Source organism: Vipera berus (assembly GCF_964194415.1).
Source record: "Vipera berus genome assembly, chromosome: 3".
Taxonomy (NCBI): domain Eukaryota; kingdom Metazoa; phylum Chordata; class Lepidosauria; order Squamata; family Viperidae; genus Vipera; species Vipera berus.
In genome coordinates, this window is record NC_138204.1 from 201,909,977 (window position 1) to 202,011,808 (window position 101,832).

Sequence of the window (101,832 nt, forward strand, 5' to 3'; positions counted from 1 at the left end):
AATCTCCGGCAACTGGCACCGAAGACTGGCACAATTTCTCTTATCACAACATACCACACCATGCACAACTACTGGGAAGTCCCCAGCAGAGCTTCGCTGGGGCAAAAGATTAACTACCAAACTAGACCGTCTACACCCAGACAGATCCCCTCCAGACCCAGAACCACCCCTCCAACATAGAACTCTTAACACAGGACAAGCTGTCTGGGCAAGGAATTACGGGGGGGGGCAACAAATGGACACCAGGGGTGGTCATCGAACAAACAGGCCCCCTGTCATACATCATAGACATTGGACAAGATTCACATATCCGCAGACACATAGACCAACTTCGGCGGCGCAGTCCTCAAAACATTAGGGGAAGGGGTAACGACGAATTGTTAACAGAAGCACTGCCACGAAGCCCCGCACGCCAAAATTCCCCCGATCGGAATATACCATTTCAACACCCCGCTCCAAGTGACGCGGAACCTGCAGAGCCAGACCCCCTGCCCCCGGGGCCAAACCCAGAAGCCCCTGGGGAAAAGGAACAACCAACCGAGACAACCCCCCGGCGCTCCGAAAGAATAAAAAGACCTCCTACCTACCTAAAGGATTTTGAATGGGGAAACCCGAAAAAGAAACAGTTGGGGAAAAACCAACTCAATCAGAGGGAGGGGTAAGGGGTGTTGTGTATTTACTTATTGTTATGTATTCACACATGGAGTTAAATAGAAGTTAACAGGGCTGAGGTAAAACCGTGGCAGCTTTTGACAGCTGTCAAAAGCTGCCGGGCAGAACTGCGCAAGCGCCAGCGATTGACAGCTCAACACGCGCTACCGATGACAGCTCCGAGCTGTCAAAACCGGACAGCCCCGATTGGCGGAGACAAACGGCGCGGGAACGGACTCACCCCTGATTGGTCAAACTGCCGGCAGCTGTCAGTATAAATAGATGTCTTGTTCTCTTGTTCTTTGCCTGGTTCAGAATAAAAAAGTTAACTGTTAAACTTGCTGTCTCGCCTGCTTACTAGATAAAGCATTTACCTTTATACACAAATATATAGGATTGTGCCCAAGTCATCTCACAAAAGGACTACTGGGAATCCCTGACTTACAACCACAATTGAGCCCAAAATTTCTGTTGCTAAGTGAGACAGTGGTTAAGTGAATTTTGCCCCATTTTATGACTTTTCTTGCCACTGCTGTTAAGCGAATCACTGAAGATGTTAAGTTAGTGACATGGTGGTTAAGTGAATCTGGCTTTCCCATTGACTTTGCTTGTCAGAAGGTCGCAAAAGGGGATCACATGACCCCAGGACATTGTGCGTGTCATAAATACGAGTCAGTTGTCAAGCGTCTGAATTTTGATCACGTGACCATGGGGATGCCGCAACAGTTGTTAAGTGTGGAAAACGGTCATAAGTCACTTTTTTCAGTGCCGTTGTAACTTCGAGCAGTCTCTAAATGAACTTTTGAAAGTCGAGGACTACCTGTATTGAAATAAGCTGCATACAGGGCTGCAGCTAGCCCAAAACGCAACACTGTTTTTCACTGATCCACAAGTTTGGTATGACTAAGCAATAAACACCATGCTGATCTAAAGCAATTTTTATGAAAACAGCCATAAGGGTTAGACTCTGCAGACTCATAATATGTATATCCCTTGAATCAATATGGTTTGTCTGACCAAGGATTACGCGGAGACAGCAGGTTCAGCTATTCGGTTTATTGGGGTACACCAAGGCAAAAACAGTGGGGTTACAACTCCCTTATATAGTCCGCAGAATGTTGGTTCCGCCAATCACTGGACCCGCAGCTTCCCGCTTGACGGCAGGGCCAATCGTCTGCGTTGGTTCTTGACAGCGAGGGACCGCGTGTGGAGCTGTCAAAAGCTGCGCCTGCGTGTTGGCTGCCGGCAATTTGACAGCTGTCAAATTGCCGCGTGCTGAACTGTCAAATGGGAGTTTACCTCACGAACCAATTTCCAACTTGCTGTAATACAACTATTTCATAGGTTAATAATAAGTGAACACTTATAACAATAACTGATAAATACATATCACAATAGGGCGTGGTCTCCAGTAGAGGCCCGCAGAAGTGATCGTGTTTTATATACAGGATAATCCATGTTTGGATTGGAATGTCTTTTCTTTAAAATAGTTTCTAGGTATTGCGTGGCTCGCCAGAACATCAAAATATTTTCATTGAAGAGCCTGAAGCATATTCCTTTGTTGACTTTGCCTCCCTAGCATTTAGGAATTTAGCAGGTACAATTGCAAATCAGGTCTACTGGAGAAGCCAGGGAAGAGAAGGGGAGGAGAGGGAAGGGAAGGGAAGGGGAAGGGGAAGGGAGGGGAGGAAAAGGGGTTGTATTAGAAGACCTAACCCTCCTAAATCCCTTTCAATTCTATTATTCTGTATTTTGTATTCTCCAGGCACAATATTTGGCTCTTTATCAGTATTTCTGATTTCTGATTGACTGACAAGACAGCCAAGTTGTATCAACAATCAGCTAAGGAGTCTGCTTTTCTTTTCATTTTTGAAATTAGAAGACTGTTTTCCTTTGCATGAGTTATTTATCATGGCAGCTGGTGCTAAGCCTTATCCTGGTGGAATGGCTGGCACTCTTCTGGTCTCATAAAAAGGTACTAGAACTTATAGAATCACGGCATCCTTAAGTCCAACCCTGTGTTATGCCAAAATTTAGTCTTAAATCTCCTTGGTTTCATACGGTCCTAGTTTAGAACAAAGTTGTTTAAAATTCCTACCTCGTTGTTTTTGTACTTAACCTAGAAATGGCTAATAGTAGGCTTCAGAAATCCTATTGTATTGGTTTCATACGATATATCAGACTGGATATATCCACTTCTGCATAAGTTAAAGCCTTTTTGGTCCAAACTGAGTCAGACTTTGAACCAATCCAATCTGAACATTTAAACTGACAGAGCAATTGGATTTGGGCAATAGGTTGACTCAGCCTTCCATCCTTCCGAGGTCGGTAAAATGAGGACCCAGACTGTTGAGGGCAAGATGCTGACTCTGTAAACCGCTTAGAGAGGGCTATAAAGCACTGAGAAGTGGTATAGAGGTCTAAGTGCTACTTGGATTTTTGAATTGATCTGAATGTTCAAAAAGGTTTCAGCTCGTTTTTGCATAGGCCTTGACCGCAGGGCAGTATTATACATCAGAGATAAGCAACCTTTTACCCTACTGCCAGTTTAGTTGGAAAATTATAGTCCACATACATAGGTCCACATAATGCCTATCTTTGCATATATGCATCATATTGCCACCAGGAAGAATAAACCTATTTGCATCCTCAGCGTGAAAAGGCCTAAGAGGAGGTTAAGCCAACTCAATTTATTGTCTGTTTACTGTGGCTTTTCCCAATGGAGACACAATGTTTTGGGTTGAATCAAGATCCCGGAGGGAAAGATTAAATCCACTTTTCCTTTCAAATGGAAGAGATGCTTTGATCTTAGCACTAATCGTTCATGGGAAGCAGCAATATTCACTGGGATTTCTCACGGGATTAGGACGTTAAACTTATCTACCTAACAATCTTTATGAAAAAGCCATGGCTTGTTTGCCTTTTCCTTAGCTTGGCCTCTTTCCCAACACAGCCAGGGCAGCAAGAACAACCAATTCATTGAGGCTTTTTTACAAATATACTTATGGAGGTGTGCAGTGTTAGAGCTCTCCTCCATGCCTACCAATATGGAATTAATTAATTCCATATATTATCTGGTAGTTCCCAATTAAGAGACTATAAATCAATAATAGTCCCATCAATTAAGGATTGTCATCTGGGTTGGACCAGGAAAAGGGACCTAATATGTGGTGGCCCCTTCTTTATGGAACATCACTCCCACCTGAGGTAGGGATGGCCCCCGCCCTGGTTTTTGTTTTGGGTTTTTTAGCCAGCCTGGGAACCACAGATGGAGCTGATCAAGTAATTGATTTATGTTCTTGCTGAAGATGGGGTGGGATTTTTTAAAAATCAGTTTTTATCATTTGCTGTTTAAAATTTTGCAAGCCACCTACAGTCACCTACATGTGAGTTGGGCTGCTATATAAATTTGTGTAATACATAAATAAATGCCATGGCTTTTTATTTTTAATTAGGGTTTAATTCTGCTGGAAAAAGTCATAAGAAAAAGGCAGTGTTTTTCTGATACTGGGAAAATGTTTTTTCCACTTTTTTCCGTTTTTATCTTATCAATTCCATTTCTATGACTGCCCAATTCAAAATTACTCTGGACAGCTTACAAGACATTTAAAACTAGATATAACATCAACCCTCGCATCCTCAAAACAAGAAGATCTGGAACTGTCTGTGTGGCTGTTAGCTATAAAGAACAAGGGGGGAAATGAGGAAAAATTGCTGCCTTGTTCTAAATTGCCATTGCTCTTGCAACAACAACAAAATGTCCAGACTACTCCACTCCACACTACTAAAGGGAAGCAAAATTAATTAGTTGCACACCTCCAGCTGTCTCCTTACGTCATAGTGAGTTTGGTTCACTATAAAATAATTCCAAAAATTACAATTGGAATGAGAAGCTGAAAAAGCTGTCAGACCATCATGCTGTTTTCCCCCCTTAAAAGACCTTCTACAGTTAAGGGACTGGAGGCAACAAACAGCAAGAGTTCACACCAATGGAGTAATGACCCACTCATTTTGAATTATACCATCTCAAAAAACAAACTAGCTTCATAATAGCTAAGTACATAGTCACTGAGCTGGAAAAGAAATTCAGCTCAGCAGCCGAACAGGGCCCTTGTCTGATCACAGAAGAATAAAATCCTATTATGGTACAAACACGAAACTTTTAGACACATTTATAAAGTTGATATATGGCAGGGGTCTTCAAATTTGGCCCTTTTATGACTTGTGGACTTCAACTCCTAGAATTCCTCAGCCAGCGAGCCTGGATGAGTAATTCTGGGAGTTGAAGTCCACAAGTCATAAAAGGGCCAAGTCCGAAGACTCTTGATATATGGCTTCATAGTATTGAAGATAACTTGAGTGGAACCTGTGCTGTATAATACCGATTCATAAAGTATCTTTTGTTCATTCCAGCTTCAATTTTCCAGCCTAATTTACGGATCTATTTTGCCATAGATTCAGTGCTAGATCCAAATTCTAACAAGTTCCATTTTTAAATGTCAATGTTGGGGCCACATTTTCACCAAAGGGAGAATAAATAAGATTTGTGGGAATGTGCATAACAGATGGGGTTAATTTTTTTCATTTTAGACAGGAGGTGTTAAACAAGCGGAACTCCATTTTAGGCCTGAAAATGCTGGCCATTTCCTTTGAATCTTGCATCGTCTGATTCATCAGGCCATATGCATTTTCAGTGGGAACAAGTTACCAAATGCTTCTGTATTAAAAACAAAAACAAATTTCTGTTATTTATATTTTACACATCCCAAGTAAGTATTTATTTCCATGGGAACACACCAGTAATAAAACACAAAGGCTACAGTCCTGCATCTAGCCAAAAATGCTAAACAAAATAAACAAAGCCATAGATTCCCCATTAGCAATTTATTTCCAAGCACATTTAGTCCTTGTGACTCAGGGATACTACCAAGTAATCCATCCACTAAATCTTGACATGTGCAGCTCTGGAATTTAGCACAATTTTTTCCCATTGACTTTGACCCATTTAGCCATTTGTATTCCAAATTTCTCATGCTCAACAATAGAGCCAACCATCATGCCCAACTATAAAACCAGCAAGTTCAGTCCTGGGCTTAGAATCATAAGGTAAAGGTAAAGGTTTCCCCGCACATGCGTGCTAGTCGTTTCTGACTCTAGGGGCTGGTGCTCATCTCCGTTTCAAAGCCAAAGAGCCAGCGCTTGTCCGATTACGTCTCCGTGGTCATGTGGCCAGCATGACTAGACGCCAAAGGCATACGGAACGCTGTTACCTTCCCACTGTAGTGGTCCCTATTTTTCTACTTGCATTTTAACGTGCTTTCGAACTGCTAGGTTGGCAGAAGCTGGGATGAGTAACAGGCGCTCACTCTGTTACGCGGCACTCGGGATTCGACCCGCCAAACTGCCGACCTTCTGATCGACAAGCTCAGTGTCCTAACCCACTGAGCCACTGCATCCCTTAGAATCATAGAATCCAAGAATTGGAAGAAATCATTAAATCAGGAATTCAGTCGACAGCATCTGAGGCAGTTGTCCCATAGGTGCTTTTTCCCAAAGGCAACTAGACTTTCTTGGTTTTTTTCTTCAGAAACATTGTGCTTCTCATCCAAGAAACATCTTCAGTTCTTCTTCTCAGATGAGAAGCGAAATGCTTTCAAAGAAAAAAACCCAAGAGAGTCCACTTGCCTTTTGGAAACGCACCTTTGGGACAACCATGACCTGGATGACTGAGAATCTCCACAAACATCTGACATCTGGCTTCTACGTCTACTTCTAGGGAGAGGGAAGATCCACTTCTCTGCCTCATTGGTTTCACTGCCAAGTTTTTCCTTATTATGTCATCATGAGACATCACTATGACAGTTGGTACATCCAAAGCCAAAAAGGGCATGGTGGGGGCATGTAAGAAGAGGCTAGAATCTATTTGTGGCAGCTTAGCTTTTCCCCGTTACAATTCTGGTTTTGTGAATGGTGTTTGTAGCTCTGTAAGTAACTCATAAGGTCATTCTTTATGGATTTGGTCTTATATTTTATGGATTTAAGCATATTTGTATTAGTTGCTAGATTTTAATGCTCTTATTAGAGCAAGTTCGATGTGGTAATTAAAGTACCAGGCTAGAAACAAGATGACCTGAAATTAGTCCCACCTTAGACACACAGCCACCTGGGTCATCTGGGCCAGTGAATGAATGAACCTTTATTGTCAAAGTGCAACCATGTATACATTGAGGTTGGCTGAGCCTCCCTTCGTGACACCACCACCACCACAACTCACTGTGACAACAAGCCCACCAGCTTGTTACACCATGTGAGCTAATTGCACAACACACCGGCCTCGCAAGTCAATCATACATAAAGTTTATAAAATTATTTCCCGTTTAAGAGCCTAACAGCCCATGGATAAAAGCTGTTCTTCAGCCTGTTGGTGCGGCTGGCTATACTCCTATATCTCCTACCCGATGGTAGGAGAGTAAAGAGAAACCATCCAGGGTATGAGTCGTCCCTGAGAGTTTTCCTCACTCTTCCAAGACAGCGAGCCCTGTCGATGTCATCCAGTGGTGTCAGGGAACAGCCCACGATGTCTTGTGCTGTGCTCACCCCTCTGTCACTTTCACCTGGCCCTAGGAAGGAGGCAATGACAAACCACTTCTGAGAATGTTTGCCAAGAAAACTGCAGGGACTTGCCCAGGCAGTCTCCAAGACCTGGACACAATTGAATGGAAATTAAAACCTGCTGATGTTATCTTTGTGAAATGTCCACAGCTGCTTTTATCTGGGACAGGTTCTAAATATGACAAATATATAAACTGCAGCATATTGTGTAAGCAGATATAGAAACTTCAGCTGCCGGAGGATGGTCCTGGGAGACCTATTTAGACAGGATGATAGATGCCGTGTTCCCTTTAGGAATTCCCAGAGCAAATAGAAATCTATTAGCTACAACATCATGAAGATTTGCCAGAAAAGAGCAGCTCCCAGGCCATCCTTATGTCATAATTAGGGCAAGTGACAGAGACCCCCTGGTAATAATAAGGATAACGTACACAGGAACTTTATTATAATGTTCTGCTATGAAAGCACTCTTTGAATTTATACATTGCAGTAAGCCATAATTTGCTCACCCTCTTATGTTAGCTACCATAAGATGGGTTCAGACATTATGCCAAAGCCAACAAAGTCATAATATGGATTGACATTAGATGAACCAGGTTTGCTTGTCCATCCAAGGTAGCTATCAGATCCATTATCTTTAGCTTGGTACCACGCTGGCATCCTGCCATCAAAAGACGAGGGAGAGGAGGCATGGGGGACAATCCAATGGCAGCAATAAGCCTGTATGCATTCTTATGTAGGAATTTGGAATTGGGGATGACATCTGAAGAAAAGCAGATCACTGTGGGATCGGTTCGTGCCAAAGCGTCTTCAAGGCCATTTGCCCTGAGTATGGAAATTTACTAGCCAAAACACCTCAGAGTTCCCATAACATCCAGGCAGCAACGCATTGGCTGGTTTTGGACTGGTCATGGGGGGAGGGATGGGACTGAAGGGAATAGTTTTTGTCTTTTTGCACGGGAATTCAGATTCCGCCTGACTTGATTGCAACCAGCATCTCTTAGTTAAACGTGCCTTTCACTTCAACCAAATGGAATCGAGGGTTTTTCTTCCCTAAGGCTGGCAGGTCTGACACTAGCATTCTCTACTATGCTAATCACCCTACAAAATACCAATTAGGGATACTTTCAATATTTTAGTTCCTATCTACTGGATATTGATCTTGGGACTTTATGAACTTCTCTATGAAGGACTAGGAGAGACATGATAGCAGTATTCCAGTATTTGAGGGGCCGCCACAAAGAACGGGGGGAGGGGTCAACCTATTTTATGAACCACCAGAAGGCAAGGCAAGAAGCAATGGATGGAAACTAATCAAGGAGAGAAGCAACCTGGAATTAAGGAGAAGCTTCCTAACAGTGAGGACAATTAACCAGTGGAGCAGCTTGCCTTCAGAAGTTGTGAGTACTCCATCACTAGAGGCTTTTAAGAAGAGACTGGACAGTCACCTATCTGAAATAGCACAGGGTCTTCTGCTTGAGCTGGGATTTGGACTAGATAGAAGACAGACCTCCAAGGTCCCTTCCAGCTCTATTCTGATTGATTGATTGATTGATTGATTGATTGATTGAACTTGTACATTTAGGGGGGAAATGGTTTATTCTTTATGCTTGTTCTGGACAAACTTTTCCTCTGTCTGTGAGAAAATGAGAGATAAAGAAAAAAGCCTCAGAGAACGGCTCATTTTTCTTAAGAGAGATTCTGAACCTATGTATTTTTACTGTTAAGCTAGTGATTTAAATAACTAAGAAGGGTGGAGAAGAGATAATAAGAGATTTTAATTCAATATGATATTATGTGCTTATCCCTTTGGTATGTGGAAGGAGTATTTATTTAAAGGGTCAATTCCTAAATACTAGAGCAGAACGCAACATCTGGGCCCATCTTGGCTGCACAAACCAGGAACAAAACGTATCCTGACATGCATTTAAGAGGAAAGAGAACATTTTTGATGAGCAATATAGTATTTGCTATTTCAGTCACCTTTTATCTTCTTGTGAAAGTCAATATGGAACAAACTGCTTTGGTGAAGGATTGTGTCCATGATCAGCAAAGCAATGGCAGTATTCAAGGGGATATTTTGTGTTTTGATTCCAGTCCATGAGCAAGATTATGTAACTATAACCCAGACTTTCTTATCTCCAGATGCTGCCACAGTTCTCCTTCCTACACAATTCAAAGTGTTAATATTAATTTTGAAGACTCTAAATGGCTTCTGCATCCAGTATCCAATCAATCCTTCTTTCTTCTAAGTCTATCAATTAGACTCCTTTAAAAATATATGGTAGCAGAAGTTTAGAGTTGGTTCGCTAAGATGGTTGAATAGTTGAAGTTATGAGTTTTTACAATTTTATCCATCAGTTGGCAACTCACATTTATAATGAAGAAAAAAGAAAACCTTACATTCTTCTCTAGAAAAACATAATGGCATGTCAGTCAGTCTCTGTGTTAAAATCCCCAATCTCTCGGAGCAAAAACATTTGAAAGAAGTTCTCAAGCCAAATGAGCAAGAATGAAATTACCTCTTTTCTTCTGAAATACTTGAAGCTTGGGAATGGATTTTTGCAAGGAGAGACTATGAGCACTAAATACAGGTAGTCCTCACTTAACAAATGGTCTCTTAGTGACTGTTTGAAGTTATGACACATCCCCCCAAAGGTGCTTATGATCCAGATTCAAAGTTCCAAAGGATGCCCCTCACACATTATCATATTTTAGGCAAGTAGCAACGAGTCTACATTTACAACCATTTGCAGCATCCTGCAGTCACATGACCACTATTTTCCGCCGGAAACTGGGGTTTACTTCTGGCATACAGGAAAAAAAACACCCATTGTGTACAACAAATTCACTGCATTCTCTTAATGACCACCACAAAAAAAATTGTAAAATCAGTTCGGTTGTGTGATGACCTGCTTAATGATCAGCATCACTTACAAACATAATCCCAGGTTCAATTATGGTTGTATGTCAAGGACTATTCTGCTCAAAGGAAACAAATGCTTGTGAATCTAAATGGGGATGCAAATGAAACAACATTAAAGGGAAAGTAAATAAAAAGACAACAAGCACATTGAGATACCAGTCCTTACTCTGCTTGAAGTTACAGAACTGTTTGAAGTGATACAGTCCCTTCAGAGCTAGTGACTGGAAAAGGGGGCAAGTAAGAGAGAAAAGGGGTGTGTTGATTGCGTGTACTTCACTGCCTTGCACATCACGCTGATATGTCACACCGAAATAGGAAACTGCTGATTCTCTAGACCTGAAGGAATAATATAGCGTTATGTTGCTCTTGAGATGATACAACAATCTGTCATCTGATTCCAAAACATTCCAAAGTTTCCATCCAGCCGGGAGGTGACTAAAGGCACGAGTCACCCCGAGAAAAGCCCTCCAATTTAGCATTGGGTACAATTGTTGCGCACTGTGAATCTACACCAACATTCTCTTTGAACAGGAATGTCAAGCCAAGAAGGACCCTCCAAATTTTGCACGAACTCTTTATGGGGGAATGCAACCTCATTCAGAGAAAAAAGATGGAAAATATCCAGAGTGAGAGGTCCTCAGAACCTACAAAGTCTTAGCAGGGTTGAGTTGGAGCTTGATTTTCCCCATCCATGAACTCCAGAGCAGCCCCCAAATCCATGTCCAGAGATGGCAGATTGAAATCCCCCAGATCAGCCATGGACTTAAGCAGCATTCCTCCATCTTCAATTATTTAAAAACAAGCCAAAGTTCATCTATCTTAAGAAGGAACATAAGGTACTTCTGAAAGAATGCCACACAAGTAAGATTCTCATCCCTCCTCATTCACCTGTCTCTCTCTGTGTGTCTCTCTCTCTCTTTGATAAGAACGTGCTTTGCACAAAACAAAACCATGACATTCTATCAATTCATAAGACATTTTTAGAGCATAAAATGTAATAATAATAATAATAATAATAATAATAATAATAATAATAATAATAATAATAATAATAATAATAATAATAATAATAATAATAATAATAATAATTTAATTTTTATACCGCCCTTCTCCCGAAGGACTCAGGGTGGTGTACAGGGCAATACAATAAAATACAATATATAAAAATTAAAAGAAATATTAAATACAGTAGCCCAATTAAATAAATTAATACAAAATGTTAAAATACCCCTAAACCCATCAGACCAGGCCAGCTTGTTCAAATAAATATGTTTTTAGGTCACGTCGGAAGGAGCGAAGGTCAGGAGCCATCCGGAGCTCCACCGGTAAACGGTTCCAAAGGTCTGGCGCGCCCACAGAGAATGCCCTCCCCCTGGGGGCCGCCAGTCGACACTCTTTGACCGACGGCACCCTAAGGAGGCCCTCTCTGTGGGAGCGCACTGGACGAAGGGAAGTTGATGCCGGCAGCAGATGCTCCCGTAAGTAACCTGGACCCATGCCATTTAGGGCTTTATAGGTCGTAACCAGCACCTTGAATCTTACCCGGAGGACAACCGGAAGCCAATGCAGCTCACGGAGTAGAGGTGTTACATGGGAGTATCGGGAAGCCCCCCCACCACTCGCGCGGCTGCATTCTGTACCAGCTGGAGCCTCCGAGTAGTCCTCAAGGGCAGCCCCACGTAGAGAGCATTGCAGTAGTCCAAACGGGAGGTCACGAGTGCATGAGTGACTGTGCGCAAGGCATCCCGGTCTAGATAGGGCCGCAACTGACGCACCAGGTGAACCTGAGCAAAGGCCCCCCTAGTCACAGCTCCTATATGATCATCCAAGGAGAGCTGTGAATCTAGGAGGACACCCAAGTTATGAGCCCTATCTACGGGGGGTAATATCTCAACCCCCCCCCATAATTAACGATGGAATATTCTGAATTTCCCGAGACGCCGGCACACACAGCCACTCAGTCTTGTCAGGGTTGAGTCGAAGCCTGTTCCTCCCCATCCAGACCCGGACCGCCTCCAGGCAACGGGACATCATGGAGAGGGCATCACTGGGGTGGTTTGGGGTGGAGATAAAAAGCTGGGTATCATCAGCATATTGATGATACCCAACCCCAAAACCACGAATGATCTCACCCAGCGGCTTCATATAGATGTTGAACAGGAGAGGCGAGAGGACTGACCCCTGAGGCACTCCACAAACAAGAGGCCTCGAGGCCGACCTCTGCCCTCCTGCCAACACCGACTGCGAACGTCCCAGGAGGTAGGAGGAGAACCACCGTAAAACGGTGCCTCCCACTCCCAACCCCCGAAGACGCCGCAGTAAGATACCATGGTCGATGGTATCAAAAGCCGCTGAGAGGTCTAATAGGACTAGGACAGAGGAAAACCCCCTGTCCCGAGCCCGCCAGAGATCATTCACCAGCGCGACCAATGCCGTCTCTGTGCTGTACCCGGGCCTGAAGCCCGATTGGTACGGGTCTAGATAATCAGCTTCCTCCAGGAACAGACGGAGCTGCTGCACCACCACACTTTCAACAACCTTCGCAAGAAAGCGAAGGTTGGAGACTGGTCGAAAGTTGTTTAAAACAGCTGGGTCCAGGGCAGGCTTCTTGAGGAGGGGTCTCACCACCGCCTCCTTCAAGTAAAATGTAAAATGGCATCTACAGTTAAGCTCCAAATCAAGCATGTGAAGTTTAAGTGAAATATGCAGTGAAGATCTACATGAGCCCAGAGCTATTTTTACAGAAGACTGTTGGTCTTGGCATAATAATACATTCCAGAAGTAGTCTTTTGTTCCTATCAAAGCCAAGACTATGTTTGCCTGCCTTTCAATTCCTCCCTTTCCTTAGTATTTCTGCCCAAATGTGGTTGTTCACATAGTCTTGATTTACAGTCAACTAGGGTTAGATAAAAACAACATAGCCAGGATGACTTTTTGCAAATCATAGTGATTTTTATTAAAAGTTGGAGACCCAGAGATGCAGGGGCATCTTAAATTCCACATTTAACTGAACCAAATTTTGGGCACATTTTTTCCAAATGATAAGCATCCACCTTTTCCCCTACCAAACGCTCCTATCCAGAAAATTCCAAGGTTTCTTGACCAGTGTAGAGGCTTCTCGAGAGGGAAAAGAGTGGTGAGATGACCACTGTCAAGGATTTCCAACAACAAAAATCTCTCCAAACTTCAGAACAAGGTGGGCAACTCCTGTTCCAAAGCTGCCCATCTTATTTGTGTCTCTGAAGTACACCGAGGTCACATCCCAACATTCCCTAGCAAAATGGTTCAACAGTGGAAATCCATTAAAGGTCCATTATGAGTTACCAGAGATAATAACATATCTATTTTAATCTTGATCAAATAAACCAACTTTATATTCCTCCCTTTACTTTTAACAATCTTGATGTTTAATACCTTCAAATAATGTCCTGGAATTTGATTTCTTTTCCATTTTTCTTTGTCTTTTCTTTAAAACCTTAACAAGGCTCCTTTGTAAAATCCAATATGGAAATGTTATCCAGATTACCCCTTGGTTAAGATATTCTCCAGTTTCATTTGTATATCTTGTGTAACATATTTTTCCATATCAGCGTTGTAGTCTTTTTTTAAAAATCCACTTCCAAATCAGTCTCATTATTGTCAAGTAGAACTTTTTCCTCTCCCATATCATCTTTTAAACACAGTTGTCTATAATGCCAGACATTCTTAAAATTAAGAATGTTCATAAATACCCTCCAGTGCTAAATTATTTTGCTCCATTCACTTATAAGATACAATATTGTCTCCTTTAATTTTTATCTTTAGTACTTTCTGGTTTATCTCCAGGATGTCAGGGGTCTGTAGATATTTTCTTAGCCCTCTTTCTGATTTGTGCAGTATATAAATCCTCAATAGTCTCAGTTCATTTCTTCTCCAGAAGAAGAACATTTGAAAAGAGCTGAAATATTTATTTTGGCCAGAAAGCAATACATTTCAGAGTTCAAAAAATTTCCTAAAGTAGGATCCGCATATTTTACTCTCTAATCTTTTGGCCCAGCCTGATTCATCTCCACAAGTTCTCAAGTTACGGATGGAAACAGTTTAAGAACGTAGCTATTCACTTCTGAACGTTCACGGTATGCTTCCAAGTCATGGTATGCCTTGAATTTACAAGGAATCTCATCAACCACTCCAGTATTTCTACTTTTTTTTCTCCATCAATAGGAATCTTTAAAGAAGAGCAGGAAATGAAAAGCATTTTGCAAGTCCTCATCAGTTGATCCTGGTGCCATTTTTTATTACAAGAAGAAAGCAGCTATTGAAGGAAAGGGTATTTGTTTTTCGGATGTTTGTAATCATCATGAATTCTTGCAAGATCATTTTAACTGTGCTGGATGAAAAGGGGGAAATGAATTGGCAATTGAAATTCTGCTGGAATGCCTATCAAATTCTGTTGAAAGAGTATAGCATCATCCACTTTATCTCCAATATTCGTACGATAGAAACTAAAATGAGGGAGGGAGGCCTGTTTCCTACATTGAGCTAAGTCACAAACAGTAATCATACAATCAGCTAGTTTGTTTTTAACAGATCCATGGCTAACTGAATAGATCCAATTGTGATGGTTTGCAGGATAGTCACCAAGCAATCATATTTTATTCCAGCCTATTGTGCAAACCTAGACAAAAACAGATTCACATTTTGCACATTGTTGCTACCTTAACTAGGATTAATTGAATAACCCATAATTGACTAGATTCACATAACTCTAATTCATAAACCATGGTTTATAAGCCAAAACAGCTAGGCTTATCATACAAAGGATTGATGTGGCTTCTTTTTCTTTGTCATTTTCTGCCATCGGCTTTCTATGTTTCTATATTTCTTGGGTTTTAACTTGGAATTCTATGTCAACACAACTATAATATACTGCATCCAACTGAAGCTTAGCAGACACTCCTAAAATGGTATATGGATTTATGTGATAACCTTCTCCCATTAATAAAAACAGTGATATAATAAATATATGAACAAATACATATTAACATAAACATATATAAGTTTCTATTCATAAATGTATGAAGAACTATTACAGGATTTGGGTATGGCTAGTCTAGAGAATGGGACGCGGTGGCTTAGTGGGTTAGGACGCTGAGCTTGTCGATCAGAAGGTCGGCAGTTTGGCGGGTTGAATCCCGAGTGCCGCATAACAGAGTGAGTGCCTGTTACTTGTCCCAGCTTCTGCCAACCTAGCAGTTCGAAAGCACGTAAAAATGCAAGTAGAAAAATAGGGACCACTACGGTGGGAAGGTAACAGTGTTCCGTGTGCCTTTGGCATCTAGTCATGCCGGCCACATGACCACGGAGACGTCCTCGGACAAGCGCTGGCTCTTCGGCTTTGAAACAGAGTTGAGCACCGGCCCCTAGAGTCAGAAACGACTAGCACGCAAGTGCGGGGGAACCTTTACCTTTACCTAGTCTAGAGAAAACAAGGGCTAGGGGAGACATGATAGCAGTATTCCAATATTTGAGGGGTGGCCACAAAGAGGAGGGGGTCAACTTATTTACCAAAGCACTGGTAGGCAGGACAAGAAACAATGGATGGAAACTAATCAAGGAGAGAAGCAACCTGGAACTAAGGAGAAACTTCCTGACAGTGAGGACAATTAACCAGTGGAACAGCTTGCCATCAGAAGTTGTAGGTGCTTCATCACTGGAAGTTTTTAAGAAGAGACTGGACAGTCACTTATCTGAAATGGTATACGGTCTCCTGTTTGAGCAGGGGGTTGGTCTAGAAGACCTCCAAGGTCCCTTACAGCAATATTCTGATTAACTGATTGATTGGTTGAGGTACTAATCAGCAGGAAACAAATATATCACTTCCTTTTATTAATCATTTTAAAATCTAATATTAAATACAATTATTCATCTTGTTCATTGAAAGTAAGCAATAAAACAATCAAATCTGAAACATTATTTTTAACAGAAATATGAGTGTGACTTTTTAAAAAGACAGCCAGTCTTTGTGTTGTGATGCTGTGGTTAGAATGGAGTACTGCAGGATAACTCACTGTTCACTCCAGGAGTTCGATCCTGACCAGCTCAAGGTTGGTAAAACGAGGACCCAGACTGTTGGGGGCAATATGCTGACTCTGTAAACTGCTTAGAGAGGGCTGTAAAGCACTGTGAAGAGGTATATAAGTCTAAGTGCTATTGCTATTTCTCATTCTCATTTATTTTGTATCAAGCAGCTGGCTTGATTGTTTTCGTTATCGTTGGGTGGTGGAAAGGAGAAGGGGCTGTTTTATACAGGAGACTGTGACTTCAAGTCCTGCCTTCGTCAAGAAAACCAGCTGGGGTGAGTTTGGGTCACTCATTCTCCCTCAGCCCAACACACCTCAGAAAGTTGTGATTGTGGAGAAGAGAGGAGGAGGAATGTGTTTTGGAAACTAACCAAAGAGAGAAGCAACCTAGAACTAAGGAGAAATTTTCTGACAGTTAGAACAATTAATCAGTGGAACAGCTTGCCTCCAGAAACTGTGAATGCTCCAACACTGGAAGTTTTTAAGAAGAGACTGGACAGCCATTTGTCTGAAATGGTATAGGGTTTCCTGCCTGAGCAGGGGGTTGGACTAGATGACTTCCAAGGTCCCTTCCAACTTTATTATTATTATTATTATTATTATTATTATTATTATTATTATTATTATTATTATTATTATTATTATTATTATTATTATCATCTGTTCACCGCCTTGAGTTATTTGTAAAAATAATAAAGGCAGGATAGTAATAAACAAACAGATAAATAATTAAGAAACCTGAATTTAAAAAGGAAGGCAGAGGAGTAACTGTGATTGAGCACCACTATATCATGGTTTGTGGAGTTAATCTAATTTGCTTCAATTCACACCAGAAATACAGGTAGCCCTCGACTTACAACAGTTCATTTAGTGACTGTTAAAAAGACTGAAAAAGAGACTTATGGCTGTTTTTCACACTTACAACCATTGTTGCGTCTCCACGATCATGTGATCAAAATTCAGATGTTTGACTCATATTTATGACGGTTGCAGTGTCCTGAGATCATATGATCACCTTTTGAAAAGTCAATGGGTAAACCAGATTCACTTAACAACCACGCGACTAATTTAACAACTTCAGTGATTCACTTAACTGTGTCAAGAAAGGTCTTAAAATGGGACAAAAGTCACTTAACAAATTTCTTGACTTAGGAACAAAACTTTTGTGCTTCATTGTGGTGGTATGTCGTGAACTATCTGCAACGACTTGCACTGCCTTCCCACAATGCCCCAGCCATCAATTAGCTAACCAGACATTAGCAAAGCTGCGCATCTGCCAGTTTGTCCTTTGCAATCATCAGATTTCCCCCAATGGCCACTTTTAGGAGCCACCAGAAGATGAACGGCCCTAACCCAATCTTCTCCCAAGCATTACACTACTTCCCCCAATAGTTACTCCAAACAAAGTCTATGGAGATTCTCGGTCATCCGGGCCACAACTGGACTTTCTTTGCTCCCTGTCTTCACCTCAGCAGCTTGCACCACACTGAACAAGCTGCCTCACTGTGTCAAAGCCACCCCGCTCCAGCCGATAGCATCCCTAAAACAGATGGCATAATAAGGTACTTGGCTGTTCATATTGTGCCAGTTGGCACAGAACTCTCTTGCTTGCCTCCCTCTGCAGAGAGGTTTATTGTGGCATCAGCTAAACAAATAAATATGGGCTGATCATGTCCAACTTGCAGGTGTGTTTCCAGGTGCCGATTGCCACCTTTAAAGTCCTACATGACTTGGGAGCAGCTTATCTGAGGGATCCTCTCTTTCCAAAAATTTCTACCCATCCAACTTGATGTCTATGGAGACTCTCCGTCATCCAGTAGCTGCTGTGGCAATGTTTCTCACCTTGGCAAATTGGCAGATGCCTGGAGTTCAGTTCCCAAAATTCTTAATAGTGACTGGGGAATTCTGGGAGTCAGAGTCCAAACACCTTAAAGCTGCCAAGATTGAGAAACAGTGAGGAAGAACAGGCCACATTTTGTCTTTAAGGAATGGGGAATTATTGGTGGCATAAGCATAAGGAGAGGGGAAGCTCCAGAGTGCTTCCTTGGGTAATCTTGTGGATCTCAGACTCCTTTTCACCCAAACTGGGCCCTATAATAATAATAATAATAATAATAATAATAATAATAATAATAATAATAATAATAATAATAATAATAATAATAATAATAATAATAATAATAATAATAATAATAATAAGAAGAAGAAGAAGAAGAAGAAGAAGAAGAAGAAGAAGAAGAAGAAGAAGAAGAAGAAGAAGAAGAAGAAGAAGAAGAAGAAGAAGAAGAAGAAGTTGTTGGAGAAGAAGGAGAAGAAGGAGAAGGAGAAGGAGAAGAAGAAGAAGAAGAAGAAAAGAAGAAGAAGAAGAAGAAGAAGAAGAAGAAGAAGAAGAAGAAGAAGAAGAAGACGAAGAAGAAGAAGAAGAAGAAGAAGAAGAAGACGAAGAAGAAGAAGAAGAAGAAGAAGAGAAGAAGAAGAAGAAGAAGAAGAAGAAGAAGAAGAAGAAGAAGAAGAAGAAGAAGAAGAAGAAGAAGAAGAAGTTGGAAGGGACCTTGGAGGTCATCTAGTCCAACCCCCTGCTCAGGCAGGAAACCTTATACCATTTCAGGCAAATGGCTGTCCAGTCTCTTCTTAAAAACCTCCAGTGTTGGAGCATTCACCACTTCTGGAGGCAGGTTGTTCCAACTTCCACTGGTTAATTGTTCTAACTGTCAGGAAGTTTCTCCTTAGTTCTAGGTTGCTTCTCTCTTCTTTGCTTTCTTCCTTCTTATTTTATTTCCCAAGTCATTTGGAGGATGTCTAGGGAGATTCTCAGCCATCCAGGTCATGGTTGCCCCCCAAGGTGCTTTTTTCAAGAGGCACCTGGACTTTCTCGTTTTTCTTTGAAGACGTTTCGCTTCTCACCCAAGGAGCTTCCAAGAATGAGAAGCGAGCTTCTAAGAAGCTGCTCGGACGAGAGGCGAAACGTCTTCAAAGGAAAAACAAGCAAGGCCAGCTGCCGCGCGAAAATGCCCCTCGGCGACTTCCCCGCACCACTTTCTCCGCCGCCACCTGTCAAAGGCCGGCGCCGAATACGACACCGCGGGCTGCGATTGGCTCCGCCACGTCCGCTGCGCCTCCAATCGGCGGAGGCGGACCGTGGAGGCGCCGGGTATAAACGGGATCCCGGGGCGGGCCCCGTGCGCGCTTGGCGAGGCGCATCCAGCCCGATGGGGAAAACGCGGGGCGACTCTGGGCGGGAACGTCTGCCCAAGATGCGGCTGGGCTGCCTCTCCGGGTCCCAGGCGCCCTTCCTCCTCCTCCTCTTCCTCCTCCTCCTCCCGTGGAGCCTGGCCGAGGTTTGCCTTTGCGCGTCGGAGCGGCGCGACTTGGGAAAGGGGGCTCGGCTGACGCCGCCTCTCGCTTTTGCTCTTTGCAGGTCCGCGGCCGGTGCCGCCTGCCTTGCGAGTGCCCCGCCGAGCCGCCCGCCTGCACGCCCGGCGTGCCGCCGGTGTTGGACGGCTGCTCCTGCTGTCTGACCTGCGCCCGGCAGCGCGGGGAGAACTGCTCCGAAGCGACGCCCTGCGATGAGAGCGCCGGCCTGTTTTGCGACCGCCAGGCGGGAAGGGAGGCCGGCCTCGGCGTCTGTAGGGGTAAATCCATGGCGCTTTCCCCGCAGGCGCTTTCGGCCTCTCCGGCGGGATTTTTTCCTGCCGCTCCTACCCCGAGAGGCGCTGTGAGGATGGAGAGGAACTGGGTCACCTTCGTAGATGGGCTTCTCCCAACGACTTTGTCCCAGAGGCAACTGGACTTTCTTGTTTTTCTTTGAAGTAGTTTTGCTTCTCACCCAAGAAGCTTCTTTAAACTCTGAGTGGATGGTGGGGGAATGGAAGGATTTATTTATTTATTTATTTATTTATTTATTTATTTATTTATTTATTTATTTATTTATTTATTTATTATTTAATTTATTCACTTATTTATTTATTTATTTATTTATTTATTTATTTTATCGCATCACATTTATATACCGCCCTTTCCCGAAGGACTCCTTGCAGACACCTGGTCATTTGCATTCTTTAAAGAGGGTCGTTGAGACCATTTGGGCGTTTATCTGTGTCCTCAGGGTCACCTGAGTAGTGCAAATGGGTGTGGAGCTGCCTTTGCTCAGTGGTGCCAAGAAGGCTCCACATCCAGTTGCACCGCTCAGGTGACCCTGAGGACACAGACAAACCTCCAAGTGGCCTCAACAACTCTCTAAAAGAATGCAAATGACCAGCAAGGAATATAAATCCTCCCATTCCCCATCATCCAGTCAGAGTTGAAGAAGCTTCTTGGATGAGAAGCATAGAGAAACAAAAACCAGTTGCCTCTTGAAAAAGCACCTTGGGGACAACCATGACCTGGATGACTGAGAATCTCCCTAGACATCCTCCAAATGACTTGGGAAATAAAATAAGAAGGAAGAAACGGAAGGGGCCCAGTTTGGGTGAAAAGGAGTCTGAGATCCACAAGATTACCCAAGGAAGCACTCTGGAGCTTCCGCTCTCCTTATGCTTATTCCACCAAATGATTCCCCATTCCTTAAAGACAAAATGTGGCCTGTTCTTCCTCAGTGTTTCTCAATCTTGGCAGCTTTAAGGTGTTTGGACTCCAATTCCCAGAATGCCCCAGTCAGCATTAAGAATTTTGGGAACTGAAGTCCAGGCATCTGCCAATTTGCCAAGGTGAGAAACATTGCCACAGCAGCTACTGCTGCTTGAAAGACTTGTAACTAGGATATATGGTTCTTAACTCCTGGACTGAACTGAAATTCTCAGTTTCTGCCCCTCCCCATTGTAATTTTTAATGTAACAGGAATTTGAATTAAACCACATTTTGGTTTGGCTATGAGTTAATTCAGTAGAATTTAGCCATTTTATCTTGGGTTGTTCTATGTTTTGGTGGATGGTTGCTTGTGCTGTCTTGCCTAATAAAGTTTAGGTGCTTCTGATTTTTTAAAAAAATAACCACATAAAGCTGTTTGACAGGGCAGAGTTGCTAAGTAGGGTAAAGTTTGGTTACCCTTTGGATGGGAGACTGTCAGTGAATTCTGGGGCAGATTGAAAAATCCAAATAACAATCAAAAAGGCAATGACCCCACGGTATCAAGAAAGTTTTATGGATGTGCATGAAGTCACTGAGCTCAGCTTGATCTTTTTTGCTAGATTTAATCAGCATATTCCTTAAAGATGTTTCTACATAACCTATTAGCTGACTTAGCCCAAAAGCTACTTTTGATTTTACATCGTTTATATTTACACTGGATTTAAATTAAATGTAGTTGGCATGATGGAAACTCTTTATCTTTATGAATATAGTGATGTCACTAAGAATCTAGCTTAATTCTAGAGCAGGGGTGTCAAACTGCCGGCCCACGGGCGGGACGCGTCATCAGGAAACCACGCCTACCCCACTGCCGCCAATAGAGAAAAAGCTCCAATTCGTCGCACGATGTCACGTGACGTCGCGAGTTTGACATGTCTGTTCTAGAGTGTCGGTACAGCATTAGTCTAAAACACCTGCCATTTTTTTTCTAAAAATGAACAGGTGATAATGGTATTCACATGCTATTTTAGAATTTGTTATTGCAGGAGAGCAGAAAGATCCTCCTCATACTGGTTTTTATCCCTGCTCTTGGTGTAGATATGACCTGAGTATTCCAACAATCTAGATTCACACAAAGCTTAATTTTTTTCCCTCTCTTCTACTTCAGACCTTGAAGGGGACAACTGTGTTTTTGATGGGATTATTTATCGAAGCGGTGAGACCTTCCAGCCCAACTGTAAATACCACTGTACCTGCAGAGATGGACAGATCAGCTGTGTGCCCCTCTGCAATGTTGATTTGTTGCTTCCTGGTCCCGAATGCCCCTTCCCAAGAAAAGTTGAAGTTCCCAAGGAATGCTGTGAACAATGGTCATGTGAGCCTAAAAAAGATGCTGCTGCAGACTTTGCAATGGCAGGTGTGTAAAAGGCAGTCTTTGCTTCTTCGCACGCATCTACTGTGCTCTTGTGACTCTTCAAGATCAATTCCCATTTATTAATGACGGTCACGGAGGGGGCCAATTCTTGGGGATTTATGGCAGATAAGAGCATACGCTTCTGTCTCGGTGCATTTGATTTCGTTTCATGTAGTATTGCCTACCTCCTTTTTTCACCAAAAAAATTAAAAGTAGGAATGCTTAATTCCTTGCAGGAAGTTGATCTAAAAGAGTAGAATGGGTGTGGAAGCCCTTAGGAGCCCTTCAAAATTTGTTTCTAATTACAGGTAGTCCTCTACTTACAACAGTTCACTTAGTGACTATTTGAAGTTACAACAGCACTGGGAAAAAGTGACTTACGACTGTTTTTCACATGACCCGTGCAGCATCCCCAGGATCACATGATCAAAATTCAGACATTTGGCAACTGGCTCATATTTATGACAAAGTGTCCTGGGGGGTCATGTGATTCCCTTTTACGACCTTCCGACAGGCAAAGTCAATGGGGAAGCCAGATTCACTTAAAAACCAAGTTACTAATATAACAACTGCAGTGATTCACTTAGGAACTGCGGCAAGAATGGTCGTAAAATAGGGCAAAACCCGCTTAGCAATAGAAATTTTGGGCTCAGTTGTGGTTGTAAGTCAAGGACTATCTGTATTTTGAAGTTAATTGAAAAGGACATTGTTTCCTATTACTTGCATTTAATACCCAATCACATTAAGTGTTTTTTTTCCTTCTGCTAACGCACATTTCTTTGTCCTGGCCCTAAATTATTTTTAGTGTATGCTTCTTGGCACATTACTCAAGGACCAAGTAAGGCCTTCAGCCTTAAAACGGCTGTGCCTCTCTGGACTGCATTGGAAAAGGCACTGTGATGGTACGGGAGTCTGAAAAAATCTTGCTTATGTTGGCTTCCTTCTCGGTGTGGCAAAACAACCTTAAATCAAACGTTCAATTCTTAAGATGGCCCTAAGGTTAAATATAATGCTTAAAAAGCCATGCAGAATTAGTCATCCAAGACCACTATTCATTTTTGGTTCCATGCCACCAGATTCTGCCACTCTTAAGCTTCAAGTTTAAATCTTATAGCATAAGGCTCATGTTAAATACAGTGTAATACTGTTAAAAATCTCTAGTATTGTGGGAAGCCTTAACTTAAAAGCTTTCTTCCCCCCTCCAATGTCCTGTAATAAGGAGTTGGAATTAGAGCTAGTTTGGTGTAGTGGTTAGAGCACGAGGCTAAAAACTGGGAGACCATGTCACCTTAAGTATGAAATCATCTGGATGATTTGGGGCCAGTCCCTCCCTCTCAGCCCTAGGAAAAAAGGTAATGGCAAACCACTTTTGAAATCTCCCTAAAAAAACTACAGGGATTCGTTCAGCCAATCACAAGAAGTGAGGACTGACTCAAAGACACTTAAAAAAAAACAGGCATTTAATGAAATTGCTTTATGGCTACCCAAGTCAGAGAGCATCATGGACCCCCTCATTTCAACTCCGAGCTACAAATACAGGTAGTCCTCAACGTACAACCACAATTGAGTCCAAAATCTATGTTTCTAAGTGAAAAAACTGTTAAGTGAGTTTTGCCCCATTTTTATGACTTTTCTCGCCACATTTGTTTAAGTGAATCGCTGCGGTTCTTAAGTTAGTAACGTAGTTGTTAAGTGAACCTGGTTTCTTCATTAACTTTGCTTGTCAGAAGAGTTGCTGAAGGTGATCACATGACCCCAGCACACTGCAACCGTCATAAATGTGAGTCAGTTGTCAAGCGTCCGAATATAAATCATGTGACCATGGGGATGCTGCAAGGGTGGTTAAGTGTGAAAAATGGTCATAAGCCACTTTTTTCAGTGCCATTGTAACATTGGTCACTACTTCCGAGGTAGGTAAAATGAGGACCCAGATTGTTGGGGGCAATAAGCTGACTTTGTAATAATGCCGCTTGGGGGGGGGGGCGAAAGCCCTAATAAGCAGGCATATACATAGAATGAAGGCTATTGCTAAGCACATTGATTTGTGCTTTAAATTGTAAGCTGCCCTGAGTCTTCGGAGAAGGGCGGGATATAAATGGGATTAAAAAAAAATGAACTGTTGTAAGTTGAGGACTACCTGTATTTCACACAGCGCAATTCATGGCTAATAACTGCCTTCACACAACCTGCAGGGCCCTTTTTTGTCAGTTGGCTTGTATAAATTCACAGATTGCCTGTATTCTCCTTTATTGGTATAAAACATTGAATAGCATCAAGATGCTCCACTACAAAGTCAATTTATAAGCATGGGAGGCATTGTGTCAGAATATTACATGCAGTTCACCTTCAATTAAGCTCTCAAGGAAGGGAGATATGTCATGCCCTCATGTATGCAATTCATAGGGATTCATAGGGAGGGAGATTTCATAATTTTATGCTGTGAATATCCTGTGGGGTGTTTTCAGTATTACTGTGACCACCGGTGAACTGCATAAAAATTGCAAAACAATTGCATAAAAGCTCCACCATACGATTCTCTTCAAGCCTGCATAATCCATGTTTTACAATGTTTACAGCAACAACAAAACAGCAGGCTGGCAACTGAGTCATCCTGCATCAAAATTCCCACCATTTTGGCATGCAAAGTTTACAAAGATTTCTGTTTTTTTCCCCAATCATGATCTCTTCCCGAGCAACCTCTTGTAGAACCTTAGAATTCCAGAGAACCCCACTGAGAAAGTCTGATCTTAAGGTTACTGGGTATCTCTTAACAATTACATTGAACAAACAGAAGATATGAACCATGAAAAGTGGTGCCTTGAAGGTACTTCCAAGTTTTTAATTCTTCAGGTTGTGAGGAGAAACTTGAAAACCAACATAGTGAATCTGTGGATCCTGGAGGGACAAGCCTTGGGCCATAGTTGAATAAATAATGGGATCAATCATTGGATTGAAATATATTTATATTGAATATATTTTAGAGTTATGTTCAGTGTAGTCACTTCCCCCCAAATTTCTCTTTCTGTGTCATGAAAAATTGCAATTTAGTGATCGATTTTGAAGGGACTCTTGAGAACAGTGCTCAAATCTTTGGATGTCCAGTCATAGCCCTAAAATCTAAAAATATTTATTTTCCTAGCTAAGAAAACAATGACCAGGAACAGTCTAGCTGTTGCATTCTACCACACAAGGCCTTCCTTCAGACGAAAACACTGAATAACAATACTGCTATGAATTTTAATTGCTGCTTTTATTTTGTTAGATTCCTGCTTATTTTGTCCTGTGTATTTTACATGATGTTTTCATGTTGGCTTTTATTATTTTCGATTTTTTTTTCTTTAATTGCTGGTATTAATTATAAATTGCTGCAATATTTTGTAAGTAGCAAATGTTATACAGGTAGTCCTCGAATTACAACAGTTCATTTACTGACCATTTGAAGTTACAATGGCACTGAAAAATGTGACCTATGCCCGCTTTTCACACTTAACAATTGTTGCAGTATCCCCCACAGTCATGTGGTCAAAATTAAGATGCATAGCCATTGACTCATAGTTATGTCGGTTGCAGTGTCCCAGGGGTCATGGGATCTCCTTCTGACAAGCTGAGTCAGTGGGGAAACCAGATTCACTTAAAAACAGTGCTGTTGTTGTTAGCTGCGAAGTTGTGTCCGACCCATCACAACCGCATGGACAACATTCCTCCAGGCCTTCCTGTCTTCTACCATCTTCTGGAGTCCATTTAAGCTCATGCCTACTGCTTCAGTGACTCCAGCCACCTCATTCTCTGGAAACAGTGTTACTAACTTAATAATTGCATGATTCACTTAACAACTGTGGCAAAAAAAGGTCATAAAATGGGGCAAAATTCTCTTCACAACTGTCTGGCTGAGCAATAGAAATTTTGGGCTCCGTCGTGGTTGTGCTTCAAGGACTACCCGTATATAGAATTAAGTTTAGCCTGTTAGAGAAATGAAGCCCTTCAAACCTCAGTGTCTGTATTAGATTGACTACAAATCTGTCTTGGGTGTGGATTTGGGGGCCTCCCTGTCAAGGTGATCTTTGCTATATTACAAAAATACATATCTCTATTTTTGAAAATCATTTTTGAAAATTAGTTTACTCGTATGAAAATATTTATAGACTTCCTCTTGATCATCAGCTACCCAAGGCAGCATACCAAACAGATATTAAATCAATGGGGTGTACAAAAAAAAGAAGACAATGAATATCTTGAGAAAGAAAAATTAGTTGTCAGCCCTTACGTCAATGAATCTTCAGAAGAGGAATAACATAACAGCTGGGAACTAAATGTAATGTTTATATGTCTTTGGATGGTGAATTACTGGTAGTTCTCAACTTATGACCATTTGTTCAGCAGCTGTTTGAAGTTGCAACCGCACTGAAAAAAATGACTTATGACTGGCCTTCACAATTACAACTGTTGCAGCATCTACCCACTCAAAATTTGGTCTCTGGCAACCAGCATGTAGTTGTGACAGTTGCAGCATCCTGGAGCCACATGGATCACCGTTTGCAGACTTCCATGGGAGCTTCTGACAAATCAGTTGAGGGGAAGACTGGATTTGCTTAACAATGGCAAAAAGGTCGTAGCCTTGGGCATGACACACTTAATGACCACACATTGCTCAATGATGGAAGTTCTGTTCCCAACTGTTGTCATAAGTCAAGGAGTACCTGTATATAGTAGTTATGGGCTGGGCCATGTGGAAGCAGATGGCATTTTAGATAACCTAGAACTTTACGAGCAACAGCAAATTAAATAAGACCCATAAATAGATTGAAATTATAATGCATTTAATGTGCAGTAAGACCAGTATAACATGTTTCCTGGTGTGGCTGAATTGGTTTGGAGTTGTTCTGGGTTTTTTTGCAACAGTTTACATTCTTTAGTAGCCTCCACTCAGAAGTTTGAGAGTTCAATCCTAGGCAGCAACAAATGTTTCCCTATTAGGGCGCAAAGAGAAAAATATCTGCTGTGAACTCTGCATAGGCGTCAGGAAGGGTATCCAGCCTGTAAACACTCAGCTCCATTCAGTTGTCCCAACTCCACCCCAATCAAAGGGATTGCAAGGTCGTTTAAAAAAAAAGTCTTTAGTAGCCTGCAGGACCTGATTTGAGCCATGCACTGATAGCCAAGTTTATCCTTTCCAGTTTTGGGCTTATATCTTAATCTTTTATTGTGTGGGCAACTGAGCAGTTCATTGTGGTAATCTTGCCTTCAGGATTCAGACAGGAAGTGTCTGAAGGTTCTGACTCAAGTTCTAACTGCATTGAGCAGACAACGGAATGGAGTTCATGTTCCACCAGCTGTGGCATGGGAGCCTCCACCAGAGTCACCAACAAGAACCCCATGTGTGAGATGGTGAATGAGATGAGGTTGTGTGAAGTGCGCCCCTGTGAAAAGAGTCCACTACCTGATAAGGTATGGCTTGCAGTTCATTCACGTGATGGTGCTAACCTGTACTAATTTGAAAGAGAAGAGCACGTAGAATCTTGGCTTGGGAGATAAAGGTTGAGTTGGTTGTCAAGTTCCTTATTTCAGTTATTTCTTCCAACCTACTTGTGAGAGTCCTGGGTGTCTTGAGTTGGGCCACTGTGGGAAATACCATGGTGGACTAGATCAGGGGTCTCCAAACTTGGTAACTGTAAGACTTGTCGACTTCAACTTCCATAATTTCTCACATAACATGGCTGGCTGAAGAATTCTGGGAGTTGAAGTCCACAAGTTTAAAGTTGCCATGTTTGGAGACTCATGGACTAGATGTAGCTCAGCCTGATCCAGCAGGTCATTTAGTATGCATTTATTTCCAGAAACGGCTTCTGAAATGGAGTTGTCATTGTGACAGTATAGGTTTTGGTAGTCTCCCATCACACATTAAACACAAGTGTAACCAAAGCAATGGGGCTGTTGCAGAACTAGCCAATGCCTCAAAAGATGGTCTATGATCTCTCAAGCCATTTATTAATTCTCTACAAAAACTGATTCAGTGTGGACAATGAAGAGCATTCCTTTAGCCAGAACTCTCATATATATTATGAGTGCAATATGGAATCTGATGCTGCATGAACTCATCAGCAGACTGGCAAAGTTTTCAGACTAGCAAAGACTGCAATTCTCATAATTTCTAGTTAACATAATAATCAAAAAATCCCAGGAACTGCATCCCACCACCTCAATCCAGAGTCTCAGAAGGGTTTTAAAAGACTGCAGTGAAATACCGGATGGTGGGATGCAGTTCCTGGGATTTTTGGAATTATGAGAGGAATTATGAGAATTGCAGTCCCAGTAAAACCAGAAAATACAAGCTGAGCAAGATTCCCTTAGTGGGTGCCCAGTACAAAATAGCCTTATGAGAATTTATGCTTGTGACTGAACTCTTTGGCAGCCATCTAATATGGCTTTATGTAGGTTCTACCATCAGTAACAGCTGGGTCCAAATAGTAGCATAGAGTGCTACTAGATGGCCAAAGAAGGCCATCTAGGCAGCGTCTTAGATGGAATAATAGAATAACAGAGTTGGAAGGGATCTTGGAGGTCTTCTAGTCCAACCCCCTGCTCAACCAGGAAACCCTATACCATTTCAAATAAATGGTTGTCCAATCTCTTCTGAAAAATCTCCAGTGATGGAGCACCAACAACTCCTGGAGACAAGCCGTTCCACTGACTGATTGTTCTCACTCTCAGGAAATTTCTCCTTAGTTCTAAGTTGATTGATTAGTTTGACTAGTTTCCCTCCATTGCTTCTTGTCCTGCCTTCAGGTACTTTGGAGAATAGGTCGACCCCCTCTTCTTTGTGGCAGTCCCTGAAATACTGGAGTACTGCTAACATGTCACCCCTCGTCCTTTTTTTCATTGAATTTGCTCTTGACACTGAAGCAGCAATAGATGTACTACTGGAAGTGCAAACCATAAAATAATATGGCCATCTTTTAACTTTCAGTTTAGAGAGTTGAATCCACCCATACCCAAAGTTTCCACGTTTCTTTAACAAATAATGTGCTAGTGTGGTTAATAGTTGGAATCTGCCTCCAAGGATATTTTCAAGATTTTGAGCCGTGTCAAACTATATGCTTCAGACTTCCTAATGTACGTACTATAAGACTATTCAGGGAATGTTTTCTCTAAGAAAGGAAGATACGTTTGGGGCACTAATGAACATTTATTCCCTTTTATGGCAGAACAGTTGGAGTTGTGTGGGCGTTTTTTTCCCCAGAGAGAGGAACGTAGTGCCCCAAAGGTAAATGTTCACAGGCTCAAAGAAAGCTGCCTGTTTTCCTTGCAATAATCATGGTTGCCATGATGAGCATCTCTGCTTTGCATGTTTATATGTAACAGGCAAAATTAAGTAGTTTTTTTTTATCCTGTCGCCGTCATCCAATCCTGCCAGTTTTGAAATTCAAATCCAGTGTTTCTCTGGGCTTCTTGGATTTGAGACCTATTCTTTTTGAGGTTAGAGAGCGTATGAAAATTGCTAGGGCTAGGTGAAGCCTCTGCTTGGAGATTCACTTGAAAGATGATTTTGCAAAGCCCAAGTGGAATTGCAATTCAGAAAGGTTTTTGTGCAAGCTCCAAAGTCTTCTCTATCAAATATGCCTGGCTAACTCCCTACACCAAGTGCCTAGCCTTGTGATCAAGGATCTTAGACCATGCTAGGTTGATATCACTTAAAAGCAATTTGAGATAAACTTGCTATGGTGATACCTTGAAGTGAAGCATAAGAAATGAGGTTCATCTTAACTCACAAACTGTTGATTTACAGCCTGTAGGCACCTACTTGTAAAAAAAGAAAGATGTACATAAGAAAAGGGAAGCTTTCCACTAATTCCTCACCTTTTTCTGCAGTTTCAATATACCGGTAACTGAAATTGCCAGACTTGCCCAAGGGGAAGGTTTTCTATGCAAAACTTTTCTGCACAGATCTCTTACTTTACATCCTTGCCCACACACACTGATTTTCATCACAACCCAAAAAGCATTACAAGTGGCCTCCAGCCTTTGAAATGATGCCCGTTCCATCCTAATGTTATCACGGCTATGTTGCATTAACTTGAATTTGGTTGTCCATCTAATTCATGTTCTGCGGTTTCTCGTAGAAGGGGAAAAAATGTCTCCGAACTATAAAGCCTCCCACAGCTGTCCATCTGGAATACCAGAATTGCACCAGCATCCATATGTACAAACCCCGTTACTGTGGCATCTGCAACGATGGACGATGCTGCACTCCACACACGACAAAAACAATCCAGGTGGAATTCCGTTGTCCTCAAGGCAACATTATCCAACATCCTCTGATGTCCATTACTAGTTGTGTGTGTCACAAGAACTGTCCTCAGAATAGCAACGCTTTTGTTCGAAAGCTCAGTTGAATGAGCCACTCAAAAATCACCAGACTGGTCTTCTGATGCTTTCGTAACACGTATCTTCTCTTTTGGGGGGAGGGAGAGAGGATCAGATGCTTTGATTCCCGATCCTGTCCGTCACTTGATTTCTAGATAAGGCATTTCAGTTCCTGTGGAATTTCTTTTGAAACCCTGCTTGCTTCAAACATTGTTGCGCCGTTAAAATATTGTCACTTGGGGTGTATAGAACTTTTATCTCTTAGCAGCAGCTTCTTTCTTGGCTACCTGTGCTAGCTTGCCTAAGTCACATTTCTGCATTGTTCTCCTGCAGCAATTGTTTGAACTTGATGAGCAAGATGCTTGTATTCTAGTGTGATTTACTGTCTTGATATTTATAACAGCGAGGAATGGGCACGTCAAGAGTTGAAATTCTCTCTACCAGCAAGAAAAGCGTTATTTGTGTCAGCCACAAAAGCAATTTCTACTGAGTGCAAAAATCCTCTGCTCAGTTTTCTCCCACAAATTAAAATATTCTTCTCTATTTTTGTCCCTTCCTTCTTTTGCCAATCTTTTCCTGAAGTTTGTGTTTTCTTCTTTTGTCTCATCTTGGCTTCAGCAGATGCTAAGTCTCGATTTGGGCAAATGGTCCCAGAGGAGGCCTCCCCAACCTGGTGCCGACAGGTGTGTGGACTTTTTCTTCCCAAATGCACAAAGATATGGCAACATCCCTGTTGGTGGACATGTCTTCAGCAACTGGGAATGTTTTTATCACCGCTTGTAGACTTTAAGGCCTCTGGTGGGTGATCCTATACATTTATTTAATCCCTCCTCAGAATTCACCAATATTTTTTTCTCTAGAAGGATATAAATTGCTCAACAGCAATACATAATGCCCTCTTGAATTTGGCTGAATATTAAAGGAAAAAGAAATGACATTGCTATAGGTGTATACTTTCAACCTTTTCACCCATTGTACCACTTTTAGGATATGGCAACATCCAAGTACCACCAGTCGTCTAGCAAGCTGTCAAAAACTTGATGACCAAAAAAAAAAAAACAAGGAAAAAAGTGACGAAGTACAGGTAGTCCTCGACTTTCAACAGTTCGCTTAGTGACTGTTCAAAGTTAAAATGGCACTGAAAAAAGTGCCCCCCAAGCCACAGCCGAACAAGACACCTGCCTGCCTGCCCACCTGGCGGCGCTCTTCCTCCTGTCTGAGGTTTTCATTGTTGTGAGCATTTCTGTTGAGGATTGGCAGCGGGGGTGGGGGGTGGGGTGTTTGTTTTTTATTCCCCCCACCCTCTGCTGGGTGGTTGCAGCAGGTTTTGGTCTCTTCACATGACCCTGGGACACTGACCATCATAAATATGAATCAGTTGCCAAGCATCTGAATGTAAATCAAGACCCTCAAGATGCTGCAACATTCCAGCTGATTGGTGCTTCTTCTGAGCTCAGCAGAAGCGCCAGGATCAGCGTGCCGAGCTCCAGCTGGAGACTGGCACTGATCCTGGCACTTCCGCTGAGCCCTGACAGCCCTGCAACTCCAGCCAACTCGCTCAGGCTTGTGCGGTGCTACCACCGGTTCAGCTCATTCCCCTCCCCCGCTACCACTTTTCTAGGATGGTCGTGTACCATCTGCTAGGTGCCAATGTACCACAGGTGGTACCCGTACCACTGGTTGAAAAGCCCATCAAGCAGAGGAAATAGATAATCAGTTAGTGAAGTTGTGCAGCAAACACATCACTGTAGTAATGGAGGAGTTATCTATCCTGACTACTTAGTCTTCCAGTATTTATGGGGTAGTTGCAGAGAAGAGGTTGACTTACTCTCCAAAGCACCTGAGAGCAGGACAAGAAGTAATGGGTAGAAGTCCATTAAAAAGAGATCCTACCTGGAATTAAGGAGAAATTTCCTGGCAGTGAGAGCAATTAACAAATGGAACAACTTGTCTCTCAGAGTTGTAAGTGCTCCATCACTAGAGGTTTTCAAAAAAAAAGATTGGGCATCTATTTGTCCAGTATGGTGTAAGGCAGGGGTCTTCAAACTTGGCCCTTTTATGACTTGTGGACATCAACTTCCAGAATTCCTCAGCCAGCATGCCTGGCTGAGGAATTCTGGGAGTTGAAGTCCACAAGTCATAAAAGGGCCAAGTTTGAAGACCCCCTGGTTTAAGGTCGTCTGCTTTGGGCAGGAGATTGGACTAGAAGTTCTCCAAAGTTCCTTCCATCACTATGGTTCTAAGTTTTCTTTAAATACTGCACTGAATTATACATCTTTGAAAGAGACTACAAAGACAACATACTGACCTTGCCTTGTACAAATATGAAGGTAAAGCTGTAAATATGGAGACAGCCATGAGGTCATTGGAAGTTTACGTTTTATAGACCCCATCCAAGATATTTCGGTTGTTTTGGAATGTCGACAGTCAATTTTCTACAGTCAGACTTAGTATTCAATTTGTGTACAGTATATCACAGACCAGCTGGATTTTGTGCTAAGGGAGAAAGCAAACACCGTAAATAACTCATAAGGCCTGGGCTTTATAGAAACAGCAAATGTAAATAGAAAGCATACATTGTATATGTATAACCCTCCCCCCCCCCCCCCGTGAATGTTGGTATTACTAAAGAAAATCTCTCAACATAAGATATAAAGCAACCAGCAGGAGAAAGTTCCACTATTCTTGCACTATAAAACAGGTTGAGACAATATTTCATTTCGGATTGTATGTTGCAAATAAAGTGAGGAATGAATCCTGTAATGGTGTTATTAAATCCAGTATATTCTGCCTAATGGTCTTCAAACTTTTCTGGTAGTGGCAAGTGTGATTATGCAACCTTGCAAAGAAATTTAAAATGTTTCAAATCCTGCGAGTTATATGCAGCCAAATTCCACAATTTCATATTTAGATGAAAAATAGCATATTTTTTGAAAACTATGTGTATGTATACACACATTTTGTGTTGTTGTGTTTTTTTTTTGATTTTCGGAGGAGAGTGACTGCCATCTACTGGTGGTGCACCTGCTTTGTTGCTAATCCTTCATCTAGAGGCGATCAAGGAAAAGGCAGGGAGAAATTAGACCAAAGGCCTTTAACAAATATGTGCCTGCTGTATAATCCTTGTCTTTTGAGTGGCATCCTTTAATCGGAAACACCAGATGGACGGAGCCAAAATAAAGAAGCAGGCAAAGACTGATCAGAAACCATCCATACCCAATCCATTTAACATGATTACTTGCCGTATGTTGAATAATTTTCCTTTTAATCACAGAAGGAAAAGTCAATTTCTAATGAGTCTCGGGTGGTATTTTGAGCCTTGGCATCTTTCCCGCTCGTTCTTGAGTCATTATGAGCCATTTCATCTAATCCTTATAGCTGGGAGCTCTCCTTTCTCTCGGCAGATGGCAGCATCTGACAGATCTTACCCAGACTTGAAAAGTAGGGTTAGACCTGTCATCCAGGCCGCGATTGTCTCAAAGGAGCTTTTTCAAAAGGCAACTGGGCTATGTTTTTTCTCTTGAAGGGGACATTTCGCTTCTCATCCAAGAAGCTTCTTCATTTTGGACCGGATGGTTAGCGGATGGAAGGCTTATATTTCTTTGAAATCATCTGCTTCTTAGCACTCGCTCTGAGAGGCACTGAGGCCACTTGGGGGTTATCTGTGCCCTCAGGATCACCTGAATAGTGCAAATGGGTGAGGAGCCTTCTTGGAACTGCTGCTCTCTGTTGAGAGAGTAATCCTCTCTATCCAGTCAGACCTGCTTGATGCTAGGGTGGGAAGTTTAGAAATAGATCTCACCAGGGCTTTTTTTCTCATAGAACGCTCAGAACGGAGTTCCGGCACCTTTTTTGGATGGAACCTTGTAGGGTAGGCAAGGCGGGTTGTATGACATGTGTGAGTTCCAGCACCGTTTTCTTTTACAAAAAAAGCAGTGGATCTCACCAGGTTGCTCCAACCGAATGCAACCCCTATAGTTATTTTGAGTTTTACTCCAGCCAGCCTGACCAAGGACAAAAGTGAAAATGAGAACTCGTAACTTTTGGAGGCGTGAGTGAATTTGCTCTCCACAATCTAGGTAAGTCTCCCGTGATTTTGTTCATGGTTTTTATAGACCAGGAGAAAGGAAGATTAGTCCAAAGGAACTTTTATTTTAGGCACTGAGTGGTTTTGTAACAGTTCCCTCTTTTCAGTCTTGGTTTTAATTTTAAATAGAAAATTTGACACTTAGAATCCTACACGCAATCTGCTGTGTAAGATTTTGTAGCCAAGATTATGAACATGGTGCCTCTGGGCACAAGGGCACCTGTAGACAGTTTCCTTGATGTTTACAGCTTCTTAATCCACTGAATTTTATTGTTCGCGTTTTCTTTTTAGATGCTTAATTCATAAAATAGATTTAAAAAGGGGAGCTATCTTATGTGCAAGGCAAAATGTTTCTCTGTCCGAGAACACAGCTAAGTGTAGCTATTCATTGTACCATCTTTGACTTTTTCTAAAAGCTTGAATTTGCTTGCAAATATATGTTAGGTTGTTCTGCAGTAGGAACACAAGCACAGCACAAGCATCGCAGGTCACCCTATCTTTTCAGCTCTACTTTTGTTTCTTAAGGTACCATCATTAAGACTTCTGTTTATTTTTCTTCTCTCAGTCTCAGGTCAGTCAGGTACAGGGAAAACTCTTACAAACTACCCTGGTAAATTCCCACTTGTTTTGGCTGTTTTTCTTACTCAGTGATACTGTTCCTGGCTGCCTTATGTTGTTCCTACTCTAATTACTTAGGAAGAAGTAATAGAAAAAGACAGTTGGAAGGGACCTTGGAGGTCTTCTAGTTCAACCCCCTGCTCAGGCAGGAAACACCATTTCAGACAAATGGCTGTCTAGTCTCTTAAAAACTTCCAGTGTTGGAGCATTCACAACTTCTGGAGGCAAGTTGTTCCACTGATTAATTGTTCTGTCAGGAAATTTCTCCTTAGTTCTAGGTTGCTTTTCTCCTTGATTGCTTCCATCCGTTGCTTCTTGTCCTACCTTCGGGTGCTTTGGAGAATAGGTTAACCCCCCCTCCCTTCTTTACGGCAACCCCTGAGATAATTGGAACACCACTATCATGTCACCCTAGTCCTTCTCAGGCACTCAACACTGAGTACTATTTAGGTTTCAACAACACTGTTACAAAGCCTAAGTAGGCATTCAACCTTGGTTGTCAATCTGTAGTTAGCTCAAAGAGATTACCTTTTCAGATATGAGCACACAACCTCATGGAACACATTCATTGTCCTTTTCCATTTTTTCCTTCCCTTTATGAACACACTGCTGTGATTTTCGTTGCTGATTGTTCAGTGAAACTGGGACCCTCTACGTGCAAACCAGGTATTTGGCAAATCAGATTTCCCCCCGAGATTTGCCTGTGCCAAAACTGAGAAATACAGTTGCGGATTAGGACTAGTAGTTGCAGAGATCGACCAGTCTTTTGCTAGCAGAGGACTGTGCATAGACTTCTTTTTCTGACCACAGATTGGACAAGGGCAGATTTGAGATGCAAAGCAGGTAAGACTGGATCATTCTCAATAGCTATGATGGTGTTAGGTGGCCAAAGGGAACCTAAGTGGACCCTTTTGTCTAGAAACAGTGGCAAAGTATGCTGCTCAGATCCAGTGAGTGGGAAGATTTATAGAGGATTACAGAATATAGGTAGTCCTTGACTAAAAACAGTAATGGAGCCTGCCCATTATGGTCCTAAGTCATGATGGTCAGAAAGCAGGTCACCCACATTTTTTGACAGCATTTTTTTTTTGCCATGGTGGTTAAGCAAACCAATGTTTTCTATGGTTTTTGCCAAAAGCTGGAAGCTTGTAAGCCGCCCTGAGTCTTCGGAGAAGGGCGGGATATAAATGGAATTTTAAAAAAAAATGCTGGTTGTTGTAAAATAAATGTCATGAAACACAGTTACATGACCACGGTATCCTGCAAATGGCCATAAATGCAAGTGACTTGCTGAGTGTTTGAAATGTGGTCATGTGACTTCAGAGAAATATTGGAACTTCAGAAGTGGCTCCTAAGTACCCATGGAGAGGTGGTCATAACTTTGAACAGTCACTAAGCCACCAGTTTTAAGTCAAGGACTACCTATGCTGTCTAGTTTTCTCTCTTGAGTGCATCTCAGAGGGCTTTGGATCCAAATGTTTCCTAAATAAAAAGATTCTTTAAGGTAAACAATGCCTCGAAGTTCTTTTGAAGGGTTTCATCTATCGGAACCATGACAACTATAATACAAAGGGAAAGATGTCCTTCATTTACTACTCTCCTAATTTAAATTAATCCCAACAAGTACAAGAGTGACACCATGAGTCTCCAGGAGAAAGGGGGAGAAAAGTAGGCAATATCTTCAGCATGAATCTCTCCCCAACTACTAATCCTTAGCAAAGATCGAGCAGCTTTAAGTGTCGCATTAACTTTAATGGGTGGCGTTCTTAAGGCAGCAATGTCTCTTTATAGACAGAAGCCTGGAGAAGTTTGGGCTGCTTTAATGAGGGACGCGGTGCTCTGTGGGTTAGGACGCTGAGCTTCTCGATCAGAAGGTCGGCAGTTTGGCGGGTCGAATCCTGAGTGCCGCGTAACAGAGTGAGCACCTGTTACTTGTCCCAGCTTCTGCCAACCTAGCAGTTCGAAAGCACGTAAAAATGCAAGTAGAAAAATAGGGACCACTACAGTGTGAAGGTAACAGCGTTCCATGCGCCTTTGGCGTCTAGTCATGCCAGCCACATGACCACGGAGACGTCCTTGGACAAGCACTGGTTCTTCGGCTTTGAAACGGAGATGAGCACCGGCCCCTAGAGTTGGAAACGACTAGCACGCATGTGCAGGGGATCCTTTACCTTTATCTTTTAATGGGCAACAGTAAGATGTTGGGCTCATGGACCTTCCACAGCACTTCTTCCAAATCATTTGCAAAGCACGCGGGCTCTGTAATAAAGCTGAAGCTTCTCTCCTAGTAAAAATTACAATTTGAGAGCAACTTTTGCAGGTCCCTGAGTTTCAGGTTGTAAACGTGTGTGAGACAGCAAAAAAAAACCAACAACTGTCTAGTGATTAATTGGCAAAAGTCCCATATATTCCATGAAATATGGAACCTAGTATCCGAAAACTCATGCAGCAGAAATTGGAAGGAACTATCTATCTGACTGTTTCAAGAAGATTAATTGCTCCAGAACTGGCCTCACTATCTCATGTTGTCTAAATGGAAACAGCAATCTAGTTCTGCCGAAGTCTCCCAGCAGCTCTTTCATTTTAAATCCCACTGTACTACTCCTTTCCTCTCTTCCCGCTGCCTTCACTTTCTTCTGAACCATCGATTAATAAATTCAGCGTACCACCTGTGAACAGTTAGGTGAATAAAAAAGAAAGCTGTTGTCCAGCCAGCCGAGCCAAACTGCAGCAACCTACCCATTATTTTTCCAGATGGCCCACGTACAAAGGACACATAATTGATGTCTGTTCCAGTGAAGGGAAAGCCGGAGACTTAACTTCTGAAGATCAAAAACTGTTTTCAGACCTAGGCAGGCTGCTTCTGGAAAATCCATCAACATTATTTTTAGAGCCAGTTTAGACAGGGTAGTGGGTGAGCAAGCGACTGAAGGCTGTGCCAAGAACACGCAGAGACAGACGGGCTTTGAAAGCTGGGATCTTTCTTCAAAGTGGAACATAGCTGGTGCTGGAACCCATGAGCACTTGCAGTCCTGTTTGTGAGAATTACCCTCTCCGGAACAGTGGCCAGCCAAGTCATCTCCTTTAAAAAACCTTAAGACAGTCAGTCTGTTGGACCTCCTCAGGAATTGAGAATATTTGCACTAGCAACTTATAAAATAATGGAAGAAGCTGATAATATAACTGCAGACTTCTCTCATTAGGGATAGGCCATATGTTCTCAAAAAGCCATCGCTGGGACTATTATAACTTTTCCCAGGAAATAAAATTGCAACTCTGCAACTCTAAATTTCATAAGCTAAGGTTTTGGTTTAGATTTGAGGAAAGACAAGGCCTGGCAAGAGATTTCAGTGGAGGTAGGAGAACAAGCTGAATATATGAAACATTTATTCATGCATTTAGGACATGCACACCTGACTACTGTATTGCACTGAAGATGTGGGACTGCCCTTGAAGGTGGGGTAAACTACAACTGGTGCTTGAATGGGTGCTCAAAAATGGGGGAGGACGGGCGGCATAGTGAGAATACCAACAGAAGAGAATATTTGTAGCTCAGGATTGAACTATGGATCCTTGGTGCTCTCTGAGCTTGGTTATTTTCTTGCAGACGTTTCATTACCAAACTAACATCATCAGTGCTAGAAGGGAGTGGGGTTTGTTCTCATTTTATATTCTGACTCCCATCAGGAATTACCATGGAATATTTGGGTAAGTGAAAAGGGCCAGTGTAAATGTAGCAGGACTGGGTAAGTATAGAAAGGGCCAGAAAAATCTTGATTCAAATCCACTCTCAGCCATACTGTAGATATATACTAGGTGACTCTAGATTAGTACCGTAGTCCCCTCTGACAACTCAATTTAACTGGTTGTTGTGAAGAAAACTGCAAAAACAGCCATAATGCCTCTTTAGATCTTAAAGATAAAGCAAAAATAAACAACTTTATTATTTTATTAGTTAACACCACTTAGGCTGACAAATGCAAATGCTAATTAAAACTTTTCCTTTTTAAAAAAACACCTCTCAGGGCTTTTAGAACTGGCTGGGATAGCTTAAGCTGCTGACACATTTATGGAAAATTCTGCATTAATATACACACAGCTAGATTAGAAAGAGTTTTTGCTGGATGTTGAATCCTTTTTTAGTATGTTAAATATTGAATTAATATGTTTTTTAAAACTAAATCTAACTCAAGAGAATATATTTACACCGTGCCCTTAATTTTCTTATCAAATTAACCCATTTTCTGGCTCTGCATAATACTCTGAACCCCCAGCTAACTAACCAAGTAAATGGATTGAATTTACACAAAAAGGGGCCCTGCATATTATGTGAATGCAATTATTAGCCATGAACTGTCCTGGTTAAATACACTGTTTGAAGTTATCCATAATGAGAAATAATTGGAACACAGACACAATTAATCATTCTCCAGTTGCAAACTTGGGCAAGCAAGGTACCAATCAGTTTTGGAAAGGACCAACCAAAAATAACTTAATCTTGTACAAAAATAGATTTCAGCCAAAACAAACTGAAGGACATTTAATGGTATCCAAAAACATGGACCCAGTGGGGTCAAAGATTTCCAAAACTTTGCATGTCTGTTGGGAAATGAAGACTAAGAAAGACAAAGTGAAGTTAGAATTTGCCATTAACCATCAACTGGAATTAAGATGGGCAACAGGTCATACACTTCCTCACACGAAAGAGTTTTCAGGATCAACCTGAGGGAAAAGCTTTTGCTTAAAAATACCCTGTTAAAATATATATATTTTTAAAAAATCAATCTGAGCCTCTTCACCAGGAAAGTTTTCAGAAGGAGCCTACTTTACTGCTCAGAACTTCATCTCCATTCGAGTCCTAGTAAGGTTGGACCAGGAGTCTTCAAACTTGGCCCTTTTATGACTTGTGGACTTCAACTCCCAGAATTCCTCAGCCAGCGTGCCTGGCTGAGGAATTCTGGGATTTGAAGTCCACAAGTCATATAAGGGCCATGTTTGAAGACCCCTGGGTTAGACTCTTAGCAATTTCCTTCTTATGAACTCAACTGCCACATTCTTGCAACTCCTTTCTTATGAAATAAATGTTCATACAACTTCAGGTCGCCAAACTTCTTTAGCAATGTTAAGACTTTTTAATAAAAAGCACCCGGTGTAACATTGCACATGAGGGGGCATTCTTGAATTGCTCTAGTTCACCATGCCCATCTGAGGCCTGGCTCATGCAATGTGCCAAACGGGTGAGGAAACATCTGGAAACAGGGTTAATTTTAAAATATCTGGGGTTGGGGTTGGGGGTGCCAAGGACCATAATTGGCAGAATGATGAAAAACAGGCAAAATCCCTCCAAGTCAGACTGCCTGGTTAGAAAAAAAAATGCTTTTTTGAGCGACAGCAATATTCCAAAGGATTAAGGCAGGGGTCTTCAAACTTGGCCTTCATGCCTGGCTGAGGAATTCTGGGAGTTGAAGTCCACAAGTCATAAAAGGGCCAAGTTTGAAGGCCCCTGGATTAAGGCCTTGTAGCTCTGCCTTCTTCATCCTCAGGCTCCACCCATTTCACTTAGCAAAATCAGAAGTTAAAGAGTGACTGCAATTTTAATGGTTTCTTGCTAGAATCCAGCATTCACTTCCAGTTCCAGCAAAAAAAAAAAACACCTATTGGGCATAATGGGTTCTTTTAACGACCACTGCAAAAAGAGTCATAAAATTGAGCAGGGTCATGTGGTGACTCCTTAACAACCACCATGACATACAACTCTAATTCCAGGCAGTTATGTATTCAGCCTCCTGGGTTAAAAAAAAACAGTATAATTTGAAGGTCACGCAGTAAATTATACTGTGCTTGTGTATAGAGGAAGAATCAACCTGAAAACAAGGGGAAAAAATAGTTTGCCATTGTGAAAGGAACACTAGATAAAACAACCCTAAATGTGTGGTTTTATTATATTTAAGTTTCTATTCTCTATGAAGCTTAAATATGTCTATCACATAGTTAACAATCATTGTCATTTTACATGTATAATACACAATACAGGACTAAAAAAAAAGCACGGCACAAGGGAATGCAATAAAAATTACATTTCCTCAGCCTAAGTAAGTGATTCTTCTGTATCATTTTAAGAAGCTTTGAACTAAGAGACTCTTTAAGAAGCTGCACATCAAGAGCTCTTTAAAAAACACCAAAAAACATGTTTTACATTAAAGATTCAAAACACAACAGACACCGATTTAATATTTTTAAGATTTGTTGCAAGATAAGAAATACACTAATAATTTTAATGTCCTGTTTCAAATTAATAAATATAATATAAAAATATACAGCACTTCATGAGAGGATGGGTGGGCTGAATTTTAAGAGAAAGTTAAATTTCACTTTCAAATGTATGCAGGTATGTTTTTAAAGAAAGAATCTCTGAGTAGCTTCGACTGCTCTTCCGATAGAAGTCTAAGCCGGTAAGTTGTTCGATATCCCGCACTCTCGCTGTGTGCATTTTCAGGAGCTCTTCAACCCACCGGGATTCATCTTCAGAAGAATTCTGGAAGGAAAAAAGGCCCTTTTAAATAATAATAATAATATTCTTAACAGACACAATGAACGCCAACAGTATGCTTAAACTTTAAAAAAAGTCTGTAAAAATTAAAGAGACAACCCCAATCAGTCTTAAAACAAGGATCCTCAAACCTGGCCACTTTAAGACTTGTGGACTTCAACTCCCAGAATTCCCCAGCCAGCCATGCTGGCTGGGGAATTCTGGGAATTGAAGTCCACAAGTCTTAAAATGGCCAGGTTTGAGGACCCTGGTGTCATCTAAAAATACAAACAAAGAAAAAAAACTACATTGTATCTTATACTTATCAACAGTCACTGGTTTACTAATTAATACACTACAAACAGTTCTCAATTTACAGCCACAATTGAGACCATCCCCTTGCTATGCAAGGCAGTTGTTCAGTGATTTTGTGTCCAATTTTACAAACGTTTTTTGACATGGTTATCAAACACATCACTGAAGTCGTGAATCATGTGGTCATTAAGTAAATCTGTCTTCCCCCAGTGACTCTGCTTAGGGGAAGATCGCAAGTAGTGATCACATGAGCCCGGGACACTGCAACCGTCATAAATACGTGCCAGTTGCCAAGCACTCCCATTTTGATCACCAGTGATTTCAGTGGTGTTGTAACTTCCAGCAGTCACCAAATGAATGGTTGCAAGTAACAGACTATATCAGAGGTCCCCAACATTTTGGGAGCCAGGGGCTGGTTATGTGGAGAATGGTTTTTCCACGGACCGGAAGGGGCGTGGTTTTGTGTGCTGCCTGCATCCAGCAGATGGGGCTTTGCTTGTTTGTGTGGCCTGGTTGGCTGGCATGCCGCGGCCCAGTACCATATTAAGGAGAAAAGGCTCAGAAGTTGCTGAAAGTATAACCTTCATATAAATAATTGTGATGAAAGTGATCTTTGATGCAAACAGTCAATCTGTTGTGAAATGCTGGCGAGGAAAGCTGGCTATGCATCCTTTGCTTAAAAGTTCTCACAGTATCTGCCAATGTCAAACCGTTCTAGGATGTTTCTTCCACTGAGTGTTTCACTCAAATCTGATTATCGCCCATTGCCCTCTGTTGGTTGTAGTCCTGCCTTGTGACACAACAGGCCCTGAGCAAAGTGGTGGTGAGGGCCATGTGGGGTGGACTTTTGTAATGCTTGAAATATGGGTTGCACTGGCAAACTAACATGCGGTTACCTTGTTTAATTTAGCCCACATTCTGAACATCACCTTGTAAGATTGGAATGCTGACATTTTCCCTTACTCGTTGTAACTAATTGCAAAAAAGAACTTTCTCAGGTGAATAACAAAAGACTTTGTTTTTCAACTGTGCGTGTTAAGACATACTTAGGTGAAAATGTATCTTTATGCAACAGACTCTATGGCAGGGGTCCCCAACCCCTGATCCATGAAAGGTAGACTTTGATGAAGAGCAAAAGTAATATAGATCAGGGGTCCCCAACCCCCAGTCTGTGGACCGGTACCAGGCCGCAGCATGCCAGCAACCGGTCCGCACAAACAAGCAAAGCCCCATCCGTGGGACACAGGCAGCACACAAAACCACGCACTCTCCGATCTGTAGAAAAACCTTTTTCCACGAAACCGGTCCCTGGTGCCCAAAAGGTTGGGGACCTCTGCTCTACGGGACTCATGATGTCTTTTCCCCTGCTAATGTTTTACTCTTTTATACTGTTAATACATTGCTCATTTCAATGGTCATGCTTAAATATTATTGAATGCTTTAATTCTTATGATGTAACTGGACAGATGATTGTTTCTTAAACCAATCAACTTTTACTTTGAAGTTCCTTGTTGGGCTAACTGTAAAAGTAAATGTAAGCCATTTTTGCAGGTGCTCTTTCTTTTCATACAGAGACCCCTCTTTATCAGAATATTCTAATAAACTGTTAAATGATAACAGAATAACAGAGTTGGAAGGGACCTTGAAGATTTTCTAATCCAACACCCTGCTCAAGGAGAAGACTCCATGCCAATGGCTGTCCAAGCTCTCATTAAAAACCTCTAGTGAGGGAGCACTCACAACTTCTGCAGGCAAGCTGTTCCACTTATTAATTGTTCTAACTGTCAGGAAAAAAAAATTTATTTGTAGGTTGGTTGTCTCCTTGATTAGTTTTCATCCATTGCTTTATGTCCTGCCTTCAAGTGCTTTGGAGAATAGGTTGTCCCCCTCTTCTTTGTGGCTGCCCCTCAAGTATTGGAATACTGCCTAGTCATTTCAAAAGTCCTAGTCTTTTCATTAAACTAGACATACCCAATTCTGCAACCGTTCTTCATATGTTTAAACCTCCAGTCCCCCAATCATTTTTGTTGCTCTTCTCTGCACTCTGTCTAGAATCTCAACATCTTTTTTACATCATGGTGACCAAAACTGGATGCAGTATTCCAAGTGTGGCCTTACCAAGGTGTTATAAAGTGGTATTAACACTTCACATGATCTTGATTCTATCCCTCTGTTAATGCAGCCTAGGACTCTGTTGGCTTTTTTGGCAGCTGCAGCACACTGCTGACTCATATTGAAGTGATTGTCCACTAGGACTCCAAGATCCCTCTCTCAGTTATTACTATTGAGCTAGGTACCACCTATACTATACCTGTGCATTTGGTTTTTCTTGCCTAACTGCATAACCTTACTTTTCTCACCATTGAATTTTATTGTGTTAGATAAGGTTCTTCTGATCTTCCTACACAGTTCCTTATTGGACAGTGTATACTGAGATAGAACCTAAGACCAGATTTGATGATCAGTGGGCTGTCAAAAAAGTCAGGAGAGCACAATCAATCCTAAATAGGTTCTCTTATGCAGCCACCACCTTGACATCCTGCCTCCTTGGTCTGTTCCATCACTTTGGGACTGATTTTAATTTTGCAACTGTATAACATGATTCAAAAAACATTCTGGAGACATGTTGGCACTTTGGGCCAAGCACAAGTCAACAGAAATGAGTTGGAACTTACATTGCAGCTTTCATCATTGTCAGGCCTATGCGGGAAAATATATGCCAAAACTGAAAGAGGTCCATCACACTTGTCAGCAGGCTGAGTGAAGTCTAAACAACTTGTGATGATACTGTAGTAGTGAGTTGGAACCGGGATCGAACTTCCTTCCACATACCTAGAAGATAAATTTTTCATCTTTTTACAAATGTGTCTTAAGGGAGATAAGGCAGCACAGATTCTGAGAAAATGATCAACCACTGATTTATTAGTTTAAAATCAATCAGGGGTGTCCAAATTTGGCAACTTTAAGACTTGTGGGAGTTGAAGTCCACAAGTTTTAAAGTTGTCAAGTTGGGACACCCCTGAAATCAATTCTTTCAACTGCCTTTTGAACAAACAAAAAAAATCCTTACTTAGCTGATCATAAGAGGGACAAAATAGCCCCATCACTGCATGAATTATTCTTCAATCTCTATAAAGGTTTTTTTAAAAAATCTTTTCCAAGAAGAAAAAAGTAAAATATTAACAGCTAACTATTGTAAGAAAATAAATATCGTTTCAGGTAAATAAAGCAGAGTGATTTTGGATTCATTTATCCATCCCACCCAAAGGCTTGGTTTGAGGATTTAAGTGAATTTAGCCAAATTTGCTGGATAAATCACAGGGTTTAGGAACAGATACAAAAAAAATTGCAATCTCCCAGCCAAACCTTCTCTAGCATGGATTACAAGTCATGGGGAGGAGTTGCCAGTTATTTCTGAACAATGTTGGGCCAGATAAAATGAGTGATCTGGGTTGTGTTAAAACTTGTTTCCAATGCCAATAATTCCAGATATAAAAGACTGGATTTCAGAGATGCCTGATTTAGCCAATTTTGAGAAAAGTATATGCACTCTTAATCAGAAAATGTCACATTTCTCTCTTTCGACAAAATAGATCTTCAACAGGCTGGGTGAATTTGAAATTTTATTTTTCCTCTCTAAATTTACAAAATGTCTGATTTGATTGTGTTGTTGCTGCCATGGGAGGTGGGAGTTTTTAATGATTGCTATATGGTGGATTTTTAAAATTTTGTAAGCCACTCAGAGTCAACCATGTGTGAGGCTATATATTCTTAATAAATAAATAAGTGAATAACAATCACGTGAACTTTGCTTTATTTCTCTCTTTCTAATAGAATATCAGAGTTGGAAGAGACCTTGGAGGTCATCTAGTCCAACCCCCTGCTCAGGCAGGAAACGCTATACCATTTCAGACAAATGGTTGTCCAATCTCTTCTTAAAACCATCCAGTGTTGGCACATCCACAATTTCTGAAGGCAAGCCGTTCCACTGGTTAATTGTCCTAAAAGGTAAAGGTTCCCCCGCACATGCGTGCTAGTCGTTTCCGACTCTAGGGGCTCATCTCCGTTTCAAAGCCAAAGAGCCAGTGCTTGTCCGAGGATGTCTCTGTGGTCATGTGGCCGGCATGACTAGACGCCAAAGGCGCACGGAACGCTGTTACCTTCCCACCGTAGTGGTCCCTATTTTTCTACTTGCATTTTTACGTGCTTTCGAACTGCTAGGTTGGCAGAAGCTGAGACGAGTAACAGGCGCTCACTCTGTTACGCGGCACTCGGGATTCGACCCGCCAAACTGCCGACCTTCTGATCGACAAGCTCAGCGTCCTAACCCACTGAGCTACCACGTCCCTTTTAATTGTCCTAACTTCTCCTTAATTCTAGGTTGCTTCTCTCCTTGGTTAGTTTCCATCCACTGCTTCTTGTCCTTCTGTGTTTGCTGTTGCTTATATATCTATTTTCCTTTCTCTTCGGTGATAGTTCATTTTTGTTTTATGTAAGTTGGTTTAATAGTAGTGGATCCTTACAGTTTGATTTTGTCTGGGGTGTCATGCAAACCATCAAAGTCATAGTCAAAGATTGGTCCACTAATCACGTTGACTCCGTTACGTTCAATGGCGTATCTCTTCACCAAAACCCTCTGGAAATAATTCCAGACCTCTGTAGGTATACAAAAAAAAAGCAGGCAAGATTATCTTAAAGACTACCAGAGAAAGCATTAAATAATAGCTATTCTCTGCATAAAGTCCTTACATTTCCATTCAGAGATGTTCTGCAGAAGGACAGAGAAATACTAGTAATAAACCCACACTTTTATTTCATTAGATTTATAAACCCACCTGTGCCCCAACACCATAACAAGGCCAGGCAGCTGACAACAATAGAAAAATGTTAAAGGAAAACCAAAAAGAACATCTGGAAGGCCAATAAACATTCATCCTAATATACATAGTCCACAAAAGGCCTGCCACCCACCTTGCAAGCCACCATGCTTTCAAGACCATTTCCACAAGCCTAGGGTAGGGATCACAGGGATCTTGGGGTGGTGGGTGGGGAATGCTTTCCCAGAGGACAAGCATTCAGACAGAAGAAGGTCCAACTCCTGAGTCCTATCAGATGACGCTATTTAATCAATGGGATCCAGAGCGTGCCATTCATGTCTGCACTTACAGGATGGACAGAAGCTATAGTCCATCAAGTAGCTAGAATTAAAACGTGGATTCAAGCTTCTGTTAAAGACAGAATGAAGGAGATTCTCAAGGTCTATGGAGATTCTCACGGTCACGGTTGCCCAAAAGGTGCTTTTCAAAAGGCGGCTGGACTTTCTTCTTGCTGTTTCTCCTTGAAAACATTGGCTTCTCATCCAAGAAGCTTCTTCTCAAGAAGAACGGAAGAAGCTTCTGGGATGAGAAGTTTTTTCCAAGGGAAAAAAACCAAGGAAGTCCAGATGTCTTTCGAAAAGCACTTTTGGGATAGAATGAAGGACAATGTCTGTTATAGATAGTCCTCGATTTAGGAGCACATTTTGGGACCAGAATTTCTACTGTAAATTGGTGCATTTGTAAACAAAGTCATCATGGGACTTTACAGGCAGTCCTTGGCTTATGGCCATAATGGAGCTTGTCCGTTATAGTTGTAACAGTGGTAAAGCAGGTCAACACATAACTGACTCAATTTTATGGCCTTTTTTCAGCAGTCATTAAGCGAATGCCATGGTCATTAAGTGCATCCATTGCTTGCTATGGGGCATTTTTTTGCCAAAAGAAGTAAAGATTGGGGTTTGGGGCAAAAACTTCATAAATTATGATTACGCGACCACAGGACTCTGAAAACGGTTATAAATGCAGGGCCAGATGCTTAGTGTCCAAAATGCAGTCATGTCATCACAGGGGTGGTGATGGCTGTCCAAATTTTGGAACTGGGTCATGAGTTTCTTTGGGGGGAATCTGTTGCAACTTTGAATGGCCGTTAAGCTACTAGTCAAAAGTCAAAGACTCCCTATAAACTGTAGATTTAGGGAAAGATGAAAATTTGCACAGCATGCTGTTAGCACAAATCTCAGTATGTGAGCACAAGCTGTTGTAAAAACAGCAATTCATTCCTAGTAGCACAATATCCAGGACACTCTAAGACAGGGGGTCTTCAAACTTGACCCTTTTATGACTTGTGGACTTCAACTCCCAGAATTCCTCAGCCAGGCACGCTGGCTGAGGAATTCTGGGAGTTGAAGTTCACAAGTCATAAAAGGGCCAGGTTTGAAGACCCCTGCTCTAAGATGACATCCACAGAACACCAAAGGAGCCGTGTAAAAGCAAAATGGTCAAAATCTTGCAAGAATTGGGCCATCTATTTAATCCTTTGGGCAACCACCTTCTAAACTGTAAAGATACTGACCTTCGCTATAGGCAAAAGTATCAAGTAACGAAGATACATCGAACTGAGCACAAATGCTGGATGAACTTTACCCTTCCCATATTATATTATTATTATTATTATTATAAATCAGTCATGGAAGGAAACATGCGGTGCCTTTGAAAATAATCTGGACCTTATGCACCATATTCTAACATACATGAACTGGAGATCTACATCTCCCTGAGCATTCTTTAGACAAGCAATTTTGGTATTTGATGTAAGTAGTGGTAATTCTTCTGCTCCTATGATTACCTAAACTGAATGTTAGTAGGATTCTAAGATGGAGAAACAAATATTTTAACTGATTTGTGTCAGTTCCACAGAATATTAGCTATATATTCTAAAACAGGCCTAATATTAAAGACGAGGATTTACTCCCTTCCTTTGCCAACAAACAGAGGGGCATTAACAAAGGACTTAGTGCCCTTCTGTATCTGGTACAGACTGGACAATTATCACATTGTTCTTCTCCTACAAAAGAAAATGAGCTCAACCGGTATTGTTTTCCTTATGGCACTACCTATACCCACAATGATGCCAATGGCATCTCTTTGTGATTGCACTTTCAGTCGTTTAAGTTTAGTTTAGTTTTAGTTTTATTAAATTTTTATACCGCCTTTCATCCTCCCTATATTTTAAGGAACTTCACAATGACTTAGTGCCAGTATAATTGAAGGCATTCAGTTTGTTACTGAAGACTGGATACATGCAACAAGCACCAACTGTGACCATTTCTGGAGCTCTCTGATCTTCCAGAGTGACTCTGTGCCCTTATTATCTCTTGAGGGTTTTGCTTTTCCTCCAATGTGTCCAATTTATGTATTTATTATATCTCGTCTTTAATGTTTGTACAAATAACTCAAGCTGGCTAACACACACAATACTCCTTCCTCTTCCTATTTTCCTCCTGACAACAACCCTGTGAGGTGGATTAAGGTGAAAGAGAATGACTGGCCCGAAGTCACCCAGCTGGCTTTCATGGCTAAGTGGGCACTTGAACTCACAGTCTCCTACTTCCAGGCCCAACTAGCTAATTTTCAGAGAACTGCCTAGACCAGGGGTAGGCAAACCTTGGCTCTTTTATGACTCGTGGAATTCTGGGAGTTGAAGTCCACGAGTCATAAAAGAGCCAACGTTGCCTACCCCTGGCCTAGACAAATCCCTGCAGTTTTCTTGGCAAGTTTCTTTGTAAGTGAGTTGCCATTGGCTCTTTCCTAGGGTTGAGAGGAAGTGACTGGCCCAAGGACACCCACCTGGCTTTGTACCTAAGATGGGACTAGAATTCAAGATTTCCAGTTTCTAGCCTGACACCTTAACCCCTACACCAAACTACCTCTCATCTTTTGGTTTAGATTACTGGAAACGGTTCTACATGGGGCTGTTTTGGGGAAGACTTCAGAAGCTCTACATAGTTCCAAGTAATCATATTTTAACTAACTTGAAAAGACAGTGCATCAAATGGTACTGTTATTCCAGCTGCAAAGTTTTAGCACCTTGCCTATGTGTGCAATTCAAGATGCTGATTATGACTATTAAATCCATAAAGAGCTTGAAACTAAAGCTTCTAGAATACTATATGTTTCTGATCAAGCTAAAAAGCCCTCCTTCCAAATTTCTCCCCACTCAGCCTTTTAAAATATTCTAATAGAAGTAGCTTTTTGGATGACTGCCCCATTCTGTGAATCCATTGTTGCTTGAAAATCACCTAATTCAAATCTCAGCAAGGTGTAAAGCAAGTGCTTGGCTTCTCCAAAGCAAATTGTAAAACTATTTTATTTATTTCTCAACATTTGTGCACCCTTCTACCTCAAAGACGCCAAGATTCAAAAACCATGAGCTTACTTTTGAAAGCAGGATACATGGGAATGACATTCGTTATCAGGAAAGCATCATATTTTGTTTCTACCGAGGAACTGAGTTCTGAAAATTAAAAATAAAATAAGATGTTTTTATGGCATGCCAGAATTAATTATACTGGTAAACTTCAGGGTTCATGTAAAGCAGGGGTCTTCAAACCTGGCCCTTTTATGACTCGTGGACTTCAACTCCCAGAATTTCTCAGCCAGGCATGCCTGGCTGAGGAATTCTGGGAGTTGAAGTCCACGAGTCATAAAAGGGCCAGGTTTGAAGACCCCTGATGTAAAGGTTAGTTCTAGATAGTAACCAAGAGCTGGTGCAGATCACATTCTTAGAACAGCATAGAATAATGGGGTTGGGAGGGACCTTGGAGGTCTTATAGTCTAGTCTCCTGCTCAAGCAGGAGACCTTAGACCAGACATGTTAAACTCGCGACGTCACGTGACGTCGCGCAACGTATCGGGACGGTTTTGCCATTGCCGGCAATGGGGTAGGCGTGGGTTCCGGATGACGTGTCCAGCCCGCGGGCCGGCAGTTTGACACCCCTGCCTTAGACCATTCTGGACAAATGGCTGACCAGTCTCTTCCTGAAAACCTTCAGTGATGGAACACCCACAACTTCTGGCTTGTTCTCATTATCAGGACATTTCTCTTTAGTTCTAGGTTGCTTCTCTCTTTGATTAGTTTCCACCCATTACCTCTAGTCCTGCCCCTTGGTGCTTTGAAGAACAGGCTGACACACAGACCCCTCTTCTCTGTGACAGCCTCTCAAGTATTAGAACACTGCTATCATATGACCTTTAGTCCTTCTCTTTGGTAGACTGGACCTACTTAGTTCCCTCAATCGTTCATCATCATATGGTTTAGCCTCCAGACCCCTATTCATCTTTGATAAGAGGTTGTCAGCATGCGAAGAAACCATCAGGGCTGAAGCCACTTCCTGCCTCCTTGCCCCAAGCAAACATGGGATTAGCGGAATTCCTCTCCAAGTCTCAAAACCAGTGCAACCAGTTCAACATCTATTTTGCACGGGCAGCTTGACTTTTAGATATTGTAGAGAATATTCTTCGTAGCTCAGGTTGTAGATTTAGGCAGAGGTTCGTCCTCTGAGCTGGCTGCTTGGCTCCCGATTTGATATTTATCTTTATCTTGATTTTTATGCCAACCCTAGAAATATAAAAATGGACAGGTGTCCCACATCCGCTTACGGGGAGGAAAAAGGAATCCGTAAGACATTTGTCTATCCACTCTGTATGCAGTACAACTCTGACTATTGCTTGGAGAAATGCGCAAATCAGGTCTTACACAACTGATCACCTGGTCTGGCATACCAGATGTCTCTACCTGCATCAAAAGAAGAAGAAGATAGACATATGACATTGGAAACAAATGTATTTTTTGGTATTCATATTGTATATACTTGTATTATATACAGGTAGTCTTCCCTAAACAACCACAGTTGGGACTGGGAAGTCCATCACTAAGCACAGTGGTCACTATGTAAAAAAATCATGTGACCAACCAGACTACATCAGATTTACAACCTCTCTTCTGCTTACATCATTAGGTGAATCACTGCAGTAGTTAAGAGAAACATCTCGTGACTACACCTTGCGATTTTACTTCCACATTCTAGATTAAACCTGCTTGTTGGAAGCAGATTTGTTGAAAGTCACAAATGGTGATTGCATGACTGCAAGATGTGACAGTTGTGAAGTGTGAGGATTGGTTGAAAAGCTGGGGTATTTTTTTCCAATCATTGTAACTCTGAATGGTCACTAAACAAGACAGTTGATAAACAAGGACTACCTATGGTGAAGGGGCCATTGAAACCACGGCTCATATCCTGTTATATTGCACCTTCTATAAGGAATTACAAACTCATCTTATAACTGACAAAATAGCAGGAAATCCTGATCTCTTCTATGTACTCATGTTACTCTCTGATCAGCATAAGAGTTTTCTGAACGTAACTAAATTCTGTTTTGCTGCCTGTAAATTAGGCAGACTTTGACCATCCGTCCATGATTCCACCATTATTTACATTGCACTATTATGTTATGCCTCATTCTTATTCTATATATAATAAATTTGGATTGCTGACAAAGAATTAAAGGGAAACTGATACAGCTATTTCAAGCTTCTTTGCTCTCATCATATACACATGTATGTATGTATGTATATTTTACCTTCCAGGACTTCAAGGCAGCATAACTAGCACTCCCTGCTCCATTTTTTCTCAAAAGTAATCCCCTTGTGAAACAGAGTGATTGCTTCCAAGCAACCTAGTGAGCTTCTGTGGCTCAAGATGGACTTGGACCAGGGTCTCCCCAGTCCTAGTCTATCATCTTAACAATTATTGGTTCAACTCTCTTCCTCATTCCTCAAATGTACATGTTGCAAAATACATACAATGAAAGATGACTGTGCTGAACAGAAGCTGGATAAGCTGAGGATGCTACCAACACCTCCTCTCCCCACCCCTGCACTGAAACGGAGAACAGGCAACCTTACTGACCTGTTTTGAAATAGTGTAAGTTGTCCAGAGAGGCATCTGAAATGTTTCACTGTAGCCACTTTCAAAGTCATGATGATGCAAGAGACTATACTTTGTACGAAAAAGAACTGCTGGGCGGCCATAAAGGAGATGCTTCTCTGTAAATGAAAGATAACAGGAGAGGAACAATGAAGTTTCAATACACAATTTTATCAAAGCCATTTTACAAAGCTCTACAATAAAAACCGGTCTGTGTGTTTTTTCCCTGCACACAGCCATATTGTACCACAAAGAAGATTTAATGCAATAATATGGAGAACTGATACAGAAGATAAGAATAAGTGGGAAAGTCTTTAGTCTAAATCTGCCCGATGACATACTTTCACTAAATTACCTTTAAAATTAAAATTAAAATTAAAAAAATTTGTTATTCAACAGCAAGTGCAGATTCATTACTAGAGTAGGAATATTGTGTGCAGCCAAAATTTACATAACCACTAGATGGTGACAAAGAGATGCAAAGAGTCTCTTTGGTTCCACCTAGTGGCTGTCTAGTCTTCTGCAGTTGAGATCTGTAACCATTTGTCTATAAAATATGAGGAAGAATTAGAGTCAACCCCTAGTGACAGAATATAAAAAATAACTTGTATCCAAATCTATATAACATTATCAACATTAAGGAAATGACAGAAGCAGGGATGCTGACCATAAGGGGAAAAAGTGTATCTAACATTTATATAGAGGTGACTTTTATGAACTGAACATTTAAAAGCTATCATGCAAACATTAAAGTTTCCAAGAATTCTTTTGTCAGGGAATACCATCAAGCATAGTATTGCTCTGTTTGACTTTTTAATTAATGTTAACTGCCATGAATACATGTAGATAACACTGGTATGCAAATAAAATGGAATCAGTCAATGCAAAAATACAAAAAGGGGGGAGACCAAAGAAATTGGTGTTTGAGCTACCCATGAAACAGGTTATAGTCTGCAAACATGTGAAATTGTGGTGGAACATAGTTTGGAGATTGAGGAGGGAGGGGCTGACTCCCAAAGGTCAAAGAGGCATGGACCTCGAATGTCCGATAGGCAGGAAGAGGGCTAGGTCTCTCTCTAGCAGTTTTTAGAATCTAGCAGATAGTTATGCAAATAGTTGCTTTAGTCGGTCAAGATTCTGTCTGTAGGTGAACAACAATATAAAGAAACTACTCAGAAGTAACTCCACACGTTGTTCTTGGTTCTTATTGACTGATAGTAATAGGTCTTATCACACCCAGAACTGCTGACACAATCCACCAAAACGTGTTGGGAAGAAGAACCAAGCACATTTTCTATTTCCACATTTTTGAACCCGGACAATCCAAACCTGCTTTTCTTCAGAATGGGATACAGGATCCTTGGTAAATGGAAAATAAAAGAAAGATCAACTAGGCAGTCTTTAGATTAACGAAGCAAGAGATAATTTAAGATATTGTATTAGGTAAAAAGAAGCCAAGTCAAGTAAGATTACCTGGTGGCGGGATGCATCCATCCTCAGGTAATACATTCTCAGGGTCGTTGGTATAAAATCCTTCTCCTCCTGTGTAGGTTCTCGCTGTTGAATAATATCTTAAATTATAACATCTTAATTTAGGCCCAGCTTTAATATAAAGACTGCATAGTGGATCTCTCACTGAATTTGCACCAAGTGGAATTTGAGCTAATTCAACAAGAGATGGGAAGACAGAGTGAAAAAGAGCTCACAGACATCATGTCTAGGTAAGTACAGTTAGAACAGCTGGTTGAAAAGAGGAGTTAGTTTATTATTGAATTAACTTGCAAAAGCAATTCACTGATTTAAATGTTATTTGCATACGTTGTGGAAAACCATCAAATTGCTTTTGCAGTTGCGTATATCAAAGGTTAGCTACCGAATCTGTTAAAACCTCATCATACCAATGGAATGCACAATTTTTTTAAAAAAAAATCAGATTGATATTATTATGATTTAGAATGCACAATTATAGAGAGAGGCCCACACACCAGTAAGATGATTGGCAATAATCAGTTTTTTATTGGACTTTCCATTGAATCCTTACCTTCTGTTCCTTTGCTATAAGGACGGCGACTCAGTTCATCCAACCTATTCTATTTGAAACAAAAACACACACAAGAAAAGATTATCTTATTTCTATCTCTGATCATTTCTCTATAAAGCCAATCTGGTCTTACTAAAAGAGTTACTACTAACTTTTCCTAACTTTTCCTAACAAGCTCTACCAGTTAATGCGTAACTTCTGCAATCAGCCAGATCAAAATGGGTTTTCAGGATCACTTGGTCCCTGTACTCAAGAGTGGGATTCAAGCTATTTCACACAACCTCTCCAAGGAAGTTTGGGTTCAATGGGTTTGGAGAAAGTTTACCAGTATTCTCCACCCACGGTCACTTGTTGAGATGGCCGGCTATAGAAATAGAATAAATAAATAAATAAATCCAACTATATAAGCTCAGGTAAGTAAAGATAAAGGTTTCCTTGCCAGTCATGTCTGTCTCTAGGGCATGGTACTCATCTCTGTACCAGTGCCATGTTGTCCAAAGCCAGTGTTGTCCAAAGACATTTCCCATGGTCATGTGGCCAGCATAGCTATAGGCCCAGAGCATATGGAATGCTGTTATTTTCCCATCAAAGTGGTACCTGTTTATCTACTCGCATTTGCATGCTTCTGAACTGCTAGGTGGGCAGGAGCTGGAACAAGGAATGGGGAGCTCACCCCATTGTGCGCAGCTCGGGTCTCAAACCCAGGCTGTCAGCTTTCCAGCTGACAAGCTCAGCATCCTTAATCGCGGAGCACCCCGCTCAAATAAGTATATCATTTAATATAGCTTATGCCAGAATTGGCAGGTGGAAATACACAGCATGGTGACATCATATGATGAATGCTGACACTTAGACCGGCTACCTCACTTACCTTGGGAATACAAACATCTATTTATTTTCACTGTAGCTTACTGCACAGCACAGACAGACTCTGTTCATTCATTCAGCCCATGCACCCCTAGGCAGAGATCAATATCTACATGCCCTTCAAAAGAGACAATAAAAAACCAAAAAAAGAATAAAAAAGACCAAAACACCTCCCTACAAGCAATCAACACCCAGATAAGTAGAGATTAATGCTAGGATTAATACCAAACCAACAATCAAGAAATAAACAATATCTCAATCAAGGAACTACCAACTCAAACAAGTTAACAGTAAACAAAAGCCTAATCAAGGAATCACCTAGAACAGGGGTCTTCAAACGTGGCCCTTTTATGAGTTGTGGACTTCAACTCCCAGAATTCCTCAGCCAGGCATGCCTGGCTGAGGAATTCTGGGAGTTGAAGTCCACAACTCATAAAAGGGCCACGTTTGAAGACCCCTGACCTAGAACACTCCACCAAGATTAACAGAGCAAGCCACTTATATATGAAAAGATAGCAAACCCCACTCCCTTCTAGCACTGATGATGTTACTCAATTTGATAATGAAATATCTGCAGGGATGAGAATATATTGACCATATAATCAATGATAATGAGCTCTTAAGAAACATTCAGCAGCCAGTTTTGGATTTGGTATTGTTTTTAAATGGTGCTTAATTCTTTCTTTCAACAAGGAAAAATGGATTCCCCCCCCTCCAATTCTGGGAGTTGCTGTCCAGATGTCTTAAAAGTTGCTAAGGTTGAGAAACACTGCTCTAGACAGATATAATTCACTTCTTTCTAGCCGATTTAGAAGCAGTCACCTTCTGAGTTTCCCAGTTCCACCGAATGTCATGAGTTTACCTTATCATCACAACTGCATCCCAGATCGTAGTCAGATGAAGGTGTTGTAGCTACTGGATGGAGTGGCCTGGCTATTTCGTCAGGCATGACGGGCCTGTAGATACTGCTCCGGAGGAGATGATTTAAGCTTCCGTGTGTCCCATTATTGGGAGCAGGCTTCAAACCAAGGAGATCTGGAAGGGGATTAAAAATAGCATGGGCATATGGTTGTAATCAACTAAGGTTTGAATCAGGTCCTGAATTCACTGCTGCATTTCCAAAACTCTAAACTGGAATTACAATAACGACATGACAGAGGCAGGCAGTTTCTCTTCTGAACTGCATAGGTAAGTGTACACTGATTTCCTTTAGAATCCCTTTTTTCTGACCTTGTAATCCCTTAATTCAGGGTAGAATTAGGGGCGACTGGATGGAAGTGAGCATTTACTGACCAGATACCCGTCCTGATGCCTACCTGGAGTTTGCAGCAGATATTTTCTCTTTGTGCCCTAGGAGAGAAACATTTGCCACTAGCTAGTGGGAGGAGAGCATTTTTACCACTAGGCCACCATGCCGCTCACTGATTTCCTTTAGACGGTGGCTAAGAAACTTTACTAGAGTTATTTTCTAGCTGGAAGGCAGAAAAATTTCCTTCATGACATGGCAGCTAAACCAGGCCTAGAGTACTGGATTCAGGTTCACACTTATTTATATTACTAAATATTGGAATAATACAGTATAATAGGGATGTGGTGGCTCAGTGGGTTAGGACGCTGAGCTTGTCAATCAGAAGGTCGGCAGTTTGGCGGGTTGAATCCCAAGTGCCGTGTAACAGAGTGAGCGCCTGTTACTTGTCCCAGCTTCTGCCAACCTAGCAGTTCAAAAGCACGTAAAAATGCAAGTAGAAAAATAGGGACCACTACAGTGGGAAGGTAACAGTGTACCGTGCGCCTTTGGCGTCTAGTCATGCCGGCCACATGACCATGGAGTCGTCCTCGGACAAGCGCTGGCTCTTCGGCTTTGAAACGGAGATGAACACCGGCCCCTAGAGTTGGAAACGACTAGCACTCGTGTGCGGGGGAACCTTTACCTTTACCTTACCTTTACAGTATAATAGGTCTTCCTGTTCCCCTGTTCCCCTCTATGATTTATTTAAAAAACTAATGCCTTACTGCAACATGTGAATCGTTTTATTTAAACAAACCATGTCTGAAGAAGTCAGAATGTGCTATATATGAACTCAGCCTGTGAGAATTGACAGACTCTAGTCATAGAGGCCCTGCTTGGAATCTTGTCTTGTTATTGGCCATCCTGCTAACCTCCACATAATGATGTTGATGATGCAACATTTGACCATGATGCTAGTAACATTTCTGGAGAATACGGAAGACTCTTAAAGAGTATATTTCTAAAATGAAAGATTTTTAGAAATGAAAGACTTGCTTACTGTTAAGTCCTATGAAGATATACCTATTCGCCTATTCCTTAAGGACTTCACTCAGCGAGAAACAGAAATCATCCATCCATCTTTTCCTCCCTCCCTCCATCCCCAGATCATGTACCATCTCCATCCAAACATCATGAAGTTGATTTGAAATACTGTAAAGAGTATATAAAGCCTACTAAAATGCTCAATACATCTGTTATATATACTGTAATTATGAGTGGAGAATTTTACGTATGTGTAAACACTAATACAAGAATATGAGGGGAGGATAGGCAATCTTCCCCACACCACCCCAACACAACTCAAATCTGAATCCTTGCGCAGAATTTAAATTTTATGTAAATGACTTGGTCCAATAAGTCTTTCTGGTACAGGGCAGCTCTTTGAAGTAGTAGGATGGTCTACTAGTAAGATCATCAGCACAGTCAGTTTTACTTAGCGATTGCTTCACTTAACAACTGAATTGCCGTTTGGACTTGTAGAAATATAAAAGCTTTTTGGATTAAAATTTGGTGGAACATTCAAAAGATTTTTAAGAGAAAGATAAAGTTTTCTCCGCAATTGTTTCTATTGAGTATTGTTGTAGATTGTGATGTTAAAGAAACTAACTTGATGTTGAACATGATAACAGCAGCACGGTTACTGGTGGGACAATATTGGAAGAAGGATAGTTTGCCCACTATAGAAGAATGGGTGTTTAAAGTTTCGAATCTTGCAGAAATGTCTAAGATTTCTGCTTATTTGAAAGATCATTCACAGGAAAGATATATTTCAGTTTGGAGGAGATGGATAAATTATATTCAGAACAAATATGGCACTAAAAAGTTCCATTTAGCTTATGAGTAGATTTTAGTGGGATATTGTTATTGGCACGTTGTTTGTAGTTATATTAAAAGGGAGTTAAAGCACATTATGAATTTGGTTAATTGTATATTATGCATAATTTTTATTTAGAATATGATTATTGTAACTATAATCCTGTATTTAGCTCTGGGAAGTGGGGGGGGAAGTGGGCGGGTTTGGGGTGGGAGGGATTTGGGGATGTATTGTAAAATTTTGTTTTTGTAAAACTCTTTAATAAAAAAAAAACTGAATTGCCATTCATAATTACGACCACTAAACAAAGATTACACATGCAGAAAATAAATTTAGGGTTTCGTCCTTCTATTAGATAATTAGATAGCTTGCTACGGAAGCAAAACACGTGAATCATAAGATCCTAGCCAAAATGAAAGCTGAGAAAAGAGATCAAATGTCCCGTTGCCTAGAGGCGGTTCGGGTCTGGATGGGGAGGAACAGGCTTCAGCTCAATCCCGACAAGACCAAGTGGTTGTGCTTTTCGGCATCTCGGGAAATTCAGTTTATTCCATCTTTAACCATGGAGAGTGAGGTGTTACCCCCCGTTGATAGGGCTCGCAACTTGGGTGTCCTCCTGGACTCACAGCTCAGTTTGGAAGACCATGTAGGAGCTGTGACCAGGGGGGCTTTTGCCCAGGTTCGCCTGGTGCGCCAGTTGCGACCCTATCTGGACCGGGATGCCTTGCGTACAGTCACTCATGCATTCGTGACCTCTCGTATAGACTACTGCAATGCTCTGTACATGGGGCTGCCCTTGAGGACCACTCGGAGGCTTCAGCTGGTGCAGAATGCCGCGCGAGTTGTGATGGGGGTCTCCCGGTACTCCCATGTAACACCTCTTCTCCGCGAGCTGCATTGGCTTCCAGTTGCCCTCCGGGTGAGATTCAAGGTGCTGGTGATGACCTATAAAGCCCTAAATGGCATGGGTCCGGACTACTTACGGGATCACCTGCTGCCGGCGTCATCTTCCCTTCGTCCTGTGCGCTCCCACAGAGGGCTGCATCAGCATTGTGGTTGCCCTCAAGGGGCCAGGTGGGTATGGCCAGGGTGGGCGTGGCCTACTGGGTGGGCGTGGCTAGAGTGCGTATGGCCTACTGGGTGGGCGTGGCCAGCTCTACATCGTTCGCATCAAGGGTGCCTATGGGGGCCTGGGCAGGAGTGGGACAGATCTGAGGGTCTCTGGCAGAAGGAGGGTCTCTGGGCCAGGGCCAAGGCAGTGAGGGCCGTTCCCTCACTGTTTCCAAGATGGCTTCACGGGCCGCATGAAACCACTTTGCGGGCCGGATCCGGCCCCCGGGCCTTGTGTTTGACATGTCTGAAATAGACTATTCATTTCCTTTTCAAATGCACTTTAAAAAAGAAAAAAAGCAAAACTACTTACCGCACATAAGGTTGTAGAGTTCAATATTCTCAAATGGAGGTACTTTTGTCTTGTATTTAAATGAAGGCCCATAGCCTAGAAAGACTGTCTAAGAGAGAAAGACAGTAATATTAATGCTGTCAGCTGCTATGTGAGCTTTTCTGTTACTGAAATAAAATAAAGCTCAAAAATAAAGTAAAGAACCATGAGGGATTAGGTCTTTTCTTTTCTTATGTTAAAAACAGCCACCCTGAACAGCTCTTTTTATATATCCAAAACATGCTTTTTGGCTCTCTTTTCATAAGATTAGCTAAAGCACCTCACTGTTCCCAATTTTGTGCCAAGACAGCAAACAGAATTTATTTTAGTTCTTTTGAAATATAAATTGTGGTCTTCCTGTGGGGTCCTTGGTGCTCTCTGAGCTTGGTTGTTTTCTTGCAGCTGTTCCACTACAAACAAGGCAACACCATAGGTGCACTGATGATGTTACCTAGTTTGGTAATGAAACATCTTGAAGAAAACAACCAAGCTAAGAGAGGACCAAGAACTCCACGGTTCAACCTTGACCTACAAATAATTATTTTCTGTTGTGGTCTTGCTTTTGATCTTGGTATTTTGCTTTGTTCTGAGTTTTTTTTCCTTCCTGTTTGATCTTTTATTCTGGTTTCATCCTAAAATATTTCAGTGCAAAGCAGGGGTCCCCAACCTGTGGGCCCTGGGTCATGGCCTATTTGCAACCGGGCTGCCTGAGGGTGGGCCAGGGTGCACACATGCATGCACGCAGCCCCATTTGCGAGAGTGGCAGGGCCGGTGCTCGGAGCCCCATTTGCGTGAGTGACACCCCAAGGGCTTCTCTCTTGTGGGAGAGGAGCTGCACTGCCAAGCCGCCTGCTCCCGATGCTCCAAAAGCGGAGCGCTGAGAGCAGAGGCTGAGTGAGACAAGCACAGCCTGCTCAGCTTTGCTGATCCATGGAGGCTGCCTGTGCAGGATCTGCTTTTGGAGCGTCAGGCAGCTTTGGTGAGTCTGAAGGAGCATGAGATCGCGCCCCTAAAGGCTTCTCTTCTCCACGCCAAAATCAAATGGACGAAAGGCTTTGGGGGAGCGATCTCGCGCTGCTTCTGGCCTTCCATCCCTTTGCAAACGCTTTCGGCGCAGAGAAGCCTGAAGGAGCCGAGACTGTGCCTCAAAGGCTGCTCTTCTCTCTTGCGTGAGGGGAGCTGTGCGTGCGTGCATGTGTGTGGGCACGCACAGGCCCGCTGCTCTCACGGCCCGGTTCCCCTCTCCCCCCGCCCAAAGCCGGGCCGCCAAGTTGCAAAGGTTAGGGACCACTGGTATAAACCACCTGGTATATCCAAAGATGAATCAAATAAGCTGCAATGAATCTTTAAATATTTTCTCACTACACACTGCAGTAAGAAGATTAAAGAAACGTGGCTTAAAATTAAAATATACATTGATAAGTTACTGTAAGATATATATACCAACAATGCTACTTACTGATTACCATCTACTACTACAAGCAGTTTATTGCCTCTACCTGCATACTGTTGATCTTATTGTCATAGCCATGATCTCCGTGAAAATAGCATTTCCCAGTTATTTTCTTAAACACATCTCCAGGCCTCCTAAAAACATTAAGAAGATTCTTGAATATACCAGCAGTTAATTTCTATAAACATTAAGGTTCTACTTCCAGTGGATTGCAGAAAATATTGTGGATTTGCTGATCTACATATCTCTAAAGAAACAGGCAACTTTTGTTTTCTTTCTCAAATGGTGGTTGAGGATAGCAGTATTCTCAGCAAGCCACAATGACACAAAAATAACAAACCACACAGTAATACCATTGTACAAATCATGCCTCTATGTAGCTGCATCTCAACAGCTGGAAAGTATATAAATTATGTAATACCATTGCATCATCATACATGTTTCACATAGTTTTGATGGCACATATGTGCTACCATCAACTTCCATCATAAGATTAGTGCATTTGATATCATAGGAGCATTATATAGAAGATGCATTAGAGAAAAAAAATTCTCATAGAAATTCTAAAAACAATGTTAAGCTTTTTCTTTAAAAATAAGAACAATTTTTAGTACATTTTGACTTAAACCTACTGAGCTTTCAATGGCTGGGAAACCCTGTTTTACAGGCTAAATCTGGCCTCCAGGTTGGCTAGTGGCTATTGTTTACTACCTAAAATTGCTTTTGTAAAATAAAGACACTTTGAATAGTAGGAAGTCTGGTCACCTAAATTATGTTAGAATGTTATAGTTGTTTAACTCAGAAGACACTATGAAATAAGGAATCCATGTTGCTCTTACTACATTTTTGAGCCAGAGACTTACTAAAATATATTTTTAAAATTCCATTTAGATGGGGTTCCAAAGTGTCATATCACAACTGATTTCTTAATGTTGGCCCCAAATCACACTGAATTAATCAGTTAAAAGAGTTTGCAAATGTCATATTTGGTTAAATGGGAGATCTACAGCAAGTGAAAAATATAAGAAAATTCATATTTATTTACTTGGCCACATGCCATCTTCTTTCCACCAACAAATGAATATCCTCAATTCTTCGGTTATTTGCATAATGTAAACGCTTGGGAAGATGTTGCTTCAAGTAAGGTTTGAAATGCTGGTCTGGCTTCTTGCACTGAAACAAAGGAAGTAGGTTCAGAAAGGGGCTATGGAAGACATTGGCCAACCTACCTGCTAACTGAAATAATCATTGTTTGGTGAGGATGAACAATCCTCATTTTGTAGACATTGTAAGACTAATTGTGAGATTGTAATCTGGAGAAAATCTATGTGGTCATGAACAGCTGACATTGATTTGGCAGCCCATCAATCAGTCAAGACCAAGGGTAGGCAATTAATTTCCCCACGTTGAGAAACTAGGACTATTGTGGACGGCCCCACCAATAGGGCTATGAAGGTGTGTAGGCATGCAAGCATGCATGCACATATTTTTTAAAAATAGCAGTCACATTCAAAATAAAAGCAATGCACTTGTATTGAGTACATGGCATACACTTATTTACATGCGATTTCTAATTTCTGAATGACCTCATGCGGGCCGGACAAGGAGAGGCAAAGGGCCAGATGTGGCCCAAGGGCCATAAAATGCCCAGGTCTGATAAAGACCAAATGGACCATTGATCCATTTTGTATCCTAGCATCAGATTCTCCTCTGTCTGAAAGCAACTCCAAAATGGCTTTTACCCATCATTTTAACTTAGTTTCCCTTTCTTGAGTGAAAAAGTTGGGAATTAAACTGCTAATGTTCTGCAGATGTTCTGCAGTGGTACAGCCCCATTCTATAAAACATGACAAGAATCACCATAACCATCATACAACTTTCTCCGTGGAAACTACACTTATGAGGATTCCTCTGAGAACACTGACTCTTCACTTAAAGCAACATCAAAGTTAATAAATCCAACTATACACAGCTATCTTTTTTTAAGTGCTCTAAGAAGGGAGAGGGAGATACTTACTGTGAGATTGGCCACAATGGCTTTGGGGTCAACTGTTACGTGGATGGGGAGATTTCAAACAGAATGAGAAAGAAAAGTCAAAATTGAGCCATTAGTTGAGTTTTCAACACACAAATGTTCATATGTAATTAGGAATGTAATGCATAATTCATATGCATTAAACTAAACTATAGGTTTGGCTATAGTTTTCCCGACAGAAGATTCACTGCTACTAAAAAAGTGAAGCTCAGATCTTAAGATGAAGATCTGCTAGAGCAAGCTTGGCCCACTCTAGAACCCGCACAAATTGTTTTGCAAACATTTGCAGAAATGCACCATCTAATTTCTCTTTGCTGACAATTCTCAGTTCATTGTGAGGCAAAAACATTTAGATCTCAAGTTTTTCCCCCCAAATATCTGGTTCTATTTAACAATTAGTCTTATCAATTAGGTAAATTTACCAAACTTATCTATCAAAAAAAGCAATTGCCTTTTCTGAACAATAACTCTGTCTCTCTGAAGGTGGAAGAACCTTTATAAATATATTCCCTGCCATCGTATCTGTTGGAAGCCAAGGTCAGAGACAGCGCAGAAGAAAATGGACATATTTCAAGCGGCAGGGTGAATGTAGAAAGGTAAACTTACATTTAACATTACTATTAGCTTTGGCACGAATACGCCCTAAAGTTCCTGGTATCAATGTTATGTCATCCACGTTAGACAGATAGTTGTTCAAATATTCGGTTCTTTCGCAAGTAACATCTTCCATTCCTACAGAATAAGCACCACCACTGCATTATTGAAAGAAGTACGTTTAGACATTTGCTATTCAGATATTGAAGAATGAGATATCTTTATATCTCTTTCAGCTTTAAAAGATTTTTGAGCGTCCATGATTTTTCAGTCTACAACCAATGCAACCAAAAATTTCTTGTGAGTTCTCCAAAGATACTTCCTTTCATGTTAGAGGAGTGTCATCCTTTAGATCAGGGGTCCCCAACCCCCAGTCTGTGGACTGGTACCGGGCCGTGGCATGCCAGCAACCAGTCCACACAAACAAGCAAAGCCCCATCCGCAGGATGCAGGCAGCACACAAAACCACGCACTCTCCGGTCTGTGGAAAAACCTTTCTCCACGGAACTGGTCCCTGGTGCCCCAAAGGTTGGGGACCTCTGCTTTAGATTTTACAAATTTATAATAATGATTTTTTTTTAAAAAATGGGGAGAAATCAGAGGAATTTTTTTTAAAAAAAAAGAAATCAGGGGATACATGTATTAATCTAAGCTTGTTGTTTAACTCAGAAATAACTTCCACAGATTTAAATGATTCTGAAAAATGCCATTTCAGCAATTAAAAAACATTAATGCACTAAGTTATAAAGATTAAAATATTCCCACAAATGTAGTCTTAGTAGCAATAAGAAGAGGATTCTAAACCCTGAAGTTCTGAACAGCAGCCAAGAAGTCTTATCAAGTTAGCCATTGTGCCAGTCAAAAATGTGAATTAGAGAATAAAGTTATATGAGATCATCAAACCTGTTTATAATCAGCTAAAACTACTTTTGATTTTTTTTAAAAAACCACAAAACGGCACTATGAATTAGCTGTTCAGAAATCTGTTCACCATCAATCTGTTTTAAAAACTTTGTACCTCATCTTAAGCTGAATGCATACCGTGTGCTGGCACATCATAATTTCTGTTTTTAAATGCAATTTTACTTCAAATACAGCTCAGTTTAACAGTCCCAAAGGTGGTTTTACAAGAGGCAACTGGACTTTCTTTGTGTTTCCTCAAAGACGTTTTGCTTCTCAAATGTCTTCAAAGAAAAACAAAGAAACTCCAGTTGCCTCTTGAAACAGCACTTTTGGGAAAACCATGACCTGGATGACTGAGAATCTCCACAGACACTCATTTTAACAGATTAACAAAATACCTCCCAATAGAAATGGGGACTTTGCTACATAAAAACCAAGGAAAACTTTTTTAATTACCATGATCACCCACGAAGATAATGTTGGCACATCGGTGTAAGTTCAGCTGCTTTAGTCCATCCATGAGTTGCCCAAGGATCTTGTCAATATCTCTTAGTGGACCTAACATCTATATATGCACACATATTTACACAAAGAGGAAGAATTAATCTTTTTTAAACTGTATTACAAGTAAACACTATCAGCCCACTCAGTTTTCATCTGATGATACCAGATGAATATATACCATTATGTATGTTTACATAAACTGCTATAATTATATCAATTGTACTATACTGTATTATATTATATTAATCTCTCTGAAGCACTGCTTTACACCAAGTATCAATATAGTCCGGTTCTTGTATGACTAACCAGAAGTTTTTGGAAAAAAGAAAAGATTGGTAACAATAGCTTCATTCACATTATTCCTTGGCAACTGTTTTCAGAGATATTCTAACTCAACCCTCTGAGTAACTGAGGTCTAGAGATGATCTTTCAGGTATTTAATTCTTGTTTATTATATTCTTATTATGAGAATTATGAGAACACTTAGATATTTGGAGTATCTTATTATATTTAAAACAACAAGATCAATACTAATTATATCTGAAATAAAGAACAGATTAAGACCTTCCGTAAAACCTATAATGTACATCTGAAATCTGACTCATAATATGAGAAATCGTTCATTTAAAGAGTTAAGCAAACTTGAAGACATTCTAACAAGCTTAGAGTTATATGATAATGTGCACCCATAGTCTTCTGATGTTGGTATTAAAGAATGTCACACACATGCTGTTTCACTTAAAAAAATTAAAAGTTGTAGTGAGCTACGGTTCTTTAACCCTTTTTTAATCCCTAAAAGCATAAGCTCATCTCTAGAAACCATTTTCTAAAATAAAGAATCAAGCATGGAACCAAGATAATTTTAACACAGATGGGTCACTTCAGTTCATAAAGTTATTGGGATAATATTTTTCCAACCTTAATTTCTAACAGTACATTTATTTTAACAAGCTAGAAGATGGGAATCCTTGTATCCTGCAGGTTTCATGGACCTCACTCAGTGAATGATTTTTTTAAGCAAAGTTGAGCAAGAAAGAAAGAAAGAGAGCTGCTGGACATTTATAAAGCAGAAAAAGATTTTTTTTCCATTCTCTTCCCTTTCAATGTGGGAACTCTAACATTCATTACAGGGCACATTCCTGAATCCCAAATGAGCGTTTTGAGTAGCTCTCATTTGTTTGTTTTAAGCCCCAAGATTTGTCTTTGATAATATTATGGTATTGCCAAGATAAAAAGGATAACACACCCCATTTACATCCTATGTCCAAATTCATCACAAAAGTCTGAAGAGACATTTCATACTGTGAAACACTCAAACATCATCGTGAATCCATTTCTATAGGTCCACATGGTCAGCCTTTCATGCTTACAGTCTATGTTTAAGCCATATCCATATCCTATACTGATTCTATATACAGAATGAAAGCATCTTGTGGATACAGGACTTCCTTTTTACAACCAAATTTTCATTCAACTTGTTCACTGAGCGTGATTGTTCAATAGATACGATAGCAGCCTCAGATAAATTTCCTTTGAAGTTACTGATATTCATTGCCTCAAAATATTCATAAAGCTTCAAGCATCATCCGGCATTGCAAAAATTTGATACCATATAATTATCAGTCATGAAATTAGGAATTAGAAAGGACCACAGACCAATTCTTATGAAAGAGGCTTCATTTGATATCTCCTGCTAAAGGAAACCAATAGTGACAAATCATGTTGTGAACAGGAGTAACCTGGCAAAATTTCTTCAACCCTTTGCAAGTATGACAGGTAGAACTTTCCAGAGAGCCAAATAATAAGTTCCAAAAAATTCATTTTGACTGAAAAAAATTAACTGTAAGGGTGACAATAAGCAGGATTTTACAGGCTAATCCAATACTATCTACCTGTGGATCGAACAGTTTAAATGGATTTTTGCATCTGAATCCTGTGACATTTTTTTTAAAAAAAATAGGATCTAAAGATAACACCAAGAGACAGAGAATGCTACCCAAGCAAGAGGGGGAAGAAGGAAAAGAGAAACAAAAAATGAACCCAACTGCTTGATGGCAATCTGTGGTTGTTGCCTTTCAAGATGGCTGCACTGAAAGTTCGATTTGGAAGACATTCCTCCCAAAGTTGGGAGGACCAAAAAAAAAATATCAAGTTGTTTAAGAGTCTCAGTGGTTGATATGTACCAGTTTTGAAAACTTACTTTAATCCGACGGGATTCCGCAGACAAGTGTTCCATTCTAGGTACTTTTCGTCTTCTCTTGGAAGGAGCAACACGTCTTTTCTGAATCCTCTTAGGACTGATTTTTCTTTTAGGCCTTTTAGATGGAGTAAGAGGGGACCCAAAACTACTCTCCTGTACTGACGGAGAGAGATGCTTGGACTCAGAAAAAGCTCATCTCAACATCAGATAGTTAAAAACTTCCCGTCTCTAGGACACGGCATGCCAAAACTCTTGGTTCAAACCATTTATACTGGGTCTATGATCATGTCACGGTCAAGGTTGAAAAGAAGAATTTAATTATTTGTGATAATCGTCTTGGGTCTGCACGAAACAACATCTCTGAAGAGGATGTCTGATTTGTTTTGTTTTTTTACTTAGGGGGCCAATACTCTTTTCAGGTTTATCAAGAGAAAGCAAGCATCAGTAGTAGGAGCCATTGCTATTACTGGATGCTCAACATACTTATGTTTTAAATTGTACTAACTGATCAATGCTTCACTATTGGAACAACGGTAAGATACCAATTCTCTTGTGCTGGAGAGAATAAATTAAAACTGTTCATATAATATTTTTATACTGTCAAATGCCTAGTCATTATCAACTCCATGCAGCTGGAGACATGCCCAGTTTTTTAAAGACATCCAGACTGAACTTTAATGGGTGGGGGGGAACATTGAGCAAACACACCTCACATTTGCTTCCTGTATTATAGGATATCCTTACATAGGATATAGGATACCATTGGTTTTAGCTATATGCTTTCCACGATTATCGTGCTGTTGCATGTGAGGAAAGGCTTTAAAAACTAGGGGAGGGGAAGATATGAATGAACCATGTATTGAGAGGAGGAGGAGAAATCATCTGAAAAGAACAGAGCTGCAGTCCCAAGCAGTGCAGAGATGCTGGATGCTATTCAAACTGATCTTAAAAAGAAGCGACTTTGCATGCAACTCCAATTGACAGCTGCAATGAGAGTTCTTGGCAACTTTTAGGATCAGATTCCCCGAACAGAGAAAGATATCACATACAGGAAGATAGTGCAGCTTATTTATTTTTTAAAAAAAAATGGAGAAAGGAAGAAGCGAAGAGAAGGGAAGTTGAGAATTGGCAGGGATTTGCTTCTATCTGCACAGCCATTCTCCATCTTTGCTGTTCCAATCACAGAGCAATGTTCTTGGAAGATATTTTTTTTAAAAAGAAGATTACCATCTGCCATGCTGTTTCTTTGCTTTTGGACAAGCAGCTGGAAGGGAAATGCTAATCCAGTTCCATTTGTCTCTCTCTCTCTCTCTCTCTCTCTCTTTCCAGAAAGCAGCTTCAGTTTTCTTTTTAAAATAAAAATAAAAATAAAGGAGAGTAAAAAAAATAAAGAAGAGAAGAAAAAGAGTTCAAGCTTCGTGCAGCCTTGATGAAAGCAGCAGCAGATGGGGGAGGATTCTCAAGAGTTTACTCACTCTTTCCAAGAGAAGCGCAGCCAGAATTTTAACTTATGCCATCAAATGGGTCTAATAACAAGAGCCCCCATTCCAGGGTAGCATGTTAGAAGAGCAGCCCAGCAGTCCTTAAGCATACGGATGTTGTCCCAAGTCATTGATCATGGTAAACAGCATTGGTATAAAGACATTCACAAAAGGGATAGCTTCTCTTTCTTAGGAAATTAAAGCTAGGAAGAAAGCCAAATCTGTATTAATCAGCCAAGTCTTAGCTTTACGTTGGAAGAATGAGATCAATACAAGCTGAGGATGATGGCACCCAGTGTTTCGCCTTCCAGAACTGAAAGAGCTGGCCAATACTTGCACTTGAAACAAAAAAATGTCTCAAAATAGGACATTAAATACCAAGATATCATGGTTAAACATGCAATGTTTGTCAGACAGTATCCAAGTGACAGGGCTACAAACACAAAAACAAAAAGTAGATATGAGGCTAGAGAACCATGATTGGATATCTTAAATTGGTTTGTCTCGCTATAGCTCTGGTGTTATTTATTTATTAGGAAATTTATTATGCCACCCATCTCATATCCAACAACTGGTTAGGTTACTTAAAAAAAAGGGAAGACCATTCTAAGATCTTTGTGCATTAGCTATCATTATTGGGATGCAGCCTCTACAAAACGTATTGTGATTTTACTACCCACATAACAGATTGTTAGTTAATCAATTGTCTGGTTAAACTTGCAAGCTGACAGATCAAAAATGTGTCTAAAAGTTCCTTACATCATCAACCTTCACTTTCGGTTTAGCAGTGAAGCATCTCTAGGGAAACTGCCTAGAATCCCTGTGGATTAAGGGAGGGATAAACTGCCCAAATAAATACATTTGCCAACTGGAGTCAGCCTACCATGTAGAAAGTGCTCTCATTGTGAGACAGTGTGCTACATTGGGCAGAATACTAAATATAAACAGAAGAGACCAAATTTCAAATCTTGATCTCAGTAAGGGGCGACAACCACAAATCATTACTAGGAAAGTCAGAAGCGAGAAGAAACTCTCATATTCAATATTTTGACTTAGTTGGCCAACCTGGAGCCTGGCCTAGACCCCTGGACTTCATTAACTCCCATCAGCATGGGCAAGACTCAGCTGAGAAGTCAGTATTATTGTATATTAAAATCAAATTTTAACCTGCAGCCAAGTTAGTTCCATAATCCTCTTGGAATGGGGAGGGTGGGAGTTCTTGATGCTTTGGTTGTTTTCTTCCAGACATTTCATTACTCAAACTAGGTAACAGCAGCAGTGCTACTCTAGTTTGGGTAATGAAACACCTGCAAGAAAACAACCATTCTCAGGGAACACCAAGGACCCTTCATTTCAACCCTGAGCTACAAATATTCCCCTTTATTGGTCCTCTTGGAATGAATTTGTAAATTATCTTCTAAAGGAAGAGTGTGGACCTGTGGAGTCCAAACCTCATTAACTGTTTTGGAAAGAATGACAACATTTCTTCTCTGGTAACATGGTAATATAGCTGGCAGTACAACTCTTTTAACCAGCCTAACCTTTCCAGGGGAAAACTGTTTTGTTGTTGCTGCCCTATTTCTTCATCTTAACACCTGAATCACTCTAAAGTTTAACCTGTAGTGGACTTTAATGCCTTATTTATATTTTCCTCTGCCTATTCACACTCCATACTTCTATAGGGATGCAGTCAAAACAATAATCGTAACTATGATATGACTGTGCTATGAGTTCACAACATGCTTAGTTATACAGTAGTAACTTTCCTAAAGTAATAAAAAATATAAAAACACATTAAAATTGTAAAATCTTTCACAATTACAGCTTTAACCTAATATATATGCTATTTTGGCTTGATTTCACACTGTGAGGGATTTTTCACACCAGGAGAGATTTAGGGATCATAATTAATTAACATGAACCCAAATGGGTAAGAAAATAATTATTTTAAGGAACTGGGAGTTGGAGTCTTCTGTAATTTGTTTCCCAGTTCTATTGATTAAGCATCTTAATATCTAAGATTAAACCCAAATGTTTAACGTTTTGCCAGCTCAAAACAAATGGGTGGAATAGGGTTAGGAAAGAGGAAAGAATTGTTTTTGATTGTCAAATGCCAATATTATTGATGCTTGAAAACGGTGGAGATGATCTCCACAACAAGAGGACTCTTTCGCAACAGTGAAGATAAGGTCTATGGCCAATTCCAGTTCTATATTTAGTGATATCATTTTGCTCCTAGACTACCTGAGGTTTTTTCTCTAAGTCTTCCTTCTAAGTTTCCTGATATATTTACAGTTCCTTATATTCTTTCAAAGAATCCTGTCCAGATGTAAATCAGAACATCTGTGCAATTTCCACAGAAAAACTAACTTCTCTAAAGGTTAATAAAGAAACCTGAAGCCAAACTTATTGTGATATATGAGATGAAGATGTCTCTTCTCCATTTTATCTCAAGGGAAACAGCAGCTATATGAGTTGAGGGCTGAAAATTTCATTGTGGGGAGGGGAAATATGTATTTTTATCTCTGAACTCCAGACAAATAATTGCAACTGTTATGTTGCTTCTGATTCTCATCTGACCTTCAGTCACTATGATACCAATTGCAGGGAATAATCTAATTTGGGACTAATCAAAGCAGGGTTTGATAGATTGCAGCTGGACTTCACTGCCAAATAAAATAATTACAAAAGCCAAAATTTGTTTTCACAAATCTGCACCTTGGGAGGAGAATTTACTTTCCCCACCCCCAAGGCTGACGCTTGAAAAGGGTGGAGATGACCTCCACAGCAAGAGGACTCTTCCACAACAATGAGAACGAGGTCTATAGCCAATTCCAGCTCTAAATTTAGCAATATTATTTTGGTCCTGGACTACCAAAATATACTGACAGCAACAGAATCAAGTGTTGCAATAACCAGCTGGGGATTCCCAGGAGCCAAAGATATAAGAGATAGGACCCTCAAGGGCTATCAGTAACCATATTGGCCAGGAGAGTGTACAAGCTGACATCCAACACATCTGCAGAGTACAGATCTGAAGAAGGGAGTTGTACGGTAAGTGTTCTACAGTCTTGGAATAAAATCAGGAAACTTGGATTTAAATCGTTATAATTACATTAAGATTTTTGAATCATGCTGCTGAACAAATCAATCCTCTCCTTGTTCTCAGATATAGACATCTTAAAAGCCATTTCTTTATCCAAGAGTGAAACTCTGGCTAAATGCCTGCTACACTCTGATTAACTTTAATAAGCCCATCAGCAGATGCATAAAATTGTTTTCTATGGTGTCAGTGATCTACCAGTTTAGCAATCTCTGCCTGGAGCTGCAACCCAACACTGATCTATTCTTTCCATGTTCTCCCAACCCTGTTGGAGCTGTTTGTTTAAGCAGCTCTTATGGGGCTGGGAGAATATTCCCTAAGAATCTATGATCAAAGGTTAACTGTGTAGATCTTCCCTGTAGAACAGCACTTGACTAGAACTTGAGGTAACAAAATAATTAACCTCCGTGCTTGGAACTTGAAAAAGTTGTCCCTCAAAATTCACATTGGCTCTGGATTCACAGAGAGGAAAAGGAAGACAGTATTACAGTTTCAGAATTCCTTGCCCCAGTGCCATTGCCAGAGTTCAGTGTGAATTAGGTCTCTGCCCTGGATTTCAAGGCCAAAGCACAGGATCAACAAAATGTATAATTGGACCTCTGTCATACAAGCGATTTGGCTGCATTGATGGATTTTAACTGGAGGTAGATTCCAGACTGCCGAGTTAATGATCATTCAATCTTCTCTCCACCTTCTACCTTTTAAAGCAATGTTTCTCAATTTCAGCAACTTTAAGAATAGACGGACTTCAGTCAGCCTAGTAATTGAAGTTTACTTGTCTTTAAGTTGCCGCAGTTGAGAAACACTGCTTTCAAGTCTGTCTGCTTATTCTCCCTGTTTCTATCCAAGTGGCTAACATCATTTATAGTTATGGTTAGAAGCAGTTAGATGAGCCTCCTGACTTAGCACATCATGCAGAAAGTAAACATTGCATAAACAATTTGTGTGAAATTACTGAATTATTATAAAACACAAAAAATGCTCCTTTCACACCCGAGCACTTAAAAAAAACACACACCCTAGTCAACCTTGATTATATCCCAGAGTAGGCTTGCAAGTCTTTGATGATAATCCTAGCCCTGTCAACACATACACACTCACACATACAGAGACATAGATCACCAGTCCCTGAAACTTTAAACAGATGGATAACGTTATTAACATTTTAGTCCTCTCTATAAATGTAGTGTCTAGTTTCAGAAGGCCCTATTTCCTTTGGAGGCTTATAGAGGTGTGAACAATTAACTAGCTTTAAACAACTTCAGCTTCATATGATGATGACAAAACCCAGAGCAGCAGGATTGCATTCCACCTATGGGCAAAGATGAACTGTACTAACCTCAGAGCTAAATGGACCATATCTGTGGCCAGCCATATCTGGTTGGTCAGAGTAAAATGCATAAGCGTAAGGCCTGAAAAGAAAAGTGGACATCAGCAAGTTTCATTTAGCATGCAATTCTCACTTTCAAATACTGCAACTCCCTAAAATTATAAATTCACTCCCTCTGCAACCCCCTTAAAATTATAAATTCACCCCATCCCTCAGAATAAAACAAATGGTTTTATTGGATTTAGAGATGGTGAAGAAATAAAAATCAATATATCCAGTAAAATATTGCTGGAACTTTGCAACAAAGGTAAACAAAGCCTGCTGACTGGAAATTAGCAATAACATTTCAAACCATGAGGATAAGTTTGCTTGGCTTTGCATAACTCTGAGGGTGTCTGCTAGTATTTATGAGATTGGGGAGTATTTATGAGAAAGCCACTCTCTATTGGATTGATATTCACTGTCTGTAGCAGTAGCTTTAGGAAATCCCAACTCTACTATCAATCTGCCCAGACAGAATTCTAACATTTATGATACAAACTGTGAGGTTTGTACATGCAAAGCTGAAGCCCACTAAATACTTGTTCCAGGCTTTGCTTGGAGAAGTCTGCTATTAACTTGCCGAGACACAAGCCAGAGAAGCTTCTGATAGTAATCTCTCCCCAGGTGTCAGGTGCAAGCAATCAGATCCACATGAGAAGGGTTCAAGTTGAGTTGAATACTTTCAATTGTGATTAGACATACAAGGAATTTGTCTCCGGTACAGAAACTCTTGAGTGTTCATGCAAACAGAATAATAATACCAATAAAAGGAGTGGGGGGGAGATAATAACTAGGATAAATAGATAATACAGAAGATAATAAATAGGATAAATAATAATACTACAGCCATAGTACATGGGTAAGTATACGCAGGCATTAGGCAGCACTGTGATAATTAGAAGTTCAGCAGAGTGATAGCATAAGGGAAAAAAACTATCCTTGTGTCTAGTTGTTTTGACATAAATTGGCCTATAGCACCATCCCGAGGGAAGGAGTTGAAACAGTTTAGGTCCAAGATGTGAGTGGTCTGCAGATGTCTTCTCAGCCCTCCTTCTGACCTGCGCAACCTGCAGGACTTCTATGAAAGGTTGATTACTTTATTGTATTCTACATACAGTACAATGCAAGAAACTCCCCCAGAGTTTCTTCCCCTGGGAACGAACAGATAAAAGTTCCATGGAATTTAAGGGGAGTTAGCGCTTAGGGCTCTTGTGGCTGCAAGAATAACTCAAGGTTACTTGAGTCCCTCTCCCTCGACTAGATGGTAGTTTCCCAAAACACCCAGGAGCATTCTGGACTTTCCCTTTCACTTTCACTTTGCTGGGTTATCGTGACAGTAGGGGAGTAAGTTCAGGCAGGGTTCTGACCTGGTTTGCACTCTTGTTTATGAAGAAAAAAAACAAAGAATCAGAAAGCTGCCATTTCATATATTTTCCAGTGATGAAACAATTTAGTGATCTATATTGTAACTTCATTAAAACTTTAGAAAATATGCCAAAAGAGGCACAAGCACAAGCTCTTGGAAAAACATTCAATAATTTTCTGTAAAATATGTAAAATATGATGCCATGTATTCTCAATTACCCAATTAAAACATCTCGATATCTGCCCAACTCTTGGGTTATTACTCTGAATAGGAAAATCAGAAAACCCCTATATCAACAGCATTAACCCATGTAATTAAAATTTCCCCAGTACAACGTATACATCATTAGCTCATCAAGCAAACAAATATGGATGATCAAAGGTCAATTTCTACCAAAGGTATCAATAACGCAGTCATTGCATTCATTGCTACAAAAGTAAGGAAGGGGACAGAGAAATGACCAACCTTTCACTGTCTGCCAGAGTTAGCCATTGCAGTATGGTTAATATTCTGCGCTCGTAAGGGATCACACTAAATCAAAACAGAGAACAAAAGCATGAAACCTGAGCTAGATCATTAATTTCTTACAGTCTTCATCATTAAGATCAGATGCTCCATTTATGAGCTTCATGTGGTGACTCTTCTTGAAGCCACGTTTACATCAGAAATGTCTGCCTATTACAAACCAGCTTAGCTGCATTGCTTCCTCAACACCAAATCCCAGGAATCATGGTTACTAAATTATCTAAGGGAACACCTGCTGCCGGCATCAACTTCCCATCGTCCTGTGCCTTCTCAGGGTGCTGACGGTTAAGGAGTGCTGGCGGGTGATCCCCAGGGGGAGGGCATTCTCTGTGGGCGCGCCTGCCCTTTGGAATGATTTACCGGTGGAACTTCAGACCGCCCCCGATCTGTGTACATTTCGCCGGGATCTGAAAACCTGGTTTTTTGATCTATCAGGCCTGGACTGAAGGGGTTTTAGCTTTTAGTATTGTTTTAATTGTTGGGCTTATGTAATTTAATCTATTTTAATTTATACTATTTTTATATTATATTTTATGCTGCCCTGTAAACCGCCCTGAGTCCTTCGAGAATAGGGCGGTATAAAAATTTAAATAAATAAATAAATAAATAAATTCTCAGCTGAAAAAGATGCCTTGCTTTTCTTCAGCAAATTAAATGTAGCGGACTGCTCATAGGCCCTGACAGTTGGCAAACTTTCTTCTCCACTGTCTGAAGCTTGATGGGATTCTTAAATTGTAGTTTTGAAAAATGGACAAGGTTTTTGGTTTAATCAAGGGAGACCAGAAATATTAAAACTGGGGTCATCTGGTCAAGCCAAGTGGTGGGAAATTCATGATAAATACATGAAAGTATATCCTTAAGAATGTGTAGCTCAACAAATGAAATGTAGGTCAACAACCAATCTTTGCTTCCCTATGATGTTTTAGCAGCTGTCAGCACAATAACTTTAAAATAATAGGAAATATTTGTAGATTGGATTTTAGATATTGGCTGTGGTTTGTTCTCCAAGCTTATTTTAATATAATTCCTGAACATTTTGTTACCAAACTAGGCAATACAATCAGCAGTTTTTTCCTTGTCCTATTCTCTTTAGCTCAAGACGTTTATGAGCTAAAGAGAAGAAAACAAGAAAATCCTGCTGCTGATGTTACCTAGTTTGGGATTGAAACGTTCAGGAATTATATTAAAATAAGCTTGGAGGACAAACCACAGCCAATACAATAGCTTTAATTTAAAAGGAGAAATAACACACATTCAGAGTGGATAAAACTATCAATGTCTACTTGGGATTGTGGCTAAATACTACCTTCAGCATGACATATTGCTGGCTGTGTAACAGGCCACAACAAGAGGATCCTGCTTTACATACTTACAACCAGAGTCAAAATTATAACAAGACCCCCCCAAAAAATTCTTGCAACTTGGATTTGAAGTGCAATGGATTCTCCCCACTTGGGGTCACATGATTGCATTTTGGGTGCTTGGCAACCAGCCTGCACTTATGGCTGTTTGCAGCATCCTGCAGTCATCTGACTGTCATTTATCTTCTTCTTTTTTTTACCCCAAACCGGCCTTTACTTCCACTTTTGGACAAAAACAAAAACCCGCCCATTGCAGAAAATGGTTTGCTTAACAACTGCAGCATCAGTTAACTGTCATGGTGACTTGGTTAAAGACCGCAGCAAAATATCGTAAAAATGGGTCAATCATGTGATGACCCACTTAACGACTGGCATGACTTACAAACATAATTCTGGATATTAGTCATAAGTCGAGGACTACTGTACTCATGCCTTCCTTTTATTCATGTATTCCCGTCAGCCTTCTGACCACTAATGCCAGATGACATTGGTTGAAACAGCAGAGTATGTTAGATTAGGCACAGTCACAAAGTACTTGCTAAGTGAAGGCTGGATAATACCTTTACAACCAGAAGACACACAAAACATTTGGAAGATGGTAGGAACACTTTTACCAACATATAGAAAAACAAGCTAGCTCATTCCAACCATCACTGCAGATCACTGATTTCTCATCCCTGGGTCAATTGAGTCCTGGAAGAATGTTCAATTAAGCATTGCAGAAAAAGCACTATGTAAGTAACTAGGTATTAAAAAGGTAAAGGTAAAGGTTCCCCCGCACATGCGTGCTAGTTGTTTCCGACTCTAGGGGCCGGTGCTCATCTCCGTTTCAAAGCCAAAGAGCCAGTGCTTGTCCGAGGACGTCTCCGTGGTAATGTGGCCGGCATGACTAGACGCCAAAGGCGCACGGAGCGCTGTTACCTTCTCACTGTAGTGGTCCCTATTTGTCTACTTGCATTTTTACATGCTTTCGAACTGCTAGGTGGGCAGACGCTGGGACGAGTAACAGGCGCTCACTCTGTTACGCGGCACTCGGGATTCGACCCGCCAAACTGCCAACCTTCTGATCGACAAGCTCAGCGTCCTAACCCACTGAGCCACCGCATCCCTATAACTAGGTATTAAGAAGTAACAAAAGGAGCCCATTCTAAATGTAATTTAATCTCTTCTAAAGAAGCAAGAACAGAGTGGAAAATGTGCTGATTTAAAAGCCATTAACAGGTAGACCAACGAAATCCATTTTATCTTTGTTTGAAAGTTAAGGCCTATTCATGTAAGAACATTTGGTTCTAAATGCCTACCTTTAGGATTGTAGCTTTGTTACTAAATCTCTTTTGTGTTTGAATTTTCACTTTCTAAAAAATCAACACTTACTTAGACCAAAAGAATGTTCCAGCTTTCACGCCTTGCTTAGCAGCAGTAATCCATATCTAATGAGGAAAATGTAATCAGATTACAATGGCTCAAAATATCTGTTATAAGAACAAACTTTCCTGCAACAAAAAAAATGTTTTTAAAAACCAACTAAAATGGATCCAAGAATTAGGTAGCATTGATCAAATTCCTAGAAGAATTTAGAACCAGTAGTTTAGATGAGAAATAGAACATAAAGCTGAAGAATAAAGCTACATAAAATATATAAAAGAATGCTCAAGCAGTCTTAAATTATTTTCAATCTGAGAGGATCAGAGGGTCCTCTTTCTAAAGGGTGCTAAGTAAGGATCCTTTCTGAAAATACCTGATTGAATAGAAAGATGATAATAACACAGTATGGAAATGGCTAAAGAAATAGCTTGAGTTAGGCTACCTAAAGTGGCTATCCATAATTATGGATAGGATAATTATGCCTCTCAAAACAATATTTAACATATGGTAGAGATGCATATCAGTCATGATCTGAAGGGATTCTTTTGGTTGGTAATAATGTTTTCATCTTTCCAAGTGAGCTTTTTTCCTCTGGGTGTACCTGTTCATATATACTGAAGAAATGCTTTTTATGGATAAATACATAGACACACACCCACATCACTTAAACAAGTGGAAATCTTCAAAGCAGCTGTGTTACCTCTTCAAAGGACATGGCTCCTTATTGTTCAAACAGCCAGTTCAGAAGGCACTCTAAAATGACCCTCCACTAATAGGCTTACCTTATTAAATGGTATGAAAAAGATTATTTAAGAGTACCCTCAGAAGGAAAAGGGGGAAAAATATCAATAAATGTGGTAAAAAGAAATCTTGTTCAATATGCAGCTTCCCTACTTTGTCAGCCCAGAATTGTCAAATCCAATTGAAGACAGGCCTGGAATTTCCGTACAAGTGCCCTTTGTAAATGTGTGTATTTTAATAAATGACTATTTTCAAGTTTTCAAAGTAGTTTCATAAGTCTAGAAAAAGACATAGCTGCTTTAATCATTCACAGGTTTTACATAATCTAGGGTATATATTGTATGTGGTTGCCATGCTTCAAAAAGGAGCAGGGCCAAGACAAAAAGAGAGAAAAAGAACAGAGTAGAGTAGAGTAGAGTAGAGTAGAGTAGAGTAGAGTAGAGTAGAGTAGAGTAGGAATAGGAATAGGAATAGGAATAGGAAAGGATAGAATAGAATAGAATAGAATAGAATAGAATAGAATAGAATAGAATAGAATAGAATAGAATAGAATAGAATAGAATAGAATAGAATAGAATAACAGAGTTGAAAGGTACCTTGGAGGTCTTCAACCCCCTGCTCAGGCAGGAAACCCTATACCAGGGGTAGGCAACCTTGGCTCTTTTATGACTCATGGACTTCAACTCCCAGAATTCCTGAGCCAGCCAAGCTGGGTCAGGAATTCTGGGAGTTGAAGTCCATGAGTCATAAAAGAGCCGAGGTTGCCTACCCCTGCCCTATACCATTTCAAACAAATGGTTGTCCATTTGGCATAGACTGAATTAAATACTGACTGAAATTAATTGCATGTAAGAGAGTGAAAGCAACTAGCTATCAGATTTAACCATAATGGACCGAAGTCAAATAAAACTGAAACTTACCGGTTGACCTCCCCACCATCGGTGATTGAATTTCTCTCTCCCTCGAAGGTTAAAGATAGCATCAAACACAGGGTCATACATTGAGTTTCCAATTATTCCATGAGATTCGGGATACAGTCCCTTTGAGCAAAAGTAAATGAGTTAATCAGATCAGAAGTCACATTGTATTACCTAGAATTCATAACATCTCTTTTTATCTTATCGTTGTCCTCTTCTTGTGTCTAAACGTGCTACTGAAGCTTCCACTTACAGTCAAAGATCATTCTGCAGGGTCCTTGGATCTCCCTGAGCTTGTGGTTTTCTTGCGGGCGTTTCATTACCAAACTAGGTAACATCATCGGTGCTACTAGACGTGAAACGTCTGTAAGAAAACCAGCAAGCTCAGAAAGGCCAAGGACCCCACAGTTCAATTCTGAGCTACAAACAAAATGATCTAAAGGTCATTCTGACAGAATTCCCCAAAACAATACCCTCCAGATTAGGGATTTCAGTTCCATAATCAACAGCCAGCATGAATAGGATGGAGCTGAAGATGCATTATACTTCCATTATCCTATGGAACAATACATCTTTAAGCCACAAGTCGAGATATATTTCAGTTATTAGAATTTGTCTTTTCTCAACTCTTCCTAGATTACATCATCTTGATTATTTCTCTACCCCATGAATATAGACGACCATCCTCAAATTAATGTTTTCCTGTTTTCCTCCAGTTCAAAAGAGGAAAGACGGCGATATATTCCTTAATTTCCTAGTCATGCTAATGCATAAGAATTATTTTTAAACATATTTTTATGTATACATGAAGAAAAAGAAAACTTACAGTTGCCAGAGTGTACAAGTTTGGGAAGGTTTTGGTCGGATAGACAGGTCTCATGTAGGGGGCATGGGTTCCACAGGATCCTGAAAACAACATGGTTCAATTCACAAAACATGCTAAATCTTAAAAATTTGTTAACAATGCATAATATAACAAATATAACAAAGTAAATGTACTGTTATTTAAAGTAATGATTTGATTCACGTGGTATAAGAAGAGAATGGATGGGTTCCCACAAATTATTCAACTCAACTATTCAACTATTAGTTTCTCTAATATATTGATTCTGCCAACGTGCAGTATAGATAAGAGGATGGATCATTTTTTAGCAACATAGAATCCAACAATCAAAAAAGGGAAGATGTGTATCCTTCTAGAGTAGAGTTCATTTCTTGAAGATGACCACATTTTTACCCAGGCATCTGGTCAAATTTTAACCCATGGAGTACAATTGCAATACAGGTTTTTTAAAAAAAATGTGTCATTCCATTAAGTGAATGAACCTTTATTGTCAAAGTACAACCATGTATACATTGAGATTGGCTGAGCCTCCCTTCGTGCCCTCACCCCCAACTCACAGTGACAACAAACCCTCCATCTTGTTACACCATGTGAGCTAATTGCACAACACACCGGCCTCACAAGTCAATCATACATAAAGTTTATACAATTATTTCCCGTTCAAGAGCCTAACAGCCCATGGATAAAAGCTGTTCTTCAGCCTGTTGGTATGGCTGGCTATACTCCTATATCTCCTACCCAACGGTAAGAGAGTAAAGAGATACCTCCAGGGTGTGAGTCATCCCTGAGGATTTTCCTCACTCTTCCAAGGCATAAAACTTCCAAGGTATAAAACTTCAAACATTTCCAGGCTCATTGAACACATTCTCAGACATATATTTGGGCACACTATAAAGCTGGATGTATCACATCTGCTTTGACCAGAGGAAGGCTTATGTGACATTCCTCATCAAGATGTCAACAGCACATTGAACTGTTACAAATTCAATTTTATGTATGCCTCTTGCTTTGAACCACACAACCCAAAGTATGACATTTTTCACAAGAATTAAACAAGACCATGCAAAAATTTGAATTATACATGGATTGTTTAGAGATATATAGATACAGATATATAGATATACATATAGATATACATATGCATATTTGTCTGTGTGTCTGTTCCTTGGAATTTGCTCTGAAAAAAAATAGAATTTTATCTATTGATTTACTTCTCAGTAAACACCTCTCAAGAAAGGCTGTTATATACATTTTCATCCTATGCTAAACTGATGTGTATGCGAAATAGAACATTTCTTCAATTCAATTGGTCATACAGACAGCCAGATGTTTAGATTGGATATGGCATGTTTATTCATCTATCAAGTCCTTGCCAGGGGGCTGGGATAGGCAGATGTTGATGCTTGGTGGTGTTACAAGATATTGTCACAGAATGTAAGCTGTTCCAGGTCAAGCAGCCTTTTGCAACTGACTAATTTTGTCAATTGTTGATGGTGCTCAAGTGGTCCTGCAGATATTTAGGGATTGCACCCAGGTCTTCCATCACTATGTGTTCTATCTTTGCTTTTTGCCATAAGTCTTTCCATTTCTACTTGCAGGTCTTTCTATTCTGTGATGATGCTTATTATTATTTCTGTTTCCATCCAAACACTAATGGAGCCCTACCCTCTTTATTGTATGAGTTCAGGCAAAGTTGGCCAACCCAAACCCACAGATGTCATAGCCAGTCAAGAGCTTAACCATTCTGAAATATACTATTCAAACTGCACACTTACTTAGCTTCTCAATATTGCGCATCACCTTTTCACCTTTCTTCATGTACGATGCACGGAAGCCATCCACAGAGAAAATGATAAGTGGAGGGTGACTAAAACTAAAGAATAACAATAATTTAGTAAGCCAGTAGTAATGACTGCAGAAAGAGCATGCAAGAGAGAACAAAGGCAATCCAATTAACAAGTTTTTAAAAGGTTCCTAGGTATTTTCATCTGGGATACAGATGTTACACACATTCCCAAGAAAAAGGTAAAATGGCTATGGACATTTTGAAAGCACATATTCCAGAGTTTAAGGCAGCTTTTTCTCATCTCATTCTAGGAATATTTTACGGTATAACCTCCAGCTATATATATGAAATGTGAAAACAAACACAAGTAATAAATAGGTAAATTCAATAGATAGATAGATAGATAGATAGATGGATAGATAGATAGATAGATAGATAGATAGATAGATAGATAGATAGATAGATAGATAGGATAGAATTTACCTATTCAATATATATATTGAATTTACCTATTTATTACTTGTGTTTATTTTCTATTGGTTTAATGTTGTACGCTGCCCAGAAAGTGACATAGGTTATAGGTACTATGATATAAACAAAATAAATAGAAAAATCAGGGAAGCTAACTTCAAAATTATAGGAGATCAGATCTTAGCATAGATTAGATCTTATTAGGACCAGATTAGAAAGAGCCGTTTTAGAATAATGATCATGAAAATAAAAATGCATAAAATTATTGAAATAAGATAGAGATACTTGATGTCTTTTCAAAGCTCGATATTTTTTCAAAGAGATTTTTTTAAAGCATCGCCTGTCAAATTTTCATTTGAACCTACATTTATCCTGACACTTTGTTATTTAATCTGAAAAACTACAGTTATGGTATATCAGCAGAGCCATAAATCACAAACATGAATGCTTTATGCTGCATTAAAAAAAGAGTTGACAATATTTTGTTAAAAATGCATCTAAGAACATGGCATCAATTAGAATCAGTAACCACATAATTATATCCATTTCTTGATTTGTCTGTCTAAATAACGTCCAGTTACTTCTGCTTTAATGGGTATTTTAATAGATCTAATAGATTTAAGAGATTTAAGAGATCATTAGGGCAGACTAAGGATTTAGAGTGGAACCACAGCAAACTTAATGGATGGCATTTTAATGATTCTGCTTTCAAACTGTATTAAAGAATACAATCCAAATACAGAGAATATTTTTCTAAGGAGCACACAGAACAGTAAGCTATCATGCTGTTGTTATGTGAATCTGGCTTCCCCCATTGACTTTGCTTGTTGGAAGTCAGCTTGTTACAAATGGTGATCACATGACTCTGGGACACTGCAACTGTCATAAATACATGCCAGTTGCCAAGTGACTGAATTTTGATCATGTGCCCATGTGGGCATGCTACAGCAATTGTTGTCAAGGTTCCAACTGATGAACCCAGCCGAGCAAGCACCATCGAGACGATTCGATCTCTTAATGCAAAACTTTATTGAGTACATCATTTCGGCACAAATGAAGCAAAACCAGCTCTGGCTATTTCCTGTGCAACCCATTACAGTTAAAATATAGAATTCTCCCTCCCCCTATTAGTGCAGATCATATGGTCCAATCAAGTGTCAAGATATTGTTATGAGAAAGTGTTTCTGCGTGTTTGCAAACATCTGCTGAAATGACCTTGGTTCACATGGGCTGACTTCTTGTTTTCTGAAGCCTGCATTCCATTTCCCCTTCTCCTCCCCACTAGTGCACTGGCAAGCCAAGAAGCAATAATGGTGGCAACATCACACACGCACTTCGAGCTTGACAGTTGTAATATGAAAATCGGTCACAAGTCAATTTTTTTCAGTGATGTTGCAACTTCAAACAGTCATTGAACAAATGGTTTAAGTCAACAAAGGGTAAGTCAACTTGCTAGTTGTATTTGGTCCTGGACACACAAATCCTATGGTCTTTTGATCAGCATGTCTTGCTTCTTATCGAGTTGGACAGGATGGATTTGGAAGGATATGAATATATTTAACTTCATGCTGATTTTTGTGGATCAGGAAATTCCCATGTTAAAGAAGTCACACAACACACAACTAAATTGGCAACCAGGGGAAGCCAAAACAATTTCTTATTTCAAGTAAGTAAATAAAATGAAGAACTTACCCTGCTGGGCATTCTGGAGTTCGAATATCCTCACAATCATCCATGACCCAGGGAGTGTCTCCTAAAATTAAAATACATGTAATGTGGAGTTGGGTTAGGTTTCAACTAAGTCATGTGCATTATAATTGACTAGATTTATTCTCAGACATTGGATTGCAACAGCAGGACTCCTCTCCATTCCCTATATTGGTTCAAGCCCCAATGTGGTATCTGGAGTGACCATGTGCATACCAGCAATGTTTTTGATGCCTACCAGTTTCCTCCCTACCTAATTTTTAAAGTTTATTTTCTTTTTAAAAAAATAATAATTGGAAATAAGCATGCCAAAAAATCAAGTGCCAGTTTCAAACCAAGCTGGCATTTCTAGCAATGCTTCTGGTTTCCAAAAGGTTGAAGTTGCAGTCTGATGGTTAATGTCAGGCATGAAGAATCAGGACCACACATTAAGCTCCAGGTACAGTAAGCTGATTTATTGCTCATGCTTATATACAAGTATCTAGTTGGTGCTAGATAAGAGTTCATGGAATTCAAGGGGAGTTGGACGTAGAACATTTGTGGGAACATAATGACTCCAGGCTGATTACTCTCTTGACTCTACCCCCAGGCTCACCTGTCCTTCTGCTGTAGTTAGAAGGATGGCCGCTGCAGTCATGACCACTGTCTTTTGAGAGGGACCACAACCTGATCTCACAAATCCAAAGGTGCCCATAAGCCCCCAGAATTTGGAAACTATGCAGATATGTCTAGAAGGAAGATATATTGTATTTGCTAAGGCAACAGCACTCTGTTGGCTTGTGAGTTACATCCTATTAATTGTAACTTAGTGTATCTGCAAGTCAGGTAACCATGACCTGTTCAACAAATCATGATATAATACAATCTTGATTTAGTGAGATATGTGAGCTGAGCTTTTGTCTAATGTATGCTCACTCTAATTTTGCCAAACTTCAACATCAAGTAATCTAGTTGGGATCTCTAAAAAGTAGATAATTTCTTAACAAGGTCTGCAGGCATATATGTATCACATGCATTCACATTATTAATGCCACTCTGAACCAAACTCTGGGAGAATAGCTGTCCTCATGGCCAGCTCATCCTTGCCTTTAGTGTGACAGCTTCCAAAATCTTGCCTGAAGAGAACAGTGTTGCAAGATGCAAACTTGGACCTCATGACGTCAATTAAGGAAAATAAAATCCTCAGCTCTCTCCACTTAATAGCAAGCACAAATGCCAAACAAACTCCCAAAGTTAATATTATCAATGGAAACAAATTTTGAAGGGATACCTATGTTTGTTGGTTGCAGCAGGGACAGAGAAAGCCTTGTGGCACTTACAGACTTGTTATGACACAAGCTGTCATGGATTAGCTTTTATGGAGCCACAGCCTTTTTTGTTTTTAGCAACAGAAGTCCATGTTTGTATTATAGGGGATGCAGAACAGAAATCTGAATTAGTAGGGTTAGGAAAAAGGCACCGTTCTGGATTCAAGTAAGAGACAGAATAGATGCATTTACAAGAGGGTGTTGTTGTTTTTTAAGAAATAAAGTTCAAAAGATATTCAGTGGTAGAACATTGACTAGTTCAAAATAAAAGAGCTTTGCTCACAGAACAACCAAAATGGTCGGGCTATGTTTAAAGAGTAATGTTTGAGGATCATATTTATTTGAACAAGCCGGCCTGGTCTGATGGGTTTAGGGGTATTTTAATGTTATTGTATTAACGTATTGAATTGGGCTGTAATATTTAATATTTTTTAACTTTTATATATTTTATTGTTTTGCCCTGTACACCGCCCTGAGTCCTTTGGGAGAAGGGCGGTATAGAAATTAAATAATTATAATAATAATAATAATAATAATAATAATAATAATAATAATAATTATTATTATTATTATTATTATTATTATTATTATTATTATTATTATTAATTATTATTATTTTCACGTTGACCTTGAATAGAAGAAACAAGTAGAGAGATAAAACAATGTTCCTCTGAAATAATGTATTATTTTAATGAAGAGCCAGTTTGGTCCATTGGTTAAGGTGCTGGATTAGGAAAAGGGGAAACTAAGTTCAAGTCCTGGCTTAGATCTGGAGACCAGTTGGGTGATTTGAGGCCAGTTACATTCTCTGGGTCCAAATCATTTCTAAAAATGTGGCCATCAAAATTGCATGGAGCTATTCAATCTCCTTTTGGTTGGGTCTAAGTTATGGAGTCCTTCCTCTATTCCAGGGGTAGGCAACCTTGGCTCTTTTATGACTCGTGGACTTCGACTCCCAGAATTCCTGAGCCAGCCAGAATTCTGGGAGTTGTCATCCATGAGTCATAAAAGAGCCAAGGTTGCCTACCCCTGCTCTATTCCATTCATTTCCCACTAAAGGTCCTTGGCCAAAAATAAATAAAAAACTTACCAAAACTGAGGAAGTTAACCCATAGGTAGAAGCAGAAGAGCTGGGTTAATGGCAAAAAAATAAATAAAATCTGATCCTATAGACTCCTTGGGGCTGCGCAATGACTCAGCGGTTAAGATGCTGGGCTTGTCAGCCGGAAAAGCTAACCGTCAAGGTTAGAGACTCAAGCATCACGTGACGTGATGAGCTCCCATCCGTGTCCCAGCTCCTGCCAACCTAGCTGTTCGAAAGTATGCAAACGCGAGTAGATAAATAGGTACCACTCTGGTGGGGAGGAATCAGCACATGGCCATGGAAACATCATCAGGAAGTGTTGGCTCAATGGCTCTTGCAACATTCCTTACAGTCGGCAACAACTAGTGGAGTAAAATCCACCGGGACTCTTTTTACAAACTCCTTAAGAAGCGGGCATCTTTCTACGGCGTTCAGACCGCCATGCACTAAGCAAGAATGGTTATGGTTATCACAGGACATGCTTTATCAGGGTTGGACTGCATGATCATCCATGCAGAACTAGTAGCTGAAACAATTCAAAGCTTCTTAATATGATGGCGGCGCCTGGAATGGCTGCGGCTGCATTGGCTCTTGAAGGCAAATAGTTTTGGGAGGGATAGTAAGGGCTATAGGCCACATGATCAGGAAGATTTTAATGTGTTTGAGCAACATGGTGGAACTAAGGTAACATACGACATACGACCAACAATCTTTGCTGGCATGGCAAGTTTCTAGTAGCTTTGGAACTGTTGGTGAGACCGTTAAAAGTCGTTGGCACTGTTTGAATTTGTTCTACCAGCAGCAAGATCTGACTGCTGGCCCAGTGATGGATTGTATTGCAAATCAGGGCTGTTTCCAGAGGAGACAGAGGAGGAGAGGACCTGGAGCTTATGGAATGAAGGAACTGGATGAGGCTGTCGGCAGGCCCAGAGGAAGGGAGTGGGGCTTTTGGAGGAGTTGGTGGCAGCAGCAGCGTGCTCCAGGGGCGAAAAGAAGCAAGGCCTCTTTAAGGAAAAGGTGGAAGAGTCAGGATCAGAAAAAGGAAAGAAGGCGAGGTTGTCAGAATACAAGCGAATTTGAGGGCTAATCCACATGGAGCCCCATTTCCATCTGTCCTGTGTGCTATCGTTCACTCCCTAGAGACTAAAATGGACAATGTGAAATTTGAGCGGGCCACGAACAAGAAGTATATATCGGAGGTGGTGACCCGTTGAGAGCTGTATGCAACGAAATTTCATTTTGATGTATGCCGATTGGTGTACATTCAAAGTGACAATAAAGTTATCATTATCATTATATACAGGAAGAAGAAGAAAAAGGCATACCTTTGCAAACCACTTGATAGTTACTACAGCAATCCCCTCTTGATAAACAGTCTTCTGAACAGTGGCAGGCATGATCTTCGTTCCTGGTCTCTCCACAGCGCTCTTTGGTACATTCCCAACCACCAGCTGGTGTCGTCACAAGGGCAGAAATGTTTTAAAAACAAAGCAGCGCATTTTGAGGCAACAGAATTGGGCTATAATCACTCAGGATCACAACACCCTTCACTGAAGTCTGTGGTGAACATTCTAAAAAGGCAGTGCAGAAGACAAGGGCAGATCTATGAAGCTCTGCTTCATGACCGTAGCATGGAAATACACAACCCTTTTCTCACAACTATAGATAAATAATTCTGGGCTGAAACGAGTTGCCATGTTGGTTCCATATTTTCTAAACAGCGCTCTAAACCACTGTTCAGTTACCAGATTGATTCTCCACAATGACCTCATTCCAACGTTGCAGCTAGCCCTGATGTGATTTAGAGTCTGTGATTTATGGTTGAACATGCTTGATGCCTAGCCCACATCTCAGTTCCTTATCTATGAAAAATAACATTAGAAGGAAAGTGAGTACAGGCAGTCCTCAAGTTATAACCGTTCGTTTAGTGACCATTCAAAGATACACTGGCACTGAAAAAAGTGACTTATGACCATTTTTCACACAACCATTGCAACATCCCCATGGTCCCATGATCAGAATTCAGTCCCTTGGCAACTGGTTTATATTTATGACAGTTTCAATGTCCCACGGTCATGTGACCACCTTTTGTGACGTTCTGACAAGCAAAATCCATTGGGAAGCCAAATTCACTTAACAACTACCGGTATGTTACTCACTTAACAACTGTCTCACTTAGCAACAGAAATGTTGGGCTCAATTGTGGTCATAAGCTGAGGACTACCTATAATAGTTCTGCCTTTTTTCTCCTTCTGTGACAAAAGTCTGACAAATTTGATCCAATTTGATACTTAAAACATACAGCAGAATTCAACATGCTTAAATATTCATGTTTTCTGGCCATGTTTACATGCAAGGTAGTCACAAGAATGAAAACCCATGGGTTCCATTTCATATCTAATAGTTTAGCACATTGTCCAAACCTCTGATTGCTGTAAGTCTTCCAAGTCAAGATTATAAACTATTTAAGCCACATCTCTTTTGAGGAAAGGATGGAAGAGTATCACAAACACTTCTACACTTGTAGTGATGACTTTATTTTTCATACAGATCTTCTCCTGTATGAAAAATGAGTGGAGCACTGGACAATGCAGGAAGATTATAAATGGATGAGGCCATTAGCAGACTTTTGTAAAATGTGTGTGAATGAGCCATGATTATTCCCCAATAAATATCTTGTTTGGAATGCTTTAGCATCAGTGTCGCATGCTCATCAAGTATTGTCTAACCAGAATGATTGCAGAGCACTGTTTCCACTTTCCCCAATGCTTTTTGAAAAGGACCAACAGTCATGCAAACATGGTTAAAAACACTGCTTGGTTAAAAACAGCCACGATAACTCCTCATTAACATAGTTCTTTCTATGGAGCAGACTTAAGTTGCATCCTACCTGTCTTTAAACACAGTTCATCAAAGTCAACACAACAGCTGCTATAGCTCTTGCACAGATTGTCACAACGGCACTTTGGAGCCTCTGCTTCATCAAGTTCAAAGCATCGGTTTTTGCAGGAGCCATGAGTACTGATCCAGGGGGAATCGGATAAGACTAAGTATGAGGGAAAGAGAGAGAGAGAGAGAGAAATACTACACCATAAGTTAAGTCATTATTGGTTGATCAAAGGTTATTCAAAGGAGGTTAACCGCTCAATTGCTTCATCCAAGAAAAATAAAAGAAGCATACAATAAAGAGAGCTAAGAGATAGATGCAAGGGGGAAAAAATAATCAAATAAAGAGTAGCTATATCTCTCCAATCACTTTTCTTATCCTGGATTAACCTGCAATAAATCAAAGCTGCATATATTCTGTGCCAAAAGGACATTCCACATATTGCATGAAAAACCCACATTTTTACCAAAGTTATCCAAATTAAAGACTGCGGACCTTGGGTATAAAATAAGTAGACTGTCAGAGAACTGAACTGAACATTATTTGGCCTAAAGAGGAGAAAAAAAACAGGACAGAATGTTACAGAAAGTAGGTGCCTTGGAGGAAAGACTCACATCAAGCTAACTGAGTTATTAGAGATGATCCTAGAATATAGGTCTTCAGTAGAATCTAAGGGGACAACTGTGTTTGCATGAAGAGGCATGCCTGGCTCCAAGTTGTCATTCTGTTCTTTAGTAGAATAATAGAATAACAGAGTTGGAAGAGACTTTGGAGGTCTTCTAGTCCAACCCCCTGCTCAAGCAGGAGACCCTATACCAGTGATGGCGAACCTTTTAGAGACCGAGTGCCCAAACTGCAACCCAAAACCCACTTATGTATCATCAGGTGCTGGGTGGGCGTGGCCCCTTGAGTGGGTGTGGCCAATTGGGCGGGCAGTGGTAGCTGCAGACTGGATGGGACTAAAAAGTTCAATCAATTCCAACTTTGCGAGAACTTTTTTTTCCCCACGAGAAGTTGATTAATTGAACCTTTTTTTGGGGGGGTACATGGCGGCAGAGGCCTAAAGGGAAAAGGTTTTATAAAACCCAGCTGAAGGCCTCGGACTTCTGCGTGCCACCTGTGGCACCTGTGCCATAGGTTTGCCATCACGGCTGTATACCATTGCAGCCAGTGATGGAGCCTCCAGTGATGGAGCACCCACAACTTCTGCAGGCAAGCTATTCCACTGGTTAATTGTTCTCCCTGTTAGGAAATTTCTCCGTGTTTCTAGGTTGCTTCTCTCCTTGATTAGTTTCCCTCCATTGTCTTCCCTTCTGGTGCTTTGGAAAATAGGTTGTAAAGGTAAAGGTAAAGGTTCCCTCGCACGTGCGTGCTAGTCGTTTCCAACTCTAGGGGCCGGTGCTCATCTCCGTCTCCGTGGTCATGTGGCCAGCATGACTAGACGCCAAAGGCGCACGGAACGCTGTTACCTTCCCACCGTAGTGGTCCCTATTTTTCTACTTGCATTTTTACTTGCTTTCAAACTGCTAGGTTGGCAGAAGCTGGGATGAGTAACAGGCGCTCACTCTGTTACGCGGCACTTGGGATTCGACCCGTCAAACTGCCGACCTTCTGATCGACAAGCTCAGCGTCCTAACCCACTGAGCCACCGCGTCCCCCTAAATAGGTTGACCCTACTGCAATTAGACTGAAGACTCTTTCCCAAGGAGGTAGGTGTACCTTTTCCCAGGATAATTGAGAACTGGATGCCATTTTTAAAGAGATACGATCTTCCTTTATAGGTAAGGATCAGCTTCTAAGAGTCCTTCCCATTCTGTTCCCAAGGATTCAGCAAAGAAATTAAGTTGGATGCTATCCAAAAAGCAATCACTTAAAAGAACAAAAACACACTCTTTTTGAAAAAGGACACCCATGTCTCTGCCCAATCTAGTAAATCTCTTCTCCCTCTGAGAGAGATTGAATAGTGTCACAATTAAAAAATTTTGTTTTATCTTGGGTGTCTTCCTTAATTGTTCTGCAAAATATTAATGGCTTCTTCTCTCCTCTTGTTGGCCTTCACCATAGGCTATTTTTAATATTAAATAGTTGTGGTAGCCTTTTTTATTTCTTTAGTATAAAATGCTCATTATTCTTATATCAGAGCAAACATCTGAAGCCGAAGTGTGAAACTTGAAATCTTTCCCAGGAACAGTGAAGTATATTTGATTGCTTGTAATAAAGATATGATGATGATACGGCTTATTGTTTCATTTTTCCCATGTGTTCTGGCTTAATCTAAGAGGATCATGAGGACAGAAGGATTATGTTTAATAAGTATAAAGACAGAGTTTGTTTTTTTAAGAGCTAATCTGTTTTCAAAAGATGGCGCCCGTCCTTCGCTCCTTCCGACGCGATCTGAAGACCTACTTGTTCGAACAAGCCGGCCTGGCCTGATGGTTGATGGGTTTGGTTTTATTATTGTTTTAATGTATTTTAATGTATTGTTGTATTGGGCACTTTGTTTAATCTCTTTTTAATTTTTGTATTCTTGTATTTTAGTATGTATTGCCCTGTTCACCGCCCTGAGTCCTTCGGGAGAAGGGCCGTATACAAATAAAATTATTATTATTATTATTTATCAATTCTAGAACTATTAGTTTAATCAAAGGAAGCAATTCAGGGCTTGGGAGAATATGTTAGGCTTGACACCTCATTAAAGTCTAAAAACACATTTAAAAATAATTCTAAAAACTAGAAGCCATTGAATTCCTTTAATTCTCATTGACTTTGAGTTTCTCTACTGATTTATCAAAGTGCAGGATAACATTTTATAAGATGACAATGCTTTTTCTCATGCCCTCTCTTTAGTTTCATTTACCTGTTTTATTTAGCTTAGCTGATATACAAAGTTTACACAATTGAGGTTTTTCTGCTTGGAACTATTCTAGCCTGCAATTAAAGTTGTGGGCATTATTACAATTGTTGGGGCACAAGCAGCTTGGACAAGTCCATATGGAATTGTTTCAAAGTAAAATGTAAGCAATACTGTATATAAAAGAGAGGGGAGAGGGAGGAGGAGGGGAGAGGGAGAGGGGAAGGGAAAGGAAAGCGAAAAAGGAAGACGTTGTTTAAAGAACAGCTTTCCATTTTTTTTTAACCTAAGACACAGTATTCTGCTTACTCTGACCTTGTATGGAATTTCATGCTTTTGTTCAAGTTCGGGTTGAGAAACCAACTTCATGAAAAAAAAATAGCTGCATCCTTTTGTTCCCAGTTGCTGTAGGGTAAATTTACCATATGACAGGAAAAATTACGGCATGATGGAAAGAATGCAATTTTCTATTTGTTTCCTTTGGAGATTGATTCTAAGATTTATGCAAACAATGTTGATATGGTCTCCAAATGCTGGGGTCACTGACCACGCATTACAACTGAGCATGGGTCCAGCAGAGGTCACATTTTTATCATCTGTTTAATTTTACAAAAATTAAATAAAAGAGATGCACTAGGACAGGGGTAGGCAACCTCGGCTCTTTTATGACTCATGGACTTCAACTCCCAGAATTCCTGAGCCAACTGGCTCAGGAATTCTGGGAATTGAAGTCCATGAGTCATAAAAGAGCCGAGGTTGCCTATCCCTGCACTAGGACAACCTATGACAAGATTATAACTTAGGGGGTTGCCTTTCAAGCTAATGATTGTCATTCTATTGGTACTTCTCAAGATATTGAGATGGTCAGTCTGTCCTGTAGGGATCCATGAACTCTAAAATCAAAGCATCTCTTTGCTGCTGGTATAACACGGGAGTGGAGTAGAGCTGTCACCTTGAGGAAAAGCATAGGAATTTTGTTTACTATCAAACAATAATTTCAAACAATAATTTCTGTCCTTGATATGGAAATAATAATAATAATGTTGATGATGATGATGGATGAGGAAGATTACTACAAATACTTGGGCATCCTTCAACCTGATAACATCAAGCACACTGAAGTCAAGAAAAAGATTACAGGTGAATACATCAAGAGAGTAAAGAAGATCTTAAAGTACAAACTCAATGGAGGAAATACCGTGAAGGCAATCAACACCTGGGCAATTTCAGTCATTAGATACACAGCTGGAATAGTGGACTGGACTCAAGCAGAACTAAAAGCAATGTATAGGAAGACCAGAAAAATAATGACAATGAATCATGCCCTTCATCCACGCAGTGACATTGACAGACTCTATCTACCAAGGCAAATAGGTGGACGTGGAATACTGCAAGTACATCAGATAGTTGAAGAAGGAAAAAATGGCTTTGGAAGAATATCTGAAGGACAATGATGAAGATGCACTGAAATTATTATATCAGGAAGGCTTACTGACTACTGGAGAGACCAAACTGGCCTACAAGAAAGACCAAATGAAGAACAGAATAGAGGCATGGGAAGACAAAGTACTACATGGCCAGTACATTAAAAAAATAGCTGGGAAAGCAGATAATAACATGACCTGGCAATGGCTAAGAGCAGAAAAGTTGAAAAAAGAGATCGAGGGACAAAAGGACAAATGCGTACAAAGTCAAAATTGAGAAGACAGCAACAGACAGTAAGTGCCAACTATGCAAAGAAGCTGAAGAAACAGTGGACCACCTGGTAAGCTGCTGCAAGCAGATCGCACAGACTGACTACAAACAGCGGCATGACAAAGTAGCAACAATGGTGCATTGGAAGATCTGCAAGAAATATCATTTGCCTGTAAGCAAGAACTGGTGGGATCATAAAATAGAGAAAGTCATAGAAAATGATAAAGTTAAACTGCTCTGGGACTTCAGAATTCAAACAGACAAGCACCCGCAACATAACACCCCAGACTTAACAATTGTTGATAAGAAAGACAAAAAAGTCTGGATAATGGACGTGGCAGTGCCTGGAGACAGCAGAATAGACGAGAAAGAACTGGAGAAGATAACAAAATGCAAAGACCTACAAACAGAAATAGAAAGACTGTGGCAAAGGCAAGCAAGAGTAGTACTAATAGTAATATGCGCCTTGGGTGCAATCCCAAAACAACTGGAGCCCCACTTGAACACCATTGGCAATGACAAATCGCCATTAGTCAATTGCAAAAGGCAGCCTTACTAGGAACTGCTTCCATCCTGCAACGATATCTATAATACCATCAAACATCCACGTCTGCCTATCCCAGGTCCTTGGTAAGGACTTGACAGGTAGACAAAAATGTCAAATCCAGTGTGAACATCTGGTTGACTGTGCGATGATCAATAATAATAATAATAGTTGGAAGGGACCTTGGGGGTCATCTAGTCCAACCCCCTGCTCAGGCAGGAAACCCTATACCATTTCAGACAAATGGCTGGTCAGTCTCTTCTTAAAAGACTTCCAGTGTTGGAGCATTCACAGCTTCTGGAGGCAGGTTGTTCCACTGGTTAATTGTTCTAACTGTCAGGAAGTTTCTCCTTAGTTCTAGGTTGCTTCTCTCCTTGGTTAGTTTCCGTCCGTTGTTTCTTGTCCTGCCTTCGGGCGCTTTGGAGAATAGCTTGACTCCCTCTTCTTTGTGGCAGCCCCTGAGATACTGGAAGACTGCTATCATGTCAACCCTCGTCCTTCTCTTCATTAGACTAGACATACACAATTCCAGCAACCGTTCCTTATATGTTTTAGCCTCCAGTCCACTAATCATCTTTGTTGCTCTTCTCTGTACTCTTTCTAGTGGCTCAACATTTTTTTTACATCATCCAGTCCACAAACTGGATGACCAAAACTTGTTTTCATATTACAGACAAGCTAGAGCTGGCAACAGCATTTCCATTAAAAATGGGATATTCTTTTTATTTTTTATTTATTTTTATTTTAATTCCATTTATATCCCGCCCTTCTCCGAAGACTCAGGGCGGCTTACAAGCTTAGCAGTAGCTTTTTAATTAATTCATTTTTTTAATTAATTAAGCTTAATTAAGCTTAATTAATTAAGCTTTTTAATTAATTCATTTACAATAGAAATGTTCTTAGCTGCTCCAGCTCTCTACAGCATAAACATAAGCCCAGACATTGACATTGCCAATCTTTCAGAATGCAACCTAAATGGAAATTCTATCAAAAAAGCAGAAATTTCCAATTGTGCTTATTCTGTTATTCCTTCTAATTTCATATATGACAATAGAAGTGATTTATTTTATTTTTTTAAAAAAGGTTTTTAAAAAAACACCTTTTAATGGCAGATGGCAAGAGAGGCCCCAGTTAATGACAGGCCACAAACATGTGGAAAATTCTGGATTTAGTCCATGGTTTTCCCAATTTAAAAAAAATGAGAAAGAACCCTACTTAAGAATATATAAACCAGTAGAATACAATAATCTTGTAAAAAAACAGATTTGTTCTCCTGTGCTGGTCTATGACCGTAATAAAGATTGAATTTGAATTGAGACTTGTCCTCAAATCCGCCACCTAAGATGATTGTGTGTTACCTATTTGCTTTGCTTGAATAGGAAGCAATTTGTGTAATGTTATACAAACATTTATAATAGGAATACTGCTGAGTAGTGATGCCCTGTAAGAGGACAGAGGGAAATCAAGGACAAAACTGGGCTGTGGCTTTTCAGAAGTATAGATCAGCAGTTTCCAACTCGTGTTCTACAAAAATGCATCAAGGACACAATGCATAACATTGCAAAGCAAAGATCCAGTGTCAGTAATGACAATGCAATGTTGCAGTGAGCAGAGTATCTCCCGTGTAGCTAAAGGTTTTCTTTCCCAAGCGTAAGAGAAGCTACTCTGTTAATGTAAGCCTTAAGGTTCTGTTTCAAAACAACCACAATGGAAGCTATTCATTTCAGGGACCGGTCAAAAGAAATCAGATAAATCAATAAAGGAGAGTATTTATAGCTTAGGGTTGAAATGAATGATCTTGGTGCTCTCTCACTAGTGCTGATGATATTACCTAGCTTGGGTAATGAAACATCTGCAAGAAGAGATTGGAAAATCATTTGCTTGAAATGGTATAGGATTTCCTGTCTGAGCAGATGGTTGGACTAGAAGACCTCCAAGGCCCCTTTCAACTGTTATTCTGTTCTGTTCTTTTAAAACCACCAAGCTCAGAGAGCACCAAGGACCCCTCAGTTGTGGTGGCGCAGTGGTTAGAATGCAGTATTGCAGGCTAATTCTGCCGACCGCCAGCAAATTGATCTTGACCAGCTCATGGCTGATTCAAGCTCAGCCTTCCATCCTTCTGAGGATGGTAAAACGAGGACCTCTGTAAACCACTTAGAGAGGCTGTAAAGCATTGTGAAGTGTTATATAAGTCTAATTGCTATTGCTATTACTCAGTCAGATAAATGCTAGATAAGCAAATTAAAACTAGAAGAGGGATAACTTAAGTGTATTCTGTGCAAGCTTTAAACCACATTGTTTACACTGAGCTAAGAGATGGGCCACTCTGGATCCTAAACACAGTGATCCAATGCAGCCATCACTTATCTAAAAGCAGCATTTCCCGAAAGAGTTTTAATTCAGCAGTCAGTGTGGAAGAGACTTCCAAGTCAGTTATAATTCCTTAATGGTAGCTGGGCTGTTTTAATAATTCCAGCCATATGTTTGGAATTTGCAAATACTGCCACCAGCACCTGCAAGGATATTGCAAGCGATCTCCAGCAACAGATGGAGAAAACATTTTCCACGTTACTTAGAAAGCAGCTGGGTCAGACAGTAGAACGTGTTCAAAAGCAATGCAAAGTACTTTCACATACAAGCCAAACTCTACAGGGATGTAAAAAGGCCTCTGTCTCAAACATCTAGGCTGCCTTCTCTGAGAGACTGCTCCATCTGCAGCCACCCTTGCTAATAATAGGAATCATGTGTGCTTATCAAAGCCTAAGACAGATCCTTTGATCTGGCATTTGTTACTAGTTAAACCTAACTTATCCAGCATACTGTAACAGCACTCCCTTCTTTTCACAGACAATTGTCCAGCTCTCCCATTTGTGATACGGAGCGCAAGGCTTTCTGGTCTCACATTCTGTACATCCTGTTTCCATTACTTTGATACATTAGAAACAACTTTGGCAAGGGCAGTGCATACTCACACACACACACACACACACACACACACACACACACAGAGAGAGAGAGAGAGAGAGAGAGAAAGAGATGGTGATCATCATAATAGAACCAGCAAGTTGGCTACAGTTTCACTTCTCCAGTGCAAACAGGCTTTGTTCACTGTAAACAAAGGGGATACTACGGCATAAGCAGAGCATATTTTGCAGGTCCCTCACATCTATTCTTAAGGAGCGTCAACAGCTGATATTTAGTCGATCCAAGCTGTTTTTACTGCATTACCAAGAACTCCTTCAGTTGTCATCCCAAAAGGAGCCAGACTTGCCTTTTATATTTCCAAAAAAAAAAAAAAAGATTTTGATGCTCTGATGCTTAGGAATACCCACTGTCTGAAATGGTATTGGGTCTCCTGCTTGAGCAAACGGGCTGGATTAGAACACCTCCAAGGTCCCTTCCAATTCTGTTATTCTGTTCTGTTACTAGTTCTGTTGGTAGAGGACAGGAAGGCCTGGAGGAACGTTGTCCATAGGGTCGCGATGGGTCGGACACGACTTCGCAGCTAACAACAACAACTAGTTCTGTAGATGAATGCATTGTTTCTAAGATTTTAATTCAATTTCCCCAATTGGTGCCTCTTTTGAAGCCTTGGGGGATCACTCCCCCACCAGCTAGTGCAGCATTAGCCATGCTGTCTTGGGGAAAAAGAAGGGGGGGGGGGAAACAAGAGCTGGAAGCCAGCACATCTGGAGGGCTCCGACTTGGAGAAGATTGCATTAAAGCCAACTTCTCCTCTTCCTTTTGTATCAGAGCAAAAAACTACCATATGAGTCAGGAATACCAATACATCTGAAAACCGCTGATCGGTACAAACAGAAATATGCCACAAGATTCTTTCTTAGACCAAGGAGACAAGTTGCCAAGAGTGTTTTAGCCAAGCTCACAGAAATATCTTTCAAAATTAGGGCCAAATAAAAGGGGGAAATGGAAAGTTCTAGAGGCGTCAGAACAGCATTACTATATTGAAAGAAGGATGACAGATGAAATGAGGCTTTGGCGTCCCCAAGTTACATCTGTATATATTTTCAAGTCTATAGCATCACTATTGCGCTGCTTGGTGCCAATTTATGTAATTTGGGCTTTTGTGAACGGAGGTACATTTGCTTCTCGTGTACAATCACCAGTGATAAATGGTAAATAAATACATGACAAATGTGTTTATTTATTTATAAGGAGTAAACAATAAATCCATCACGATTTTAAAAGCTATTCCAAGGAACACACTGTCCATCAGAAAGAATGGAAGGTCACTCCGTAGTCAATTTGCAAGTTGTATAAAAATACTGTAGCCCTTCCCTTCCCCTGTTTTTTAAACAGATCGGAGATGTTGAATACACATTTTGACAGGGATGTAAGAGGGAGTGCAGCAGTCTCAGCTAGCCTGCATTTCGTTCCCCCTGAAACTAAAGGAACCCAACTTTAAAGGAGAACATCTGCTCTCCACAACTTCCAAAATGAAACACCTGCTTTTCTCTGTCCTAATAACTCTCCCTCCCCTCATTTCATATTTCCTCATTTCTACTTTGCAGAACAGGACTATCCAGCAGATAATAAGAAACCTCTACCTGGAAACAATGTAATCCAACAGAACAAGAATTGCTCACATTATTACAAGGATGGGGGTGGGGGTGGGGGGGGAACTGCCTCCACCCAAATATGATCCATTAGATTTTTTTTTTTAGATCCCAAGAATCATGCTGTGCACACAAACACACGCACCTCACATCAGCCTCAGCACCTAAATGGAATATGCCTGTCTCAATCTCTCTCCCACAGAGAGAAGTAAATAGGTTACCTATAAGCATGTTCTGAAGGTCAACCAACGCAAGCTTTTTCACACAACCTTTGACATATTGGGGGGCAGTCGAAAGAAAAAGACAAAAAAAGCTACATTTTAGGACCCACTGTTCCCCCATCCAAGCCTCCTCCTCCTCCTCTTCCCCCCCCCCAAAAAGGGGCTGCAGAAACGGACCCTTGAATCCACATTATACCTGAGTCCGGACCCTCCTCCCCAAATTCACCAGATCTTCTGAAACGATGAGCTGTAAATCCAGCACAGACGTTCATGCCCAAAACCAAACCGAGCAAGGTGGTTACCTGTGGGGGGGGCAACAAAAAAAAGAGAGAGGGAGAGAGAGAGAGAGAGAGAGAGAGAGAGAGAGAGAGAGAGAGAGAGAGAGAGAGAGAGAGAGAGAGAGAGAGAGAGAGAGAGAGAGAGAGAAGTTAATAAAACGAAGCAAGCTTCGAGGTCTTCTTTTTTTTCTCCTCTTTTTTTTTTGTTTGGTTTGTTTGTTAAGGACATTTCTACGATTTTGCAGCAGAACAGAAAACAGCTGTTCCGACGGCTCATCCCGTCTCCTTGCCGAAAGAGGAAAAGTCACACTTAAGCGGGGACAGATTCATCCGCCACCAGCCTGGAGTTCCAGGATCAAAACACCCGTTTCTTGCCTGGCATGGGGGATTTTTTGTGGGGTGGTGGTGTGCGGGCTACCCCGATCCCTTCTTTTGGGGGGGCAGCGGCGCTTTTGGCCATGCCGGGCCACCCAAAAAGCCCAGCGGCTCCTACCTGATAGAGCCGCAACCCGGTAGCCTTGGCCATCCTCTTCCAGCTGCCCGGCCGGGGGAAAAAACCTCCTCGGTCAGGGAAACCGAGCCGCGGCGCTCTTGTTTGCACAGGCTATCAGCTACCACTGAAGCCACCTTGGGGAGGCTGACCGCCTCCCTCGGATTTGTCCAGGGGGAGGGTTCATCGCCTCCCGCTTCACAAATCGCAGCGCGCCAGGGCCCCGAAGCCGCAGGCGTCGCCCGCCCCCCCCCCGCCCCCCGCGACGCGGGAGCCCCCCCTCCCTCCCTCCCTCCCCCACACGCGCACGCACCCCTTTCGGGGCTCCCGTCCGGGCCGCGCCGCCAGGGGCTCGCGCCGCCGCCGACGCCGCCGATGCCATGAAACGTCCGGATCCTTCGCGCCAACGTAAGCGGGATTGGGAGAGGGCGCCCGAGGCTGTGCGCGCGCACTCCCCATCGCTGCCTCAAGAGCGGCGGCGGCGGCGAAAGGCGGGAGCGAGCCAGCCAGCCAGCCAGCCAGCCAGCGGCGGACTTAACGGTGGGGAAAGCGAGAGCCAGGTTTCGGCTCGGAGCGGACCCACCGGGACTAAGGGGGTGGGTGGGTAAGGATAGAAAAGACTGGACAGTCACTTGTCTGAAAGGGTACGACGGGGTCTCCTGCTTGAGCGGGGGGGGGGGCTGGACTAGAAGATACAGGAGGATCTGTGGGGCGCTATCTAACAAAATGAAATTCAGTGGTGAAAAAAAGCGAGGTTCTGCATTCAGGCAGG

The 101,832-nt window shown here is 40.8% G+C and overlaps 2 protein-coding genes across 3 annotated transcripts; one reads left to right on the top strand and one right to left on the bottom strand.

Annotated features, from left to right (window-relative positions):
- Window positions 1–19,460: 19,460 nt before the first annotated feature.
- Window positions 19,461–30,621, top strand: CCN3 (cellular communication network factor 3; the record flags this gene model as incomplete). Its single annotated transcript, XM_081322793.1, has 5 exons — window positions 19,461–19,589; window positions 19,670–19,883; window positions 21,986–22,234; window positions 27,477–27,676; window positions 30,349–30,621. 5 exons carry the CDS (start codon window positions 19,461–19,463, stop codon window positions 30,619–30,621), a joined length of 1,065 nt encoding a protein of 354 aa, XP_081178919.1.
- Window positions 30,622–41,057: 10,436 nt separating this feature from the next.
- ENPP2 (ectonucleotide pyrophosphatase/phosphodiesterase 2) lies at window positions 41,058–101,477 on the bottom strand. Of its 2 annotated transcripts, XM_081326018.1 has the most exons (26): window positions 101,374–101,477; window positions 100,489–100,594; window positions 90,408–90,563; window positions 88,843–88,968; window positions 85,112–85,172; window positions 82,938–83,035; window positions 81,145–81,224; window positions 80,322–80,441; window positions 78,670–78,725; window positions 75,875–75,940; window positions 74,011–74,083; window positions 65,840–65,948; window positions 64,493–64,618; window positions 63,869–63,900; window positions 62,897–63,024; window positions 61,898–61,985; window positions 60,381–60,468; window positions 56,716–56,888; window positions 54,987–55,035; window positions 54,419–54,502; window positions 52,928–53,064; window positions 51,618–51,753; window positions 50,395–50,472; window positions 46,665–46,797; window positions 44,817–44,973; window positions 41,058–41,832 (listed from the first exon to the last, which is right to left on the bottom strand). In XM_081326018.1, exons 1-26 carry the CDS (start codon window positions 101,440–101,442, stop codon window positions 41,659–41,661), a joined length of 2,703 nt encoding a protein of 900 aa, XP_081182144.1. In that variant the 5' UTR covers window positions 101,443–101,477; the 3' UTR covers window positions 41,058–41,658. The 2 variants fall into 2 exon arrangements, with proteins under 2 accessions (XP_081182144.1, XP_081182145.1); XM_081326019.1 differs by lacking the exon at window positions 54,419–54,502.
- Window positions 101,478–101,832: the final 355 nt, after the last annotated feature.

Bases quoted from the DNA above. Each gene is read 5' to 3' on its own strand.
- ENPP2 (XM_081326018.1), bottom strand. From the start codon at position 101,442: ATGGCATCGGCGGCGTCGGCGGCGGCGCGAGCCCCTGGCGGCGCGGCC. The intron at 60,469-61,897 runs GTAGAGGCAATA...TTTCTCTCTTAG, and splicing joins ATAAGATCAACAGTATGCAG to ACAGTCTTTCTAGGCTATGG. The intron at 56,889-60,380 runs GTAAGTAGTTTT...ATCCCCTTCCAG, and splicing joins ACTCTACAACCTTATGTGCG to ATCTCCTTGGTTTGAAGCCT.